General features: G+C 44.0%; 2 protein-coding genes across 4 annotated transcripts; one reads left to right on the top strand and one right to left on the bottom strand.

Moving 5' to 3' along the window:
- The first annotated feature begins 60,482 nt into the window (after window positions 1-60,482).
- FAM20A (FAM20A golgi associated secretory pathway pseudokinase) lies at window positions 60,483-109,420 on the top strand. Of its 2 annotated transcripts, XM_055333445.1 has the most exons (12): window positions 60,483-61,368; window positions 61,711-61,803; window positions 98,051-98,235; window positions 98,931-98,981; window positions 100,799-100,877; window positions 103,293-103,385; window positions 104,347-104,462; window positions 104,970-105,150; window positions 106,206-106,315; window positions 106,724-106,805; window positions 107,304-107,363; window positions 108,786-109,420. In XM_055333445.1, the coding sequence occupies exons 1-12, from the start codon at window positions 60,965-60,967 to the stop codon at window positions 109,048-109,050; spliced, it is 1,719 nt and encodes a 572-aa protein (XP_055189420.1). In that variant the 5' UTR covers window positions 60,483-60,964; the 3' UTR covers window positions 109,051-109,420. The 2 variants fall into 2 exon arrangements, with proteins under 2 accessions (XP_055189420.1, XP_055189426.1); XM_055333451.1 differs by lacking the exon at window positions 61,711-61,803 and having other exon boundaries at window positions 60,484-61,368.
- Window positions 109,421-115,931: 6,511 nt separating this feature from the next.
- Window positions 115,932-135,642, bottom strand: PRKAR1A (protein kinase cAMP-dependent type I regulatory subunit alpha). 2 transcript variants are annotated; one of them, XM_055324847.1, is made up of 11 exons: window positions 135,497-135,642; window positions 131,943-132,125; window positions 126,585-126,755; window positions 125,707-125,798; window positions 125,452-125,513; window positions 121,356-121,402; window positions 120,277-120,435; window positions 118,952-119,012; window positions 117,725-117,846; window positions 116,702-116,783; window positions 115,932-116,331 (listed from the first exon to the last, which is right to left on the bottom strand). In XM_055324847.1, exons 2-11 carry the CDS (start codon window positions 132,117-132,119, stop codon window positions 116,159-116,161), a joined length of 1,146 nt encoding a protein of 381 aa, XP_055180822.1. In that variant the 5' UTR covers window positions 132,120-132,125; window positions 135,497-135,642; the 3' UTR covers window positions 115,932-116,158. The 2 variants fall into 2 exon arrangements, with proteins under 2 accessions (XP_055180822.1, XP_055180817.1); XM_055324842.1 differs by lacking the exon at window positions 135,497-135,642 and adding an exon at window positions 135,078-135,293.
- Window positions 135,643-144,179: the final 8,537 nt, after the last annotated feature.

Below are 144,179 nucleotides of genomic sequence, written 5' to 3'. Positions count from 1 at the left end.
GCCACAATGGCTACCCACCAGTTTGCAGGTCAGACCAGTAGAGTGAGAAATTCCTATTCGCGCTGGATAAAATCTATATTCTTACACTTTTTAAGCATCCATCCCGAGGTCGCTTCTTAGCCTCCTCCACCTTGCCATTATTGATAATGGCGGGATGCCTTTGGGCCTAGATCTCTCTCTCTTGTTTCGGCTGGGTTGTCATTTGCCATTGTTGCCTGACACCTCTTGACCGGCCACCCGGTCCACTTCCAGGTCCCTCCCCATGTTGCCATGGTTACCGAAGCCATGGCGTCTGTTTCATTATAGTGCTGTCCCCAGGAAGGTGCTCTATCCTCTCCTTGCTTCCATCTTTTGAAAATACTAAACAACCCCCCCCCAAAACAGAAACAAAACTTATTCTTTGTTTTAAAAAAAATCATTAACATTTTTCACAAATTCATGGAGGGCTTTATCTTTTTGTTAATACCATCATTTTGCTATAGACCTTCATATATTTCTGAACTGTATGCTACGCAGAAGACACTACAGTTCCACCTCTTTGGGGTTGGTGTCCTCTTTCTTTTATCCTTGTTTTTTTTTTTTTCCTTAGAGTTTCTTTTTCAAGTTAATTTAATTTTAAATTCTAGGATAGTTAACATATAGTGTTATATTAGTTTTGGGTGTACAACAGAGTGATTCAACACTTGCATTCAACACCTGGTGCTCATAACGGTGCACGCCTTCATCCCCATCACCTGTTTTACCCAGGTGCCCCCCCCCCCCCGTACTGCACTCCCCTCTGGTAACCAACAGTTTGTTCTCTATACTTGAGTCTGTTTCTCGGGATGCCTGGGTGGCTCAGCAGCTGAGCATCTGCCTTCAGCTCAGGGTGTGATCCTTGAGTCCCGGGATCAAGTCCTGCAGGGAGCCTGATTCTCCCTCTGCTTGTACCTCTCATGCATAAGTAAATTTTTAAAAAATAGAGTCTGTTTCTCTGTTTGTCTCCCCTCGACTTTCCGCAACTGTACCATGAATGAACTCTGTGTGGTTTCCTCTACCTTCTTGGAGATGAAATTCCCTGCAAAGGAAGTCAAGAACTCATCCAGTTCCTTTTCTAGAAGGATCTCTGGTAGAGCACCATCTAATACTGTCCCAACACTGCTCTACCTGCCTGCAGGCTAACTGACCATCTGTGTTAAGAATCCATCCTGAGTATCTTGTGCATAACCTGGCAGTTTGTGTTTAAGCTTCTTTCTTCCCTTTTTCTTTTCTTTTCTTTTCTTTTTTTTTTTTTTTCTGCGAGCCACTCCTTCCCACCTGCTGCTTCTTTCAGGGCGAGGATTCCACACCAAAGGCCAAGCTCTGTATGGGTGCCAGCAAGAGCTTAACATCCATGCTACCCAACCTGGGCGTGTTTTCTTTTAAACAAGGCGTAGCCTTCCGCCCAGACCCAAGCAGAGAAAAAGCTCTGCACAATCACGATGGAAGCCAATAAAAGCATGAGACCAAAAAAATAAAAAAATAAAAATAAATAAATTAATAATAAATAAATAATAAAAAAATAAAAGCATGAGACCCACAGAGATCTCCGACACTTAGACCCCGGGCTCTGGCAGTAAAAGAAGAACGATTAATTTAATTCACACCTGGCAATAAATCTGATTTATCTACAGCTTTGCAGGAACCCATTAATACGCAAAGCGAGATCTACATAGACAAAGCTTTCTTCCACTACGGCTTTGAGCAGGGCAAGATTCATAGGTGAGAAGTAATAATGATTACATCAGCCAGCATATCCTGAGTAATCACCTTGTTCCAGGCACCGTGTGTTAAAAGCTTTTTGTGGAGTTACCTCATTTAATCCACACTATTGTTCCAGTATAATAATCCACTGTTATTAAGTTTCAGGAAATCCTAACAGGCCATCACATCTCTGCCTCCTCTCTCATGTGGGCATTTGATGAGCTCTCTCTAACGGCCTGGACATGCCCTCCCCAGCTCGCCCTTTGCCCAGCAGCCCCAAACGAGCCGTAATTTATATTCCACACTTGCTCAGAACCAGCACACGCAGCCTTACCCCATTCTCACGCCCTGCAGTTTATTTGCTCTTTGCTCTTCCCTATCTTGATAGGGACCCCGCGCCTCTGCGACAAATGCCGGGGGATTCATCTGCCACGGTGTGTAGCTAACGTCTTTGCATTTTAGCTACTGCCCTCCGGGGCTCAGATGTAAGGTGAGGGCACCAAGCTGGGGGCAGCCGAGCGGGGCAGGTGCATGAGAACCCCGCAGGGACACTCCGGGGCTTGGGCGCCGTGCAGCTCCCTATGTGGGGACCTTAGGAGGGGCGCAGGGGAACAGACAGATGGCTCCCGATTCCGCTAGAAGCTTGAGGTCGGTTTGAGGACGAGCTCTGCTGCTCACACCTGTGGCCTTGGGCAAGACCGCATGGCTCCGGGTTAGGAACCCATGTGTGACCTTTCCGGGCCCGACCGCAGACAGGGAGTGGCAGCCAGAGTCGGGGCCCTGGGCCTCATGCTGTTCTCACGTTTGGGCACCTTCATTTCTGGGTCTGTTACCCGAGGGCTTGGGTAGACCGGGTTCTTCATCCTCAGAGCCTCTGTTGGGCAGAGGGAGGGGGGAAATCATGACTTTCCCCATCCCCAGGACTCGGTCCCCAAGACTTCTCCACCCCCAGCCTTCCTCCCCCTCCCCCCTGGCCTTAGGGTCCCTAAAACCGTGGGACCTTCTGTTGGGGCTCCCTCAGTGCCGAGACCACCTGCCCCTCGCAAAACGTGCCATCAGCCTCTCTCAGGTGAGGAGGGGAGACCAGGGCCAGCCTCTCACCAAGGTGATGTGTAGGAAGGACCAAGGAGATGTCTGGCACCTCACGAGGACGTAGTGGTAGCCGTCTATTTTTTCCTTATCTTCTCCAAGGCTTGATTCTAAGTCTCAAATCCAGGCTCATGTGCATACGTGTGCATGAGTGTGTGCATGTGTACACGTGTGTGTGTGTGTAGGTAGCCATACCTGCTTGTGGGTGGGTGGGTGCGGTGTGTATGCAGGTGCATGTGTATGCACGTGGAATGCACGTGTGCATGTGCAGGCATGTGTGCCTGTGTGCATGTGTGGTGAATTCGAGAGTGTGGGGGGGGTGAGGGCTAGGACTGGGGCTGCAAAATCCAACACAGCAGACCCTTAGCCTACAATCGCTCCCTCACACCAACCTGGGAACTCTTCTCCCTGAAAGTGAAGAAGTGCTCCCGCTGTGAGGAGCAGAGCCCCCAGCCCTCCCCACCGCCCCAGCAGGTGCCCAGAGCCTGGACTGGGAGACACTGGGATGGACAGAGGTTGGCACCACTGCCAGGTAGAGGGAAGCTGCTGCATTTAGCTATTTACAAGGAGGAAGCAAGCCTGGAAATCCCAAAGAAATGCGATTGGCTCCATTTTTAAGTTTCAGAAGCGCCTTTCATTTGAGACTCTAGAAATTATAGTTTTTATTGTCTGTGAATTAAACTTTCTCCATCTGCTTTGTCATTGTGACCTCCAAGGTGTCACTGGATAGAATAAGGATGGGGTGCCTTCAGAAACCCTCCCAGGTGCTTCAGCGTGGCAGGAAGGAGAGGAAATCTGCGAGGCTGGTTGGACTGGGCCTGCCTGGGCTGGGGAGGGCGTGTGGCCACAGCTGGTAATCCGGAGAGAGGCCCTTTCCTGTCCCTTGGGGTTTGCATATGCACTGATTCTGGGCCCTGAGGGTGACAGGGAGGGGAGGGAGGCAGCAGGATCAAGGAGTGAGGAAGAACTAGGACAGAGCACTCTGAGCTCAGACCCCGCACCCATCTCCTGAGTGTCTCCCACAGGCCGGGCCTGCAGCAGGCCCTGGGCACTGACAGTGAGCATGACAACATCCCTATGCACACAGAGTCCTTGGTCTACCTCCCCATTGCCCCTATGCAGCTCATTGCCTGCATCCCCCTCACTGTGCTCTGAGGTCCAGAACGTGGCAGTCACAGTGTGGGGTATGGAGCTCTGAGTGCCTCTTCCACAGGGATGATGTCACATCGGCTGACAAGTATCTATACCTCCAGCACATTCATTCTTTTAACAAATGTTGGGGTGGGGAGTCTCTCCAGTACGCCAGGTGCTGTACAGGTATTAGGAGTACCCAATGGAACAAGATAGATGTGGTCTCTACTCCCCACCCAGAGGGGCCTGAAGGTTAGTGGGAAGGACAGACCAGCAAGGAGTTGCAACAAAGGGTGGTACATGACTGATCTCCACCAGGAAACACGGGATCCTATGCGGCATACTGGGGCGGGGGAGGGGCTAGACTTTACCTAGAAAACCAGGGAATTTTTCTTTGAAGAAGTGACATTTAAACTGAGACAAAGAGGAGTCAACCATAGCGGAGGCATCTTCCTGGCATGGGAACTGTTCGTATGAAGTCCTGATGGTGAGTGAGCACCATGCGTTCAAGAAACGGAAGGGGGGACCCATGTGGCTGGAGTGGAGACAGAGAAGGGGGAAGCGTGGTGTCAGGTGAAGGGGAAGAAGCATCAGGTGCTGGGAGGGGTCTCAGAAGCACAGCAAAGCCTCAACCACACCTCAAGGGCACTGGGGAATCCATAGAAGGGTTTCAACCACAAGAGCGCCATGCTATTTTGCCCATTAAAAGGTTGATGCTGGTTACCATACGGGGGGAACCAGAAAATCAGAGACAAGAGACTCTAGTTAGGGGATCAAGGCCATGGTCCAGGCTAGGGACATGATACGATGGCCTGGCCCAAGGTAGAGGCAAAAGAGATAGAGAGAGTCATAGGTCAGAGGCCTGGGTTGGGGTACACTGACAATACTTGATGTTTGAGTAGATGTCACAGGTGAAAGGAGCAAAAGGTTTCCAGAATAGCTTCTAGGTATCTGGCTTCAGCAACTGGATGGTTGGTGGTGCTGTTTGCTGGAATAGGTTTATTTGCTCAGGCTGGTCTCGAGACCTATAGACCACCACCTCCACGCAAATTCCAAAACACAGCTCTAACAACAGCCACCAAAACAAGGCCCACATAAAAATTGCAAATATCCTGCACTTTTATCCTTTTTATTAATACCAGATATTTTCAAACAAGGCTGTTCCTTATAAGCACTCCTGGGTCCCAGATAATCCACATCCTTGAGAAGCAAAACAAAACAGGAAAACAAAACAAAAGCCTCACGGTTTTTGTTTTGTTTTGTTCCTATTTCTTGCTGACTAGAAGTAACTGCTGCCATATGCTCAGAAAATGTCCAACGTTTGCATGTTTCTTTTTTATTTAGTTTTATCTGGTTGAGCCACAGAGCCTTTAACTAAGTAACCCTATAATCTGCATGTCGTGAATAGCCACATAACCGAGCAATTGCAGGAATCTCTGAGGATTGCTGTGTGGACAGTAGGCTTTGGGGTTTTTTCCAACATTTGTTTTTCTGGAATGCCAGGAAAGGGAACATGTGAGCTGAATCTTAGGGCCCAGTGTCCTTCAGAATCTGCAGCCTTCCTCAAGGAATAATTAAGGTGAGGAATTAAGGTGAGGAAATAGGGTTTTGGTAAGCATAATGAAACGCAACACCTAGCTCAGGAGCCAGAAGGATCTTCTGGATTTTTTTTTTTTTTTGAGAATTTTGGAAATAACTAAATTTGCACAGAGCCCACTTGAGTGCTCAGCAGGGTCTTTTTAGAACTCTGCACCATGCTGATTACGGTGTTTGCAGAGGGTCTCCCGTGTCTCGGCACATCACCACGGCCCTGTAGACCCATATATCAACACTACGGGTAGATGTTAGCATCCTCCACCTTTCAGATGTGTGAGCAGGCTGGGAGCCGTGGGTGAGCTTGCATAAGGTCGGGCTGTGAGTAAATTACAGTGACAGACTCCAACCCAAGCCGATCCGATGCTCAAGAAGATAAAGCTTCCCAATTATGACCTTAAAGTGGTCATCTGTGAGTCAAATGCAGAGCTCTACAGCCCTGAAACAACACCCTTTGTAGCCTTATCCCTCCTCCTATGAATTCCAGCCTTGCCTGGGTGTGTCCGGTTCTGCATGTCTCAGCCCAAAACATCACATTCCCTCCAACTTCTTTATTCCCTCCCAATTCCCCACCTCATTTAATAAAGTGGCCGAGCTGTTGGAATTGGAAATCTTGGAGTCGAGCTTAACATCTGTGCGTGTGTGTGTGTGTGTGTGTGTGTGGCCCACCTATGGTTCCAACCATCTAAGCATCTTTCAAACTAATTATGTCCTTCATCTCCAGCTTCCTTCTACTGTCTTAGCTTTTCGCTCATCATCCCTTCTCTTCACGTACAATAGCCCGATAGCCATTCTCTCATCAGAAAGATTTTTCTGAGACACGAATATGATTCTGTCTCCCCAGTCTGTAAACGGCTCCCTGTTGTCCATATACAAGAGCCCAGATACTCAGCATGCCCCCCACCCACACCCTTCTGCACCTGTTCCAGCCTCACCTCCCATTTTCTCCCCCACCTCCTTTGAGTTCCATGCTCCTCCCCTCACACCAAGCTGCACCTCACCGCTGGATATTCTGGACTCTTCCACTCCTCGGCACCTGTGCACACAGATTCCCTCTGCCACCACTGTCCAGCCTCTCCTCTTCTCTTGGGTGACTCCCGCTTATCCTTAGGACTCACCTGGAAAATCACCTTCTCGGTGAAGCTGCCCTCCTCACTTATGGGTGGAATTAGTTCCTCTCTATTTTGCTCCACTGTTGTGGTATTTATCACAGTGAATTGTGGTTGTCTGTTGTTGTCTGTCTTGAGGGCTCTGCTTTGCTAAAGAGTGGTGATTGCATGTTATGCACCACCGTATTCCCCCATGCCCGGTCCAATGCCTGGTATACTCAAAGGCTACTCATTAAATGTCCAGCGAAGAAGTGGAGGAATGAAAATAAAACATGGCGCCCAAGCTTTAAACACCAAGTGTGGTTTTCCACTGATGCAACAGCTGTTGCCAAGGACTACTGATGATGCTAGTGAGCACACAAGGTGACTCTGAGGTGAACATGCCTGTGACAGAGGGCAGACAGGAGATTTGAAAGCTCCAGGAACAAAAAGTAGATGTCAGCAGACTCTCCTGCAATTGGCAGGCATTTCCCTTAGGTCACACTGTGTGTTTTGAGTAATTGAGGCACTTCCGCCCATCTTGTAAATCAGTCTGAAAACAGCCACGTTGCAGCAGTCCTGCAGGGAAATGGGAGGAGGGCTTGGTTTGTAGGTCCTCCTCTGACAGGGTGGGAAGACCAGCTCCCAGGTCTCGTTCAATTTTAACACGAGTATATTGTACACCTATTGGGTACCTAGACTTTGGCTCTACAATCTGATGAAAAAAATTTTCAAGATGGTCTCCTTTCATTCAGGAGCTTGCAGTCTCCCTGGAAAAGCTAATATGTACACCTGGCATTATTAAAAAGTCACAAGACTGTGTAAGATCAATTTTAGATTGTGTAAAATTAGTTGCAAGAAGAGGCAACTAAAGATGGATAAATGGATGGATGGATGGATGGATGGAAGGATGGATGGACATGGCTGGATGGACAGCTGAATATTCTCTGGACTTGGAATTGCTTCAAGCTAATTAGATGCATGAGATAATTATAATGCTTCAAGGTGCCAATCTTTCAACCCTCCCAGTAACACAATGATTTAGCCCAATTTAAGATACTCAGTATTACTTTAAGCAATGATACTGGTGAGATAGAGGTGAAGATTTTTGCAAGGTTACAGATATGGATTTTTTTTTTTTTTTTTGGTCTGCAAATGACACCTCCTTTGCCTGCATAAAATACTAGTCCTGGCTGGAAGTACCAGCAACTCCTCACCACTTAGGAATGAAAATAAGAGGCAAACAGGAAACCATGTTTATTTTTTACCACAAGTCGGCCAAACTCCCACACCTATGCTGTGTGTTTCCTCTGTTGGGTGTCATAAAGTGCAGTAAAAAAATGACCCCTCCCTTTCTCCCAAGAAGCTTACCATTACCCTGATGGATACAGAGTGTGTGCAAGACAGCAGTGAAGCACAGCTAGGGAAAGGTGTCGGGAAAAAATGCCACATTCTCCATGGGGGACTCCCCAAGAGAGTGGTTCTGAAGCTCCCCACATGGGGGACGATGTAGCATTTAGCTATGCTAGCAGAGACAAGGTAGCATTTGATACAAAGCTCTAACAGAACGTGACTGAGTCACAGGGTAGACCAAGCTGCTGCTGAAAATTGCTCTGCACTGAAATGACTTGAAAGAAAACAATAAAGCCCTTGAATCCCTGGGATGAGCTACCTGTTTCTAAACCTTACTCACCACAGCTGGTCAAGTTCACCTTCCAAAGATTATTTTCCTCATTATTCCTTCAGTGAATTTTCTTCACCCCGTGGAGACTCTTCTTGAGAGGAGTTGAAATATGAGTACCTGTTCTAATTTAGACTGCTCTTTTAACTTTATTTAAATTACTGTTATCATGCCCTGTCTTCATAATGATGTGCCTTGGTCAGCCAAAATGTCTCTGAGGTGCAGGTCTTTAATGAGGATCTGAGTCCAAGGGATATAATTTGACCAGTCTACCATGAAGCATTCACCAGCTCAGCTGTGCCTTGTCTACACTTGCACTGAACTTCTCTTGCCCCCTTCGAATGTGCCCTGCTTGGTTCTTTCCCGTTTTCTCATGCCACAGGCACCTGATAGTGTCTTTCTGCTTGGATCTGTCTATTCTTCATGTAACAATAGCACCATTGGAGAGGTATCCTGATTCATACTCACATGGGTAAAATATATCATCATAAAGTTGTCCAGTGGAGAACAAAGCTAGTTTAAAATGAAGTTGTTCTCTGCCTCACACCCATTAGTTTAGCTACTATTAGGAAACAAAACAAAACCAGAAGATAGCAAGAGCTGATAAGGATGTAAAGACACTGGAACCTTCGTGCATTTCTGGAAGGAATGTAAAATGATACAACCATTGTGGAAACAGTAGGGTAGTTCTTCAAAAAAATTAAAAATAGAACTAAAATTGAGTGAAATAGATAAAGGGGATTAAGAGTATACTATCATGGTGAGCACTGAGTAATGTCAGAAATACTGAATCATTATATTGTGCACCTGAAACTGATATAACACTGTGTTAATTATACTATTATAAAAAAAATTAGAACTCCCAGGTAAGTCACCAGTTTTACTTCTGAATAGTTAAGAAAATGAAAACACTAATTCAAAAATATATATACACCTCCTTGCTCATTACAGCATTATTTACAATAACCAAGCTATGGAAACAACCTAAGTGTCCATCGACGGACAAATGAATAAATATGCAACAAATGAATAAATATGCAGTATATATTATATATATGTATATATATATAATGGATAATATATATAATGGAATACTATTCATCCATAAAAAAGAATGAACTCTTGGGGTTCCTAGGTGGCTCAGTGGGTTAAGCATCCAAATCTTGATTTCAGCTCAGGTCATGATCTCAAGGTTGTGAGATCAAGCCCTGTGTTGGGCTGAGCATGGAGATTCTCTTTCTCCCTCTCCCTCTGCTCCTACTCCCCCACTGCTTGTGCTCTGTTTCTTTAGAAAAGAATGAAATCTTGCTATTTGCAACAACATGAATGAACCTTGAGGGCATTATGCTAAGAGAAATGTCCCATAGAGAAAAACAAATACCATATGATCTCACTTACATGTGGAATTTTTGAAAAACCAACAAAAACCCCCAAGCTCGTAGGTACAGAAAACAGATTGGTGGTTGCCAGAGGCAAGGGATGAGAGATGGAAGAAATAGATGAAGGAAGTAAAAAGACACAAACTTCCAGTTATAAAATAATTAAGTCATGGGGATCTCATGTACAGCATAATGACTATAGTTAATAATAATGTATTGCAGATTTTAAAGTTGCTAAGAGAGTAGGTCTCAACACTCATCATCACAAGAAAATAATTGTAACTATATGTGGTGACAGATGTTAACTAGACTTATTGTAGTGATCTCTTTACAATATATACAAATTCCGAACATACGTTGCACACTTGAAACTCATGTTATATGTCAATTATACCTCAATAAAATAAACAAGGAAATAAAGAATTAATTAATCTTAAAAAGGTAGTCTGGGACCTCCAAACTCTGGAAATTTCACGGCCTGGGAGCACTGCACAGAAAGGTGTTCTAGATTCCCATAGCCATCGTGCCATGTATAAAGATGTCAAGCCCTGCCGCAGAAGCTGGAATGGAGAAGTGCCAACAAGTGCATCATTGTTATTCCCTCACCCAGCTGGTTTGCTTCCAACTGGGATGATTCTCTCTGGGCTCTTTTTAAGGTAGAGAAGTTAGCATCTGGAAAATGAAGAATCACAGCCTGCAGGAAGGTTTGCCAGCTGTTCTTTTTCAGTTTATCAAAATCATATTGCCCCTAGCCCTTTTCTTTCTGGACTAGCCCATCTTTCTTTCTTTCTTCGTGCCCACTGAGGTTGCAAACACCATCTTTCCAGAAGCCAAGTAACAGACCAGCAGGCTGTGATGACTGAATAAGAAATAAAGCAGTTTACTTGAGAGTGAAGGGAAGTCAATGTGGGATGAGTTTGGCAACATTTAAAAATGAAAGTAGGCAAAGAGGGGTGGAGGGCATAACCTTTCTCTCATTGGTCCACTTTTCATTCTTACACTGTCCTGTCCAGAGATTAAATACACAGTTAATTGAGACGATGTTCACCCCAGAATAAAATCTCTTGGGAGTTGTTTGCTGTTTGTCTTTTGATCTCCAAAATGCCAATCTTGTGTCTCAATCCAGAAGACAATGACAAGGCAGGGCTTGAACTGTAACTGCTGTTTGCTCAGGCTGGATGGCTCTGTCCTTAACCCCACTGCCCTACCATTTGGTAGGTCACTGCTGTCATGGCCTTGCTGGCATCCACCCCTTGTCTGGTCTTGATTTAAGGGAAGCAAATATGGTGTGTGTGTGTGTGTGTGTGTGTGTGTGTGTGTGTGTATTCCATATACATATAATGGAATATTAGCCATTAAAAAGAATGAAATCTTGCCATTTGTAATGACGTGGATGGAACTAGAGGGTATTATGTTAAGTGAAATAAGTCAATCAGAGAAAGACAAATATCATATGACTTCACTCACATGTGGAATTTAAGAAACAAAACAGATAAATTTGGGGAAAGGGAAAGAAAAATAAAATAAGATAAAAACACAGAGAGAGGTAAATTATAAGAGATTCTTAATCATAGGAAACAAACTGAGGGTTCCTGGAGGGGAAGTCGGTGGGGGATGGGGTAACTGGATGATGAACATTAAGGAGGGGACGTGATATAATGAGTACTGGGTGTTATATGTAACTGATGAATCACTGAACTCTACCCTGAACCTAGTAATACACTATATGTTAACTAACTGAATTTAAATTTAAAACATTTTTAAAAAGAAAAATAAGTCCTAAATCCTTATAGGCAAAGATAACTGCAATGGACATATTTTTCCTAACCAGTCTTTTCCTCATTACTCTTGGATTTAAGAGGACTCCACCTCCCAAGTCTCAGCCACAGCTGTCTCCCCAGAGTGGGCGTCTGTGTCCTTGCCCTCTTGGCTTTTAATGTGGCCATTAGCTAATCTTTGAATTCCTCTTCTTCCACCTCCCAGTAGATATTTCCTGGGGCTTAAAAGACATTTTCCTTTCGAGCAACAACTCTAAATTGTCCAATGAAGAATTGTATACTTGCCTGTTTGAAGTCTGTTCCAATTCGTAAGTTGATGACTAAAATGGTCTATTATTTTTACATATACTTATGCTGTGAGCTGGCCTAAGGGTCTTGCATGACTTCTAAGTTCCTTTTGTAGGTGATGATAGCTGCTAAATTTTAGAGTGGGGAAGGTTTAGCTGTTCTCTTACAACCTTCCTGCTAGGTCATAGGGAAAGAAAATGTGAAACCAAATTCTTCCTACTGCATGGACATTTATTCAACACTTATTGGCAAGCAGACACAAAACAGTTCATGCAATCTGTTCTGTGGACTCAGATGAAGTCCCAGTTCTCTGTCTTTTGGGAGCTATGAACACCACCTTAATTAGAAAAGATTTGGCCAAGACCATCACCATAAGCATTCCAGAAACACTACTCAGCTACTCTCAGTTGGATTCAGGCACCCAGAAAAGTTCAAGAGTCAGAAGCTCAACACAGGATTATTCAAGGACCCAGCCTCAGATGCTCACTCTAAGAGAATGGGCTGCCACCTTGTAAGCTTTTCATACCCCACTCATGGTAAGAGGTGCCTCCAAAACATGTTAGCCAATACAAGAAAACCCAAAGACTTTCCTTTCTCCAGTGAGAGCTCGTTTGCAACAGTTGACAAGCTATTATTTTTACCAATAAAAGTAGTTCTAACATCACTATGTTATCTAGCAATTTCTATTGTTTTCAGCCATCCAGCTTGTAGGAACTTGGTATAGAAGCCCTAGGAATGAAAGCATCAAAGGGGAGCAACTCAGTTGGTTGGCTAGGATCTGGAGCTCAGAAGACGAATATATGCACTACAAATTCACAAAAATAGAAGTAATGGAAGGAAAAAGGATAAGGTCCCCTGGGAAGGAATATGTAGTGAGTCAGAGGGTTGGAACTGCCAGCAAGACCAGCACTTCTGATCTGGGGAAGAGTGGCCTGCGAATAACAAAGCATTTGGAAGAGTTGGAAGAGCAAAAAGAGGAAGGAATATCCTTAAACTTGTTACACTAGCTCCAAGAGGGAATCTGCTTTTGGAAGCTTGCAAAACGGAAGTGAAAAAATCTGAATTTGGGAGACTAGGGATGAATTTAGGAAATTAGGGAGAGCAGAGTAGGGTTGAGACTCGGAAGTTTGCAAGGCTGTATGGAAAGAGTCAGATCAGGGCCTGGGTATGATGTAGGGAGAACCGTAGAAAGAACGGAGAGTTCAGGATGCTGAGATGTGCGGTGTATGGTGGAAGTGACATATGGAGAAGGAGAGAGAGAGAGAGAGAGAGAGAGAGAGCTGATAATCAAACATGACAGCAGCACTCTGTTAGGGGGATGGAATCTTAGCCAGCCTGCATCCACAGGACGTGGACCCCAAAGCAAATCAGAGCAAGCCTGAGGCATCCAAAATGTCATACTTTGCCAAAGCCAATCTTAAGGGGGTGAAGGATGCCCTAAAATTACAGCTGTTTATGGACTTGGCAGGAAGAGGCCCCACTTCTGATAGGCCCTCACTTCCTTTCAAAATGAAATTGTTTTGAATGGACCGAATTTAATTCACTGGGGTCAGCATCAACTGTATTAATAAGCCCATAGCAATCTGGGAGTTTCACCTTATTTGATTACAGCCTACAAAACACTAATAAACCCAGATCTTCCTACAATCCCCTCACTACTCCAGGGGGGAAAAAAACGAAAAAGAAAAATCCCCCTGCAAACAATCCTCTTTGCATTTTGATGATGATCCCAAAACTTTCCCTCCGGTAGCAAAAAGTAATTACACTCAGTCGGGGCAAAGAAATCTTTGTTTTTCGATTATGGAGCAGATGTTTTACAGAAGCAATTACCCCGATGCCACCAGTAAAAACTAATCTCACAAGTTGATCTTTGATTCAGGAAACAGCTGTGTCATTCTGCCAGCAACGTACCCTACAAAAAAAAAAAGAAAAAAGAAAAAAAAAGAGTTGCCATTTTATATGGGCGAAATACATTTCAGAGCCACTTTCCCCTATTTCCTAGAATCCTGAGACTCCAGGAATCGGGAGCAAGTGCCTGTCACTGCTCCTTTTGCCAAAGGCAGGGATGGGGGGAAATGCCATACTGTATCTTGGCAGGAGAGGAATGTGATGAGCTTACTTGTGTTGGATCTCAGGATGTGGGTACAACTCAAGCGATGTCTACCCTGTGTAGGTACTGATAACGTCCTACACGGTGGCTCTGATGAGTCGAACGCTTATTGTGGGCAAGCACCCACCTTCTCAGACACAGTACAACACCCTGCTCAAAACCTTCAGTGGATGCCCTACTGCTGACTTCCCCTGGGAGATGGAGACAGTCGGTGGGTGCCCCTGAGACCCTCTCCAGACCAGTTCCTGCTCCTCTAAGCTCCCACCAGGCTAGACCACTCACTTTTTCTCTAGCTCATTCAGCTTTCCTGCCTTTACTGCCTCCCAACCCCTGGTGGACCTTCTCAGCCAGAGGCAGTCCCATTCCGCACAAGGAAGGTGTTTCTTCGATTCATCTATCTTAGGAGCAATTATCCTGCAGGAACATCTACAGAGTTTGGAGTCTATGTTCTCTGAACACATAGAGCTACAAGCAAAATTGTTCTTTCAGATGGGTAGCTGTTTTTCCATGTTCCCTCATTATTTTGTCCAATTACAGAGTTTTTGTGAGCCTAAGGTGCACCCACTTGTTTTGTTTATTCTCAACATTAGCTCTAATGTCTTGCAGAAAGAATTCTTCTAAATTACCCTTATTGTGCATGATAACCACTGCGCTGTCACCTTCGGAGCATTTTACCACATCTAATATTGCGTTTTGTTTTTTGTTTTTTTTTTTAAGGCACATTTTTTGGTATTGGGCTTAGCACAAGCACATAATAAAAGTTTAGAGAATAGTTACATAACACGGAAAGATTTTAAATTATTAATAATGGTAAATGTTAAAATAATAGCATCGTAATTGCCACAATCATTCATAGAATTTCCCAATCATACCAGCAACAGATTGGTTTTTGGAATAATTACAGTAATGATACAGAAGAGTGAGTAATTGGTTTTACCCGTAAAAGAGGCATCGACATTTAGTAATAATTTGAACACAATTTACCATCCATTCAGCCCTACTCATTTAGAAATTATACAACAAGCTGCGTTTGTAATTTGGGTAATAAGAATAATTCCAAATTTTGTACCATAAATTGGACTTTACTAACATCATATTTTCAAATCCCTATAATTCAAGTTCACACAAAATAAAATAACTTTGAAATTTTCTCCCACTACATTCTCCCCTTCTTCTCCCAACAATTTCTACCTGTTAGAATATTACCAATGTTTAAGGACTAGATCAAATAATACCTCTTCTAAAAAATAAAACAAATTTTTCTTGATCTTCCCAACATAATTTGGTCTACTTTTTACTTAAATCCAGTAGCATTTGAACCGTTATTACAGGGCTGTTTTGTGTAGCTACGTCTGCTCTTCTTATGTTTTCCTATCCTGTCTTAGATTGTTCCTGAGGGAAGTGAACTGTGTCTTACCTTTACAGCCCCTTTGAGCATACAATCCAGCACTTGATAGAGCAAGTGTCAAATAAAAGTTTGTTTTTAATTAAATCAAATTGTAAATCAGCCTTTATCACTTGTCTCCAATGACCTGCCCTCAAAGCTGATTCCTCTGGTTCAACCACCCATGACTAAAAAATCAACAACTTTCCAAGAAAGTAAATTTAGCCCTGTATTTTTTTTCCTGGGGTTGCTGTACCAAAGCACTGGGTAGCTTGGAATAACAGAAATGTATTCTTTCACAGTTCTGGAAGCCAGGAGACTAAGATCAAGGTTGTCAGGGTTGGCTCCTTCTGAGGGCTTGGAGAGACAATGCATTTCATACTTCTCTATTAGCTTCTGGTGGTCTGCTGGCAATTTTTGCCAATTCTTTGCTTCCGTGCATCACTCTGATCTCTGCCTTCATCTTCACATGGCCTTCTCCCTATATGTGGGTTCCACTCCAGTGTGACCTCAGCCTAAGTAACTATATTTGCAATGACCCTATTTCTAAATAAGGTCACATTCTGAGATTCTGGAGGTTGAGACTTTAACCTTTGAATTTTGTGAATGGGTAGGATACCATTCAACTCATAATAGGCACCTCTCTATAAAAGAGCCAAAGGGAAAAACCTGAGATCACTTTTTTTTTTTTCTGAGATCACTTTTGTACCACTTATCACTAGCCTGGGAAAAGATAAAAATTCAAAGTTTGGAGTATAGTCTCTACTGAATGTGTATTGCTTCTACGCCATTGTAAAGTCAAAAAATCATTAAGTCGAACCATCGTAAATAGGGGGCTGTCTATACATTGGCATTGAGAAATAGAATCCTTTATAAATGAACTAATTTGTTGAGCCTGGACTGAATTATCAGAAGTAAAAGATCTAGAAGTCTCCTCTCCTCTTGACAAACAGAGCACCCATTTGTCTTTTTTTTTTTTAAACCAAGGCCCAATTAAGCCTTGATGTAGAGATGACAGGATAAAATATTATGATTCCATCCATCGTGCGCATAATTCCTTTCACACATTTGCATCTCTAAAGAACCAGATCAAACAAACTCCTGGCATTTTCTCAAATTCTGCTCTCTCTGGCATCTATCTCTTAATAATTCCCAGAGGACATGATAGTGAAAAAGGAAGCAGTGGTTCATTCTGGGTCGGCTTCCACGGCAACTGACTCATGTTAGCATTGGAATCTTTCTTCTGATGGTGCCTTCAGAGAAAAGAGACTTGTAGGCGTGTTATGCATAATCCCCATTTATTCTGAAAGGATACAAGACACTCAACAGTGAAATTTCAAAATCTAGTGCTTTTGGGTTTTCTTTTCTTTCTTTTCTTGGTTTTGCTGGTTCTGTTTTATTAGAATGTCTCTGGCTTGTTTCATTGAAGTAAACGTCCAATAATAGGACCCAAGAGTTTATTTGTAGCACCTCTTGTTATAAAACTAGAAATAGTGGCACTAGAGAATCATTTGCCACACCAGAGGTTTTGTTCTCACAGCTCTGGTTGTCCAGTTGTCACCTTATTTACAAATGAGGGACTAGCCTACAGGAAGAGCAAAGGCCTGGTTTTTAAAAAGTGCAGATTCTAGGGCTAATCCTCAAACCAAAAAATGAAATTTTAGACATGGGACCTAGGAACCTGCATGTGGCCTCTGACAATTGATGGTTCCCAGTTTTAAGAATCCAGGCTATTGTGATTTCTCCTGGAAGCAAACAAAAACAAGGCCTAAAGAATAATCCAAAGGCAAAGTCTGTTGAAATTGGCTAGGTTTAGGGCTCCATATAAAACCTAATAGTCTTCTTGGGGAATATGCAAGAGAAAAAGCTACCACACTTGCCACCATTTATTGAGGAAATCAGGCCTGTTCACACGGTAAGATGTTTCAGGAGACAGAACAATGGAAGAAAGAAAATCAGCCATAATGCTGAAGATTTGAGTGGTAAAAGAATTATCAGAGTTGAAACGGGACTGTTCCTTGCAAGAAAAGTAGCTTGGCTTTGATACTAGGAAACTGCACATCTGCTTACATAATACTGATTGGGTGACAGTTATATATGAGAATCAATTTTTTCAGCCCAGAAACAGAAGTATGAATATGTGAGCATATTGTATATGATGTACCATTTTTTAAAGTGGAGGGAAAAAGAAACAATATTTAATAATTGTGTTGAGACTTTCTGTTTTGAAAAAATGAGTTAGATCCCTCCCTCATGCCATACACAAAAACAAATTCCAGATGGACTAAATACCTAAAGATAAACCACAAAACTACAAAAGCATTAGAAAAAAACAAAGATATTTTTATTCATTTAAGGTTAAGAAAGCCTGCCTAAGCAAGATACAAAACCGAGAAGGTATAATAGAACAGATCTGACAGATTTGACAACACAAAAATAGAAAATCCACATTACAACCGGCACCAAAAACAAGGTTAAAAAAAAAAAAAAACCAGCAACAGCCTGAAGAAAATATTTTCAGCAAATATAGTGGATGAAGAAATAATACCCAAAATACAGAGTTGCTACAAATCAGTAAGAAATGGGCAAAGATCTCAACAGAAAACAAAACTAAGGTGAAGGGTAAGAACAGACTATAGGAAAAGAAATACAAACAGGAAACAGGATGAGCAAACTGGAAAACAGTAAATGCTACACCTCATTTAAACTGTAAAGAGATAAAAATTATTATAGCAAACGTTTAACAAATGTTGATAACACCCAATGTGAGCAAGAAAGCAAGACCAAACACACTCATATACTGCTGCTATAATTATAAACCCATAAATATTAGTTAATTAGCTGATTAATTAATGCCCATATACCTGGAATCAGAAATTCCATTTCTAAGAATCTAGCGTCAGAAAATACCAGAAATAGTACTACAAAGACATGGGCAGGAAGAAGAAGAAGAAGAGGAAGAAGAAGAAGGAGGAGGAGGAGGAGGAGGAGGAGGAGGAGGAGGAGGAAAAGAAGGAGAAGAACAAGAACAAGACCAAGACCAAGACCAAGAAGTGGTGTACTGCAGAGTTGTTTGTAATGGTGAAAAAATTAGAAACATCTTAAAGTTGAATTCTTGGTCAAACGGTAGAAAATTTTCAAGTTTCCTTTCTCTCTGATCTATTTCAAAATACTCTATATTTTCTAAGTAGGATTTAGGATAAAATTAATTAAACTGCCCCACAACTATTTGCTCAACAATATTCTAGGTCTGCTGCTGCTGTTCTATAAACTACCCGAGAGCAGGGCCCATATGCCTAGCCTGCACCAAACAGTCATTATCGACTGAATATCGATTGAATGAAACTCCCCAAGCCTCAATCAGACACCAGCAATTAATCTGCTGAAACAAATGCCTAGAGCTATTGATGAGTATGAAACTCCTAAAAGGACCCGGCTCTGCCTGGCGAACATGACATCAGGCTAGGAATGAGAGGACCTGAGGGAAACTGCACCCCTAACTCGCATCGCCTTGGTCTCCAAGGTGACTCCCCCCACACCCCCCTGCCCTGAGCTCCAGTGAACATGTTTGCAGAAAAGATAATGATGCCTGCCCTTCTACCGTGAAGATTATGGAAATAACCTGGGAATTCGAGCTTTAGCTCCATGTAGACCTGGAGTATTATCAAGAGTGAATATTTCGTGAATAAAATGAAAATTGAAAGATATCCCTGACAGCTAATTGCTTACTTCAGCAACCAGTTTCTTCGGGTTCTTAGAAACACGTACCATTTTACCCTGGCACAGACACTTCAGCAGGGTCAAGGGTAACCAGCCGGGGTAACTCATTCTGAGCTTTCAGGAAACAGGGTTATGATGCTTCAGGCAAGGAAACAAATGCCCATTTTGTTTCATCTCAAACATGGTGCTGGGGTTTTAACATAAATCAAATCTTCACCTCCTGAGGATATGTGGTGGACACTTCACAGAGTGTAGGTTCCAGTATTTCATGATCCTGTATCTGTGGGCCTTATGCAGAGCTGGGAACCCTTGGGAGCCATTTTGCATGAGGTGACCTCCCTCCCTGGCCCCAGATGATCAGTCTAGAAAGGGGCAGCTTGCCCAAGCTGGTCCAATCAGAGTGTGATTTCTTTTATTTTTTTTTTGTTTTTTTTATGGTGAAAAAATTTATATTTAGATTTATAGCCAGCTGGACTCAGTTTAGATGATCCCAGTCTGACCAAGGCGTTGACCTTGGCCACATCAATATCACAGAGCTTCTTCACAGCCTGTTTGATCTGGTGCTTATTGGCCTTGACATCCACAATGAACACAAGTGTGTTGTTGTCTTCTATTTTCTTCATGGCTGACTCAGTAGTCAGGGGAACTTGATGATGGCATAGTGATCAAGCTTGTTTCTCCTGGGGGCGCTCTTTCGAGGACATTTGGGCTGCCTTCGGAGACGCAGGGTCTTGAGTCGTCAGAATGTAGGTGACGTACGGATCTTCTTTTTATTATTATTATTTCTTTTTTATTTTATTTATTTTATTTTTATTATTTTTTAAAAATATTTTTTATTGGAGTTCAATTTGCCAGCATATAGCATAACACCCAGTGCTCATCCCACCAAGTGCCCCCCTCAGTGCCCATCACCCAGTCACCCCAACCCCCTGCCCACCTCCCTTTCTACTACCCCTTGTTCATTTCCCAGAGTTAGGTGTCTCTCATGTTTTGTCACCCTCACTGATATTTTCACTCATTTTCTCTCCTCTCCCTTTTATTCCCTTTCACTATTTTTTATATTCCCCAAATGAATGAGACCATATAATGTTTGTCCTTCTCTGATTGACTTATTTCACTCAGCATAATACCCTCCAGTTCCATCCACATCGAAGCAAATGGTGGGTATTTGTCATTTCTAATGGCTGAGGAATATTCCATTGTATACATAGACCATATCTTCTTTATCCATTCATCTTTCGATGGACACCAAGGGATCTTCTTTTTTTTTGTGACTGTGCAACGCCTTTCAGCACCGCTTTCTTAGCTTTCAAAGCTTTGGCTTTGGCTTTGGGAGGGGCAGGGGCTTCCTTCTTCACCTTCAGCACCATCTTCGTGAAAGGCCAGAATGTGTCTTCTTGCAACTTGGAGAGGGCCAGCCTCTCTGTGGATTGAAGCTGTCAATTTTAACCGTGAAATGGTATGACAATCTTCTTTATTGATATTAAAAGTGGGAATTTTGCATTTCATGGACTCCTGTCCTGACTCACAGGATAGAATTTGTCAGTACAGGTACGATGAAAATCAAGACCTGTTAGTATTTCTGTCTGGCTTTAGTTCTCTCTCCCTCCCCCGTCCCCTCTGGTCAATCTCTTTGTAGTCACGCACATAAACAACGTTTATGAATGTTGTTTATAAACATGAATTCACAAATCGCTGGTCCTCGTCATGAACAATCTCCCCCCACTGTTGTGCAAGTTTAAAAAAAAAATAATAATGTGGGCTTTCTCATCCACTCCCCACCCCCACTCTTCACCAGCTGTTGAAATTTTACAAGCCAACAAAGCAAGCTTGTGGCCGGACAAAACAGCGTGCAGAAGACAGGGACAAATCACATCCTAGGCCAGCAGCTCCCTTGGTTGCGATGGAAAACACAGTGCGGCTTTTTCTGTGCACTTGGGGCAGGCTTTCGCAGCAGCCAAGACAAGAAGCATTCACTGTGGGATGTGTGGCACTTCAGTCAATACAAGAAACAATTCTAAAGACCTCTGTCACCAGTATGGAAAGTCCCCAAACAAGTATTTTAAAATAATGACTTTCACAGCCAAGTTCATACAGATATCCTTCTACCCCACCCCCTCTCCCATGAGTAGCTCAGAAGCCAGCCTGGAGGGTGGGATGGAAGAATGAAGACACGAGCAAGAGAAAAGTAAGAAAAGAAAGGAAAATCATTGTCTCTGGTTTTCTAAGGGCTTTCTGCTCCTCCTTCCTTTTCTTCTTAAGTTATCGGACACTCTGGCAACCTTCAAATAAATTCTCCGGGGTTGTGCTCAAGTTGGCTTGAGTGAGGTTCTGATGTTTCTAACAAAAGAAGCCTGGATAGTATTGATAGTTGCTACTACCCACCTTTTTTCAAAGAGGACATTGAGGGTCAGCGAAGGTAAAGTAACTTGTCCAAGGTCAAATGGTTCTCTTCCCACGTTTATCTAACTCTGAAGCCCATGTTCCTTCCGTTGGGCTGTTGAGGACAGGATGTGTCTGAGCCCAGGACAGCCCGAATTAGCAGGGTGGACGGTCTTGCAGATCCCCTTCTTGGCTCTGGGGAAGAAGTTATCTAATGAGACAATCCCGATCATTGCCTGCTCCTATGCTCCCTTATGATTCATTTGCCTTCCCATTTTTCTGCTCAGGACCAGAACCCCGTTCCCAGCCACAGCCCTGAAATCTCTAGGTCATGGCAGGTCAAGTGAGAGAGGAAATTTGGGAATGAGAACCTTTGTTAAGTCTCTTCTTAGACTTAAGGCTGAAAAGGGTGCCTGCTGTTTACTTTTGTATTATTTGATTATGTACTTAAAGATTGAAACACAAGTGGTGAATTTCAGCTCTTCCTGTCCGCCAAAAGTCAACACACTCAATCTTCCCTCCTTGCCTCACCAACAGACATTTCTGAAATGCAGGAAGTGGGCCCTGCCTTTGAGCACAATCGATGCATCTGAATTTCCTTTGTTTTGGTTAAAAAAAAAAAAGGAGAATGAAAGTATCTTTCACCCCAAATCCTACCATTCTAGCACTACTAGTGTTAAGAATTTGCTACCTTTTGGGACACCTGGGTGGCTCAGCGGTTGAGTGTCTGCCTTCGGCTCAGGGCGTGATCCCAGAGTCCCTCTCCCTGTGTCTCTCACTAATAAATAAATAAAATAAATCTTTAAAAAAAAAAACGAATTTGCTACATTTTCCCCATCTTTTCTCTTATTCACCTGTTTCATATACAGTGGTTATGAAGATGTCTATCTAATTTTGTAATATGCTTCTTTTTTTTACTTAACATTGTATCACTAGTGTTTTCCCTGTTGTTGCATGTTTTTTATAATCATAAATTTAAGGAGAGGCAGATTTTACAGATGTAGCATGATTATGGCAAACATTTGCAGGGGGTTCTTTGATATCCTGCCGGTAGCTTTCTTCTCTCTGAAGGTTAATATGTTCATTATTAGGAACTGAGTCAAATATTCCCTCTCCCTACTTCCTGGAAGCCAATGTGCGGGAACAGCTATAGATAGGCTCAGCCATACAACGCTGTACGCCTTGTGAGCAAAATGCAAAGAACTAATGAGGACCTATAATGTGTCTGTTTTGACAGAGCTGTATTTTCAGTGAGATGTGTAGGTAGCTCATAACAAGCAGAGGTAATACAGGCTCTCCATCCTGGACTAGGATTTTTATGTGGTTCAACCATTTAGAACTCTGTAAGCACCTCTCTTCAATGATTTACATCACCAAATTTGGTCCAACATTAACTATAACAGTGATGATTTGGAAACAACCTTATTTCTCATTAAATTTATGCTAGAATTCCACTAAAAAGTTAAGCTCCAGTGATTTAACAAAAACAGTGATTTAAAAAGAAATGATTCTTACTACTATATTTCTATAACCTCATTCTCCCATGGTTTATTTAGAAGTGTACTTCTTAATATTTTTGTTATTGATTTTTTTCTTTTTAAATTAATTTCATTGAGGTATAATTACATACAATAAAACAGACACATTTTAATATACAGTTTAGTGAGTTTTGAAAAATAGAAACACATTACCACCACCACAATAAGGTATAGAATATTCTCTTCACTCCAAAATGTTCTCCATCTCTACCCTCTGCCCTAGACAACCACTAAACTGTTTTGTCACTACCGACTGGTTTTGTCCGCCAAAGAATTTCACATCGATAAAAATCATATACTATTGACCTTCTGTCATGCTACCATAATGTTTTCCAGACCCAGTTGTGTTGTTACATGTATCAGTAGCTTGTTTCTTTTTATTGCCGAAGGAGTAGTTTATTGAATGGGTATGTCACAATTTGCCCATTCACTGATGAACAACTGGGTTGCTTCCAGTTTTTCACTCTTATAAATATAATTACAATAAACATTTCTGTGTGCAGAAGGTCCCAGACTTAATGATGGTTCAACTTACAGCTTTTAGACTTTACCGTGGTGCAAAAGTGGTACGTATTCAGTAGAAACTCTACTTTGAATTTTGAATTTGGATCTTTTCCCATGTTAGCAATATGTGATATGATCCTCTCTCATGATGCTGAACACTGGCAGTAAGCTGCAGCTCTTCTTACCCAGCAATCAGGAGGGTAAACAACTGATTTATGGACAACCATTCTACACCCATAGGATCATTCTGTTTTTCATTTCCGGTACAGTATTCACTAAGTGACATGAGAGAAGGTAGGCTTTGTGTTAGATGATTTTGCCCAACTGTAGGCTAATGGAAGTGTTCTGAGCACATTTAGGGCAGGCTAGGCTAAGCTATGATATTCAGTAGGTTAGCTGTATTAAATGCTTTTTTGACTTAATGACATTTTCAACTTACAATGACTTTATGGGGATACAACTCCATCATAAGTCAAGGAAGAGCTACAATTCTTTCTGTAGATGTATGTTTTCATTTCTTTTACGTACATACCTAAGAATGAAACTTCTGAGTCATATGATAAATGTACAAGCATTATAAGAAACAGTATCCAAAATATGTAAAGAACTTCTACAACTCAGCACACATACAAAAACCTGATTAAAAAATAGGCAGAGGATCTAAATAGACATTTTTCCAAAGCAGACTTAGAGATGGCCAACAGATACATGAAAAGATATTCAACATCACTAATCATCGGGGAAATGCAAATGAAAGCCACAATGAGATGTCACTTTATATGTCAGAATGACTAAAATGAAAAACACAAGAAATAAGTGCTGTCAAGGACACGGAGGAAAAAAGAATCCTTGTGCACTGTTGATGGGGATGCAAATTGGTGTAGCCACTATGGAAAACAGTCTGGAGGTTCCTCAAAAAATTAAAAGTAGAATTACCAAATGATCCAGTAATTCTACTACTGGGTATTTACACTCAAAAAACAAAACCATGAGGGGGACCTGGGTGCCTCAGTGGTTAAGCATCTGCCTTCGACTCAGGGTGTAATCCTGGGTCTGGGGATTGAGTCCCACATCGGGCTCCCTGTGAGGAGTCTGCTTCTCCTTCTGTCTCTGTCTCTGCCTCTCTCTCTGTGTGTCTCATGAATAAATAAAAATAAAATCTTAAAAAAGACATGAATTCAGAAATACATTTGCACCCCTATGTTTGTTGTAACATTATTTATAATAGCCAAGATATGGAAGCAAACCAAGTGTCCACCATAGAAGAATGAATCCCGAAGATGTGGGATATATATACAATGGATTATTACTCAGCCATAAAAAAAGAATGAGATCTTGCCATTTGTGACAACATGGGTGGATCTAGAGGGTATAATACTACATAAAATAAGTCAGCCAGAGAAAGACAAAGACCACATGATTTCACTCATATGTGGAATTTAAGAAACAAAACAAATGGACAAATTTAAAAGAAACTATCAAAAAACAGAGTTTTAAATACAGAGAACAAATTGGTCGTTGCCAGAAGGGTGGTGGGTGGGAGGGAGGGGTGAAAAGACAAAGGGAAAACTTTCAATTATAAAAAGAACAAAAAAGAAAAGAAACTGCCCAACTTCTTTCTAAAGAGTTTCTACATTTTTACATTCCCAGCAGTAATACATTAAATTCTAATTTTTCCACACCCCACCAGCATTTGCTATTGTCAGCCATTTTAATTTTAGCAATCTTAGTGGTTTTAATTTGCATTTATCTTATGACTGATGATGTTCAACATCACTTCATTGCTTTTTAATTTTTTTACCATTAAACTACCTTCTTTTATAAAGTATCCATTCAAGTCTTCTGCCTATTTTTATTGGGTTATTGCCCCTTTACCTATAAGCTATAAAAAATCCTTTATTCTCAACACAAATCATTTGTCATATATATATATATATATATATATATATATATATATATATGTATTGCAAATATTTTCTCTGAGTCTATGGTCTGGCTCTCCATTTTCTTAACATTGTCTTTTGAAGTAAAAGTTTTAAATTTTGATGAAGTCCAATATATTAACTTATTTTATGATCAGTGCCTGTTTTTATCCTAAGAAACCTTTGCTTACCTTAAGGCCATGAGGATTTTCTCCGATGGAATCTTCTAGAATTTCATAGTTTTAGTTTTTACCTTTAGGTCTAAGATCTACTTTGAGTTAATTTTTATGTTTGAGGTGATGTACAGGGTGGGGCTCACTTTTTTATATGCATGTCTAGTTATTCTGGCATCATTTGTTGTTGATTTTCAACTTTATTGAATTTTGTTTAGAAGTCTAACGTTGATTTGTACTCTTGAATTTGATGAGACTTCCTTTATGTTTCCACATACAATTTTTATTGTGTGCTTGGAACAAATGTGTGTTCTTTAGTTGCCTACACGTTCCCTACATGTCCTTCGACCAAATTTATTGATTGTGTTACTCAAACTTTGTAGATTTTTTTTTATATAAATTAATTTTTATTGGTGTTCAATTTACCAACATACAGAATAACACCCAGTGCTCATCCTGTCAAGTGTCCCCCTCCGTGCCCGTCACCCATTCACCCCCACCCCCCGCCCTCCTCCCCTTCCACCACCCCTAGTTCATTTCCCAGAGTTAGAAGTCTTTAAGTAGATTTTAACTGGTTTTCTTTATTCACTTATTTTATCAGCCACTAAGACAGATGTGCTAAAATCTTCCCATACTATTGTGGTTCTGTCCATATTTGCCTTATAGATTTTTTTCAACTGCATTATCTTTTATTTTTTATCATGAAAATTGTACTGCTTTATGTATTTTGATGACATATTATTGAATACATACTTAGAATTCTTATATTGTCTTGGTGAATTGAACTTTCTTTATTATGAAATGTTCTCTATTTCAATTAATATTTTTGCCATAAAATCAATATCTTTTAATCTTTTCATAATTTTCTTTTGGCTAAAGTTTGCTTGGTATATGTTTTTTTCACACTTTAATCTCTCCATATTTTTTTTAAGAGAGAGAGAGAGAGAGAGAGAGCAAGGGGGGGCGGGGTAGAGGGATAGAGAAAATTTCAAGCAGGCTCCATGCCCAGTGCAGAGCCCAACATGGACTCCATCTCCTGACCCTGAAATCAAGAATCGGATATTTAACCAACTGAGCCACCCAGGTGCCCTACATTCTTTTATTGTTGATACAGAAAGGTAATTAAGGTTAAACAAGGTCATGTGTCTCTTGTAACCAGTGTATAGATGGGTCTTCTTTAACTCTAACTTAACAGTCTACATCTTTTCATTGGAGCATATACTTCATTTATATTTAATGTAAAAAATGATATATCTAGATAGTTGTATTGGTTTACCAGGGCTGTCAAAACAAAGTACCACAGATTGGATTGTTTAAAGAACAGAAATGTATTTTCTCACAGTTCTGGAAGCTAGAAGTCCAAGATCAAAGTGTTAGAAGACTCTATTTCTTCTGAGAACTCCCGTTCCTTGGCTTATGGATAGATATCTTCTCCTTCTGTCTCTGTGTATGTCTGAATCCTAATCTCCTCTTCTTTCAGTAGACCAATCATATTGGATTAGAGCCCACTTTGACCTTAATTACCTCTTTAAGACCCTATCTCCAAATACAGTCACATTCTTAGATATTGGGGGTAGAACTTCAACATATAAATTTTACAGAGAAAGAATTCAGCCCATAACAATAGCAAGTATACTGTCATCCAGATAAAACTACCAGCATTTACCACCATATGCTTTCTATTTGTCCTAGCTGGTCCTTGTTCTTTTTTTTTTTTTTTATTCTTTTTTCTAATTAACATGTTAACATGGATGCTGTACACAAATTAGCCATTCTTTTAGTATATCCTAGAAATTATAATATGCATCCTTGACTTATCAAAGAATAATGTTAATTGATGCCCTTACCCTCTTTCTGGATAATACAAAAAACTTGGAAACTGGAACTCCATTTATCTCATTCCTACTTATATTGTTATTGTTCTTTATTTTAATTCTAAATGTATTTTAAACCCCCCAATGTAGTAATAGTAGTAGTAGTGGTGGTGGTATTTATACAATCAATATGAATTAAAATTTATTCACACATTTGCTGAGAAACAAAATTCCCTGCATCATTCTTCCCCCATGCGTCCTTTACAACATACAGAGACAGATACGTTTGTCTTCTAGTTAGATCAGTGGAAGCAGGACAAGAAATCTAAATTCTTTCTAGAGTCCTCAGAGAGGAAACAACAGAAGTCAGAGGAAACCTTAAATCAAGAAGTAATTTTGGAAAGAGGTAAATTTTATTATACTACTACACAAAGATATGACTTTTGTCATACCAGATGATATTGGTCAATTTCTATGATGTTTATTTTGTTTTGTCAAAGAACAGGCTAGAAAGAAAAAAACAAAGGTGGAAGAAAGGATGAGAGGAACATATAAATGGTGGAGGAGGGTCTATACAGGGGAAGAGCAGCTGCATGGAGACATCCCAAGAGATCAGCGGGATGACATAATAGCAACCAATCTCTGTTGGAGCTCAGAGGTTGATAAATGTTTGTCATTTCCAAGCTTAGGCTCCTGGATAAAAGGAGTCCACAAATTTGGAGTAGAGGCCCAGAAACCATGCTAGTGACAACCGACCAAGATTTATCCATATTTATGAACCATGTAATGATAAGACTCAGGTTAGAGCACTAGAAATTTTACCGGTCCCTGCACATGAGCTTTCAGAAACCTGCCTAGAACGTTGCAGTTTGTAAATATTCAGCCTCAATTAATGTAAATGGGCTGCGTGTTTTGGGTGAAAATATCTTTTCCTTTGCCAACTACAACCCATATGTCTTACTTTTTGGATATGATTCCAGCTGTGATTCCACAAGTATGACCTAACCCAGTCTTCCCACAAGCATTTGGGAATACTTCACAAGTTGCGTCAGTCAAGTCTTGTATATTGAAACCAGGGCCATAGGCTTTCTATCAACATGCTCAAAATGAAGTGTGTTAGCACCATAATTTCTATGGCAGGACGAATGATGGTAAATCTACATCAGTGACTATGCCTACTTACAGGCCTTTAGCATAGTTAAATAGAGATCTTTGTCCCTCTTAGGTTTTTTTTCATCTTCATAAATAAGAACCAAACAAAGGACCTTCTGGAAGATAACTAAAAGGAGGAAATTTTCAAAAAACCAACCCTATTTGTATGATTATATGTTGTTACCATTTATTCCGTGCTTGCAAAAGGCCAGGCATTCATTACAAGCTCCTAGCATGCATTACAGAACCTCATTCAAACAGTCCTACCATATTCTCCTATTATCCCCATTTGAAAAAATTGGCAAGGTTTGGAGAAGTTTGCCCAAAGTCAAAGATATAGGAAGTGCCAGAGCCAGAAGGCAAATGTAGGTTTTTTCACTCCAAGGCCAATATCCTTAACCACCATCCTATAATACACAGTAAAGCAAACTTGCTGCTAGTATTATCTCAATCACTGATTAATTACCATTAGTTTATCTCCTCTCACTACAAACTCACATAGGATAGGCCAATCTGTATAAGCCACATTTTCCAAGTTATGACCCAGCAAAATTCTCAGGTGTGCTCTATTATCCTCCTTCCTTCTCCAACTCTTGGATCCCCCTCCAAGTGGGACTCCATACCTCTTCATCAGACAATGGGTGAAGGTGAAAAGAGAGAGACAAATATGAGGACTAGCTTTTAGAGGAATGATGGTATCATTAAAACACATACAGGGTGGGGAAAAAGTAAAAAAAAAAAAAAAACCACACACACACACACCTAGATCTATACAAATTGCATGACATTCAGCTAGGGCATTACATTTTGTAGTAAGGTCATCTATTTCAAATATTAACCTCTGCTTTCTCTTTTTTGGCCCTTCTTCCATTTTTTTTTCACAGCAAAATTACTTTATGCTTATTGGCTCAGAGGATGATGTAAACAAAGAGAAGTTGAGGGGGGAAAAAATCATCTTTTCCTGGCTCCAATGTTTTAAAAGCTTAGGCCTAGAAAGGACTCTCAGCTTAGATAAAATATTTGTTGGAAATCTTGAATACAAGTAAAGCCATGGAAGAGACATACAGATGGAAACAAGGAAGTCTCTATGGTGACATGCTCAGGCCAATGAGGGAGGACCAGAATGGGTGGCAGATGTCTCATCCAACACTCTTATAAAAAGAGTACATTAAAGAGTAGCTAAGATCATCAGTCATCTAGTTCCCCAAATTTATTTTTTAAGGTTTTATTTATTTATTCATGAAAGACACAGAAAGAGAGAGAGAGAGAGAGAGAGAGAGAGAGAGAGAGGTACAGACACAGGCAGAGGGAGAAGCAGGCTCCGTGCAGGGAGCCCGTAGTGTGACTCCATCCCCGGTCTCCAGGATCACGCCCTGGGCTGAAGGCAGTGCTAAACGACTGAGCCACCGGGGCTGCCCAAGTTCCCCCAAATTTAAATACAATCCTAGAGTGGGAAGAAATCCCAAGTTACCTGCAATCAAATGTCTCCCATCCTGGTGAAATGGGAGCTTGAAATGGAAATTAGACTGAATTTCAAAAATATAAGTTGTTTTTCTCATACACTGAGGCTTCTGGGCTGAGAGTTACACCTAGAACAATTTCTACAATTGATTGCAAACCAGGAGAGCGTTACTGGCAGACTCCAGTCTCAAAGCAAACCTTGGGAAAAAAAATCAAAAGGAAGAGGTCACAGGCCACAAGTTTAGGAGATTTCTGGACAGCAAGAGAGACAGGCCATGCTTTCCTGCCAAGTCAGCTCATATGAAAGGACAATTTGTCTCTTTATAGACATCCCAGAGCAGGGACGTCAAACAATTTCGAAACACTTCTACTTAGGAAAAGGGCCAAAATGTTACATAAAGTTAAAAACCAGTTTGCAGCCCAAGACCAAGGCTGAACCCTCTCCAAATGTATTAGGAACCTTCTTTCCCTAAAAAGAGGACCATGCCTTTGTGCCCTATGGATCTGAGGCCATTGTTTGGTTTCTCTTGGGAGACTCTAAATATGTTTCCTTTTTAGCCAACAAATGAAGGAATGGAGAATCCATAGACACATATGTGCTGAATCTGGATCCCCTCCTATTGCCAAATATCCTGTTTCACTGCCATGAATTTGTATCCAACTTCATGCACATGCTGACCTCAGCTGATGCCATGGAGACAGTGGAAGAAAGGATAAGAATCATGCCTCCTGCAAAAACAAAAGATTCTTTCTATTCGAAGTATGGTCTAAGAACCTGCAGGAACAAGATCGCCTGGGAGCTTGTCAGAAATGCTGGATCTTGGGCCCCACCTCAAGGCAGAACAAAGATCTCCCGAGACGATTTTGAAGACAGTGAAAATAGCCTGGATAGTATTATAATGAGGGGTACGCATCATTACACATTTGTCCAAACCCATAAGCACACAACACCAACAGTGAACCCAAAGGTAAATTGTGCATTCTGGGTGATGATGATGTGTCTGTGTGGGTTCATCAGGTGTAACACACATACCTCTCGAGGGAGTGATGTGGAGAGGCCATGCATTGGGGGAGCGGCAGGGGATATATACGAAATCTCTATGCCTTCCTCTCTGCTTGCTTTAAATCTAAAACTTCTCTAAAATGTATAAAGTCTTTAAAAAAAGAAACTGAGGCCCCCAACTGCTCCAGCAGGAGGGATTTCTCATGGTGGGAGTTGTGTGGAATCATATAATGAGTGTGGAGAACAGGGCAGGCTCTAGAGTTCGTGTGCCTGGGTTCAAATCCTGCCCTCTTTACTTATTAGCTCCAGACCCTTAAGCAACGTGCTCTCTGGGCCTCAATTTCCTCATCTGTAAAATGGGGACAATGGTAATAATAATGGAATTTACTTCGTAGGGTTGTTAATAAGGATTCAATGAAACCGCATACATAAAACATTTAGAATAGCGCTCGGAAGAGTGGGTCCCCAATAGATGGCAGCTTTTACTATTTTTAAGAAGTTTTGCATTTGGGATCCCTAACAAGGGTGCTGACATTATCTTGGAAATTCCTTCCATGTTCTTCCTTCTCAGCGACAGAAGACACAGTGAATGATTTTAACCACTTCTGACAGGTGCACGCTAAATGGTGGGTAGTGTAGCCAGTTCCAACTAAGAAAGGCATAAATCACTGCTCCCAAACTTTATTCATTCCAGAAACCTCTTCGCTCCTTTTTTTTTTTTAACAAAAAAGATCATTTCCATATACAACCCTTACATATTATTTTTCCTTAAATCAATTTACAACGAATTCGTCTTTTAAAAGCTACATCCTAAGCAAAACTACTGTCTATGAAATCCGTGGTTTGATGTGCTTGCATTTTTTTTCCTATCCACATTAAAGTGAAACCATAACTATGGAAAATAAAAACATTCACACACGCATAAAAAAACTTTCCTTACAACTCCAGGAAGCCTCCTTGTTCCGACATTAGCATTTTATTAGCTCTCAGCTGCAGTTCTAAATGTTTTGACATTAAATCTCTCCACCCAAGTGATTTGAGCAAAACCTTTTGGCTTTTGGCTCCTCCAGCTCAGCTGGGGACCAGAGTCGCCAAGGGCTTTGCCCAAGATAACACAGCCAGTGCAGGGCAGAAAGATTAGAACACAGCTTTTCCGAAGTACAGAGGCACAAGTCTCCTTAGCCCACCTCCTGCCAGCACCACACACACACACACACACACACACACACACACAGCACGGGGATCACAGCTGTGTCTGCGTCCCCATTTCCAGCCTCCCTGCTAATGACTTCTGTCTTGTTCCTGTGACTGTTTAGAGCACCCCCCTCCTTTCACATCAGTATGATTGTTAGGTTCCTACTACAGAGCTAGAAGTAATTATTTCTAAATGTCATGGCTTTCATTTTGCAGTCTTCCAATGCTGAAGGCCCCAATTTCTTTCAAAGCCGTCAAGGTTTTTCTCACATAACCAAAGCAACTGGCTTGGTTTTCCTGCCATCCTACTTGTCACAAAGCACATTTCAAAGAACGAGCCTCCTGAGCCAGATTCCATTCTCCTTAAACAGGCAAAGCTACTACAAAAGGAATATGTGAGCAAGCTCTCCGGAGTGACAGCCTCTAGCTCAATTATTTCTTGTTTTTCCTCTGTGAATTATCTAGTGATAGTCTAGAGAAACTTGACAATATCAATTAATGGCTGAAGAATGAGGACAATGTCGCAGCGTGTCTCTGCTCTGCTTCAGGGCACACGTGATAACCTTCTCGAACGTTGTGCTGTCAACGTTTGGTGCAATTTAGCAAATATTTTTTGAGGGTTCTGGCCAGCCACAAGTGCTAACTGCCACAAGAGTTCAAGACTTAAATGGGGCGTCATAGCCCTCCCAAAAAAAGAGATGTCTTTTCGACAGGTTCAGCCAACAAAAAACTTTTTAGCTTGTGTTTATCCAAATCGTGCATTCTCGGTGGTGGCAATATTGCCATCAAAGGGGCAAAAAATTATTCCTGGAGGCAAGAAATATCTTAGATACTACAATGTTCAACTGTACCCCCACAAAATTTTATTGTTTAGTGCTTGATTTTTCTCATCAGGGAGAAATTTATTTTGACCTTAATTAATTAATTTACTAATTTTGTCTAACTTAATTTTCTCTTCGAAGGGGGTGATAATGAAAAAAGTGGTGGAGAAACACTGATCTAAATCAAACTATATTTCACATATGCTTCTCCTTTAACAGAATAATTCCACTTCTATTATCTCTCCTAGAGAAAGAGTCCCCAAAAGAGACATGTATACAAAGTTGCTGACTGCATCGTCTTTTTAAAGAGCAGAACATCCTAAATGTCCATCAACTGGAAATGGTTAAATAAACGATGGTACATCCGTGTTATGAGATACTCCATATCAGTTAAGGGGCATCATTAAAGTCAAACAAAGCCTAGATAAGAAGAAAGAAATTGACATAGAGAGGCCACCATGTCATAGTATTGGGTGGAAAAAGCAATCTGTAGAATATATATAATGATCACATTTAGTTTAAAGCCAACACACAACAAATCTACGTGTTTTATACACACCTGTTATATAAGTGAATACAAAAGCAAACGAATGGAAGAGTACAAACTAAAGTCATAAGACAAGTTAACCCCGGGGTAGATTGGATGATGGTTAAAGAACATGAGTTTTTATTTATCTCTTTCTGTGTGTTTGCTTTTGCATTAATCCCAAGAATGAATCATGAATCACTTGTGGAAATAAGAATAGTAAATATAGATTTATCCAAAACAAACCCTTCCTCAACCACCTGACCCTAGAAGAAAAGATGTCACTTTATTTCTAATAAAGCAAGGAATCAAAAGTCTGTATGTTCCAGTTAAAGTTTTATCTTTTTAGGAGAATTATAGAAAAATGACACAAAGGTATGCCACGTCTTTGAAACAAATACTCTACTGAGTTTTGAAGTAACAGAACTCAAAACACAAACAGATCAATTTTATTACATAAAAATAAAACAGTGGTGGGCCAGACTTCTGGAGGGTGGCTTGCCGACACGCATCAGAATGTAGATGAGCACACTCAAGACCAGCAGTCTTGAGTCTAGCAATTAGATAAGAATATTTATGGCTGCATACTTTGCAGTAGAGAAAAATTAGAAGTCACTTAAAAGTCCATTAGTACAGGATTAGATAAGCAAAATATGGCAGATACATACATAAGAGTACTTTGCATTCATCCCCGATGATGGTGTCTATGTATTAACATGGAAAGAGATTCTCAAGATTGTTATATTAAAAAGTAGGTTATAGAAACACAAAGAGAATGATACCAATTACATAAATATTTATAACCACTGTGCCTGTTGGCAAAAGGGCTCGTTTCCTCATCGTTATACCTCCTGCTTAGGACTGTCTAATGACACAGCGGCTGGTTTCCCCCAGAATGAGTGATCTAGGACAGTAAGACAGACTCAGCAATGTTTGAATGACCTCTCCTATGAAGCCATGCTCTATCTTTTCTGAGATGTCCTATTAGCCACACAAGCAAGCCCTATTCAGTGTGGAAGAGGATCACTTAAGGGCAGGAAAGCCAGGAGGCAGGAATCACTGGGGAGCCTCTTGAAGACTAGCTATCACAGGAATATATTTTTTTTCTAAGTTTTGGTAAATTTTACTAAGGAAAAATGGGACAAAAATAAATAAAGTAACTATGGCACAGTGCAGAGAATTCTGTACTACTATTTTTTGTCAAATCTAAAATGCCATCAAGCAAAGGACATACCATTATTTTCTATACCTGTTAAAAGTAAATAAGACATTGGCAATAAAATTATGAGATGAATTTTCACTGTCTACCTACTGAAAGAGCTGCTTTAGACTTACAATTTAGTGATTGTTTACTCTAGATCACGGTGTGTCATGAGAAAAAAAATATAAGACAAATCAAACATTCAAAGTCTGAATGTTCTACATTGGTTTTCAAATCGGAGTCATCAATAACCACATCTTTCCACACAAAATCACCCTTCATGCTAGCAGTGATTCTCCTCTGGGCTATTCTTTTAACACTGGCACCCGTTCTGCAAGTTTTGATGTTGATGCTGTCTTGATCTTGTCACAATCAATCACAACAGCTTCTCTTTGCTTTGAAATGTCTTTCATCTGGGTCTGTGGAATTTCACAATTTCTCCTGCTTTCAATTGCATTACTTGGCATGGGATAAGAAGCCTCCTGCACACAATTCAGGAGAAATAAATAAATAATGGGGCTTTATCTACTCATGAATATCTTCCTTAGATCTAGTGAACCACTCGTTTCTCAAGAAAAAAATAGAGCATTGTGGTCATTTCCTCAATGATGAATACTTGCTCCATAAATATCAAACTTATACTCACTTATCTGGCAGGAATTGCAAGATGCATCCCTGGTTGCAGAGATGTTAAGCTATGAACAATAAGCATCCTGGAATTAACGATTATAGTGTCCCATTCGAACTTCCCAATGGCCCCATGGAATAGTTGCTGTTTTTATGGACGAGGATGCTGAAATTTAAGGACAGAAGGTAGCTTTTCCAAGGTCACACAATCAGGAAGACAGATGGATATGCAACCCCTCTACTCTCTAGCACTGCTCAAGATGGGATAGGCATCCTTGTCACTGGCATCATGATCAACATCGCCATTGACATCATTGTTGTCACTACCATCATTCTTGTCATCCTCATAATTATTGGAGTCATCTTCCTCACCATCATCACTGTCACCGGCATCACCAACATAGCTAGCATTTACTGAGCATGCACTATGTGGTAAGAGCTTATTATGTGCTGAGGGCTTTAGGCGGTTCACTCTTGACTACCCTCATTCTCCAAACATTGATAGTGAGGCTTAAATAACTCACTCAAAATTATCCACCTGAGGCCTGAATTCAAACCCAGGCCATAGGACTCTAGAAACCACACTCTTAACTACTAGGTACTCTGGTACTATGGTACAGGAAATAACAAACTGTAGGCACTCAATAAATGATGCATCTAACATGTGCCTAGCCCTGTGACTGGCATGTAGAAAACAAACAATTAGAATAACAACAATAATAGCAGTTCATATTTATCGAACGATGACCATGTGCCAGGCATTATGCTAAGTGCTTTACACAATTGATTTTTTTTTTTTAGTCCTCATATTAGCCCTGAGACAGGCACTATTTTTATCCTCATTTTACAGGTGGAGAGATCGAGAATTGGACAAATTAAGAACATGTCCAAGATTATATAACCAGTGAATGACTCAGCAATAATTAAAACTCAACAACGGTGATTCAAAATCCCCTATTCTCATGTCCTGCACAGTATTGCCTCCTACAAGGAGAATTACGAATGTGTTTTTAGTAATCCGCCCACAACTATTGCCTGAACACGTGCTATATACTATGTGGCATGCCAAGTGCAATTTCTCTTAAAGGGTAAGAGAAACATGGACCCTGCCTTCATGGAAATGACAATCTGAATGAAATACCAGTGAAAGTGAAAACTATGAAGTTCACCTACAAAGATGGTGATAAAACACTCACATTTGTATCCTACCCTTCCCAAAACCCTATGAAGAAGACAATGAGGTTATGATGATGATAACTAATATTTATCACTGTGTAGATTATGGATCGGAGTATTTTACATGTATTATAAGATTTAAACCTTATAACAAGTGTCCAGAGTCATAGAGTTAATTTGTGGCAAAGTGAGTGTAAGAATCCAGAGCTTTTGCTTTTGTGTACCTCTTTACACAGAAAAGGAATAAAAATATAAATTCTCCAGGACAGAGACTCTAGGAGAAGGAATATCCATGAGGGAGATAAAACAAAGTTGTGCAGAATGGAAAGCAGGCAGGAGGGCTAACTTATTTAACAGGGCACAAGGCCATGAACAAGGTTGGAGAGAGGACCTCAGAAAGACTCAGAAACTGGGGACACCTGATATCACAGAATGTGGGAGGGGACACGAGGAGTAATTCGGAGTATAAGATGGAAGTCAATATTCATAACAGTCAACACCTTCACCTGCTCCACCTGCTCCTAGGTACAGAACACCAGAAGCCAGGCAATGATCCTCTGCTCCAAGGAGACGTTAGTTTCAAGGAGGTATTAGCAGGGAAAGTTACCAAGCTCTGGTGTCTTCTTCCCTTTGGAAGGGACACACTCTTGACCTCTTCCAATCTCTCACTTGCTCCTCCTACAGAGCAGGAATGGTAATCAAGGGAAAAATATTGGCCAGCCTTTATTCAACTCCATTCTTTCTTTTTGGAGGGGAGTCTGTCCAACAGAGAGAATGTTGTCTCCTGCTCTTCCCCGATGGATGTCTTACCATGAGACGAGGCCTGACTTGATCCACCATTGCCTATGACTGTGTACAGAAGTCTACAATTCTGAGGTTCAATCAAGCCCACTTGGCTCTCGATCAAAGCCACATTCCTTTCTGAGCTTTTGAGAGTTTAATAATTCGTTTGATCTCACATTTACCTTACTTTTTGGCCTTACTTCTCAATATGCCCAGAACTTGGGTAATTAAGAAAACAAGGAGAGGGAGGAGGATAGAGACAGAGACCAAGAGACAGAGACAGAGGGAATGAAGAGAAGATGGGGAAAGGAGGGCGGGAGGGAAGGAAGGAAGTTATAGAGAATGGAAGAGAGAGAGAGAAAGAAAGGAAGAAAAACAGTGTGCAGGATTTTTTAGATGCTAAATAACATCCTTGGAGAGATATGAGAAGGTAATGTACCCATAAAACACGAATTTATTTATTAGGGAGCAAAGAAGTAAATACAGAATATCCCAAACAAAAATTTCCATGGATGAACTTGAAGATAAAGTTCATCCTCATGTCTTTCCCAGAAAGAAAACAAAAACAAGGAGTCAAAAAATATTAGGTGGAGAGGGAAGAGACATGAAAGAAAAGATCAGTCCAGAAGGTCTAACAGACAAATAATAGGAACATGAGTCCTAGTTCCAGACAGAAAACAGCAAGTATAAAAATACAACCTCTCACGTGAAAGACCATACTAGTGGCCCAGCATCAGAAGCGAAGAGATCTATATCCAGGCACGTCATCACAGGATTTGCAAACCAGGAATAAAGAGCCACGAAGGGCCTCCCTGCCAACAATATCTCCCCCAAAGTATTGTGTAAATCAGGTTTTGAGGTTGAGACAGTCAGTGAACTTTCTAAATCTTCACATCCTCAGACCCCTTGACTTTCTGCTACATCTATTTTGCCAATTCCTCACGCTGAATAAAGCCAACCATCTATTTTCTCCATTCCTGTTCCCAGACTGCCAAATATGACTGGAGGAAATTCTAAAACCATGCCAATTGGTTCTGCTACAAATGCAAGATTTCCAGCCTCAGCTGAACACCCTCTATGGCTCATGCCCAGTGAGCAGTCTTATTCATCCCCCACGGCAGTGAGAAAAAAATTGGATATGAGTATATATTCATATGTATACTATATATACACACACATATATATGTACTAATACTTTATATAACATAAAACATATATAATGTATATATTATAATATATAATTATACTATAATTACCAAGGATATATATATTTATATATAAAATCAAATAGGATAAGTAGCCTAAAATGCAGATAAGGTGCTCAAACTCACCACATTCCTTCATGAACAAGACTTTCTCACAAAACATTGCCCTCTTTGCAAGGTTGCAACAAGCACGCCTTTGCCTGGACTATTCCTTCTCATTATTAGTGTCTTGGTTCACTTTTGTTCCTTGATCCCCCTGCACTAATGGATCAAGGTGCCCCAGGGCACTGTGATGAACTTACAGGAAGAACTTCAAATTTCAAGGGAAATCCAATGATGGTTGATGTCTGTTGGACAGAGAATTTCCAGTTCAAGGTATTTTGCAGTTTCCACATTAGATCCTTTCAGTGACATCAAATTTGAAGAAGTTAGATTTGGGGCCGTTGATAAGATTTACAAAGGGAAACCACCACATGGAAATCAATGTGGAAAAGGTTCATGAGGGTGACTGTGTCCAATCTAATTCCAAGATTCGAAAGACTGTGCAGCTCAACAGGCATACACATGTCTTTAGCGAAGACAAGTGACTCTTGAACAACATGGGGTGAGGGGCACCTACCCCCTGTGCAGTCAAAAGTCTGCATACGACTTCTGATTCTCCAAAAACTTAACCACCAACGACCTACTGTTGACCAGAAGCTTTCCCAATAACATAAACAGTTAGCACATATTTTATATGTTATACGTATTATATAATGTATTATTACAATAAAGTAAGTTAGGTAAAAAATTTAAGAAAATCATAAGAAAGAAAAAAATACATTTACAGTATTGTACTTATTGAAAAAAAAACTGTGTATAAATGGACCCCTGCAGCTCAAACCCATATTGCTCAAGGGTTGATTATAATAGTTTTTAAGAATAAAATAAAATGTTTTCTATTTATGTGTATTAAAAAAAAAACAGGCACCAAATCATTAGAACCTGAATACTTAGTGTTTTGGATCTGACCATTAAATAACAGAACTCCTAGGTATTTCTTTGGGCCTACGGTGGTAGGAAAGAGTTACTAAGACACTAAGAACTTTAGGACCCCAAATTTAAAACTATTTTAAAGAGGACCTCTTTAAAACTATTTTATAATAGATTTTAAGAATAAAATAAAATGTTTTCTATTTATGTGTATTAAAAAAGAAAACAGCTACCAAATCATTAGGACCAGAATACTTAGTGTTTTGGATCTGACCATTAAATAACAGAACTCCTAGGTATTTCTTTGGGCCTAGAGTTGTAGGAAAGAGTTACTAAGACACTAAGAACTTTAGGATTCCAAAGCTGGGAATCTCTGTCCAGGAGTCTTGTAGTGTCCCTCTGGTCAGCCTCCTCAGTTCCCCTACCTCCCTTCACACCTCAGTCATTAAACTTTTTGCAGTTACTTAAGTAGCAAAGTATTTTGATCTGCCTACTGCTAGGATAAAGAGGTATGCATACACACACACACACGCACACATACACACATGCACACATATATGCACATAATACAGATATCCACATACATACACACATACGCATACATATTTACACATACACAGACATGCACATACATATATGCATATGTGTGTATATACATGTGCACACACGTATGCATGCACACACATATGTGTGTGCGTGTATGTTCATATGCATATGAACGTGTGTACACGTGTATGTACGTGTATACATGCATTTACACACATACAGGTATCCACATGCGTACACATGCACACACGCACATATGCACGTACACACATGCACATGTACACATACCTGCACGTGCAATACAAACACATACACATATCCTCGTGTGCACACACATATTCATATGCACATACATATGTACACATGCACATGCATGTGCACATACACAAAAGCACATGCATGCACATACCGCATGTATGCATGCATACATACACACATGCACATATATACACATGTACACACATACACAAATGCACACATATACACACATACATACTCTGTTGTCTCCTTTCATATGCGTGGGAGCTTCCTCTATTTGTAGCAGGCATTTGAAAGAGGAAATTTGGGAAATGAACCAAAGGAGTGCTAAAGGAAGCATGAAGGAGAATGGAACAATGTCTGTGTACTGCCCACCCCCCTGCACTGGGTCCCTTGGAACTCCATCAAGAGAGAAAACCATGAGTTGTGAGAGTCCAGACAGAAAACGTGAAACTTGGCCAGCACAGGAGACACACAGCATACAGACAAAGCCCTGTCCAGAGTCGCACCTTGCCTGTGACACTGATCCCTTATGAGCACAGGGTTTTCGGACCATGGGAATAGCATGAGCAAGTGAGCTAGAGCAGAGGATTGTGGGCAGGACAGGGCAATGTGGCAACTGCAGGGCATACACTGGTTTCTGGGCCCATCTGCTTGGAGATTCCCCTAAATGCCTGGCAAACAGTTTGAAGGAGGGTCAAGGGGCCACCACTCACAGACGGGAATGGCGTGGATCAACCATAAGCTATGTGAGGACAAGGACAAGATCTGACATCTTTACTGCTCCAGTAGTGTCTCCAGTAACTAGGACAGGGCTCGCCATATGGTAAATGCTTATTTATTTATTGTTGTCCACGTGTGTTTCTTTGTTTATTTCTAACTCCCTTCTGGAAAAGTGCAGATCTTTCCAACCTATCCAACTCAATTATACAAAAGCAAACTCATCATTGTCTTCTCCTCATTTCCCTGCTTTGCCTTGAAAGATACTTTACCTGCCCCATGTTTGTTGATACCCCACACCCAGCCTTCCACTGTAGTTTCTATCTCCAATGTTTCTCTTGATTCGCACCTTGTTCGAGTTCTCATTGCCTCTCACCCTGAGCCTGTCCTCCATTCTTGCCCATCATACACTCTCCAACCTGCGTATTCACTCCTCTGCTCAGAAGCTTCCCATGCTTTATGTCCTCTCTCATAAAGAGAAAACTCAATACAGCTTGTGAGGGAGGGCCTCTACCTTCTGGGTCCTCTCAACTTCCATCTTCCCCTTTTCTTTCCCCGTACACTGAATACCATCTGCCCTACGCTATTGAGTCTCTGTGTTTTCTGTCCATCCATTGGGCTATTTCATCTCTCTCGGGCTACATTGTAAGTTCTTAAATCCTGGGAATATGTCTTATTTATCTTTATAGCCGCCTTGGACTTCTGGGCCTGACACAGTGCCTTGTTTCAGGAGGGATACTTAAAATGCATTCCGTGGAAAGGACATTAATAAATCTCAGGACTCTCTCTTTCCCCCCTCCAAGACTCCCCCTCCAGGGAAGGAGAAGATGACTTCCTGGATTCATGAATTTGGCAAAAGCATTTGTGCTGGCTCGTTCTCAGTTTGAGGGAACACCCACCTATTGTTTACCTGTATTTTCACTGAATTTTCATGTCTTCTTGACCATCCAGAAAGTTTATTGCGGCAGGACTATTCCAGCAAAGAAGGCCTCCAGTTTGGGGGAGAGATGCAAGTTTGACCCAGGGGAGTGTAAACAAGCCTACCAGCCAGATTAACCCATGCCCTCCAATACAGTGGTTTATGTGTAAGGTGATATTTTCATCTCCATCTGTCTGATTCTTGTGTTTATTTTTTAACTCTTTCCAATTAAGGCAGGTTAAAGGATATTATATTTTAGGTCATCTCAAAGCCTCATGTCTGGTACAGACGATGTGTACCTTATATGTGTCCTTGATTTAACTGACTTGAATTCTGTCCCAGAGACTTATTTTCAGCTTTGTCATCCTGAGTAAGATTGAACAAACAAAGCCTCACTTTATAAATAGTATCACGGTAACATGGCATCTTTCAACTGAGGAAATTGAAACATTTGGGGTTTGAGAAACATTATTTGCTATTTCACAAACAGCAGGAGGCTGGGAAAAGCCAAAAATGGATTTTCCACATCAAATTTTTCTTCATCTATAAATCCTTCCCTTCGCAGGGAAATTTATAGGTTTCTGGCTTCCTTTTCCCTTCGGTCATCAAATTTAATTTCCCAGGAGTTTTTTTTTTTTCTTCTTATTTTAGTTTCTGTTCTAGAACTGTAAAATGTTCCCAGCTCTTCATGTTCCAGATCTCCTCTCTCCTCAATCCATCACTTCTAACCCATTTCTTCCTTCTATCTACTCTCCACTTTTATTCCTCCGTAAGTTCCAAAGATGACCAAATCTCCTGCTTCTCTAAGATCCATTTTAAGCTTTTGCATTTCTTTTGTCATCATCTTAAAATATCCACCAGCTTTTGTCATCCTTCCCTCCAGCCTCTGATTATGTGCTCCTCTTCTTCTAAAAAGTGAGCTTTTACTCCTACCCTCCGTAGCATCCGGGACACCACTTTTTCTTCATTTCTTACTTGTTTTGTGTTTCCTTTTTGTCAGTAACTCTTTCTCACCCACCTATCCGCAAACCCAGATCTCCCTGTTGTGAAAAACCTCTCACCTTTCACTGTATTTGATGCCCACCTCTACCTGCTTTCCCCTCTCACCTGCCTTCCATTCTCCATAAAAATTCTGACATCATTGTATGCTTTCTACCTGTATGTCCATGTCATTGGATTGCTCAATTAACTCCATGACTTTCTGCTTCCAACCTAAGCATTCAATGGAAGACACTGCTCTTAAAGTTCACCAAAAATTTCTGCATGTCTCTTTCTTCAATCATTTTTCTGTCCTTCTTCTTGACTTCTCACTGCATTTGACACTGTTGACCATTTCCTGACTCCCTTTTTCATGTTAAGAGTGACCAACACCATCAGCCTATTTCCCTATCTTTTTCTCGTCTAGTTTCATGTTCATTCTCTCAAAACTATGATCCAGTCCTGGGTCTTGGTAGACTCTGGCAAAGACTTATGGTTGCTGTTCTCACTTGCTGTCTCACTAACAGAACAGGGTGTTCAACCCAACCATGGCAAACTATTCCCATTTAACAGTGATTGGTGGAGGGACAGGTATGTGGCCCATTTCTGATTAATGATGAGGGGAAGTCCTCTGAGGTGTTCTGGGAAATCTTTTATTTCCTATAAAAGAGATACATAAGGAGAAAACCATTTCTTCCTGCTCATCCCTTCTTTCTTGGGATATTGTCATATGAGAACATTAACCATTGAGCAATGTCATCCTGCCACCATGATGGAAGGGCAAGAGAAGAGGACAGAAGTCAAGACCATCCCTCGACATCAAAGAACTGCCAAGACAAGGCAGAAACTACCCACATGCCTGAATAATAACAGATCTAGATGTAAGCAAACAGCTATTATCTTTATTTGTGTTATTTGCAGCCAAATACACTAAAGCATTCCTTCAGAACTCTCTACCTCATCCATACTCACAGAATATATTGTGAAGTCTATGCTGACCTCATCAGAATCCTTATCTCCAAATGTGTCTCCCACCTCCAGGATCTCCTAACTCTAGATGTTTCCATTTGGATTTCAGATCACCAGCTTACTGCAACATGTTGAAATACAAACTCCTCATCTTTCCCTAAAATCAGCCAGCCTTTTTTAATCTTCATAAAGATTAAGAACCCCTTTGAGCTTCATTAGAAGAACATGAGTTTTAACCTTGAGCTCCCAGGGCGGGTGGGGGGGTGTACTGTGATGACAGGAAAGACAGAGCTTAAGACTTATGTCTCTAGGGGGTTTATCTCTTAGCTATGCTAGGTATTTCACAATGGCATATAGGCATAAAACAACATGGATGAGACACAGGATGTACAACAGGAAGTGGCCAGAGATAAAGCCAAAGTGAAAGTAGTCATCAGACCATGAGACATGCCTTTCTAAAGCATTTAGCCTTTATTGTGTAGACAATGTAAGATTTTAAGCTGTGGAGCGATATGATCAGATTACATTTTGCAAAAACAGCTGCAACAGCATGAAGAATGGATCAGAAGGTTCAAAACTGAGATGAATAAAGCAGTGTAAAAATCCTCTAGCCAAAAAAATAATGAGGTCCTAAACCAAGATCCTGGCAGTGGTAATGGGAGAAAAGATATATTTAAAAAATAATTAGAAAAGCATTCACAAGACTGTGAGACAGGTTGAATGTGGAAAGAAAGGAGAAAAGAAGAGTATGAAATGAGAGATTTTGGATGACCAAGTAGTCAGTGGCATAGTTATATAGGAAAAAAACATAATCATTATTGTGGGTCAATAGAATGGAGTTCAGTCTAGCACGTATTCAAAATTAAGTTACCTTTGGGACATCTAGGTGGGAATGTCTAGGAAACAGAATAATATATGTTTTTAACTCAGAAGAAACATATGATCAGGAAACACTTATTTGGGGACACCTGGGTGGCTCAGCGGTTGAGCATCTGCCTTCAGCTCAGGGCGTGATCTCCGGACTGGCAACGGGGGATCAAGTCGTGCATCTGGCTCCCTGCAGGGAGCCTGCTTCTCCCTCTGCCTGTGTCTCTGCCTCTCTCTCTCTGTCTCTCATGAATAAATAAATAAAATCTTTAAAAAAAGAAGAAGAAGAAGAAGAAGAAACACCTATTTGGGAGTGTGAAAGATACTGTGGATATAGATCCTCAAAATCCATTTTCAATCCTCTTCTCTCTTGCAGAGGCTAGAATTAAAAACAAAAAATCCACTACATTTCTAGCTTTCCGGGTAGCTAGATGCAGCCATGTGACAATGGTGTAACCCAAGATGTAAATAGGAATGTTGTAAGGGGCTTCCAGGAAAACCACTTAAATTTGGATGACTCAGATGGGAGGTAGGCTCTCTCTGCTCTTCCACTCTCCCATTTTCCTTCTGCTAAAATCAAGGATATGGTAGCTGGAGCTCGCTCCACTAGCCAATTTGACCATGATGTGATCTTGAATATGGAAGCCATACATTAGGATTTCAGGGTAGAAAAATAGAAGGATTCTGGCTTTCTGGTCAGGGAGCCACGATTCCACCTCTGGACTGAGAATATCCAAATTCATTTCAGTTAAACCATTGTTATTTGGGTTTTGTGTTTTATGCTCCCAACTGTGATTCTATTGTTACACCAAATTATTACAAATGTATAGGTAATCCCTGGCATGGGTGATAATAACAAGCCATATTAGAGTATGTGGAAGAAATCTTCCAGAAACAGTCTATAGCATAAAGAGAGAAATGAGCAGAGATTTCTGGGAACCTCATTGCGAAGGGCAGAGAAAGACAAGTCAGCTAATGAGACCTGAGAGTCAGAAAATTAGAAGAATGTGTCAAAATTGGAAGACCCTCCTTTAAGAAAGGACTCACTGCCTAGCTGCAAGGAGTATGGCTGGTTGACAGCCTCCAGCTGTTGGCTCTATCTCAGCTTCTAAGGCCATTAACCGAGCAAGGCAGAGGTAGCCAAGACCATTTCTTAGGGCAGTCCTGCCAACGACTGAGCAATACATTGCACAAAATTCCCACCAACACAGAATGCCCTTAACAGGCAGTCTGCTACAGAGCTCTTCACCAGAGCAGAGAACAGAGCAGAAACCATTGGATCTGCATCACAGTCGATGGCTCCCTCTGGGCAGTAAATCTTTTGCATTCCTACCTCTGCATTTCAGCATCCCAGAGAATCCAACTGGTGCAAAAGATATTAAAAGGCTACATGAGTTAACATGGATTATTTGATTTGGGTGAATGAACATTAAATCATCCAATTTCAAAGTGAAGACGCAGGAAGTTAGGGATTTCCTCAACTAACTAAAGCTACCAACTACAACTATTCTTACTCAAAGGGATTCACTTTCTAATGAATGTGCTCAGTCCTCCTGGGTTTTATTTTGTTATGTTTTGTTTCTTTTTTTTTTAATCACTTTTCACCCAGAATATAACCATATTCCATCAACAATCCCTCCAAAATATCACCCGTTTCTATTATCTTACTTTCCTCTTCAATTTTATCTTGCAATCAAAATATTATGTAGGAAAAAGTGAATAAGGATAAATAAGGTAATTCATGTAAATCCCCTGTGTTTGTCATTACTTATTATTTTCCCAATTCAGCTATATTATGGCATAAACCACAATCATTCAATACATAACTCAGTATGGCAAAAGCTTTATATAATAAGGTGAACTTATAGGGAACCTGGATGGCTCAGTCAGTTGAGCATCTGACTCATGATCTTGGCTCAGGTCTTGAACTCAGGGTTGTGAGTTCAATTTTTAAAAAAAATTTTAATAACAATAAGATGAATTCATAAGACAAGTGTTAAGCCTGCTCCCAGATTATAATGGCCAAAAGTATTGCCAATAGAATTAACTGAAAAGATTTATTTATTTACAGAAATACGAGGCTCATTTTCTCATTCTGCCTTTTGTGTCAATCGTCATTTAACCCAAATTTATCTTCCAAAAAAAAAGCACATGGATCTGCCAATATGTTGGCATTTCCTTCTTACAAGGAAACATCAGAGCAGATAAAAATCTGCTAACTCCGATTCTGGAGAGCCACTAATATCAATATTAGAGACCTCTGGTAGCTACAATATTAGAACTCTGAGGTTCTCTTTCAGGGGTCAACAAACTACTACCCATGGAGTAAATCTGGCCCACCACCTGGTTTTGTAAATAAAGTTTTATTGGAGTGTTCCAATAAATGCTCCATGTTCCTTAGTTTATGTATCATCGGTGGCTGCTTTCCTACAGTGGCAGAGTTAAACCATAGCTTCAGAAACTACCTCGCCTACAAATCCTAAAATATTTACTATCTGGCCCTTAACAGAAAAACTGTCCTAGTTTTTCTTAGTGTCTAGTATCCTAGGATCTTTTTGCCTCATTACTTCTGAGAAAGCAAGATGGGTTACCAGCAGCTCTACTGGAGCAGAGAAAATTCAGCTAGGGTCCTCATTTTTGTCACATCTGCTCAAACCAGCACAGTCTGATCTAGAAATATGGTCTCAATATGAGCCACCAGTATTTGCACTGGTAGGAGAAGGATACGGTTTCATTAAGTTGGATTAGGGGAATTTCCTTGAATGGATCATCCAAGATATATACTTACTACCAATATCGAAAATACCTACTTTAATGCTAACTCTTTGCACATAAAATAAAAATATTTTGATTTTGAGAAAAAAGCATGATCTGTTCTTACATTTTGAGTATTCATTCATTATTATTCATTCATGTGAACTGACATCTCAGCATGTTAATGTCACTACTAAGTGTCAGTCTGAACTCAGATGATGACTCTTAAAGGTCAATAAAAAATGCTCTCCTTTTCTTTACATTAATAGGTGAGTATTATTTTTAATTAATCTGGTTTTTAAAAAGTAATCTCATACTCGGAAGACACTTAGAATCTTGAGTTCAGTATTTGATAACCATGTTTTAGGCTAGCTTTAAACTTTAAGCTTACGAACAAAAAAAAAAAAGAAGAAGAAAAAGAAAAAGATTAGTTTTCAAAAGAGGCTAGAAATAAAACATCCACAGCTTTAAAAGAAATAAAAAGGTAATTATGCCCAAACTCACTTGTTTTCCTTTCTTTCTTTTTGGAAAGATTGTCTCTCTCAGTAAAAGATGAAAGCTTTTTAAAATGCCTTTCAACATCACAGACCTTCCTATTTTAATGGAGCAACATCTTCCTAGGAATTCATCAATGAATCAGAGCATGAGAACAAGGAGAAAAAGAGGAGAGGAAGCCTGCCCTAAAATAGAACAATGCAGGGAAACTCCAGACTTGGTCTGTGGCTCTAGATGGTGAGTGTTGCACAGACCACAAGTTTGTTCAACTCAGATGCCCAGGAAGCTAGATGTGGATTTCAGCAGGGAGCTCTTTAGGTTTGCCCTGGAGCATAAATGAACCCAACTCTCCTGTGATGAATTTGCCCTCCTCCTGAGCTTCTTTATTTGCTCCTGCTGCTTCCTTCTCTATGTGGGTACAGCTGTTTGGGATTTTGTGGACCATGGGTCCAGCCATATCTTGAAAATGATGAAATCAGGATTTCTCAAAGTAGTTCCTCATTTGTCATATGCTAATTATTTTTCACTTTCCTTTTATTTTAAAAGTAATATAAAGATGTTTGCATAAAAGTCATAAAATACTGGTAAGGGAAGAAAGAAGAGGAAGAAGAAGAAAGAGAAGAAGAAGAAGAAGAAGAAGAAGAAGAAGAAGAAGAAGAAGAAGAAGAAGAAGAAGAAGAAGAAGAAGGAAGAGGAGGAGGAGGAGGAGGAGAAATTCAAAGTATTCATAAAGCCTACCACCCAAGGAAACCACTGTAAAATGTTATTATATATTCATTCTTATATCTAGTAGGCTGAATGGTGCTCACCACTCCTCCAAAACATAAATCTGCCCAGAGCCTGTGAATGGGACCTTACATGAAAAAGGGTTCTTTGCCAATGTAATTACATTAAGGGTCTCAAAATGAAATCATCCTGGATTATCTGGCAGGCTCTAACTCCAAAGATGATTGTTCCTATAAGAGAGGAAAACCGTAGACAGAGGAGCAGGCCATGTGAAAACAGAGGCAGAGAGTGGAGAGATACCACCCAGGCCTTGGAATTTGGGAGCATTTAGAAGCTGGAAAAGACAAGGAACCTCTAGAACCTCAGAGGGAGTATAGCCCTTGATTTCAGATATCTGGTGTCCAGAATTGTGGGAATAAATTTCCAATATTTTAAGCTGCCAAGCATGCGGCAATTTGTTATAGCAGCGCCAGGACACAAAAATATATCAGTTCAGTAAATATTTAGTAAACAACAGTTATGAGCCAGATATTGTACCAAAGAGTTGATGAATAAGATACCAAACCTTTCAAAGATTTCTTATAAATACATGGAAATATATGTATAAATATTTTAATGGGTCACAATATAAAAGTTGTTATTAAAATACTTTTTAACCTAATAATATAAACATCTTTCAGGATTATAAATGAATATGTCTTTATCTTATAGATGATAAGTTCAATGTTTGAACATTGAGCTTGTTTCCCTTTTTTTCTTATACTCCAATGATCATTCTTTTGCTAAATACTTATGTATACTTTTAATTGTCCATTTACATTTTAAAAAACAGAATTCAGAGGTCAGAATCTGTGCCAGTCAATTTCTTGTCTCTCAGTTCCAAACTGAACCTTCTTTCCCCTGCTTTGTGACACTGGAGCTGGATGGATTCTGCAAACCTTTCTCTGCTACAGGTTAGCACATAATAGGCTTTGTCGATGGAGGGCACTGGACAAAGCAGTAGTGGCAGGAAGACACTTCCTTTCTGGGTCCCAGTCCTCAATTTTCTAATGCAACATGAGAGCCCCACAGTCTTCAGACCGGCTCCAACTACACACTCCCCCACCACCAGTCATTGTTTCTAAGCAGCTCTGGCCATGGCCTCAGGCACTTTCTCGCCATCCCATGGACATGTCTGCATATGAATATGGCCTAATATATTATTTCTTTGCCACCAATGGCAAGGTTTTCCAATGTTAGACACCTGATCTCCAAAGAGATTTAAATCTCAGCCTTGAGTTGGGGATGGGGCAACCTCCTAGATGTAGTGGTTTCTGCACATGCTACTTCTGGATCCTTTTGGGATATTTCACCACTTTTGCTAGTTAACACTTCTTTTGATTAAATCTCTCTGTTCAAATAACCTGTGCACTTTTTTTTTACGATTTTATTTACTTATTTGAGGGAGAGAGAGAGCATGCGAGCGTGCATGCATATGAGTGCACATGAGTGGGGAGGGCAAAGAGAGAGAGAGAGAGAGAAGTAGACCCCTGCTAAGCAGGCAGCCCGGTATGGGGCTCAATCCCAGAGGCTGAGATAATTATCTGAGCCAAAAGCAGCCACTTAATCAAATAAGCTACCCAGGTGCCCCTAACCTGTGAACTCTCAATCTTCTAACTGACTCTGACCCTAACTGATAAAAAGTCTAAATTCATTTACATCACCACATTAACTTCCAGAACAATTGCTCCAATTTACAATCCTTTCCCCAAGTCCTAACCAACTCTAGATGTTTCCATTCATTTCCAGCAAAGAAAATATGAGAAGAAACAAGGTAGCCCTTGTCAATCATTTTCATCTGTGTTTCTTTGATTACTAGTAAGGTAGAGAAGAAACTATTTGAGTATATGTTGTGTTGGTAGGAGTCATATCAGAGCAGCACATTGGTTACCTCCAGGGAAGGGAATACGATGAGAAGAGGAAGAAAGAAAGAGAACTTTCACTTATGTCTCTACAATCTTGCATACTGTCCAAATATTTTACAAAGGAAAAGCATCCATGTATTATTTATGTAATTAAAATATATATATATATATATATATATATATATATATATATATATATATATGAAACTAAGGTGCCATTGAACCCTCTCTCTGACTACACATGACTGCTGCTAGTCAGAGTTGCTTTCGTTAGCAGACCTGAGCAATCAACTTTGGAGAGAGCTTATCTATCTGCAAACACAGGCCCAGGCCTGACCACAGACTCATCTCACTCAGGTTGCACCTAGAACACCAAAAGGAAATGAATGCTCCCCACATGTGCCTGGTCATGGCTGCTATAGTTCCCGTATCTTCAAGGATAGGAGAATCATGACTTTTTATACCTTTTCTCATTATAAGAGCATGTATAAAACCATGACCGGACCCTCAGTTCAAATTTTTAGTTCATAAAGGTTGGGAAAAACAGAGGGAGACTGTAGAGACCATAGGGTCCATTTGCCTTTTCTTTACCATCAGGTGAACGTGATGGAAATTCATAACATGTGAGATTTTGACCCAGAGAGAAGACTGTATGACCAGTTCAGCAAAGAGATCTATCTGCTTCCAAAATGATTAATCATCTTTTCTACCTTTCATCTTTGCTTCTACATTAAAAAAAAAAAGCACCAAGAGAGTTAAGATAACTCAATTGTACTTATCATAATTGAAAATGTTATCATTCTTGTCTGATAGGGCTAAAATATTATTGTATAACAAATACTTGAGGGGTGCCTCAGTTGATGAAGCGTCTGCCTTCAGCTCAGGTCATGATCCCAGGGTCTTGGGATTGAGCCCCACACTGGGCTCCCTGCTCCTTTGAGGAAGGGAAGATTCTTTAATGACCCAGTCAGCTAACAGACCTCTGTTGGGCTGAACTGTGTAGGAAGTGTCTAAGAGAATGGCAGCCAGCAGGAGCAGAGAGCATTGCTCTACAGATGAAAAGACCAGGGTGGGTGGAAAAAAGGGCATGGTGGACTTGTGTTTGAAGGGGTGTGAGATGGAGGGGAAGAAAGAAAGAAAGCAAGACCATAAAGCATGGACTTGGTGAAGAGAGATACATGCATTTGGGATGTTTAGAAAGATATGCTAATCATCCTGGAGCTCAGTAATCCGATTCTCACTCTTCCACTCCCTCGAAAGTTACTGAGTTAAGACCAATGTTAATTTTCAAAGTGTTCTGGAGTCATTTCTATTTATTTTAGCTCTGTTGATGGCCCGAGACTGAACTTTGAGCCTGAACAAGATATTTATTTGTGTTTCATTTCTTTCATGTTTGTCTCACCCACTGGCTGCAAATTCATGCAGTGGATTAGGAGTGGTCAGATGAAATTAAAATACTTGAAGATATGACTGTCCAAAGGCCCCCCAAGTCCCCACTTCCTGCCTTCTGAAAATAGATGTGCTGTAAAAATTGAAACAGAGAAAACACATCTGTTGTTATTCAGTCTGGTATATGAAGCTCACATAACAGGCACAAGGGTGCTGCCTAGAAGAACGACATCATCCAAAAGCAGCTACCCACATAAGGGTATAGATTTCTTCCAATTCAAAATATATACACAGCCAATTTAAGTCAAGATTGTTCTTCCACATATTCTTTGCCCTCTATCATGTGACTCCTTTAAAAAAGAAAATAGTGCAAATTTCTTGACTGCTGACCTTTATTAACCTGCTTAGCCTCAATATCAAAGCCCAACACTTTAGTTCAAGAAGATAGAATAAACCAGGATATGAGGCCACAAGGCAAATCATGTCTTTAATGAAATATTCTTAGTCTTATTCTATACAGAAAAGTATAAAGGACAATGGACTAGCATCCACGAACTCACCACCCAATTTCATCAAATTTTAACATTTTGTAATATATATCCTTCAGCCCTTTTTTCTGAGAAATAAATCATTGAAATGCTACCAAAACCCTATGTACAATCTGCAACAACCTCCCCTGACTTTGATCCCGTACATAACCAGTAACCAAGGCATCCACCCCTGCCTGGCTCCTCACTGTCCAAGATAGGATCCTGGATTTTGCGTTCATCATTCTCATGCAAGTTTTTATCATTTTATATATATATATATATATATATATATATATATATATATATATAAATATATATATTTATGGATGAATTTATAAATATATAAAATATATAAATATATTATATATAATATATTATATATATAAATATACATATTTATCCATAAATAATATCAAGAATTACTCCACCAGTTTCAAAGCTTAACTAAATGGTGTCATACTACTATACACACACATATGCACACACACATATACATATATGAGTATTCTTACCATTTCACAACTTTAAGGTATACCCATGCTGAGAAAATATGGTTGTAGCTCCTTCATGTTAACTTCTGTTTCCCACTGTCTAACCATACCACAACTTACCTACTATTCCAATGGATAGACAATTAGACATTTTGCCATTCTTCGTTATTACAAGTCAGACTGCAGGGAAAATTCTTTAGGATAAATGCACACATCCTTTGTTTATTTTATTGTATTTTGTTCTTTTTTTTTGTATTTTGTTCTTAATCTAGAGTTAGAAGAATAATACAACCAATAAGGTTGACCTTTTTATGATGTATAGCTCTGTAAATTTTAGCACATGTATAGATTGATGTGACCACCATCACAATAAGGACACAGAACCATCCCATCACTGAAAATGACACCCTCAAATTGCTCCTTTGTAGTTACAACTTGGTCACTGTCACTGTCAACCTGCCAACCAATAGCCTATTCTCTGTTGCCATAATTTCCTATTTCCGGGATGTCATAGATGTAATCATACAACATGTTGCCTTTGAGACTGGTTTCTTTCATTCAGCATAAGACCTTGAAATGCATCCCTGATGTTGGGCATATCCATACTTTGTTCCTCGCTATTGCTAAGTAGCATTCCATTGCATGGGTGTACAACACTTTATCTATTTTGCCCATGGAAGGACATTTGTGTTATTTCTGATTTGGGGCAATTATTAATAAAGACATTATTTTAATAATGGACCTCTTTAATAAACAGGTCCTTATACACATATAAGTTTTCAGTTAATTTGGATAAATTAGTTGTGGGATTACTGGGTCAGATGGTTAAGTATATGCTTCTCTTTCCAAATTCTTGGGGATTTACCAGTTATCTTTCTGTAATTGATTTCTAGTCTAATTCTATTATGATATAATTGTTGGCTTTGTCCATTTCTTCTTTCAAGCCTATTAGTTTTGCTTCATATACTTTGAAGCTCTGTTGTTAGAGACATAGACATTTGGGATTATTGCTACTAGTGGATTGACCCTTTTATTGCTACATGATGTTTCTTTCCATCCCCAATATCTTTCTTGCTCTACAGTCTACTCTGTCTGATAGTAATATAGTCAGTCACTCCAGATTTCATTTGATGAGTGTTTGCCTGATGTATCATTTTCTATCCTTTTCTTTTTAACTTTCCTGTGTCATTATATTTATATCAGGCTTCTTATAGTCAGCTTATCATTGGTCTGGGTTTTCTTTAATATTTATTGGTATTTAATATTTATTGGGCCTTGTTTGTTTGTGTTTGTTTTATTTAACCCACTCTGATGATCTCAGTATTTTATTTTATGTATTTAGACCACTTATATTTAATGTTATTATTGATTTGTTTGCATTTAAGTCTACCATTTTATAATTTGTTTTCTGTTTGTTCCCTCTGTTTTTTGTCCCATCTTTCCCCCTTTCCTGCTTTCTTATGTATGATTTGAATATTTTCAATGTTCCATTTTAACCTATCTATTGAGTTTTGATTACATTGTAGTGTGGTATTTTTTTCGGTGGTCATGCTAGGGACTAAAAATACAAACCTAACCTTTCTCAGTTTACTCAGAGTTAATATTTTACCACTTCAGGTGGAATATAGAACCTTACCAATATATAGGTCTCTTTACCCTCCTCCCCTTACGTTGTGATTATTGTGTCTATATGTATTAAAACTCCATAACTATAGTTTTTGCTTTAAACTATCATACATATTTTAAAGAACTTAGGAGGAGAAAAATAATCTATTAGGTTCACCCAGATTTTTACCATTTCTGTTGCTCTTTCTTCACTCTTGATGTTCTAAGTTTCCCTCTGGTAGTATTTGCCATCCATATGAAAAAGTTCCCTTCATATTTCTGTTGGAGCAGGTCTGCTGGCAATGGATTTTCTCAGTTTTCATTGACATTTCATCATCATTCCTGGAAGAGTTTAATTCTGGAAAGGCGTATCAAAATTGTCTAACTTAAAATAGTCCTCGCACATGTGAGGAAAATGAAGCCCAGAGACAGTAAATTATTTGCCCCATGTTACTGAGCCAGGACCAAAATCAAAGCTTGATTGTGAGGTCACTGATCTTACTCTTCCTACACAGGGTGCTGGTTTGCTATCTCAATTGTTTGGTATATAGTGAGAATAGGTTGTGCAAAACAAACCAAAATAAACCTTGATTAGTGGTAAAACCATCATTTTTTATAACTGAATGGGGCCCCAGAGATCATTCATTTCTGTGTTACATGTTTCAGATGAGAAAACCAGGCCAAAGGAGGTCTTTCAGTTTTCCAAAGGCAATTTACTAAAAAGCAAAGACATGATGTTTTATAGCAAGATCACACTACATATCCATCATCTGGCACAGGGGTTGTTTGTTTGTTTTCTCCAGCAGCAGTAGCTGAGATAGATCATGTTGAGCCAAACAAACTCTCTCTAGAGCTCCCTCATGACCTTATGACACAAATTGGATGGCCAACACTGCACAGTGGACCCTAGCTGGGGCATTTGGAATCAAATCTATGACTGTTATCATTAGCACTATCCTCTCAACCAATGATTTCCCAACTTCAGTGCGTATCAGAATTGGACCACAGGGTACACAGAATCTTATAAGCTGGTAAGAATCCGTTTACTGAAATTGCACATTCCTGGGCCCACTTCCAAAGATTCTGATTCACTGGATCTAGTGTGTGACCCTAGAGTTTGCATTTCTGTAAATGCCCCCAGGTAATTTTGATGCATAGACTATGCTTGGAGAAATGTCTGGCTGGCCTAGATTAAAGCATTATGTCTTGGTCATGAAAAGAAAGGTCTGTTCTTTCTAGCCCAGAATAAAAGGAGAGACTGGGTATGACACCAAATCAATCCTTAATCTCGCTGCATTCGGGATCTATCGTTCACAGTACTCTGACGGCCTTCTTCCTCTCTCAGGGATAGTTGAGACAGCTAGAAATTAACAGCAACAGGGCCCATACACATCTGTATGGTAACAACAACTCTTAGAGACACAGATAAGTACGTTTAGCACAGAGTTCATTATATATCTCTTACCTCTCACCCTGTCAATAGGTCCATTAAGATTCCTAAAGTTTAGATATTCCAGTTAAATATAATAGCTAACATTTATCTAGGGCCAGATTTTGTAAGTCCAGATTTTTACTTTAAATACACTTCTTAACCATCCCTCCACCCCATGCATGAACACACCTAGACGCACGTACACTGACAGCATTTATTCCATAGGAATGTGTTCATTCTCAGCTCCACCTTGCTATGTACGATATTCTGTAAAAAGCAGGAAAAAGAAGAAATCTTTCTGGCCCTGTACTCAGAGTTACAATCTAGCATAGAAAACCAATCATACAAACAAGAAACAGCTAGTTTTGTTTTAAGCAACACGTAGACATGTGCAAGATAAAAATGGAGTATAACCTTTGTAGATTGAGGAACCCTTGTGTTTAAATATTGACTCATTGTTCTTATGATTTAATTCCTGGAAGTAAAGAGTGATATTTAGCGAGACTGAAAGGAAACACAAGTGCCCTTTGCATTTGTTCCCCTAATGCACGCAGAGGCACGGATTCCCTAATCTGGCCGGCATATCACCCCAGACTTTTCCTCAACTGTCTCGTAGGCACAGACAGATCCCTTTTCTCCAATAATCATAAAAGATGCTTGAAGGCAGGAACCACGTCTGATACTTCTGTGTCTCCTCCAGGGCCTGAAACTATGTCATTTTATTGTAACTCATGGTTAAGCCCCTCCCATGTGCCAGGCCCAATGTGACACCCTACAGTTGCAGAGACAGCCTGAGATCCCTGCCCTCAAAGATTGCCCTTCCTTCACTGAGTGCCAACTGCTCCTGCAAGTGATAGGCCCTATTCTGAGAGCTTTGGGCCCTGAGATAAGTAACACTCGGCCTCTGCACTGGAGTGAGGAAGCCAGGCCTGGGGACTGTGTTGGTGTCTAGGGCTGTGGTCACAAAGGACCAGAAACTGGGGGTTCAAACAACAGAAGTGTGTTATTTCGTGGTTCTGGAAGCCAGAAGTCTGAGATCAAGGTGTTGACAGGGATAGTGTCCACCGAGGACTATGAAGGAGAATCAGCTGCTTCCTCTTACCTAGTTTCTGGGGGCTTGCTGGCCATCACTGCGAGCTTTGGCTAGTAGAAGCATGATCCTGATCTCTGCCCACATCTTCATGTGGAGATTCCCCAGTGTACACGGCTCAGCATCTAAATTTCCCTTCTTTATGGAGTCATCAGTTATATTGGATTAAGGCCTCCCTCTGTTCCAAGAAGACCTCATTTTAACTAAATGACATCTGCAATGACTCTATTTTTACATAAGATCACATTTGGAGAGATGGGTGGTTCAGTGGTTGAGTGTCTGCCTTTGGCTCAGGGCATGATCCCGGGGTCCTGGGATGGAGTCCCACATGGGTTCCCTATGGGGAACCTGCTTTTCCCTCTGCCTGTGTCTCTGCCTCTCTCTCTCTCTCTCTCTCTCTCTCTCTCTGTGTGTGTGTGTGTGTGTGTCTCATGAATAAATAATCTTTAAAAAAATCACATTCAGAGGTATTATGGGTTACAATTTCAACATATAAATTGGCAGGAGTGGGGGGTATAATTCAACCTCTAACATACAAACAGCTAAACACAGCCTGGTTAATGCCCTAATAAGAGTGTATGCAAAGACTTATGGGGGTACATGAAAGCACATTGTACTGCGTTTCACAGGCATGAGGAAAAGCATCAGAGAAAGTCAGACAAGTGGCCAAGGCTTGGGCAGACAATAGACATTCTCCAGGTGGGGACATGCAAAAGAGCTTTTGAATAAAAGTATGTCTACGAGAGCATGAAACACTTGGGGAACTGCAGAAAGTATTGTGGGGTGAAATCTGGGTGGCATACAAAGGAGAAGTGGGAGATGACACAGGAAGGGGAGACAGAAGCCAAACCACGAAAGGCCACATCCCAGTGAGGTGCCTAACCCAGACACAATGAGAAACCATGGAGGCTTTTCAACAGGAGGATATCGTGGTTGTTTCTACATGCTAGAAAGTTCACTCTGGCAAAAGTTTTGATTCTGTCATAACACAGGTGGGCACCAAAATGGGGCTATATTGGAAGCCAAGAGGTCAGTTAGGAGACTATTTGCAAGAGTCTAAACAAGAAATGATGAGACCCTGGCTGCATCCAAGACCAATGGGAACGGAAAGGTGGGGGCTGGATTCACAATGGGAGGCTTGACACAGAAGTTCGGGCTCTGGTCAACAGTGGTTGGGGATAACTTGGATGTGGATTGAAGTTAAGTAGAGGATGAAGCCAGGGCCAACATGTGGAGAGACAGAGCAGGAGCAGAAGGGCAGGGCCCCTTTGTGAGAGGGGGGAAGAAGACATTGATGAGCCCTGCATCTGACCGGCCAATCCTGCCCCTAGGATTTCCTGTCTCCACCTCAACCTCATTCACTTAACATGTGACTTCCACAAGCAGTTTTACCCTTGACCTTAATAGGGCAGGAGAAATGTGCTTAGATAATCTCTGATCAAGTTAGAAATATTGTTCCCTGAACTGAGCCCATACAACAGAGTCTACTAAGGGAGCGTGACCCCATGAGCAGGGGAGAACTGAGTCATGATATAGTGATAGCTCCACGTCCATGTCCTTTGCCAGCCCAGAAAAATGCACACCAGTTTGCCACAGAGCTAGTGCAGATCCTGCACCCTGGTCAGTGCCTGACTTCTTCACCCCGTGGCCATGATGCCCAATCTAATACATCAGAAGTTACAATGTTTCTCAGAAATTGGAGATCAGGGGTGTCTGAGGGTCTCAGTCAGTTGAGCAATCAACTCTTGATTTTGGCTCAGGTCATGAACTCAGGGTCGTGAGATCGAGCCCCATGTTGGGCTCTGCAAGGAGTCTGCTTATTCCTCTCCCTCTGCTCTTCCTCTCCTCTCTGCCCCATCCCCCACCGCTGCTTCTCTCAAATAAATAAATAAATAAATAAATAAATAAATAAATAAATAAAATCTTAAAAAAAAAAAACTGAGGACCAGTTAAAATTTGATTCCAGATAAAAAGAAGGAGCCCATCCAACAAGCCCACCACCAGACCCAGCAGAGTGAAGTGGATGGCAAGAGTATTATCTTGGGGTCTCTCTCTTGGACTGGACTTTTAGGCCACGATGTGCTCTGGAAAGCGGTCCCTGTCTGATTTTATCACTTTTGTCCTGCTCATAAATAGTATCTAACTTAACCCAGTGGGCTACAGAAACCAAGAAGCTGTGATATATCTAGGAAATGCATATTTCACAATTATTTACCACGTCCTGGGGTCTGTTCCAGGCACCGGATAACCCTAAGGGGTAGGTCCTATTATTATCTTCAGTAACAGATGAGTGGATGGCAAAGACCACAAGAATCTCCCACCCCAACCACAGGGGAGAGACCTCTGATCTGAACCCAGAAGCCAAAGTGTGTCTGAGGATTCCTGACTCCAGCAAGGAAAGTGGGCGGTTAAAGAGCACAATTAACATACATGGGCAGCTTCACTGTCTGGGCAGGCAGCTCATGGCAAAGACGCAGTGGTCTGAACCCTCAGCAGGGCAGAGCGGCCTCCCTCCCCAGACCTGCGCTTCCCTCCCCCGCCGTCCCCCCTTAGGTAGAGGAGCCAGGTGTTGAGGCCTGGCCTGCCTCTTCCCCCAAAGGGAAATAAGGTGGGGGAGTATAAGCGACTTCACAAGCTACCCGGAGAAAGTCTAGCATGTGTCCTCCCGTGATTCATTTGGGTGGACTACTTTCCCACCAAACTAAATGCAAAAGTTCAGAGTCGGGTGATTGGGAGGCCCCTCCCTCCTCGAGTGCGGGAGAAATTTCCTCTTTGTAAAAGGGCAAGCACAGTTGGAACCAAACTCCATCCAAACAGGAAATCACCAACATTCTAGGTAAAGTCGGGGCCTTCCTTTTAAAGGACAAACTTTTTTATTCCTTAAGCGGGTGTTTCCTCGGCGCCCACTGGGTGCCAGGCGCGCGGGGCAGGTAGTGGCTGTGGACCTGGTGTGTGCCCCGGGGGGCAAGGGAGGAGGACGGGAAAGACAACACACACACACACACACACACACATCTGGCAAATCTTACAAAAGAAAGACTTTCGGGGGAACTGTCTTTTTTCTAAAAAAGAGGAGAATGAGAATAAGAGGTGGCACATACACAGGCGCACACACGCGCACGGGCACGCACACGCCCTGAGTCCCCCCGCCCGCGCCCACCCCCCCCCACCCCCCAGTGCTGGGACTGAGCCCCGCGAGCGGGAGGCCTGGGGCGAGGGGGATGGGCGCGCCGAGCGGCCCGGGTGACAAGGTGCAGGGGCAGAGCCCGCAGCGGCCCCGGGAGTTGGCTGGCGAGCTTGCGCCAGAGGCAGGTGCCAGCTGCGAGTGGGCGGAGGGGCGGGCGCGGGGCCAGGCGGGGGAGGCCCGGCGTCACCTCTGCCTCCAGGAGTCGGGCGCGCAGAAGAGCTCGCCCCGAGCAGCCGGGGGGCCCGGGCGTCCCCGCCACCCGCAGGAGGAGCCGCGGCCGCGGTCGCCGCCGCCGCCCAGCGACAGCATCCTCTGGACAGACGCCCCAGGCTCCGCGGCCGCCTTCCCCCGCCCGCTCCCCGCGCGCCCGCCCCCGCCGCCCCAGCGCCCGCGGGGGGGGCAGCAGGCACCCGCGCCCCCGGCCCTTCCCTGCGGCGGGCTCCTGGCGGGCGGCGCGGGGGCACCAGGTGCGGGAGGCAGGGCCCGGGAGGCACCGGCCGGGGGTCTCCCCTCCGCGCGGAGAAGGGACGCCCGCCACCGCCGCGAGCACCCCCCAGCCCTGCGCCGCGGGTCCCCGGGTTCAGGGGCGACACCCCTCAAGGGGGGGGGACGGCGCGCCCCCGGCCGGCCCTCTGCGCCCGGCGCCCTCCCGGGTCCTCGGAGACGCGCGCGCGCCCCGGCGGGGCCATGCCCGGGCTGCGCCGGGACCGCCTGCTGACCCTGCTGCTGCTGGGCGCGCTGCTGACCGCCGACCTCTACTTCCACCTCTGGCCCCAGGTGCGGCGCCAGCTGCGGCCCCGGGAGCACCCGCCCGGCTGCCCGTGCGCCCGCCGCGCCGCGACCCCGGCCCCGGCCCCGGCCCCGGCCCCGGCGCCCGCCTCCCCGGCCCCCCGCGCGGCCGCGCGCAACTTTTCCCGAGCGGGGCCCGGGACCGAGCGGCGGGGCGGCGGCGGCTCCAAGCTGCAGGCCCTCTTCGCCCACCCGCTGTACCGCGACCCGGAGGAGCCGCCGCTCCCCGGGCCGGAGGACCCGCTCCTGGCCAGCCAGGAGGCGCTGCGGTACTACCGGAGGAAGGTGGCGCGCTGGAACAGGTGAGCACCCCGCCGCGCCCGGTCCCCACCCCGGCCCCGGCCCGGCCCCGGCCCCCACCAGCGGCCGCGCACCGCAGCGTTCGGCCCCGAGCGCATCTCAGCGGGAGAAAAAGTTTCTGTGCGGGTAGCACCGCCAAGAACTTCCCCGGCCAACCCCCCCCCCACCCCCCGGAGCCCCCAGTCCGCTCCTTAGCCCCACTTCTGTTCCCGGCGCCGCTGCCCCCTCCCCTTTCTCCTCGTCCCCACGTGGGACCTGGGTGGTTGCGGAGCGCGTTCCCAAACAGCCCAGCTCCAGAGCCGGTTTCAGTTCCGCACTTAGCTTGGGACCTGGGTGCCTTCCAGAAAGCAATGCTGCTCCCCTGGAAACCCAGCTCATTCTCCTGACTTACTCCTCTGCCCAGGTCAGAGATCACAGGAGGTCAGCTGGGGCAGAGGGTAAGTCGTTCCTCTCCCCACCCCCACCCCTACCCCCACCCCCACCCCGTTCTATTTAAACCGTGGCTGTCCCCCTGGCCGATGCTCTAACTTTGAAGGTGGTTTTAGTTAGTGTTGTGGTAATTGGGGCTGATTTGGAGCTGACGATTGATGCTTTCACAGAGGAGATAAAAATCCACCTGGGAATTTTTAAGATCCAAAGCAAAATGTAGAGGGGGGGAGGCGAGTGGGGGGGGGAGCAGAAAAAGACCCAACCTATTTAGGATTCAATGAAGAAGGTATCTTGGAAAAAGGGTGGGAAGGGGGGTGGTTTGGAGACCAGGGAATAGTCAATACTGATATTCCCCAGCGAATGACAGAGACCTTCACATGAGCTAGAATTCTGTTTTGAAGTACAGACTTGTCTAAATATCACTCACATCCAGAGTTCATTTTTGCACCACACCCATCACTTTTCTTAATAATACAAGAGATTTCAAAATGAGATGTCATCGGATGGTTTTAGAGTCCCTGCGGAGGATGGGTAGACCATAAATCTCGGTGGAGACTCAGTGCTAGCCCAATTTAACTGTTTGCTCATTATTCTGCAGTGCTGAGACCGGCTGTGGCTTGAGAGGGGGAGGACTTTGGGGGGGCGGGGAAGGGTCCAAATGGGGAGCTATTGGCTGAAACCCACTGTGGTGGATTTCGATTGCAGCTCGGTGGCCGATGGCTTTAAGTTAGAAAGGAGGTGGCTCTCCAGTGCATTGCTAATTGCGTGGCATAACAAAGCAGTTTGAGACGGCTTCTCAGACGCTGTCATTTTTCAGCATTACCTTGATTTCACCAATAACGCGGGCGTCGGGATCAATGGACTAGGAAGTTTTGCCCTTAGAAAATTGTCTGCGCCTCTGTTGAAGGTTCGAGAATGAGGGGACTGTGGAGCAAAGTCACTTGCTTTTGTAAATGTAGATCAGCATTCACGCATTCACATTTGTGCGGCCTTCAACTTCTTAAGGTCAACCTTGGTCCTGAAGGAAAGTCCGGGGGGGGGGGGGGATGTTTTGGCAGAAAAGCAAAAATCTTTCTCACCAGCGTGTCCTACAGTCGATCTTGAGCTTGATTTCTGCACCATTCTGTGTCACAAAAACCCATGTCACTGCCCAGAAATGATTTTGGTCATTTCACAGAGGGCCAGTGGGGGCTGCTCACGTTGCTGTGTTCAGAGGCGACAGCGTAGTTTGGCGCGGTTGGTTGACTGTGACATTTGTGATATTGTATTTTCCTCTCCCTTTGGATACTTGAGGTCCCGAGTGGGGTTTGGGGGCTGTAACAGGCGAGTAAGCTGCACTCTCGGGTGTTGAAACTTGACCTCGGACGCAGAGAACACCTACCCCCACCCCACCTGTATGGTGAACGTCAGCAGGATGATGCTACCTAGTGTAGGTGTTGTTACCTATGTCAGGGTTAAAGACGGAACATGGAAGGCTCATTAGCCAGTGTGAATGTGAATCACGCCCAGAGTTCTATGGTCACAGGTAAGTCACTCGTTACCTGAAGCGAGGTGGTGCCCTGGTGAATATTCAGCGCAGGGAGGCATCGATGAAGCCCACACATCTGCCACTATGTGCTACTGCGGCTACTCTGGGCCAGGGAAGCCTCCAGAGTTCTGTGCAGACAAATAATTAGAACCGACAGCGAAGGAAGAAATAGGGAATGACCTTACTAATTGTGTATCTCTTGCACGGACGAGCCCTCCTTGTTTGCAGCCGCAACCCAGCCAATGTTGAAAAACTAGACATTTATACACCTATACGGTTGCCATCATGCCAATAATTACCTAACGTTAAGTGTTATCGAAAATAATCGTAGCGGCAAGCCATCGGCCCCACCAGGGGAGTTTCAGGGAGTGAGCTAAGCCAAATCAGCATTCTTCACCACTCGCCCAGAAGAGACCATCAATTTGAGTAAATTTTTTTTTTAACCACCACACTAATAAGTAATGGTTTGAAGTTGGAAGGTAGCTTTCTACCACGTGAGCTCGTGACCAATAAAAGGTAGGTAATGACCTAGTTTCTCCCCCCAACCCCCACCCCAGCACATTCCTTTCTGATTTCAGTGGAAGATGGAGCTTGGACATTGATTTGGGACATTTCTGGTTTGGGATCAATATTTGCTCATTGTAGGTCAATGTTGGGCGAAGTTGAAATGCGAAAGATGCATCATGTGTCGTGTGGACTGTCTAGTGCTCTCTGACACTCGGCCACGTCTGCGTACTTCCTCAACCCACTGTTTTTCCCTCGCGTCCTCTTCCTTCCTCCCTCAAGACGTAACCAAGTGTGGCACCGTCCGAGTTAAAAATGCAATCAGGGAAGTGTTTCTGTCAGGTTGTTGGTCGCTGATCGCAGCGAGCGAGACAATGCCAGGCTCCATCAGGCGTGATGACATGTTTGGCACCTGTCTTGAATAGTGAAAAGGAGACAGCAGAAGGAGCGAGGGGAGGGTGTAGACTGCAGGACTTCAGGCCATAAACCAACCAGCCAGATGAGGCCTTTTCCTTTCAAAGTAATAATGGGAAGCAGGGGCTTACCTGGAGCACAGGTAGCTGCTCACCTTGTTGCTATTCTCTACCTCCTAGAAACCTCCCCTGGGTTTGTGGGCTGGGTTTCTTCTCTGCCCACAGGCCGCCCAACATCTGTCCTTTGACATGTCAGAAGTGGTCCAGCTTGGCCTGGCCCTTTGCCCTCTTATCTTTCGTTGGCTCCTCTGTAACCCTCTGGTCTTGATAGGCAAGGTCAAACAGGGTCATCCCCCCCTGGTGTCGAAACTCCAGCAGCTAGCACACACACTCTCTGCTTTTCTTCCTTGACATTTCCTCGGGTATCAGGAAGGTTGTATTTTCCTACAATTATAGCTTCAACATTTCTCAGGAGCATGTATGTGTGTGTATCTGTGTTTTTCCCACCAGCCCAGAGACAGGAAGCACCTGTCTTTCCCTCTCCTCCTACCTCCTTGCTGTCACCGAAAGCAAGCCGAGCCCTGAGTTGCTCTTTGAAAATCACAGCAAAGAGACTGGGCAGCTTTTCAAAAGTGACAGTTGTTTAAGGGGAGTAAATTGGCTCAAGTTTTTTCCGGGGAAGCTTTGAGAAGATCCAGCAGCAGAGGCAGGGACAGGAGGGGTGGGGGGCAGTGGAGAAGTTGCGGGAGAGATGAAAAGAAGTCAGCTGGAAACGAGAACTGTCTGGTCTGGGAGGTTCTGAAGGCAAAGCTTCTTCCCACCATGGCATCTATGGAATGAACAATACAATCTCTTTCTTCTCACCCCCTCCGTCTCCCTGCACCTGTACCTCTTTGCCTCTTTCCTGTTGGTCCCATGCTGGTCCCAGACCATGTGGAGCATAGACTGGGAGCAAGCAGTTCAGCTCGCAAGGCAGATCAGCGTCCAGGTTCTCCCTCCTGGATGGAGGCCACTTGCCTTTCTCCCAGAGTCACCAGGGCCTTGGCCCCTTGTCGGATTCTTTGGCCCGGGATGCTAGGCTAAGAAAGGAAATGGCCTCCTTCAATCTGCAGATGGACCTTGACCAGACCCATGTGTGCTTAGCAGAGGGAGTGGGAATCCTAACTCCCATTTTTCTCTTCCAATTAGAGCTTTGCTTGGCTGATCTGGGAACAGCTATTATTTTAGCGGTTTCTGCATCCCTGGACTTGTAGCTGGAAGAAACCTCTGCACTCTTCTCTGAGCCACAACTCCAAACAGATGGTTTCTGAGAGGGTTGATCCAGAGGCCTTTGGGGGGGCCCTTCTTCTCTGTCATTCCAGAACCCAGTCTTTACCACCATTATTGCAGCAAAGACTTACATCAGGGAGGGTAGTAGTGATGTCCATCCAAGGAAGACAGGCACTTCCTGTGTCCAGTGATATCAGAATGAAGTCCCACGGCCAAGCACTGGAGGCATGTTTGTCAGTGGTTCCCTTAGTCCCAACCCCAAACACCTCCTTTCATCGTCCAAAGTTCTCAACAGTCCTGGGAACTCAACCGGCTAATTATTTGCATGCAAATCCCCCTACCAGAAACATGCTTGACCTGGTCCAGTTACCTCCCATACATTTGCTAACTTGGGCTTTATAGTTTCCTTAGAAGTAGGGGCATGTGGTAGACAAAATTCCAAGATGGCCCCATTAGATTCCCAGCCCTGTGTACACACACTTTCTCCTCATTATTCAACCAAATTCTAACCTAGGTACTGCTATAAAGGGATCTTACAGATGTCATTAAACTCCCAGATGAGTTGACCTTGAGATAGAGACATTATCCAGGTATGTCTGACCTAATCACAGGGGCTTTTAATTTTATTTTTTATTTTTTTAAGATTTTATTGATTTATTCATGAGAGACACAGAGAGAGAGGCAGAGACATAGGCAGAGGGAGAAGCAGGCTCCCCATGAGGAGTGTGATGTGGGACTCAATCCCAGAACCCCAGGATGGTGCCCTGAGCTGAGGCAGATGCTCAACCACTGAGCCACCCAGATGCCCCTCACAGGAGCCCTTTAAAAGGGGGGGATGTTTTGGGGTGCCTGGGTGGCTCAGTCGGTTGAGTGTTCAACTCAGTTCATGATCTTAGGGTCCTAAGATTGAGCTCCATGCTCAGCAGGGAATCCGCTTGAGGATTCTCTCTCTCTCCCTCTCCCTCCACCATTCCTTTTGCTGGGGCACACACTCTCTCTCTCTAAAATAAATAAATAAATATTTAAAAAAGAAAAAAGCAAGGAGTTTTCTCCAGCTGATGGAAGAAAAGGAATTCATAGATTCAAAGAATGATAAAGATCTGATGGACCATTGCTGACTGGAAGATGGGGAGGGCCAAGTGGCAAAGGACACTCAGGAGTTAAGACTGTCCCTCAGGCGACGCCAGCAGGGAAACAGGAACATCAGTCCCACAACCACAAGGATATGATTCTGCCAACAGCAAGAATGAGCTCGGAAGCAGATTTTTCCCCCACGTCTCTGGACAAGAACTCAACCTGGTCAACAGCTGGACATCACCCTTGCAAAGCTGGTGTGGAGAGCACAGCTGTGCTGCACTGGGCTTCTGGCCTCTAAACTCTGTGAGCTAACAGATGGGTGTGACTTTACGCCACTAGGTTTGTAGTAGTCTGTTACACAGCAATAGCAAACAAATACAGCGCTTCTGTTTATTTCATTTCACAGAGGATACTGGGGACAAGAAGGTTGCATAACTTGCCTTCCGAGGTCAGGCAACTAGCAAACCGCAGGCAGGCTTTGAACCCAGAGGGTCTGGCTCCAGAATGCATGCCCTAACCATCAGCTCCACCACTGTGCATCCTTTGAGGTCCACTGGCCCTCTTTCCCTCTTCTGGAAAGGCTTTCCTAACTACCTCCACCCACTCTGGTCCCTCCCTGACTGTATGCATCCTCTCCATATAATACCATATTATTTTTTATGACTGGACACCATCTAGCTTCATGGTGGCTATGTGAAGCTCCCTGTGAGAATGACTGGCCACTTGCTCCTGGCATGAAAAGCCCCCAGCTTGCCCATGGTCACATTAATATATCTGCTTCATGGTTTCCCATGGGGTGGGGGTGGGGGGAGCCAGAGTAAATATCCATGAAACAAATAATTGGGAACAGACAACATCAGGATTTGGGGGCTGTTAGTAAATGGCTTGTTATCTCCTATGAAAAAAAAAGCCTCAAACTAAAACAATCCCAACTGTAAAATCACCCCAGCTATAACTTTCTACTCCTCCCTCTGAAAGTCTAAGACAAAAACCACCCTACTTAGACATTCTGAAATCTGAATCTGGGGTGGGTGTTCTCTTTATTGCAATAGCTTAAATAAAATCAATTTGGAAAAAAAAAAAAAAGCCCTGAAGGAAAGTTGAGAAGGTGTCAAGTGCCAGGAAGAGGGAATTTCCTTAGCTTCCTGCACTTTCTGAGGAAGAGCTGCCAAGAAGTGTTGCATGAAAGCAAGTGGGAAGCACAGAGATCCTGACTTCGCCAGAGCAATCCCTGTGCTGCCCCCTTGGCAGATGCTGACCTGTGTTTTTCTTGTGATTATTCATTAAGCGGGAGGCTGACAAGAGCCTGTGGGTTCTGCTGAAGTAGGCTTGCATGTGGCCGAAAGCCCAGTGGGGATACCATTCTCAACAGCTGCCACTTGAGTGGAACAGAAGTTACCAGGCAGAGGAGCATCTGTGAACCTGTTGTTACAGGCAGGCACACACATCTATGCCTGATGAAAACCACAGCGAGGAGAAAACAAAAAAAAGGGGGTGGGGGGGTGGCTTAGCTCTGTCACTTGGCAGCGTGTCCTATGGTTGAAATGTGAAATCAGGACAGACGGGAGTTTGAGTGCCGTGGCGATGCTGGCATCCAGGACTTCCAAGGCCAGGCACCGGGGGCGGCCAGTGGAATCTGGCTTGGGCAACAGACCACGCTAAGAATCAGAAAAAGGTCTAATTTATTGGATCCCCTAATAACAGACCAGTTCCATTTGGGAAGCCGCAGGGAAGCAGAGAATGGTGGAAGAGAAGCCAAGGACCTGTAATAAAATTCAGCAAACTATGGAGAGTAAAAGAGAAACTTGAGAAGCGTTGGCAGCGGGGACCCAGGGACTGAGAAGCTGGCCCGGGAAGAGGTGGAATTTTAGAAAACTTGGAAGACTTGGGCGGGTTAGAAAAGATCTCGGCTGGCAGAAGGAAACCAGGGCTGTCTGGCCCTGGGAAGCCAAGCACCGCGCTCAGCTAGCAAACCTGCCGTCAGAGCCTGGGCAAGCTTGGTGGGTCCCAGGGAAATCTGTCCGATGATGCTGACCCAAATGGAATCTGCATGCTGGGACAAAGGGTCTCTCCTGGCCCGCTCCAGTGACCCGCAGGGCCTCCGTCTCATCAGTCCAAATGGGAGTTTGCTATCTCTGACTCCTTTTCTTCCCTGGCTGAATAGTTGCAAATCCTGTAGGAACCGTGCATTTATCTGCACTTCACAGCTCAGCTCGTGTTTTTCAGCTCTGATGCAAGAATGATGCTCAACCAGGAGCGGCTTTTTGTGCAGTCAGAGGCGCAAGGCAGAGACCAACCACAGCTTCACAATCAGATCAAGCCCCTTATCAACCACGGGTCCGTCGCGGGGCATCTTTCACAGGCTCATTGGACCCCACTGAGTTCAAGTGATGAGGTCTGTATTTAAATGTGATGCCCTCCCCAAAAAAAAATGTGATGCCAAATTTGCATCCTGAGATGTGCTTATTTCCCCCAAGAAATAGTTTATTAGTTCCAAAAAGTATACTTTGGTTTCAAGTGACAGAAACCCAGCTCAGAGTCACGTGGGCCAGAGGAGGACATGCAGGGACTCCAGGAACCAAAACTCAGTAAAGGGCAGCTGTCCTTTCTGTCTTCCTAGTTTCAGTCCCCCGCCTGCAGAGTCAAGTCCCAGCAGCCCTAGGGCCAGAGGGACAAACGGGTTTCTCCCAAGTTCAAAAAGAAAGATTCTGAGCCGAGATGCTGATTGACCCGGTCTGAGAAAACAGGGGGGCCATACAGGGCTCTGATGGGTTCACCCTTGAAGGGACGGCCCACCCTTCAACCAATCACAGATGCCAGGGGGCGGAGCCATTGGAGGCTCTTCTTTCTGGACAGGTGGCTCAGGATGGGGAAGAGCAGTCCTGGAAGTGGGGGGGTTGGTGGACGGACAGCCTGCGGGGATCCTGGAGGAACTGCCCTGACTAGTGATGCTGGAACATTTCTCAGCTTAAGCTTAGGGCACTTTCTGACTCCTGGTTCTGGAGTTTTAAGACTTTTATTTTTTAATTGGCATTTTTTTTTATTGGAGTTCAATTTGCCAACATATAGCATAACACCCAGTGCTTATCCCATCAAGTGTAATTAAGACTTTTTAAAACGAAATTCAAGGGTGCCTGGGTGGCTCAGGTAGTTGAATGTCTACCTTTGGCTCAGGTCATGATTCCAGGGTCCCGGGATGGATCCCCACATCAGGCTCCGCACTCAGTGGGAAGTCTGCATCTCCCTCTCCCTCTCCCTCTGCTCCTCACCCCCACTTGGTCCTCTCTCTCTCTGTCAAACAAATAAAGTCTTTAAAAAAATAAAAATAAAAAATAATAGCAAATTCATTCATAACACATTCCTAGCATGTGCACACTTTTTACACCAACCACTAAAATCCTCCCAAGAAGACAGGCATCTTTATGTATTGGGACTTACATCAACTTTACTCCCTTCCCGGGAGAGTCCAAAGAAGAAACTGATGTGGACACAGCTCATTCACAGGCTCATTCATGTCTCTGTCTCCTGAGAAGAAATTCCACTTGGAGCCAAGGTGCCTGTGAAGAAATCACTTACCTTCCTCAGGCCTACATTCCTTAGGATATAAAGAGGAGAGTTTGTGGTCCCCTCAAGGCTCCCTGCCACCCTGTTTTGCAAGCATGGCACATCTTTGACCAACGTTTCTGCTTCAAAGTCTACCAGAGCGAAAATATGGGATAGTCATTTTCCAAGTGCGCCCCATGAACTTCCAGGGTGTTGGGAGGCACTTCTCAGGTCCTGCAAAATGATTAATTTTCACCTTGAAAGGTGTACTTTAAGATGATTTTGACACAATATGGGAAAGCTCACACCCGATTGTGTTATGCACATGGCAGCACACTGAGCCTCTAGCAGGTAATTTATGCGGACAGATGGCTTCTCCTCTCTCTGTTTAACTGAGAAGTATCCTGAGATTGCAAGGTGAGCTGTTAAAAACTCTCTCCTGTCCCAACTACTTATGTGTGTTTATCAGAATTTTTTGTACTCTACTACCAAAACAATGTATGGAAATTAATCAGGTACTGAAATTAGACTGTCTTCCATTACTCCCAATTTTGGATGCTTGAGTTCATAATCCTGTTATCCCTCTCATTCTTACTGATTAGCTTTTAAAAATAAGTTTACATATTTTACCCCATAAATTAGGTTCATAATGACAAATTATAAATTTTGTTTATTTAATACATTGGAGGTTCTGTGTAAGATTTCTTCTGTAAGGGAGGTTCCACTTCTAGAAAATTTTTGAAAACCACTGATTTGGAATTTGTGGAAATAGAATAAACATATTTTCTTCTTTTCTCTAAAATCAATGTGCCTAGAACCCAAATCCTGTGCCCCTCCCCCAGCTGTTCGCAGTAAGGAGAGCAGAGCAGTTGCTGTCTAAATGACCACGCCCTCCATCATGGCTTTGCCAATGCTTCTGGCTACTTGAGCATGAGAGAACATCTTTTAGAGCTTGTATACTGTTTGCTTTTGCTGCACAATGAATCATTCCAAAATATAGTGACTTAAAACAAGAACCATTAAAAAAAAGAAAAGGAAAAGAAAAAGAACCATTTATTAGCTCATGATTCTGCAAGTCAGTAATCTGGGCTGGGCTCAGCTGAGTGTTCTTCTGGGCTCTGCTGGGATCACTGAGACATCTGTGCTTCACTGCTACATAAGCTCTGCTGATCTTGGATGTGCCTTCTCCCATGAGGTCCCGTGTCTGGGATCCTGGCTGAGATGATGATCGTGGCTCTCCATGCCCTGGTATCCCCTAGTCAGCTAATCCAGGCTTCATCACATGGTGGTAGCAGTTTACCAAGAGAGAATAGTCCCTTAGGTCCTGGCCAGAACCTGCTAAATGTAACTTCTGCTACATTTTATTGGCCAAGATAGATCAAAGGCCATGTGGGTGGGATGCCGGGGTGGCCTAGTGCTTGAGCGCCTGCCTCTGGCTCAGGGCATGATCCCAGAGTCCTGAGATCAAGTCCTGCATCAGGGTCCCCGTGAGGAGTCTGCTTCTCCCTCTGCCTATGTCTCTGCCTCTCTGTGTGTGTCTCTCACGAATAAATAAATAAAAATCTTAAAAAAAAAAAAAGCCATGTGGGGAGATTCAGTCTCCTGGCCATCAAAGAGGAGGAGGTCTAGTAACTTAGTACTGTTCCACTGCGTAAAGGCTCAGAGGAAGTCCCCATCACTTAGCTGTGGCAAGAGCCTGCCCCATAGGTCAGTGACAAAGAAATCTAACATAACCCTTCAAAAATTGAAAGAAGTTGTTATGGACTGAGTTGTGTTCCCACAAACTTCATTTGTGCAAGTTCTAACCTGAAGTACAACCTCAAAATGTGACTGTAGTTGAAGACTAAATAATTACCATTAAGGTGAAATGAGGTCACAAGGGTGGGGCCTTAATCCGCTATGACTGGTGCCCTTGAAAGAAGAGGGAGAGACACCAGGGATACCTCTGCACGGAGGGAAGTCCAGATGAGGACACAGGGAGAAGACAGCCACCCTCTAGCCCTAGAGACAGGCCTTAGGAGAAACCAAGTCTGTTGACACCTTGATCTTTGACTTCTAGCCTCCGGAACCATGAGAAATAGACTTCTATTGCTTAAGCCACACCAGTATGTGGTATGTTGTTACAGCAGCCTGAGCAGACTAATCTAGAAGCTAAGTGATGGGGAATGGTTATGACTAATCTGCTGGTTTAGGCCTGGCTCCCCTTCAGCTCCTGGGGCACAGGCAAAGTCATCTCTGAAATGGTCCCCTTCTCTTGGTACAGTTCTTCCAGCTTCATGAGGCCTCTGGGTCTCCCTTCTCAACCCCCTGAGAACTCCCTCACACCCAGACAAGACAGCCTCAATCCCTTCCTTTGGGCCAAGTGTTTGTTTAGCTCTTCATTCAATCTCTCTTTAATCTACCTGTTTATGGATAGACTTGAAGTTCCTCCTTCCCTTGGAGACCATTTCTGAGGTCCGAGGCTGATTCTTGGCTGTGTCCCTGCATCTGTCCCACAATGGTCCTAGCCTTCCCCAAGGCCACAGATGCTCTGATCCAATGGGTCCAGGACACAGCAGCTCACAAAGTGTTTAAAACTTGTTTTGTACATTTGTATTTATTTATTTTAAAAATAGTTTATTTATTTATTCATGAGAGAGGCAGAGAGAAAGGTAGAGACAAAGGCAGAGGGAGAAGCAGGATCCCCGCAGGGAGCCCAATGCAGGATTCAGTCCCAGGACCCGGGGATCCAGAACTGACCCGAAGGCAGATGCTCAACCACTGAGCCACCCGGGTGCCCCTGTTTTGTAAATTTTTAAGCACTTCCTTTCATATGAACCAACATAATAATTAGAACAATGATGAAGATTGGTTTTCATTTATCAGGTGTATTAAGAGCCTGTATGTTATAAGCAAATTTCAAAAGACCATTACCCGTTCACTTATCTGTAAGGCATTTATGATGATAATTGTTAATATTATTAAGGGCATGAATATGTAGAGTTCTTTCTACTTCCTGAAGCTCTTTTGAACAGTCTGTAATTAGTTCACCATAGACAAGGATGAGTCTTCAGAGCCAGTAAGAGGTTGCCCTGAGTATCCTCATGGAAAGACATGCAGTCGATCTGTGTTTTGATATAAAGCAGCGTCCTTGGCCTCAGCCTGGGCTGGCCCGGCCTCAGTTGTCGACAGTGGACTCTATGTAGGGCCCCTGGGCAGCAAAGTGCTATCTTTGCAGAGACCTTTGGAAGCCACCCCTCTCAGAGAACTTTCTGTTGAAACGAGCAAAAACCCCTTCAGTGAAACTTGATGGCATCAAAGCAACACAGGGAAAAATCTGTGTGCCGTGTTTCTTATAATCACAATCATCGCATTATGATAATATCATAGTGAGAAACGGAGGTCTTCTAGTATAATTTGCTATCAGAAAATTAAATATACCATCAAGGATGGATTTTAATGCCATACACTGTTTTGCTCAGTGGCCTGGACCTCTGGGCAGAGAACACTTGACGAGACGTAGGGCGATGGCTATGTGCCCGAGATGTCTGTCCCACTTCTCGGAAGCCAGAAGTCATGTCCCTAAGCCACTGGATGTTAGCATTTCCTGAGCAAGTTCTGAGAAGGGAATTTAGTCACTGGCATTTGTTTCCTAGGGACACTGTAATTTAAATTTATTCTTTCGCAATTCTGGAGGCTGAAGCTGAAACCCAGGTGTCAACTTGGCAGAGGACAGCCTTCTGTCCAGAGGCCCTGGGGGAGAACCAGTTCTTTGCCTCTTACAACAGTTAGTGGCTGCCAGCATTCTTTGACTTGTGGCTGCATCACTCCCAACTACTCTGCCTCCATGGTCTTATCACCTCCTCTTCTGTCTCTATGAGTCTGTGTCTTCTCCGCGTCTGCCTGTGTCGCTCTCCTATAAGGACATGTGTCATTGGATCTGGGGCACATGTGGATAATCCAAGACCATCTCATCTCAAAATCCTTAACTTTGTTACATAGGCACAGACTCTGTTTCCAAATAAGGTCACATTGACAGGTTCCAGGGTTTAGGTCATGGACATTAGGTCTTTGGGGAGACCACTCTATAGCCCACTGCAGTCATGTTCCATTATGAATACAAAGGCCGTCAGTTAGCATTGTTTTGTTTAAAAAAAAAAAAAACAACTTTAGGGCCACCTAGGTGGTCCGTCGGTTAAGCATCTGACTTTGGCTCAGGTTATGATCCCAGGAACCTGGGATTGAGCCCTGCCTCAGGCTCCCTGCTCTGCAGGAAGTCTGCTTCTTCCTCCCCAAGCTCTTGCACTCTCTCACTCGCTCTCTTACTCTCTGTCTCTCTCTCAATAAATAGACTCTTTAAACAAACATACATTTTTTTAAATGTTTACATAAAAGGGGATCCCTGAGAGTCTCAGCGGTTTGGTGCCTGCCTTCGGTCCAGGGCGTGATCCTGGAGGCCCCGGGATCGAGTCCCGCATCGGGCTCCCGGCGTGGGGCCTGCTTCTCCCTCTGCCTGTGTCTCTGCTTCTCTCTCTCTCTCTGTCTCTCATGAATAAATAAATAAATAAATCTTTTTAAAAAATGTTTACATAAAAGATAAAAGATTGTCTGATAGGTAATTACCATAAAGATAATTATGACATATCTCATTACAAGATAAATGTAAAATAGTTGAGAAAAACAAGTCAAAGGGAAAATAAGACCAGTGGAGCCTAGAGTGAAGAACTTCTCAGAACACTTCTATGAAAACCTGCCCACCCCAGAGTTAGCTGTGCTCGGGAGAACAACCACCAGTCATGTCTACAGGGTGAAAGCTGGCCAGTGGCCCAGGGACAGCACAGGGATTCCTGGAAATTCCCTGCTCTCCACCTCCCTCACATCCTACACCGCAGAGGACACTATGTGGCATAAGGACCAGGGTCCTCCAGTTGGGAAGACTTTCCCACTGGCAGCTCAGCGCATTGCCCAGCGTAAGTGGCACTGTGTCCCAGAGCAAGTCCATACAATCACGTCCCCAAGGGCCCTGCACGGCCCAGTCCCGGCACTCAGGCCAGCTGGCTTGTCATATCTAAGGAGAGAATTGGCAGCATTGAGGTTCCAGAAGAATGAATCGCAGGCACATCCTTTGGGCAGACCTCTACCAATCCTGCTTTTTTAGCAGAGCTTCTGATCAACACTGAGTGGCAGTGTATTTAGAATAAAATGTCTGGAATCACCTGGAGCGCAGCTTCTCAGAGTTGTCATTCAGCGCAGAGAAGGAGACCTGGCAATCGGCTAAACTTGGAAGTAGGAACAGAAGGTTCTATATGAAGGTTGTGGCCAAACAGGATGGGTGAGTGAATGCAAAGCCACTGACCTCCGTCCAGCGAGGAGCCAAAGGTCCAAGGGCAGGCTGGATCCTCTTTACACAATACTCTGGGATCTGCTCTGACAGACGGGCCAAAGGCTAATCAATACTGCAAAGCCATATGCCACGGCATGTGACTGCAAAATTTGGGGCTGGAAAAACATTAGAAGAGATTATAACCGAATGCCCACCTTCAATATTAAAAAACCATCAACAAAGCAACCAGTGAATGCCTAATTTGAGCAGCAGAATTTAGTTGTGGCCCCTGCGGGTTAAACTCATTGCAAAATGTAACTGAATGAGGTGGCTTCCTGTTCTGTTATGAGCTGTAAATCCATTAAAAGGTCCGGAGAGGTCAGCCAGAAATGATGAGCTTGGATTTATGGCGGTCGTTCCGCAGCCCTTCTTTCTGGCAATAACAGAGCTAGTGACCTGTTAAGGTTGCTTATAATCTGTGATATGAAAACTATTTTATCTGCATATATGAAAATGCTTCTTCCTGATTTTTCTGGCAGAGGATTCTGTGTCCAACTCATCCCAAAATTCAGTTACTCATTAAGTGTAAAAGGCAAGCAGATGGACCAGAATGATTGCACCCCAAATAAGCAGCCAGCTCCTTCTTTCCCTTTGGGTCTCCTTTCAGAATGGCCCCCTCACAGGGGTCTTTCTGGTCCCACCGACCTAAAGGGGTCCCAGGGCCTCATTTACCTTATTTTCATCAGGACTCTTAACAGGACTTAACACCTTCTTGTTTATTGATATGCTTAGCATATAATCTCACTAGATCAGAAGATTTTTAAGAATTGTGTTGAATTGAACGGCTATATCCCTTTCCTAACCCCCAACATCTATCACCGGTATCTTATTTGGAAAAAAGAAAAAGTCTTCGTAAATGTAACTAAGAATCTTGAGGAGATCGTCCTGGGTAATCTGGGTGGGTCCTAAATCTTAAAACAAGTGTCCTTATAAGGAAAAACAGAGGAAGACTAGACACAGAAGAGGGGGAGACAGTGTGTCCAAGAAAGCACAGAGCAGAGTGATGTGGCCACCGGGCAGGGAATGCCAACAGCCACCAGAAGCTAGAAAAAGCAAAGAATGGAATCTCCCCCCGGGGCGCCCAGAAGGAGCACAGCCTTCGGACACCTCGATGTCAAACTCTTGAACTGCAGAACTGAGAGAGTTCTGGAGTTTCTGGAAAACCACCAACTTTGTGACCATTTGTTACCGCAGCCCTGAAGAGCCTAACAGAAGGACAGAGGCTTGCTTGCCTCTTTGGCAACATAACCCGGTCTCTAAAAGGCTGGCTTGTACATAGTAGGTGCTTAATAAATGTTTGGTAAATGAGTGAGAAAAAGAGTACTTATGAGGCTTTGTAGTTAGGGCAGTTCTGGGTTTAAATCCTGGCGCTGCTGCTAGCTGCTGAAAGGCCTGAGGCTCCTCTTCTGGAGACCCAGGGTCCTGGGCAGCAGTGTGGGCTGTAATACCCACCCCGAGGGGTATCAGGGGGGCCGAGTGAGGTCAGGTATGTAACACACTGAGCAAGGGGCCCGGTTCCCATGGCACTGAGTTGCCAACAACAAATTCCACCCAATGGTCCTTTATTCCTTTGTGTTCCATTTGGGTTACTTGCTACCTTCTGGATCCAGCCTTATGCATTTACATGTGATACTTGGGTTGATGATGAAGCAGCAGCAGCAGCCTTGCTCAGCTCCCAGTGCCAGGGAAGGGCACCAGTGCTTCCAGCCCAGCCAGCGCCCTGGCTCGCCTTGGCCACATCTGGTGCTTCCAGAGAGAGAAAATACAGTATTGATCTCTCCACAGTCCCCTGGGTGTCAGACACCCCGTGCTGGCCAATGGATAAAACACAGAACTGGGTCAATGTGCAATTAGCCCACCTCTTTCAGAAATCACATTGCTCTCCACCCCACACGCACGCTTCTGAGTAAAAACCGGTCAGCTAATGTTTGCTCGATGACATGACTTGAAATGACAGGAATCATACAGATTCCAGGAATGACAGATTTTTTCTTTTCTTTTCTTTTTTCTTTTCTTTTCTTTTCTTTTTCTCTTTTTCTCTTTTCTTTTCACAAAGCAATTTCTTCAGCCAGTTGAACAGGCTGCTCTCTGCTCATTGCAGACCTTCCCCTTGCAACCGAGCCTCCAGTGAACCAGTGACACTGGCAGTAGCTGAAACCTGAGGGGCATTTACTCCAGGGGGGGGGGGAAGGGGGTGCATTGCTTCCTTCATCAACTATCTTAGTCAAGGGAAGCCTCAGTGGCTCAGTGGTTGAGCATCTGCCTTTGGCTCAGGTCGTGATCCTGGGGTCCTGGGATCAAGTTCCACATCGGGCTCCCCGGAGGGAATCTGTTTGTCCCTCTGCCTGTGTCTCTGCCCCTCTCTATGTGTCTCTCATGAATAAATAAATAAAATCTTTAAAAAACCTATCTCAGTTAATCATCACAACAACCCCGTAAGAGAGGTACTATTATTGCACCCATCTTCAGTTGAGCAGAAGGGCTCAGGCAGGCTAGGTTACACAAGAAACTGCACTTCAAAGGCAGAAATTCAACATTGACTTAGATTGGGTCCTGGCTGCATCTCTGAAATGAGATTCAAGTGCAGGAGGCCCGAGGGTGGGGGGCTGTGCTCTCAGAGTGCACCCTTGCATTGGGACCCAGAGGTGGGCGAGCCAGAAATGCTCCCAGCCCTCTGCTATGGACACGCCAATCGCTGCGGTCTTCCCGGAGGGCAGATTGGCAATAAGCACCCAAGGCCTTTGTAAAAACAGCTCAACTCATCAATCATTTTGCACCATTGGCCCGTTTTATTTATTTTTAAATTTTTTATTTATTTTTTATTTTATGTATTTATTTTTTTAAAGATTTTTCATGAGAGACACAGAGAGAGAGAGGCAGAGACGCAGGCAGAGGGAGAAGCAGGCTCCATCCAGGGAGCCCGACGTGGGACTCGATCCCAGGTCTCCAGCATCAGGCTTGGGCTGAAGGTGGCGCTAAACCGCTGAGCCACCCGGGCTGCCCTATTTTTATTTTTATTTAAAACTTTGCTTTTGGAATCAGGGGGGGAAATCAGAAAATCAGTTATGGTACAATGTCTCACCCATATTCTGATTCCAGGCTTGGGTTTAATCGTGACCTTGGACGAGAGTCACCTGTCCTGCCTGAGACTGGTCCCCGTGTCTTTAGGGAAGTACTGCTAATAGTACTGACTTGATAGGGAATTTCTGTGAGGATTCCAGAGGTTAAAATTGCAAAGTGCTTCAAACAGTGCCTGGCACAGGGTAGGTGCCTTATTATTATTCAGACCTATGGACCCGTTTGGGGGGTCACTTGGTTCCTCTTAGGTCTGAATTTTGCTCGTGAGAACAGAGGTGCACGTGGTCCCCACTATACCCTGTCTGATTCATGCCTGCTGCCCTTTGGGTCCCCTCCAACTCAGAAGCCCCTGTCACATTAGTTAGGGCTTACTCAGTCGCTGAGCCAGAGCGGTGACCGCATGAGGTTAGGATGGGGTTGGGGACCCAGGCAGAGTGAAAACAAGTGGTCCGTTGCAGGATAGCATGGAACCAGCTCGGGGAGGAGGAAGTGATCGCGTTTCAACCAGACAGAAATAAGCTTGTGTTGAGAAATCAGGCCACTGGGCAAAATCTCACTAAATCCTGGATGATCGTTGTTTTCCCAACAGCGAACAGATAAGCACGGTTGGCGCGTTCTCACCCCCCACGCCCCACCAATAATTTAAATAAATCACTTTCTCTGCCGCCTCCGTGAAGAGCAGAAAAGGCTCGGGTCGGACCCCCTGGCTGCTCATTCCTCCTTTCCATTTACCACTTTGTCACTACACCTTTGTGGACCTTAAATCTCCTCCTCCCTCTGGAGCTTGGAGGAATGCTCCCTTCACAGGGCTTGAGGGAACGAGAATAAGATATTACATGCACAGAACCCCCCAAAATACTTTTGTAATAAGCTCTACACAAATGCAAGTTAGTAACGTCAAATCAAAAGATGCATCCTGCGTTAAATAACTACCACGAGGCCGGGGCAGAGGCACCTGCAGCCCGGGGTGGGAGAGTGGAGAGGACCTGCATGGCTTCCTGGCCAAAGCACTTAAGAGGCAGCAGTTAACCCTCCAGTGAGTCTCTTTCCTGACCTTGATTGACCTTGGAAGGCCTCACACTGGGACCTTGATTGACCTTGGAAGGCCTCACGCTGGGACCTCTGTGTGTCCCTAATGCCAAGTCCCTGAATAGTGCCCCGACCTTCATTCAGCAAGTAGCAGGAGTGCGAAAGAGGTCTTTGTTGTGTGAAGCCACTGAGATTTCAGAATTGTTACTCTTGCAGAACCTGATTTTACTTCACAAACCCATGTGGGAAAGAAATTTCTTTTTCTGAAACATCCAATCAAATGAAACCCTGAGCCCCCTTTCCTGTTAGGATAGAAGTTGAATCCAAGTCATGATGGGATCCCTCTTCCCCAAACCCTCTCAGTGTCGGGCTGGGGGGGTGGGGGCACTGTGGCCTCCATGCTGAGCTCAAGCACAAGCGTAGGATTATTTGCTGAGGTGGGATTCTGGTACCTGAAATGCACCTTCCTAGGCACTCCACACACTTTGCACCACCCTGGGCCACCCTAACCCAGGAAACAGACCGGACACATGAGCCCTAGCCAGCTCTCCTTTCCTAAACTCGCAGAATTTGCATACTTTCATCAGTAGTTTGTGCTTCGGTGGGCACATCCTACTGTCAGAACTCCCTGTCTAGCACAGCCCTTCACTGAGGTTAGGATTTCCAAAAATCAAAAAAGCCAGAGAAGGAGTGGGGGAGCCTATCTAAATGCCTGCTTGATCCTCCACCGTAAAGACCTCCCGAGACCAGGAAACTCAAAAGCCTGGCTACCTTCTCGGAACAAGGGGTGGGAAAAATTTCACAAGAAAAAAAAAACCCACACGTTAATATCTCAATAAATTATCCTACCACATGGGCCATTGCTCATGCCAAGGAGGAAGACAGGCCAAGATCTGCAATCACTCTCTCGCTTTGTAAATCAGATGGAGAAAAGAATGCCATGCAAATTAGCCCCAGCTCACAGGCCAGGGACTTGAAAGAATTTCATCTGTGGCTGAGCCACAAGGAAACTGGCCTACAAACCATGAAAATATGTGCCCCCTTCCTAACCCCTGATTGGAACCACCCGAAATGAGATGTCACCTCATTTAGACCTTTCTGTCCTTTAAATGCCCGGGGCCTGTGTGATAGGCAGTAAGGCCAAGCTCAAACGTTTTTGAAAATAAGTACATTTTGATCAATCTTTGATTATCAGAAGATCCCAGGTGTGGATCTTCAAGGTCTCTCCTTATTTGTGGTCCACTTTAAGTGCCTTTAGACCACATTTCTGTCTTCTTCACTCAGGAAAAATGGTACAGGAGAGAGAAGACCCACGCCCACCCAACACCAATATCATTCGCTAACAGTGTTGTGTGTGTGTAACGCGTATTCATGTGTAGCATGTGTGTATACATGAGGCTTCTCTACCCGTTTATTTGGGGATTGCACAACTGGAGGATGAAAAGAACCAAAATTATGATATTTCATTAGATCCATACTGCATCTCTTGCAGGTAACAGGTGTGTTAGCATTTTAGCAATATGCTTGTTAGGTTGGGATTAAGTCTGACAGCTCAGTAAATGACTGCTGACTCAGATTTGGGATTTTTTTTTTTAATTAAGTAATAGTTAAAATTTTTGCCTTGCAAAAGATAAAGGAGGAGTGTGCGAGTCCCGGAGGAGGGCCATTATGTTGTCTATGGAAAATATTAAATTGCACAGAGTCCAGAACCCATCGTAGCGATTTTCAGGTCATCATCAGAGGATTAAGTGCTTTATTTGCTCATGATTCTGTGACTCCAGCCCAGGGTTGCTCCACTTCAGCACTACTGATGTTTTGGGCCAATTTTCTGTTGTGCTCGGATCTCCTACGTATTGTAGAGAGTCTTAGCAGCATCCCTTAGCACGCACGTCACCAACTCTGTTGCAAAAATGTCTCTAAGTATCTCCACCCCTGATGGCTGAAAATTGCCTCTCGTTGAGAAGCTCTGGTCTTCGCCAGAAGGCAGCAGTCCTATGGAAAAAATGGGTGACAGCTGTGGGGCCCCTGCTCTATGAATCATCACATCGTGGTTAGGCTGAAGGGTTCCTTGGTCAAGTATTAATCTTTAAGGTTTCCCAAATTTGTGGTGTGTGCCAGAGTCCAGTGGGTGCCAACATGGGCTGTGCAAAGGAAGGGCCCTTGGGACAGGAGGGCTGGCTACAGGTCTTCCCAGAGCCTTTACTCTCTGCCCACAACTGTGACGTGCCCGGAGAGGTTACAGTGTGCAGCTCTTTCCAAATTTATTTGTGTGCAGCCAGTGATGTTTGTGAGTCATGCTGGTGCTTAGCTCTACACCCAGGACTAGAATCTGGGTAACATAGCCCAGCTGGAAGGGATCTGCTGGTTCTGTGACTTGAGTCTGGGGATCCCTGAGACCAAGGATTGCCCTTGCCTTCCTCTCCAGGGTGTCCAATCTATTCCCATCTTCAGCAATTGGTCTTCACCTTGTTGTGAAGATAGAGAAGCAGGTCACTGTCTCAGCCCCTGGAATGTGCCTCCTAGTTGCCATGAGCATCTAGCCCCATTCTCTTAAGCCATCCAAAATCAACAAGGTCTGAGCAAAATGGATAAGTCTAGACACTTTGATGAGATCTTTATTTTTTTTCATACTTTGGGTCATGAGGACCGAGGGTTTCTTCTTTTATTTCAGATTTCCATGTCAGTTAAGCAAGTCATTTCATGCCTAAGTTCCCAAGTACATGTAGCTAACGTCTTCCGTCGTACCCACTCCTGAGTGTGAAGGATGTGTACAGTGATGCCTTCCCTATCTGGTTGGACCTCCTGGTTGCATCCATGGGCCTACAGATCCCTCTTCCTGGGGAGGTGCCTGGGGAGTCATCAAGGAGCCTAGCTCAGAGCCCCAGTACCGGGAGCCAGTGGGTGGTAAAGGGCCTGGGTTGACACCGACATCCAGAGTGGTGATGAAAAGACACCCTCTGAAGGCAATAGGTGAGATTTGCATCCCTGCTCTGAAGATGTCACCCACCAGCCCGGTGACCCTGAGGCAGCTCCACACAGGTCCCTAACTCAGGTCAGGCTCCTCACCTGTAAAATGGGGCTGACAGTGGACCTGCCTCATTGGAGAGCTGTGACAAGTAATGAGCCAGTGCTTGTGAAGTGCCTTACACAGAGCAAGAGCTCCATCGTGTTGACCTTTGACCACCATACTCGAGAGCACAGGGGAAGTGAAGGGCGCTGGCGACAGGTGTGAGGGGCTGGGTCTCGGCAGCCACAGGGCAAGGGCACAGCAACCTGGATCTGGATCTGTCTGAGCACCCCCTTGTTGCCTGTCACTGGGCTCTCGCGTCTTTATGGAAGCTTGTTTCATTGTCCAGCCAGATCTGTTTAAAGAGCTTAGTACGCAGCCGGGGTTCAGAATTTGGGATGGAATGGAGAAGCAGTGACTTCTCTCCAACCTATTAGCAGCCACCTGCCCCAGTGCCAGCTCCTGGGCATGGGAAAGGTGCTTTCTAGGGGACGCCCTGTGGACTGGTCCTCAGGAACTGCAGTGCCAAGAACCTACTCCGTTGGCTGTCCCTGCCCATGGCTGCTTGCATTAGTGCTGCCAAAACAAATTACCACAAACTGGGTGGCTTAAGACATAGAAATTTATTTTCTTACTTTTCTGGAGGCCAGAAGTCCAAAGTTAAGGTGTAGGAGAGGCCGTGTACTTTCCTAAGGCTCTAGGGGAGAACTCATTGCTTGTCACTTCCAGCTCTGGTGGCTTCAGGCCCCTTCACTCTGATCTCTGTCCCTGTGGCCACATTGCTTCCTCTCTGCAAGTCCCTTTGGTCATACAGGGAAATGTTCATGGGCTCCAGAATCAGGATATGGGTATCTCGGGGGGAGCCGTTCCTCGGCCTACCGCAGGAGCCATCCCAGGGAATGTAGAATAGAGCTCTTGCTCTGACCCTCATGAGAAGAACTCAGGTAACTGGGAAATTAAGCAGCTGTTGTGAAAAATTCCTCATGGCCCTCCTTCCCACCGACTGAGTCATACAGAGCCCTATGATAATGGAGTCCTAGAAATCACAGTAATAATAACTCACATAAATAAAATGAATGTATTTGATCTTTACTAAAATCACATAATATGAGTACAATTACTGTCCCTACTTTTCAGATGGTGTGAGGTACAGAGAGGTCAGGTTAGTTGCCATTGGTCACACAGCTGCGAGTGGCAGAGCCAGGACTCAAGACTCAGCACCTGCCTCTCCCACCCTCCCCTCTCTGGATTTGCAAGCTCATCATTCATTTACAGACACGGCAGCATCACCACCTGTCACCTACCCCTAAAATCAAGCTTGATCCATGAACTAACTGAAGCAGATATTCCTTCAGAGCTGAAGGACAGACTCTGGGGCGGGGGTGGGCGGGGGTGAGTACATTTCTATCTTGGGAAGTGAAACAAGGAAACGAGGAGCAGTCAGGGAAGTCACTTTGAGGTCTGCTGCTCCAGGTCACTACTATTGCATCACAGCTTCTGTGGGCTTCTCTTGGCCTCGAGGGTACAGAGATGAATGGATGAGGAAGCAGATGAGTAGAAAGGGAAGAAATGGGGAATATGCCCTTTGAACCCGTGGAACAGAGCAGCAGGGAGACATCAGTCAGCAGCCCGTGACCTGCATATGATGAGCCATAGGCTTTTGATGGTGAGTCAAGCAGTCTGCTGAAAGCTGGTCATTCTACGTAATTCTATAGTGAGCACATGCCACCAGCAGGAGCTCAATGCTTGGGTCTCAGAAATAAATTCCATCCGAATGGCGAACAGAAGAGCTATTTCCAGAGGCGCCTGAGTGGCTCAGTTGGTTAAGCAGCTGCCTTGGGCTCAGGTCATGATCCCGGAGTCCTGGAGTCAAGCCTTGCATCAGGCTTCCTGCTCAATGGGGAGTCTGCTTCTCCCTCTCCCTCTGCCCCTCCCCTCTACTTGTGCTCTCTCTCATTCTCTCTCTCAAATAAAAAAAATAAAATCCTTAAAAAAGAAAAGCTATTTCCAAAAGCTCCTGTCCTTCTTGGCCTCAATCACTTCTGCTTGATGCTATTGTTCTGACCTTCTCATACTCAGCTACTGGTTGAGAGAATCTAGAAGGTCCAGTAGTGCTTGAAAGTGACATGCTAGGTGCTACGTAAATATTCCTGGGTTATGAATTGCGTACTTGCCAGTCCAAGGCAGATTTGCCATGATGCTGATAAAGCATCAGCCCAGGCTCCCCGACTTCCCCTGGGGGTGCTGGGAGCCATGGGGTGGGGAGAAAAGCTAGCTAGAGATGGAGCCAAGTTGCAGGCAAGACCTATTTCTAGATAAATATGGAATCTCAGAAGAAAGGGATCTAAATCTTCAAGGCACTCTTAATTTGTTGATATCTCTTCTCATTCTAAATAGCCACTCTAGTGCCTAATTTTGTACTCATAATTTTGCACTCTTTTGCTTACAAATGGTCCTCCAAATGTGTGTCAGGCCCCAGTAAACCTGGATCCTTCTCGGTCACAGGAGATATAGAACGATCGAAAGGAGCATTTTTCCAAACTCATTACCACCACAATAAACAATTCTGAATAAATGTTCTTTCTAAGACCAATGTCAAGGATAAGAATACTGAAAGAGACATATGGATCAAGCAGGTGCACAGATTTAAATGGAAAGCCAAGTCCCACAGAGACTCACTGTAATGCTTTTTAAATTTTCTTCCTAGCAGAGTGCTTTTGGAAATTCATAAAATGAAGAAAACCAATCCCCTAAGTTCCATCCTAACAGAGATCAAAATCTAGTGCAATTCCCGGGTTCAAGAGATCCCCTTACCAAGTCTTGATACTAGTGTTTTGGAACCCGATGGCATCTTTGCAGCAGGAAACTTGTTCAGACATCTTGGAATCATTATTTATAGAGCACTTGCTGTGTGCGCAGCACTTTGCCAAATAGTGAGGCGGAAGCAAAAGAAATCCAAGGCGGATCCTTCCCCTTGAGAAACGCAGAGCTTAGTTGGGAAAACACTTGACTCTGAAATATCTCACTCTTGCTCTGTCTCCCTTCGGATGCTGTGGCATAATGACCCCATACTGAGTTTCCAACAGAAAGAATTTTGCCTGAGCGCCTGATAGCCCCATTTCCCACCTCCTCCCTCTGTTCAGGATCCTGGGTGCAGATGGCCAGTGCTCCACAAACTGCCAAAAATCATCCATCCTAGCCTAGGCGATGGAGCGGGGGAAGCCCGTGAGACCTCTGCACCTGGCACAGCACCTTCTAGAATTTCTCAGGAATGAACAGCTCCAGGAAATGAACAGGGATTCAAGTAGTTAGAAAATAATTAATGGATTATCACCAAATTCCTCTGCAGGGGACTTCAGTGTGAGCTTTCAAAGGAGAAGGAGTGTCATTTCTCATAAGAGCCTCATAACCACCGAATTTAGCAAAATATAAATTCTGTGGTGCACAATTGAAATAGCTATGCTGAAGAGGGCTTGGCATCGTTGCATTGCTTTTGGAAGGGAATTCTAGTTCGGATGCCAAAGGGAGACTTATTATTTCAGCAGAAAGGACAAAGGTTATTTCCCAAGATCAGCTCATTCTGTCCTGACGCTGGAGAACCAGGGAATTTGAAAGATGACACAATTATTAAGAAGAAAGGATGGCAGGTAGGATGTCTGGAGATTTTAATATTATAGCAAACATATGATATCTAAAAAAGCATGCAAATCAGCTTCTCTTGAGTAAGTTTGTGATTTCTATTAACTGTCTTTCCAGAAAAATACAGTAGGTAGTTCTTTCAGAGCTGTGCATCTGCTGTGAGTGAGCTAAAGAGCACTTTCACTCACTCCACACATATTTCTTAAGCACCTCTTACGTGCCAAAGGCTAAGGATCCAGTGTCAAGAAGAAAACAAAAGAAGACTCTACCTTTGCAGCGCATGGGTTGATAAACACAAGCACGCGTGCGATTTTAAGAGTAGCTTGAGCGAAGGAGAAGACGTAACAGTGCAATGGAACACAAAGGTGGGGACGTAGGACTCATCTAGAGTCAATGCAGACTTTCAAGGAAGTAAGGCTTGAGCTGGAGGCCAGATGAGAAGGATTTAGGCAAAGAGGGAATGAACGAGCGCCCCGGACAGAGGAAATAGTATGTTCCAAGTCCCTGCGGTGGGACGGATCAGTAACTTCGTGGCTGGAGTAGAGAAGCATGGCCTGAGACCAATGTCATCCCATAAAACTCTCCATAATAATGAAAACATTCTATGATCCACGCCGTCCAAAAGAGTAGCCACTAGTTACATGTGGCTACTGGGCAGTTGAAATGCGACCAAGGAACCAAATGTTTGATTTTACTTAATTTTAGTTTAAATTTAAATAGCCACGTGTGGCTCGTAGCTATCACACTGACCAAACACAGGCCTTGAGCAATGATAAAAAGAGGCTCACTGAACCCCAATAGGGAGATGCAGAATGCTCCTGGGCAGGAGGCTGGCAGGATGAGCTTTGCGTTTTGAAAAACAATCATTTTGATTTCAGGAGCTCTTTACCTTTTTCTTTCTAATTATAAAGATTTCGAGATTCTTTAGTAAGCCCAACAATGAAAAAGTAAGCCATGGTCCTCATGAACAACAGAAATTCCCCGTTCTAGGTCATGGGTTTTATGAGCCTATTATTTATTGTAGTGGAAACCAGAGGAAATGCCTACCTGCCACATCTAAAAAACACGTATCAGCATTTTGGACATTGTGGGGAAGGAGAGGGAAGTTTCTAGAATGACTCCTAGAATTCTGGCTTAGCCAGAAGGACAGCTGTGTAATCCACACGGCTGGTTCCCTGCCAGCTTTACACCCATCCTCCAGCTCTGTACGCTTTGCTACCGGCCTCACCCTTAGAAGGGGCCAGAAGTCCCTGGGAGTTTTACTCTTTGCATTAGGTTACAAGCAAATAGCTCCCCAAAGATGTCCACACCAAATCCCTGGAATCTTTGTTTGCTTCCTTATTCAGAAAAAAAAAGGTCTTTGCAAAGATATGAGTAAGTTAAGGATCCTGAGATGAGGAGATAATCCTGGATTATCTGGATGAGCCCAACATGCTGTCACAAGTGTCCTTGAAGAGAGAAGAGGAGGAGACCACGTGACCACAGAGATTAGAGTGATGTAGCCACAGGCCAAGGAATGCCTGGAGCCACTACCAGCTGGAAGAAACAGGAAGCCTTCATCCCTTGAGCCTTCAGAGGCTGCAATCCTGCCAATATTTTTTTTTAATATTTATTTATTTTAAAGAGAAAGAGAGAGAGCAGAGGGATGGGCAGAGGGAGAGAGAGAACCTCAAGCAGACTCCCCGTGGAGGACAAACTTCTAGATGTAACAAGTTGCAGAGCCCACCTCATCCCCCAAGGATCAGACTGATTGAGAGGACCTCACCTAAAATTGCACCTTTGTCTGGCTTCTTCCTTCCCCATCTTGCTTCCCACGCACCTTCTCTGGCTTCTCTTAGCGTAGTTTGCTTCTTAACCCAAAGCCCAGGGTCAGCTTCAGGGAGAAGCTGACCTAAGACAGGTGACCTTCAGTGGCCAGAAACCACAGTTGAGTCCCCCAGATTGGAGGCAAGAGCATGAGTTTGGTTTGAACTCCTTGACTGCAGATGCATTTTTTTTTTTAAGATTTTATTTATTTATTCATGAGAGACCCAGAGAGAGAGGCAGAGACATAGGCAGAGGGAGAAGCAGACTCCCTACGGAGACCCTGATGCAGGATTTGATCCCAGGACCCTGGAATCACCACCTGAGCCAAAGGCAGACACTCAACCACTGACTGTGCCACCCAGGTGCCCCTGACTGCAGATGCTTTTAAAACAAAGCTTGGCAACTACACCCTGCAGACCTGATCTGGCCCACGATACCTGTTTTTGTAAGTAGAGCAAGTATTAGAAGGCAGCTTTACCCATTCATTTGTTTTGTCCAAGGTTCCTTTCATACCACAGTGGGAGAACTGTGCAGTTGAGACAGAGACGATCTTGGCCTGCAAAGGCTAAAATATTTGCTGTCTGGTCCTTTATAGAAGCAAGCAGCTACAGCTTATATGGGTCTCCAGCTCAAAGGGCTGGAGGTTTGAATTCACTTGAAGTGGCAAATGAAGCTATGGGTATGGATGCAATCATATCAAAGGTGGGGCTAGAGGGAGAGAGAGCCAGAACAGAGCCTTCAGGAATTCTACCATTTCATGGTGGATCAAGGAAGGCTGAACGGGAAACAGATCAAGAGACCAGAAAGGTCGGAGCACAACCTAGCAAGCTCCCTAAAATTCCAAAGACCAGAAAAACATTATTTATGCTGCCCATTCATGTTTATGTCTTGGGACCTTGAATTTTTTAAAAAATATTCTTCTGGACAATCAGCATTTTAAAACCACCCATCAAAAGAAATGTGCTTTCTCCAGGACTTTCAAAATGATTTTGCATTAAATTATTTGGAAGGGGCCGCCTGAGTGGCTCAGTCGGTTAAGCGTCTAACTCTTGATTTTGGCTCAGGTCATGATCTTGGGGTCCTGGGATCGAGCCCCACATTGGGCTTCATGCTCAGTGTGGAGTCTGCTTGAGACTCATTCTCTCTCTCTCTCTCTCTCTCCCCCCCCCCCCGCTTCTGATAAATAAATAAAATCTTTTAAAAAATTATTTGGAAGTTCGTTTGGCCCAGTGCAACTAAAAACTATGAGATATCTATAAGAGATATCCCTTATACCTATGGTAGGTCTTGGGTATAAATGATGCTGGGATGTTTAAACTCAGAGAAAGAGGGCCCATCCTCATGAATCTTTCTGCTAGTTACCCTCTCCGACTCTTGCATGTCATTCCCTCACTCCTGGGGAGTTCTTTACTTAGAAAGTTTTCTTTGGGGACAATTGAGGCAAAATAACCTGGGAAAGACCAGATTCATTTTGAATTATAGACCGTCAAATCCCTGAAATATTTTGCAGCACATTAATACCAAAAATATACTTGAGCCATAGCATGTATTGGTGCTAGTTGAGAGCTTCCGACTTCTTTCAAGAATAAATGTTGAGTGCCTTCCATGTGCAAGGGGCTGTGTCGGGTTTTGGAAGGGGAACGAAGATGAACAAGACATTGTCCCTGACCTCGATGTGCTAGAAAAGAATGAGAAATGTGTCTAAATCACTATTAGCTCAGAAGATGGCTAGAGCGACAGAAGAAATGGGAGCTGTATGGAGATGTGTGGGTATGAGGAAGAAAGAGCATATCCGGTGGTTGGACTGGAAAAGCTTCAAAGAGGAAGCTCCATGGAGTTTGGCCTGCAAGCTGGAGAGGCCACATTGAGGAATGCTAGAGCGAGGGTTTGGGACTGGATTTTGTGGGCAGTGAGGACCTAGTGAGGATTTTGTAGGGAGACACACACTTGAGGCTCTGCTTGAGAGTCCCTCTGGCTGTGAGGGAGGCCGGGAGGGCAGAGGGGGGAGACCGAGTTATGAGTACCAGGGAAGAGGATATCCCAGGGTCCAGGTCAGAGGTGAGGGTCCAGCTGGCGAGGCAGCAGGAAGAAGAGGGAAATTTTAGGGGTCATAGAGGCAATACTACTGGTTTTAGAAATAAACTGGAGGGGAAAGGAGTCAGATGTCTGAGTTTAAGCCACTGGTAACTTTGGGACACGGAGCTTGCTGCTTGGTGTTGGAGAACAGACCGTGGCCCCACCTTCCCCTTCCGATGCTGCCCTGGCCTCTCCACTTGAGTAGCCAGCAGAGGAGAGCACTGCTGTGTGCATATTTGCATGGCCCCGTGCCAACATTATTCCAAAAGGGCCTGACCCCCACCCACAGGGACTCTCTGAATATAATAGAAGCATCTAGGCCTTGTTTGGGGGCAGAGGTGGTGAATTCTGGTTTTTCTATTTCCCCCAGACAAGGAAATTTATGCACCAGGGAGGAATTTTTTTTCAGACCTGAAGCCATGAGATCAGTGATAGGGAGTGTGGGGAGTTCACCCAAGCTGCTGAGAACCTTCCAGATCTTCCCTGAGCCCTCTGAGTCACAGCTGTCTCCCCTCCTTGCCTGACGTGCTCACAGCACCTGGCTTATTAATACCGCACCCCAGTGGCTGTGCCCTCAGGATCTCAGGAGGAACAGGGGAGGTTGTGCACCTCTCCATCTGCCAGGAAGCAAAGGAGGACCCAGGCTCCCACCTAGCCAGACCTGCCTGAACACTCAAAAGATGGAACATGGCATCCCTCCCCAGTGCCTCGAAGGCACCTTGGCTAGTGCTTAGTATGCACATCAAGAGTCAAGTCACAGAGGAATTCTGAGGTCCCGGGGAAGATCCCTGACCTTGAAGATGAGCCAAAGCATGCGCATGGCGGTGTCTAATGCAACAGATGACCTAGATGTCATTTCCTTGCTCGTGGCATGTTCCAAGGACTCCGCTCCAGCTTGCAAAGCCGGTTGTTTCTACTTACCCACTACAACCCTCTTTCTGAAAACGTTCTCCAGTTTTCGGATCTCCAGTCGTTATGAACAGTAATAATAATAATTAAAAGCAGCAGCCATTCTTGGATGCCTTCTCTGTGGCTGGATATTACTACACCTAATTCTTTTTTTTTTTTTTTTTTTTTTTACTACACTTAATTCTTAGGACACAGTGAGGTAGATGGGCAGTATGCCCATTTTCCACAACAGTAAACTGAGGCTCAGAGGGCTTAATCTACTTATTTTTAAGGCCATGCCCTGTTCCCGGTCTTCTCATTTGCGAGTTGGGCATGAGACTATGTATCCCATGTAGGCTCACAGAGGGTACTGCGTGCACGGCAATGGCACCTAGCCCAGTCCTCAAGGTCACTCCCTCTGCGGGTAAGAAGCAGAACCAGGTCTTTGTGACACAAACTCTGTGTCCTTTTTCTGTGATTGCACTGGTGATTAGCTCTTGGTCTACTTCACTGTGCCAATTAATTATTAACGCACTGTGCCTCCTGTGACACACTCACCTCATTCCAGCCAGAGGAGACCTTCGCCATTGTCGGTATTGTCACCCCAAACAGGCCTCCTCTTTTGCTTTTGTGTTTCTTCTTTACTTGGGAACATCAAGGAAATGTTCAGGCTGGAGATGGGGGGCATTGAAGATGGTGCTTGGAGGAGTTCTGTAGCTGAAGATTTCCGTCACGGTGGACCGTACGTCTTGGAAGCCTCATAAGGAAGAGATTTAAGGTTATCTCGAAAATAACCAACTAAGCAAACCAATAACTCTAACTGAGTCTGGAGGTGAAGCAAGGGTTTAATTAGGCATTGAGTAATAAAGATTATTGAGAAAGGCACTTACTACATTGTCCACGTGTAAGATAGGATTAGGGAAGTGGTTTTGTTTACAGTAAAAAAAAAAAAGTATTAGTACAGTAAAAAAAAAATCCCTAATAATTGTGGGCATGAGGAATGAATTTGAGAGTCCTTATTGGAACCTGAGGGTTAGATGGCCAGGCCCTGTCCCTCCAGAGTGTGTCTGTGCAGCATAAGGGGGGGACCTGACCCCATCTCCCAAAGCCAGAGCAAGCATGCAACACTAGGACCAGGAACTATAGCTTTCAAAGGGCAAGTGGTGGAAATTCAACCCAAACCAGCTAGAGGAAGAGGACTTGTTCCATTCAGATGACCGTGAAACCCATGCATGGCAGCTTGCATCCAGGTCCTCAAACAAGATATATATATGTACAACACACACACACACACACACACACACACACACATCTTTGTAACCACACAGTAGTACATATGGTTGACATACTGAGCTGCTCTTTTAGAAAACTCTTTTTGTCTTTCAGGAAAGAAAGCAGGTAAATTCTCTCTGTGTTCACCACTTTATACTTGCACACACACAATTATACTTGTGCACACACAATTACACTTGCACACACACAATTATACTTGCGCACACACAGCCATAATCAGAGCACAGGCCAGCGGTGTGCTACAAAACCAGCTCTCCTTTTGGGAGGAAAAAAAGAAAACCCTGATTTGTAACATCTGCCAATTGCCATGGTGTCCAATCTCCCATCACGGCCAGTTCCAAGCTCCCCGTCCAAGCCAGCTCTAGCACACCCTGCTGGTTGTCCCCAAGGGCACCCAAGCAAAGTTTCTGACAAGAAATGAATTATGCAGTAGGAAAGATACCTAATGCCTTTTCTTTCCCTGTCCCCACCCTCTGTCCCCAAGGTAGAAACGCTGGCAGGCTCCCACAAGGGCAGAACAGCAAGCCAGAGAGCCATGTGTCCCCACCTAGAGGCAAATGAGAATGCCTTAAAGAGCCATTTGTCCCTGTCCAGAAGTTACACTCAATTCACCACATGTGGGGTTTTTTTTTGTTTTGTTTTTTGTTTTTTTTCCTTTGGATGCTGCTGGAACTCATTAGCTCAGAGAGCCACTTAGGAGAACCCCACCCTCACCCCTCCCCCTGCTGCCCAAACCCAGCTCGCCAGAATGTCTCTTTTTCCTCCTAACTTGCTTTGGGCGCTGCTCTAGTTCAGGGTGACTGGCTTAGCTCGGGACTGGGCAATCTTTCCATCAGACTCCCAGGAGAGGTTAGCAGTCACTTAGCTTTAGGCCTCAAAAAGTAGGCTGGGGAAGGAGAGCCTGGCCCGACTAGTTGTTAACATAAAAATAAATGTTAATAACATAAGGAAAAGTTGGCAGGAGGCCTCGGACCTGGTCAACAATTTGTCCTTTCGCCTGATTTTCATAAAAGCAGTTTAACACCAATGGCCCCAATCTTAAAGAATGACACCAGTGGCTCCAATCTCCCCCCTCCCCCCAGGCTGGACAGCCGCCACGGGCTCGCTGACTTGGGAGAGAGGTCTCAGCCGTCTTTCCCTCTTCTGCTCTTGGAGACCAAAGTCTTAGAATAACAGAGTTCCCTTGTCTTGCCTTGTCTCCTCTGCACATGGACTTCCCCAGAGCTACGTGTGTCTTAAAATTACCCTGCATTGACTCAGATCGAATCCTCATCTGCTTTAACAGCACAGGGCCCTGAACACGAACGGGTTGCTATTTTGTTGTGGTTGTCACTGTTGATCTAGCTTTATTGGGGTACAATTGACAAAAGCTGTAGGTCTGTAAGGTGTACAACTTAATATTTCGATATACCTAGTATTTTCATACATCGTGAAATAATTCACCACTATTACACTAATTAACGTATCCATCCCCTTACATAGTTACCGTGTGTGTGTGTGTGTAGAGAGAACACTAAAAATCTATTTTCTTAGCATATTTCAAGCATACAATACGGTATTGTTAACTCTATAGTTAAATACACTCCTGTAGGGACACCTGGGTGGCTCAGTGGTTGAGCGTCTTCCTTCAGCCCAGGGTGTGATCCTGGAGACCCGGGATCGAGGTCCCCATCAGGCTCCCTGCATGGAGCCTACTTCTCCCTCTGCCTATGTCTCTGCCTCTCTGTGTCTCTCATGAATAAATAAATAAAATCTTTTTAAAAAATAAACCACTGTATATTAGATCTCCAGAATATATTCATCCTGCGTAACTGAAACTTGGTACCCTTTGGCCAACAGCTGCCCATTTCCCCTTCTTCTCAGCCCCTGGCAACCACCATTCTACTCTCTGGTGCTTTGAGCTGGACTATTTTAGATTCCATGGGTGAGTGAGATCATACAGTATCTGCCTTTCTGTGTGTGTCTGGCTTATTTCACATAGCACAATGTCCTCCAGGTTCATTCACGATGTTGCGAATGGCAGGATTGTCTTCTTTGTTAAGGCTGAATAATATTCCACTGCGTATCTGTACCACATTTTCTTTATCCATTCATCCATTGGCAGACATGTAGGTCCCTTCCATGTCTGTTGTGAATAGGACCGTAATGAACATGGGGGTGCAGGTTTCTCTTCAAGGTACTGGTTTCATTTCCTTTGTATGTATACCCAGTAAGTCAGTGTGTTTAAAAAGGAGATTCTGGGGGCTCCCTGGTGGCTCAGATGGTCAGCGTCTGCCTTCGGTTCAGGTCATGATCTTGGGGTCCTGGGAGCTAGTGCTACGTTGTGTTCCCTTCTTGCTTCTCTTTCTCCCTCTGCCTCTCCCCCCTCGCTCCTGTGCTCTCTCTCTCTCTCTCTCTCTCTCTCAAATGACTGAATAAGATCTTTTAAAAATCCTAAAAAAATTAAATCTTTAAAAAAAAATAAAGGAGGTTCTACACTCTGGTCAAAATCTAGATTTCTAACTTCTCTTCAAAACCCAGAATAAATGATTTCCTGGGAAATGTAAGTTTCATGACAACATAGACTTTGTTTTGTACACATCCCTAGCTCCAGGATGTAGATCAGTGTCTAGCAGTCAACAAATATTTGATGAATGAATAAATGAATGAGCAATGACAAGGCATGACTACTGTTAACTGAAACTTAATAGCAGCTGTCCCCTTTAGATGGGGAGTGTGCTCTCCCTTGCATGTTAAGTAAGTGTTTTCTCTCCAGATGAGTTCAGGGTGGAAAAATAGGCTCATATTTTTATGGACTGAATATTTATGAGGCTCCCTTCCCCCCCCACCACCACCAAATCCATATGTCAAAAGCCCTAACTTCCAATGTGATGGTATTTGGAGGTGAGGGGGTATCTTTGGAAAATAAATAGGTTTAGATGAGGTCATGTAGGTAGGGATCCACGATGGGATGACTGTCCTTGTAAGAGAAGGAAGAGAGAGCTTCCTCTCTCTCTATGTGAGGTCCTAGTGAGAAGGTGGCCATCCACAGGCCCAGAAATAAACCCTCATCAGTAACTGAATCTGCCTACACCTTGATCTTGGGTCTCCCAGCCTGCAGAACTACAAGAAATCATGCCTATTGTTTGAGCCCCCCTGGCCTGTAGTGTTTTGTTATGGCAACTAGAGCAGACTAATATACATATGCTGCTGCCCAGTACTTCCCATAGCCCCCAGAAGAAGCTGACTAGAGAAAAAAATGGGATTATGTAGCCCTGGCTGACAGCAATGAGTCTGATCAAATCCCGCAGATGGGTGGAAGTGTGTTTAGGTGGGAAGTCCCAGCGCTGTACAGTTGCCTTGCCATCCCACCCCCCTCCTCCCTCCTGACCCCCTGGACTGCGTTGAGGAAAGTCTTCTGAAGTGGACCTTCTTGGTGATGAGAGCAAAGCTTGTGGGGGAGCTCTGGACTGATTTTTGTCCCCCCAAGAGTCCTATATAGAGTGGGTCCTAACTCAATAGGACGGGCATCCTTATATTTTTTAAAATATTTTATTTATTTATTCATGAGGGACACAGAGAGAGAGAGAGAGAGAGAGAGAGAGAGAGAGAGAGAAGCAGGCTCCCTACTGGGAGCCCAATATGGGACTCAATCCCAGGACCCCAGGATCATGACCTGAGTCAAAGGCAGACACTCAACAACTGAGCCACCCAGGTGTCCCAGACGGGTGTCCTTATAGGAAGAGGAAGAGACACCAGAGAAAAGACCACATGAGGAGGCAAGAATGAAGACAGCCTTCTGCAAGCCCTAGAGGGAGGCCACAGGAGAGACCAAATCTGGCCACACTTTGATCTCGGACTGCAGGCCCTCAGAAGTGTGAGAGGATAAATGGCTACTGTGGAAGCTGCCTGGCCAGTGGTGTTTGGTGTGGGCAGCCTGGACTAAGCCAGTAGGTCATAGTTCTTTATCCGTTAGCAATGTGGACGCCGTGCCTAAAAGACACAAAAGACACAAACGCTTTTCAAGTGCTCCAAGACCCGAACAAAGAAAATGTATTGGCTCGAAAATGAAGACTCCCAAATCAAAATGAATTCATATATAATTAAATGTTTACAAAACAATGAGTCAGTGTTGACTCAGTTGTATTACTACTTTTATTCTTTTTTTTATTATTTATGATAGTCACAGAGAGGGAGAGAGAGAGAGGCAGAGACACAGGCAGAGGAAGAAGCAGGCTCCATGCACCGGGAGCCCGACGTGGGATTCGATCCCGGGTCTCCAGGATCGCGCCCTGGGCCAAAGGCAGGCGCCAAACCGCTGCGCCACCCAGGGATCCCGATACTTTTATTCTTAACAGAATTCAAAGTGATGGATTCAGAATTCAAAAATTTCAGCCAAAAAAAAACCCACCCCCACCCCCACCCCATCACAGACCTCAGAGGTATGGTACCAGTTTGAGAAATATGTAGGAACACCCATTCCCTGCCCCCATAATCCCACCTGCCTCCACGGCCAGCTTTTACCTCACCAGATGACATCGTGCTCACTTCCTCTACCTTCTAACTGGAGGCCTCCATCTCTTCACTTAACCACCTGCTTACTCAACCTGCCCCTCTGATCCTCAGATACAACTGTCCCCTGCCAGCCTCTCCTACCACTCATATTATCCCTAACCCAGGAGCACCCGTGTAATACGCCATTCAATCCGAACACCATCCATTCTCTCAGATCCTGCTGAGGCCCACCTTCCTCCACAGTGGTCTCCATCTGACCACTTTGTCATGTAAGCATCTTTCCCTTCTCCAAAATATTGGGGTGTTTTAGTCTGAACCACCTATCTAGCAGTCAATTTACAACTGCTTTGTATTTTGCTCTGATGATTTCATAGACATACAACTTGTCTCCTAAACTAGACTCTTAGGCCCTATCTGGCATTGGCGTTGTTTTATTACTTTCTTCCTTGACCCTGGCAGAAAAGGCTCTTGAGCGGAACAAACAGTAAGTGGCTAATGGATTCTTCTTTTCCTATATGACTTATTGCTTCATCTACTTAGATTCCAGCCCTGCTGAAGAGATCCTCACTCTCTATTCATTTCCTCCTCACCAGGGACCTTCTTTCTGTCCCCCATCTGCTTACTTCTGTAGGTCAGAAAATAGTGGGGAATATCACATATAGACTTTTTCATTGAGAAGTGCACAAAGAGACCCAGGACATCTTCCTAAGATCCCAGATTATATGAGGTCCCTAATTTTACTCTTAATCATCTGCCGTATTTGTTATGGTTTGTAGTTAGGTATTTGTGTATTTGTGTGTGGCATTGTGTAACCAGGGTGCCTGTTGCACTCACTGGATTATAAACCCTCTGAGGGCCAGGAAGGCATGTGCCTTTTTGCCCCCCGCCATGGTATCCTAAGCTCAGCATAAAGCCACATACAAAGGAGGTGCTTGCCTACTGTTGCTGAATGAATGGAAGAATGAGTAGAGTCCAGACAACGCACTTTGACAAGTCTTTGCATTTCTTTTTTTTTTTTAAGATTTTATTTATTCATGAGAGACACACAGAGAGAGGCAGAGGCTTAGGCAGAGGGAGAAGCAGGCTCCCTGCAGGGAGCCTGATACAGGACTCGAACCCAGGACCCCGGAATCACAGCCTGAGCTGAAGGCAGATGCTCAACCACTGAGCCACCCAGGCACCCCATGTCTTTGCACTTCTTATAGCCCTGACTGAAACAAAACAAAGCAAACTTTCCCTGCTCTTGCAGACGACACAAGATGTACAAAGAGCAGCTCAACCTCACCTCCCTGGACGCTCCCCTGCAGCTCCGACAGGAGGCCAGCTGGGTCCAGTTCCACCTGGGGATCAGCCGCCGTGGGCTGTACTCCCGGTCCAGTCCTGTCGTCAGCCAACTCCTCCACGACATGAGGCGCTTTCCCACCATCAGTGCTGGTGAGATGCACAGGCTCAGGCGGGATGCACTGACTTTCTCCCGGGAAGGCTGCATAAACCAACTCAGACTGGGCTGTAGCGTAAAATGTTAAAGGGTTGGCTCTGACACTTGATAGGATAAGAAAAAGAAAAACATAGACATTGATCTTTTCCCCTTTGCATGAGATCTTACCATTTTAATCTCATCACGACCCCATCAGAGAGCTATAAGAAAAAGTGTTTCTGAACACTTAAAGAATGGGGGTTGCTACCATTGACTGAGCGCTTCTTTGGAACCTGACAACCCTCTTTCATACAGCAACGAGACAATGTGGACATTATCATGGCCATGTTACAGGTGGGGAAACTGAGACTCAGAGAGGTGAAACAACTTGGCCAAAGACACAGCGGTGGTGCTGGGATTCAAACATAGTCCCCCTGCCCCGGGTCTGTGCTCTCAAGTGCTCTAACAATCTAGTCCCTAACAGGGACCAATCTAGCATCAGTCACTCACTGCTACAGGGGCGTCCACTGAAGGGCCAGAGGATGTAGGGCCTGGGATGGAGCAGGATGGAGGCCACAGGCAGTTGGGGCCCTGAGCCATCCCCCGTTGAATGGGCAAGGGCCCCCGGCTGCCTCACCGCCTCCCACTCTGTGGTCTAAAGGCTCCCAGGAGCAAGGCTGGGCGTTCTCACGGCCCTTCTCTTCCTTTCCAGATTACAGTCAGGACGAGAAGGCTTTGCTCGGGGCATGTGACTGCACCCAGAGTAAGTGGCCCAGCCCTGCGTCTGTCCTATCCCCTCATCGCCACCACCCGGGGAACCTCAGGGCCTGGCAGCAACGGGAGGGGCCCACCGTCCATCCCGTGGGGGTCCTGGCTGGAAGCTGAAGGAGCGAGACTCTCTCTGCCTTATCTCTGAGACCTCAACATGCTCTCCACCCACCCACACCAAAGAAAAAGCGCTCAGGAGGAGCTGTAACTAGGGCCCCGCTGGAGAGTGCATGGTCCTGTGTGGTCGTCTGCATCATTAACATCATCGGAGGGCTTATTAGGAATGCAAAATCTCAGTCCCCACCCTGGTTTTCTGAACCAGAATCTGGATTTTAACCAAATCCTCAAGGGGTTAGAGTACATTCATCGGTTTAAGAAGCAGTTGTCCTGGACAGTGGTTTTTTTATTTTATTTTATTTTATTTTATTTTATTTTATTTTATTTATTTTTTATTTATTCATGAGACACACAGGGAGAGAGGCACAGACATAGGCAGAGGGAGAAACAGCTCCCTGCGGGGAGCCCGATGCGGGACTCGATCCCAGGATCCCGGGATCATGACCTGAACCGAAGGCAGACGCCCCTGGACAGTAGTTCTTAAGCTGGCCACACACTAGAGTTCGCTGGAAAGCTCTAAAAAGTACTGAGGACTGCCCTTTACCTCAGAGGGTCTCGGTTCAGTGGCACAAGGTGAGGTCCAGGCATCAGAACTGCAAAACCCTCCAGGTGATTCTAATGGAGCCAAAGTTGAGACCCACCAGGGCAAGTGATGAACAGACTCAAAAAGACAGACCTGAGATATAGTAGCTCCCAGGGGCTATGAATTGGATGTGGTGGTGCCTGGACACCAAGCTCCCTGGCCCGGTAGTGAGTAACCTCATCTCTTTGCTTCAATATACTGAACACATAGAAATTCTCATCTGTGTCATTACATGTTAAAGGTTCAAAGGAAAGTTTTTAGGGCCCCCGGGCTTCCCTTTGCTTTAGTTCAGTACCTGCCTGCTAGTTGCCATCATACAGAACACGAAGGTGAGTTAGACGTTGTCCCAACACTTTGCCCGGTCCTAGCAAGGCCAGGACAGGGGAAAGCGGGTGAAGTACCCAGAACACAACATATCAGAAGACAGTACTGACCGCAGGGGGAGGTAGGTGCGCCCAGGTGTCTTATCCATCAAAACCCTGTCCCGGCCCAGGTATACAGTCCTAAATAGAAAGACGTTGAGGGGCACCTGGGTGGCTCAGTAGTTGAGCATCCGCCTTCGGCTCAGGGCATGATCCCAGGGTCCTGGTTCGAGCCCCACACCGGGCTCCCTGCCCAGCAGGAGGCTCCTTCTCCCTCTGCCTCTGACCTTGCTCATGCTCTCTCTCTCTCTTTCTCAAATAAATAAATAAAATATAAAAGAGAGAGGGATGGAGATAAATTAGTCCAACGGGATGTAACAGGTGGCATAATCAGAACCCATCGGGGTGCCACAGAAGCACACAGGGAAGACTCCAGTTCTTCTTAGGAAAACATTCTGCGGGGTTTTCAGTGAGTGTCTATCTCGGGGAAACTGCATCACTTTCCCCTTTCCCAGGAGAACAGACAAAGCATTGTTTTGAGCCCCCCAGACACACTCTCCAAGGCCTGACTGACATGCTAGAACTTACCCTGGAGACTTCAAAAGCAAATGCTGGTCTCCGGGGTCTTATTACATAAGAGCAGAAAGAAGAAATCTAGTGGGTTTTTTTTTTTTTTGAGTGAACACAGGTTACAAGCCCTGAGGTCATAGGCCCAGAAACAGCGTTAACTCTCCCTTCTCCCCCTCACAGTCGTGAAACCCAGTGGGGTCCACCTCAAGCTGGTTCTGAGGTTCTCAGACTTCGGGAAGGCCATGTTCAAACCCATGAGGTAAGTGACCGTCTTCCTCACCTCCACGTCCAGCTGTGGCAGCCGTAAGGGAGTTTTGACCGAAAATTAGTAAATGTGGACAGTTTGGGGAGGGGATCTCATCTGATATTGAGGCATATAAAATCCTGGGGAGAAAAAGTTGTGTTCCTTTTAAAAGGGAGTGATCGCGGGATGCCCGGGTGGCTCAGTGGTTGAGCATCTGCCTCTGGCTCAGGTCGTGATCCCCGGGCTCCTGGGATCCAGTCCCTGCATGGAGCCTGCTTCTCCCTCTGCCTGTGTCTCTGCTTCTCTCTCTGTGTCTCTCAGGAATAAATAAAATCTTTTTTAAAAAAAATAAAAGGGAGCGATCGCAGTGAGCACGCGTGGCTGGTTTAGCCAAGGCTCGAGAAGCAGGCAGGTGGTTCTTTGGTGCACCTGTCAGCTGAACACAGAGCCACCACGTTTGGGGCATTACAGGGTTTTTAGGGATTGTTATGGTTAGTCATGGGGGTTAGCGTAGACTCCTAAGTGAGCCTGGTTAAAGAGAGGAGGCAAAGGGAACATGATGTAGAAACAGGAGACATCAAAGGGAAGCATAAAAACAATGATAAATCTGCAAATCCACCACCCAGCATCAGATCCGCGAGTTGCATTCTCTGAGAATTCTTATCTGGCACATTAGGATGGCTGTGATTTCTCTAAAACTTTAAGCTCATTATACAGCAGGAGAGCCTTGCTTTCCCTTTCCGTACGTGGGGAGGAAAACCACGCACACTGGCCACGTTTTATATGCAGGAAAGCACAGGAAGTACCAGCCTACAGCCTCTCCTCTCCCCCCATCACTTACAAACTACAGGCAAAGACTGTTCAAATGAACCAGCTTTCCTCCTGAATAGAATGCAAACTCTCCAACATTGGGTCATAAAAGCCATTTTGTCTATTCTTATGCCATAACGTAAACTGTAATCCGCATTTGTATACAATTTAGTCCAAAGCCAAACAGCATCATTTTAAGACGTATTTCTCGGAAAGGCATGCATTTTTTTCGATAGGTAATTGAAAGCAAAAAAAAAAAAAATTGTCCCATGTTAAAAAGGGAAAGTAGAAATTTATCTTTGGATAATATAAATATGACCATAATTAAAGATTGCATTTTTCGTGTAATGTATATATAATCCAGGCACCGAGGAATACATCGACGCTTGCCAAAGCCTGAGAGGCACTGATGTAAAAATGGTTTTCAAATTTAAAATCACATCCAGACTTGCCATCCAGAAACAGAGAAATGATGTTTTAGAAAATTCGAAAAGGTGTCGGGGAGACTGCGTATTCTTATGGAGGGAATTCAGGAATTAATATTTGGAGAGGGGGACCCCTGGCCGCTCCCTGCTGCCTAGACATCCAGCGGCGCCGCTAGTGAGAAGGTGGGGGGCATGCCTCAGCCCAGGGACCTGTCCTTGAAATGAGGATGCACCCTATAAAACAGAACACCTGCTTGTAGCAGCCCTTCACCGTGGTCTCCAGGACTTGTGTTTTTTGGCCAAGTGCACATCACTATGTCTTTTGATCGCTGGAGCTGTGTATTTACAGCTTTCTGCAAAATTATGTGTATTTACATTTGAATTGCTTCTGCAGCCCTCATGCAGTCCCACGCAGCGGATTATAAAATTCATCACAGATCATCACTCTTCCGTGTGTATTAGCAGCAAGGCAAAGTCAACCTCGGGGCCAGAGGCCACGCTGCCCGGAATGATCGGGAGGCAGCTCTCTGTACATACGTACCCGGCTGGCCCATCACACTCGGGCGGGCCTGCTGCTTTTCAGGAATCCATTAGAGATTTTAAAATGTATAAAATCAGTCTCCTCTACACCAGCCTCCCTCAAGCCTCTGGCTGGGCTCCCTCTCAGGATTCCGCTGAGGTTTCTCTGAGGGGACAAGCTCATTTATTACCCTGTCACCCTAAGACCTGGACCTTTTCTGGTCTTCAAATGTCAGTTGCATTAAACCACATCCCAAGGACACTCTTCCTTTTAGAAGAGCCCAGCCTCCTACCCCACCTCTAACTCTTGACATCTGGGTCTGTGCTACCTCTGGCTGGCTGGCCAGTCCCTCTCTTCTGCTTATACCTGCCGAAGAATGTCTATATTTCTTCCCAATTCAACTAATTTTAAAGGATCAGCTGCTGGCACCAAAGTGGCTCAGGCAGGAGACTTGGTACGGGGCGTGCCTGCAGGACAAGGTCCTGCAAGAAGCCCGTGAGTCTTCTCCCAGCCAAGGGGGCCGGGGGCTGTCCCTGGCATGTCTTTCCATCATGCACGTGTACATTAAGAGCGCGAAAGCCTGCTTTCTCTTCCCTCCGGTCATGCTTCTCAGCTCTCTCCTCAGGCTCCTCATGAAGTCTGAGTCCAGGGCGTTGATTCCTCCCTTCCTTCCAGACAGCAGCGAGATGAAGAGACCCCCGAGGACTTCTTCTACTTCATTGACTTTCAGAGACACAACGCCGAGATCGCAGCTTTCCACCTGGACAGGTAGGGTTGCGCCCCCGCAAGGACGGACCACCACAGGGCCGCTGGGCAGACCTCAGGTGGGGCCTTCCTGGCACTTCTTCCTTCTGGCACCGGTCTTCCTCGTGAACCTCAGTGGCGCCTTTGAACTCAACACATTTCCCATTTAACCCCACGTCTGAACAACACGAGGCCTCTAAGATGATGAAATGAATGACCTAGAAAGAGAACCAACCCTGCCAGGCTGCTCAGGCTGCCGCCTTGGACCTGACCTTGCTCTTTGCTCTAGTCTTCTGATTGGAAATGGGAAGAATGCATCCACTCCCATGTATCCCAGGAGTCTTAAGGTTATGATATGAAAAGGTTGAGGGCAGCACGGGTGGCTCAGCGGTTTAGGGCCCCCTTCAGCCCAGGGTGTGATCCTGGAGACCCAGGATCAAGTCCCTCATGGGGCTCCCTGCATGGAGCCTGCTTCTCCCTCTGCCTGTGTCTCTGCCTCTCTCTCTGTGTCTCTCATGAATAAATAAATAAAACCTATAAAAAAAGAAAGAAAAGGTTGAAAGCACACTCATGAACTTCCTCCCCTCCCATGTGCCTGTCGTGGCTCCTCTAGGTGTGTTTTATTGGGCTGGCAGTCGGGGCATCACCCTGGGAGCTTTTCAGAAATCCAGGATCTCGGGCTCCCCCTGGACCCGCTGAATCTGAGCCTGCGTGTGAGCGAGATCCCAGGTCACACATATGCTCAACTGAAGTATGGAAAGCTCTGACCTAGAACACAGGTGGTGGGAAGGCTGGCCCAGGAGGCTTGCTAGAATAAGGATTCCTTCTCCACCCCTCCTCCAGCCCCTTTAGATACAGGTTGGCCCCGGGCGCGGTCGGCTCAGTACTGGCCAGGCTGGGTACGGTCAGGAATGCCATTTCCAATGGGCCACCCTCCGGCCCCCTGACTAGTCCTCAGACATGAACAGGGCTTTCTCTCCTGCAGGATTCTGGACTTCCGCCGGGTGCCACCCACAGTGGGGAGGCTAGTCAATGTCACCAAGGAAATCCTGGAAGTCACCAAGAATGAAATCCTGCAGAGCGTTTTCTTCGTCTCTCCAGGTAGAGAACTGGCCAGAACAACGTGCTGGGGTGAAGAGCACGGCCTGAGCTCCCGCCCTCATTCGGATGGCTATAGGCTGCCCTCAGGCCCTCCCACCCCGGCCCACCTGAGCATCACCCCAGGCGAACTGGGGATGGGAAAGGTAGTCTGTGAGATGCCAAGTAGCCTGTGTGCGCGGGAACTGCCCTGCCAGCCTCCTGGAACCAGATGTCACCTGTTCAAGCAAAGAGCATTCTAGTCACCTGAATGGGATGCAGTGGGGCTGGGTCCCGCACTTTCTCCGCCCTGAGACATCTGAAAAATTGGTACCCAGGATGCTCGGTTTACGAGCGCTCACAAGCCCCGACGCCGGGGAAAGCAATAGTTTCTTCTTTGGCCTCTTCCCTGGCTGAGCGTTGAGGCTTTCCCCTCCCTCCTGGAGGATTCGGGGGGCGGGGGTGGGAGCAGGAACATGGCATTGCCTCCTTCTCTTAGGCCTCCTCTCTCTCTCCTCCTGCACCCTCCAGCCAGCAACGTGTGCTTCTTTGCCAAGTGCCCGTATATGTGCAAGACTGAATATGCCGTCTGTGGCAACCCGCACCTGCTGGAGGGCTCCCTGTCCGCCTTCCTGCCGTCCCTCAACCTGGCCCCCAGGCTGTCTGTGCCCAACCCCTGGATCCGCTCCTACTCGCTGGCAGGAAAAGAAGAGTGAGTGGGCCCCCTGGCCGTGGTGCCGTCCCTTGCGTGGGGCTGCAGTCCCTGCACCGAGGCCTTGCAGCCAGCCTGGCTCTCGGATCCCCAAACCCCAGTCATTTCCTGATCTCGTCCCGATCCTGGGGCCAGCTGTGCCTGTTCTCCCCCCTTTAGTTCGGGTACTCAGTCACAAAGAGCCTCCTATGTGCAAGGGGGTATGGAACTGAGAGACACGGGCTCTCCTCTCCAGAAGCTCCCAGCCCTGGGGAGTGGGGGGGCGTCAGACCAGTAGCCAGATTATGAAAACACAGTGGCACCCTTGCTGTAATCTGGAGAAGCACATGCAGAGCCGGAAGGAGCAACACCTGCTCCACCTGCTCCACCTGCTCCACCTGAGTAAGCCCTGGAAAGCCAAGCCCCAGAGTTGTTCCCCCCACTCCAGGCCCCCCGGGACCAAGCGCACCCCCTGGCACATAGTAGTACTTGGTTTCTATCAGCTGAATGAATGAATAGTCCCAGTGGGAAGAGAAGTGAACAGGGAAGGGTCCCTGGAGGACACGACAGATCCTAGAGGACCCACGAAGGCTGAGCCGGAGCGAGCCCAGCAGATGGAGGGACGGGGGGGCATCCTAGCAGCCAGAGCTTGGGAGAGAGAATAAGGGCCTTGAAGGGAACGGGGGCTCCGAATGGTCCAGGAGAACTAGGGGGCCAGGTCCAGGGGGCTCAGTGACAGGAGCTGCAGAGAAGCAGGTGAGGGACAGGTGGCCTCCTGCCCCACCGCCTCCCCTCCGGCCCACGGTAACCCAGCCATCAGTGTAGCGCCCAGCAGAATGGATGCTCAAGACCCAGAACCTTCTTCTCCCCCACGTGGGAGTCTGCAGCCTGCCACGTGTCTTTGCCCCGGGGCCCCCCATGTACCCAGCTACCTACAGCCTGCAGGCCAGGAGCTGCCGGCAGCCCGGGCTGGGATGAGGGAGCCGGGACTTGGGGGGCGAGGGCAGGTGTGAGGAGGGCCCCCAACACCTCGCCATCTTGGCTCTTCCAGCCCCAGGACTTCTTCTCCCCCTCAGGTGGGAGGTCAATCCGCTTTACTGCGACACCGTCAAACAGATCTACCCGTACAACAGCAGCAACCGCCTCCTCAACATCATTGACATGGCCATCTTCGACTTCCTGATAGGTAGGTCCCCGCGCTGGGGCACTTGGTGGCCCTGGCCCTGGCCCCGGCTGTTGGGCTGGGATTCGCCGTGACCTTGGGCAACGAGGCAGAGCCTGGACTCTGAGGCCCGAGGAACCTCGCACGGCCCACAGCCTCCAAGTGCCAGAGGCCCCAGAGGACAGAGGTGAACGTGCTCCCCTTGTCAGAGGGGACCTCACTCAAGGCTGGCCCCCAGGACCCAGGTTTTCACCAGGTGAAAACCATCCACACGAGGGTCTGTTTGTTCCATTGGCTTCCTTCTCCCTCTGCACCATCGCCGATAACCGTGGGAAGCGTGGGGCCCTGGGCTCAGATTCCTGACTCAACTGCGAACAGGCCTCCGTGCCCGGGGAGGACGCAGACGTCCGAAGCATCCGCCCTCCTTTACAGGAAATATGGACCGGCACCATTATGAGATGTTCACCAAATTCGGGGATGATGGGTTCCTCATCCACCTTGACAACGCCAGAGGGTAAGCGTCCCAACACGGCTGTCCCGGCCGTAGCTGCTCAGGACAACCCCAAGGCCCCCCGAGAATGAGGCCCTTCCATGGTCACCGTCCCTGTGTCCTGGCCCGACTTGTTCCAGTTCCTCTTTCTCCTGATCTTTGCTAAGTAACGCTGGATTCTCCTCCAACCCGAGAGCATCCTGGTGAGACAGACTGATGTTTCCCACATTTCTTTACTCAATGCTTCAGTCTGGGAGGCAGAGCGCATGGCCCATCCTCAGTGTCTGGCCCCCTGTAGTTAGGGAATGAATGAATGAGTGAATGAAGGAAGGAAGAAGGAATGATGCCGGCACAGAGGCTCTTGGGAGCTGATGGACAAGGAGGGGGCTGCAGAGGCAGCTTCCATGGCCCCTGGCACTTTACCCCACGCTGTGAGTCCAAACAAGGCTGAGGGAGAGGAGACTGGAAACCATTAGGAGGGAAGTGCTGCGGGCCACCCTGAACGCCCATGTCCCCTTCCAGGTTTGGACGACACTCCCAGGACGAACTCTCCATCCTGTCCCCGCTGTCCCAGTGCTGCAGGTGAGCCTCCAGCTCCAGGGCAGGTGGCAAGGTGACTCTCCATGCCCCCACAGCCGAGCTCAGAAGGTCTCAGTGTTCACTGGGCTAGGACCCCGGTGGGTAGGGGAGCAGGAATGACCTCATTTCTTGTCCACTGACAGAATTTTCCCCGGCAACCCCCATCTCTCCCATCTGTCAGCAGAGGATGAATGAGGACCTCATCTTTTAAACCCTTCAGTTGCCAACTTTAATCTCGAACCCACTCAGAGAAGAGCTCACCCTTGCAGAGCCTGATAGTCTTTGACACGACTAATCAGATTCCCTGCTTCGCTCAGCACTTAACATAAGCTCGTAAATATTACTACTTGCTCACCATCTAAGTAAAATCCTGATTAAAGCCCCATAAACTGGGGACGCCTGGCTGGCTCAGTCGATAGAGCATAAGACTCTTGATCTCAGCGTCGTGGATTCAAGCTTCACATTGAGTATAGAGATTACTTAAGAATAAAATATTTAGGGCCACCTGGGTGACTCAGTCAGTTGAGCATCCAGCTCTTGGTTTTGGCTCAGGTCCTAGTCTCGGGGTCATGGGATCAAGTCCCAGGTCTGGCTCTGCACTCAGCACAGAGTCTGCTTAAGACTCTTCCTCTCTCTGCCCCTCTCCCCTCAAAAGAAACAAAACTAATCTTAAAAAAAAAAAATTTAAATGAAAAAAAAATCTTTAAAAAGTCCCACAAATTCGTGTCAGATTGAAAGGAAGTCCTTTGACCTTTGGCCACCATTCGCTAGAGAATGTCTAACCCACTTCCATACCTCTCTGGTGTCGAAGTCAGGCTTGTGAAATGGCCCGCCTGCTTGGAGCTAACTAGAAATACGTGCTGCGTGCCTAGCAAAACCACCTCATTTATTTCTAGCTGGAAAACTCTGAGCAAAGCAGGTTCTTTATCCACTTTTCGGCTCATTTAAACGTGCCTCCCTCCAACCCTCCCTCTCCTGAGTGGACAGGCAGTGGTTGTTGATGACAAGTCAGACAATTAAGCGGCTTACACATCTGAGTGCAAGTCAAGATTCTCACATAAAATGAAATCAAAATCCTCAAGTCGAGATTGGTTCCACCCCATTTCCGTCTAATAGTCTGATACAGAGAAATAAAGTTGGCAAGAAAACAGCTTAGAGGTGGAGGGTATCTATGGCTTTTGAGATGGCAAATATCTTCATCATTTCACCTACCAGAAACTTCTCTCAGTGGCTTTAAATCTCCTTGAGATGTTGTGAACAGGTCACTTATTTCCTTTTCCCCAGTTTTCATTCACATGTGCTTGAGGAAACACTGGGGGAGAGAAGGCTCCCAGAACAGCTACGACAGCTGTTTGTGGGGAAAGTTGAGGCAAGCCTTTTCTCTTCACATTTACTTACTTGCCTCCTCTGACTCTGTCCTTCCAGGATAAAGAAGAAAACGCTTTTGCACCTGCAGCTGCTGGCCCAGGCCGACTACAGACTCAGTGACGTGATGCGGGAGTCTTTGCTAGAAGACCAGCTCAGCCCAGTCCTCACAGAGCCCCACCTCCTGGCCCTGGACCGGAGACTCCAAATCATCCTACAGACAGTGGAGGGGTGTGTGGAGGTCCACGGAGAACAGAGTGTCATAGCCCTTGACTCAGCAGAACAGTCAGCCCCGGACTCTAGCCAGGCTAACTTGACAAGCTAAGGGCTGGATGAAGCCAGATTTCGGGAACTGTATGTGGAGCCAGCAGTGGACTCTTGGGGGTGGACCACTGCTTCCTTGCGTCCCCGTCCATGCTGGCGGTGCTGGGTCATGAGCTCTGGAAGAGGCAGGGCACTGGGATGATTCCACAAGAAAAAAAGAAGAGGGACCCACTCAACTTTCTTCCTTGGTGCGTGGCTTCTCTAGTGGAACTCCCTCTTTCCCAAAAAGCACTGCTTCATCAAAGCCACAGACCATCCATCTCCTGAGCCCACCGGGCAATCTGGATAGGAGTTGGGCTTGGAAGGATTGGAAGCCTTGTCCCAGAAAAAGAGTAGAACAAATAAAATTAAAGGACACCAATGGACACCTAGCTGACCTCCAGATCCTTATTATATCTACAAGGATCATTTCTGATCCAGATAAAACATCTGGCATCTCACGAGGAGACAAAAAAAAATATCTAAAAATGGTTAGCTCTCAAGCTGGTTCAAAGTAGACTTCACACTTTCTATGTATGTCCCAGTCACCGTGGCCCAAACTGAATATAGTAATCCCTTACTGAACAGTCCCAAAGCAAGCTCTCAAAAATGTTATTATGAGGGATAAAAAATAACATAGGGATTTGCTCAGAATATCTCAAAGGGGATGTTTTCAATCTGAAGAGTATTTAAGTATCAACCAAAATAACATCAAGTATGTCAAATTTAGCCTCCAGCAACAATAGAAGGAATTGTAATGAAGGGAAAACCAGGGTAGTCTGGTTGTACAAGTAGAAGATGGAAGAGCATAGGAAGGAGCCTAGCAGGTGCATGAGCCTGGACTCAGGCAGGAGAGAAGCCAAGACCTACCAGAGCCCACCCACCACAATCCTCTTTTCCACAAGGTCCCAGAACAGTAGTCACCCACCAGCCCCCAAGAGAAGCAGGAGGCTCTGAGGTCTGACACCCTAGATGCCCCACCCTTGAGCTGCATTATCAAAAAACGACTAAATCAAGTTGACTTTTTACGATTTTATTTATTTGATTGAGAGTGAACAAGCACGAGCAGCGGCAGAGGGAGAGGGAGCAGACTCCCCACCGAGCAGGGAGGCCAACGTGGGGCTTGATCCCAGGACCCCGAGATCATGATCTGAGCTGAAAGCAGACGCTTCACTGACTGAGCCCCCCCCCCACCAGATACCCCTCAAGTTTCGAAGCCTCTCTTAAAAATGGCTGGGTTTGGGATCCCTGGGTGGCGCAGCGGTTTAGCGCCTGCCTTTGGCCCAGGGCGCGATCCTGGAGACCCGGGATCGAATCCCACGTCGGGCTCCCGGTGCATGGAGCCTGCTTCTCCCTCTGCCTGTGTCTCTGCCTCTCTCTCTCTCATTCTATGTGACTATCATAAAAAAAAAAAAAAAAAAAAAAAAAAAAGGCTGGGTTTGGGATCCCATCCCCTCAGCCTCCTCCCTACTGACTTGCCAACATCTGAGACACCTTTCATAGGAGGCTTGGTTTCTTATTTTGTAATTCATGTCTGAAAACCCAAATGATAGGAATGTATTCACACTATAGAGCAATTAGTCAACAAGTAAAAATGGCTGATATCAGCACATCCATTTCTCTGAGAAAGGCCAGAGGCTCAACTCTACAAGTGTGTGTGTGTGTGTGTGTGTGTGTGTGTAGGGGGGATGTTGAGCAAAGCTGTCGGTGGGTACCAGGTCAGGCACCATAGAGGTCGTCCAAGCCCTGACAGGACAAGTTAACATGGGTGTTTCTGACCCACCGGGTACCCCACATCATTGCTGCATTACCTTGGACCCTGTGTCTCCATGACAACAACATCAGAGCCACTCACTGAGCTCTTCCCACACAGAGAATCCCTTACCTCCAAGGTACACAGAAAAAAAAAAAAAACTGTCTCACAAAATCATAAAACATAATGATTTAAACCTACTCCCAAGTGTTCTTTCCACCATAATACAAAAACCTGAGAGTACTTCAATGTGTGGTTATGTTTATGTAAAAAAAAAAAAAAAAATCAACCCTTTAGTAGGACCTCCACCCTAGAGGCTTCCATCACTTGTGGGCTCTACTGCTGCTCAGGGCTTCCCACTTCACAAACTGTCTCCTACTTTGGGTGGAGGGACCAGATAATTGCACACAGAGGAATGGCAGAAAAATATTTAGGCAAAGACACTCAAAGAACAGCACTTGAATGGTCTGGCATATCAAACTGCAGAGCCTAAGGAAGGTAAGCCACAGCTCCATCCCAAACCCAGCCACTTCTAGGACAGTGCGCTAGTTTTCAAATGGCCTACAATAAAAATTGTGGTGTATTTTAAAAGGGTAATAGCATGGAGTTCGATCACAGTATGTAAAGTACCAAGTTACCTAATTTATTACTTCAACACCCCATTATTTTTCACTAATGCAAAGATTAAGACTCTATCATTTGTTTAAAAAAATACCAGAAAACAAAAGACTCCTTTCTTAGAATGGTCAGCTTCTCCCAACATGACTCCTTTTTCATTGACTTACCATAACACAAAAACTCTCCTGTCACTCTAACAACCGTTCACTTTACTACTGACAATGTAGTAGTAACAATGAAAAGTGTACAGTACGTAAATTGGTAGGGAGAAGGGTTTGAAGGAATTCGTCTTTGCCTACCCAAAAGCCAGGACAATCTGAGTTGAAGACTGTTAAATGTAGTTGGTCCTCTTATTTGGGGTAATTTTATGGTCTATGAAGTCACCACGGACACCAAATTAGTGGAGACTGCACCATTTGCTCCTAGAGGAAATAAAGGGTTTAGATTCCCATGAGGCTCTAGTTACAATTCTGTAAACAAATCAATACACAATCCTGTCTTACGTGTTAAGGTGTGTTAAAGACACCATATTACGTATCATTGTTTTACCGCAAGTTCAGGGCGGCCCAGCACATAACCCAGGCCTTAAAGAAGCTAGTTAAAACACCTGTTTGCTCTATAAGACACACGATCACAGCCTCCTTGGCCTTAGGAACACTACCCAGCACTTTATCCCTACACTTGGGGGCCATATTAAATACCAACATCACCAGCAGAAAGCACAAAAAAATGCCAGAGCAGCACTAGAGAGACCGTGAGCCGGGCATCTGATGGCAGCGGGAGAGCCAGAACCACAAAGCAGAGCACCGCTCTGTTCAAAGTCAGCTAGGCACACATGCTTTGGGAGAATCAAAAGTCTCTGCCACTCCACTCATGTCCGAGAATGCTCTGAGTACTGACTTGGGGGTTACTAATACCTTTAAGCAGGTAGGCAAATCCACAGAATTCGCAAATAAAACCAGGACTAAGCCGAACTCCTTGGACATGAACTGAGATGATAAAACCAGTGCTCTCCATCTAGTGGTGACTTTGAGAATCACAAAGCTACGTAAGCTAAATTGGCAGAACGTGTACAAAATGAAAAAACTACACTCATTAGTGGTTTGAGTTTTAGGTGGACTCAGGATGAAGCCACAGCTCTGAACTTAATGTTAACAAATTTCACCAATAAATGTACACAGGAATACTGATTTCTATGCGAAAGCTCCACAGAGTAAGAAGGGAGAGATTCAAGACTCCTTTAGAATCTCCTATCTATGGCCTTTACTGATAGTGGTATGATAGCTACTTTGGGGGACATATTAAAGGTGAGCTGGCCACTGCCTCTCAATGTTGTTCCAGCTCATCTAGCAATATATGGCCAGGACTGAACAAAAATACAAAAAGATTCAGTTATTAATTTGTGATTGTGGAGATAAAGCAGTATTAAGAAAACAAACATCATGCCACTCAATTTTAAAATGTCAACATTGGGACGCCTGAGTGGCTCAGCGGTTGAGCTCCTGCCTTCAGCCCAGGGCATGATCCTGGAGTCCCGGGATTGAGTCCCACATCAGGCTCCCTGCATGGGCCTGCTTTTCTCTCTGCCTGTGTCTCTGCCTGTCTCTCATGAATAAATAAATAAAATCTTATAAATAAATAAATAGTCAATATTGAAGTCATTAAAAAACAAAAAAAACAATTTCACATGAGCCAGTGTTCTAGAAGGAGAATGAAACTAGAACCAGTCTAGTCAATCCAAAGAAGTTTTCTTCGGTTCTAATATATGGTGATGCTAAATGTTCCCTGTCCAGTGGGCTGAGGGGAAGGGCCTACTGAATCCTGATAAAGTGCACCTGTTACAAAGGAGCACAAATTCAAGAATGTTCTAGAACAGGAACATCTCCAACCTCACTGGATGTGAAGGATTTAGTACCAATAAACTAATGAGTATAACTTAATCATCTCAGAAATCTGAAGAATATCAGAACTAAGACTTTATGAATGTAAAGTATACCCAAGTAAGCACGCCCAAATACCCAAAGGCATGTATTAAATTTAAACCAGAGTACGCTGATCCAGAAATGACTTTTCCCAGAAGTCTGGGAAAGTTCCAAGACCAGAGAACCAGTCTGCCTCTAATAAAAAGGAAACTTTTTTGGCTTTTGATTTCATCCTCTCCTTCTATTATATTATACACTAAAGAGATCTGCTTCAATTCAATCATGCTTTAAGTAAGGATCTGAGATTCACTCTTTGGAATGGGTTGGAAAACACAAAACAAACATTATTCTTTCAAATACTAATCCTGTAATTGCCTCTTGATTTTCATTCTTGCCCACCAGATTACAAATCTCTGGGGGAAAGGGGGAAGAAGACAAGAAGGAAAGGAGAAAGGGAAGAAAAACTGATCCATTTTAGAATTTAAATTATTTAATCTTTTTTATTATACTTGACCTACTGTTAAGACAATCTATAACAAAAAGAATAGAGTATATTAGCACACACAGTATAATCAGACTAGTAACCAGGAAACGATACAAAATGGTCCTTTGGCCATCTATACTTTCTAGAGCAGTAGATCACTTAAATTCACTTACCATGCCCAGAAATGCCTTCTAAAGCCCTGAATATCAACTAAGACAAATTATGCCAATTGTGATTTCTCACATATACTCAGATTGCACAAGAGAAAGCTTTAAATGTGATAATTTTTAAATTTAGACTTAAAATTCCTTAGATTAAAAACTACAAAAGGGAGTAAACAGCAAGCCAAATGATTTAAGAGCAAAACTCATTTAGAAAGCATTATATGTATCTAAATGTACATGAACATGATTATATACATATATGAAAACTGTGCAAATTTATGGCATTCTAAATAATTCATTTAAGTACAGTTTTGGCATTTAAACAGATCAAATCAAGCTTTCAGCTAATAAGAACATAACTTTTATTTTTAATTTTTTAAATAGAAAAAGGTAGCTAAACACAAAGTACAGATCAGAAAACCCTCATTTAATACAGATTTTGAAAAAATAAAAAAATTTGTAATAGGTGGCTTTCTATTTCACACTAAAATGTAAAATAATACCTCTTTCCCAGATCTATACTCCAAACTTAGTTAACAACCTAAAGACTGTTTAAATCTATGAAACAATCTACCATGACCAATTTAAATTACCCAGGAAAGGGTAGGAGAGGGGATTAATAATCAGGGCCAGTTGCACACAGATGGAAAAATGCTTGCAGTCACTCCCAAATAGAATCCTACATTACATATAAATCACAATGAAAATAAAAGTGCCTAACGTTATAGAACTGGGAGATTTTGTTTAAAAAAAAATCAATAATAATAAAAATAAACCGCTGGGTATCATTGGTGCACATGGAATAACATAACACATAAGGATGATAAGGCTGGAAAATACGGAAAAACAGTTAAGACTCAAAATACAAGTTTACTTTTAAAAAACCAAAAAAGTTTGCCAGAGAAATAAATGCTCAATAGAAAAGCAGAACTTTCAGCAGGATGGCCTTTTAGACCAATCTGAAACAACACGGACACACCCTACCCCACCCCCAACCTATCACAAATTCTAGGTGATGTAAAAAGAAGGGAAAAAGGTAAAATCAAAGTAAAACACTTCTTCCCAAATCTCATGTCCCAGTGAATTTAGTGGGACAGAGTCCCCAACACTGAACTTTGTCCCCCTGGCATTTCTCCTTTACCAACATCACCTCCGTTCTTCTGTTAGGACGTCTGTTCCATCTATCCTGTCTACTCCCAGGAAACCCAATCTCCTGGAGCCAGCATTTAATGAACATAGGAGAGAATCCTGGAGTCAAATGAAGGATATACATCTCGCCAAAAGCTCTAAGTTAACAACCAAGAATGTAGACCTCAAATTCTTATTCTCAATTCAGCATCTGGTGATCAATATTTGGCACTCGCTGGAAAAATAAAGGTCTAATCAGAATTTCGGAGCTGAGGCAGATGTGGTTAAATCATAACTCGGTTATCTGCAGTCTATGATTTGGTTTCAAGCTCCAAAGGCAGGCACAGGTAGCCACACCCACACGCTTCAGAATTGGAGGAAACACTAGTAACGAGATACAAAAAAACCAGGCGGATGAGCTTGACAAAAATTCTGGTTAAGAGGAAAAAAAAAGAAGAAGAAAACAACTCGACAAATTATATCCATCCAATAATTAGCAAAAATGGGCATTTTTCCACCCTTAACTAGTTTAAATACAGGCAGATGTCTTTCTACTCTACTAAGATTTTTCTAGATCTGTTTCTCCTCATCCTCAGAGCTTAATGAGAAATCATTTATTCTATAAAGAAACACAGCATATATGGCCACAGTCTAAAATATACTTATGATAACCGGAAAATTAGGTCACTTAAAAAAAAAAAAATCTTGCACTGTTACACCATTACTCTACGGTAATTCACGTGGTGCAGGGATGCGCCCTCACCAGGAAGCAGGGCCCGCGCTGCCTAGGTTGAACACTAACACTGCACACAGAGAAGCAGTAACAGCAAAGTCTCCACAGAACTCTTTCTATTTATTTAACTGTGTAGGAGCATTCAGTCAATGCTCCAAATTAAAAACGGTGCAATAAAAGCAACTTTTAATATAAACAGACGAGAAGCTGCGGTACCAGCGGCCACATGGCGCTGTGAAGAGGAAGAGAAAGCAGTCTGCAGCAGGGAGGCCTGGACTTGGGGGTGGGGGGTGGGGTGGGGTGGGAAGGGAGGCACAGGAGGCCCATCTCAGACAGACAGCGACACAAAACTGTTGTACTGCTGGATGTTTCGTTTGAGGATATCTGAGCACGGGCCAAGAACGCGTTCGAATCTGGGTCGGTCCAGCTTCACACACTTCAAGGGGCCACGAGCCACCACCGTGGCAGCACGAGGACGATTCATCAGGAGCGCAATCTCACCTGGTGAGGTGAGAAGACAAGAGGAAGGGCTGGTGAGCATCAGGTGTGTGTGGGGGGGAACGCTCACATAGGGGTGCACTTCTGACAGAATTAAAGACAATTACTTATTTGTCCTATTTGTCCTAATAATTCAATAACTTAGGACAGGCCACATGACATCTGCACTTTAAAAAAACAACCAACCAATTGATAGATAGGAGACAGTCATTTGATTATTAACAGGGTCAAGGTCAAAATCTCATAGGCTCTCTGAGAGCCAGGAAGGAAAACAATTAAAATATAAACTTTGGAAGAAAGACAAAACTAAGTCTATGCTATCTCACTGAGAGGAGACTTAGGCTACGTATTTATTTCAAGGAAATGCACATACCAAAATAATCAGAAGGCCCCAATCTTCCCACTTCAACAAACTCTTCATTTTCTGACCGACGCTGTAGCACAGCAGCTGAACCCTATAATAAAATCACCAAAACAGCAAAACAAATACTTTCAAAACCAGGGTGACATTTTAAATATCCTATGCAATTTTGACTACTTTGTTAAAAAAAAGAAGGAAAAAAAAAAGGACTCAGCAGGCATTTCAATCCTCCTGCCCACGTGAAAGATAACCAAGTCCCGTCAGGAGCTTTAAGCCCATCTACCCAGCAGCTGCTGCTGGGAGGTTCTCCTCATCACGCTAAGGACCCTAACAGGTTAGCAAACTGCAGCCAGAGAGCCAGACCCAAGATCACTACGTATTTTTATAAATAAAATGTTATAGGAACAATACACCAATTCATGTACACACTATCTATGGCTACTTTTGTACTATGATGAAGAGCTGAGTCTTTGCAACAGAAACCCTATGGCTCACAAAAACCTCAATGACTTACCAACTAGCCCTTCACAGAGTCCCTCGACTCCTGCCTTAACCAATTAGCATCCACTGAGCCACATTCAAAGAAAATCTGCTCTTTCGCTCTGCTGGCAGGCAAGAACATCTATCTGCTATACGTTTCCATGAATTGTGAAGATATAAAACACAGTAACTGTCAGAATTTAAATACTTGCCTTCAATCCTTGTTTGCCAAATAGTCCAGATATATGATTTTAACAAGGATGGTAAAGAACTGTACTGGTCATGCTAAACGGTTGAGTTTACTTTGGCTTGTGTGATAAGTAGAGTAGGCTATGACTTCGTGAAAGCCCTTCTGACTCAAACCTACTTAAAGTGTGGTGGCCGGGCAGAAAACCAAACAGCACCACTTCAATTTTTTAATAAAATCATCAGGTATTCTTAAAAAAAAAAATGAAGCTATAAACCAGAATTAGCTCCTTTATTCTCTCTTATGCTATACACAAGCTTTTTTTTTTTTTTTTTTTTTTTTTAAGGATCCAGCGCAAACGCCTTTACCTCTAAAATAATGAAGAACTCATCCCCTGGTTCTCCCTGTACCACAATCTTCTGCCCGTCTTCAAACTGAACGGGTTCCAATGCATCAGCTACCGTGAGACGTTCCCACTTGTCCAGAGATTCTGAAATGCAAGAATCAAAAAGAATTTCTCTACATTAGTTGTCACTGCTAAAAATGCCAAAACAAAACTACAAAGAGAATCAGACAGCTGTGCCCATCCAATAGTCCAGTAGTGTTAAGGGTCAAACATGGCACCTCTCCTCAATTACCTCAAGTCTCAGCAAGATCCTATTACTTACAGGTAACCCTTAGATCCTTACTTCAGGAGTCCAGTGGCCAGGTTAATTTATATCAACAGCACTCAATGGTAAAGGAATAAAAAAATGTAATCATTAAGTCTTCCTAAATGCAAATCAAACCTACAAGATATACAAGACCCAAAGGTCATAGTGTCACCAACCGTACCATTCCAAAGGTTCGCAGCAACTTCTATTTAAATCCTAAGTTGAATGTATTTATGAAACCAACGAGGAGGACTAGACAATAATTTCAGTTCCCAAAGGCCAAACTAAAACTCAAGTCACTAAGTAAATGTAACCCTTTCAGAAAAAGGGAAAAGGTGCAATGGGTTGAACAAAACAATAGCAGCAGATGATTACCTAAGAATCACCACCCCCCAGGAAAGAACAGGTTGCAACAGCATTCTAAGGCCACGAAACCAAATTCAACTATCTCCTATTAATCTGCTTTAGTCTAAACTTCACCAAATTTCTAGCACTTTTTCAGAGAAAGCCAGAAAATGACACCTAATCTTTCTATCAGAGAAAAGGCATTCTCAGCAATAATCGCTTTCCTGAACCAATAAACTCATCGACGGACAAGAGATACAGATATCATAGGAGGAATGACTACCAATGTTTGTCATCAAAGGAGGACACTTTTAGCCTTCCTGTCTCTCCCAGAGGGATGATTAAGTAGCATGTAATTCCAGAAAGCTTTTCCCAGGTCCACCATTTCCAGTTTTAATAGGTATGTCACATACTAGCAAGTTAAAATACACTGTAAAACTACTTCTAACTTCAACTTTGTATCCTATACATTTTGCATTACTATTAATTAATTGGGAAAAAGTGAGTTGATAACCGGAGTTCTTATGTAATACAACAGGTTCTCCTTAACTGTTACCAACACTTCAATGATTCTCCATGCAATCTTCCAAAACTCACCTAAAATAGATACTTTACTAAGAAACTCCTCATACATCTTCCGCTTTCTCAGAGTGCTTCCCTATAAATGAAAAAAAAAAAATAACAAGTCACCTCAAAAATGTGTAATTATCACATAATGCTATGGAACAATAAACATTAAGTGTTAAGTAAACAAAAAACGTCAAAGCTTGTTGCCACTTCCTGATACAGGATTTTTTTCCTTCAGGTTGGTAATAGTAAATCCTCTGTTGAACTCAATAAAAACCTTAGTAACTTGCTCTTAAAGGTAACACCAGGCTGGGGGCACCCAGGTGGCTCAGTTGGTTAAGAGTCTGACTTGATTTTGGTTCAGGTCATGGTCTCAGGGTTGTGAGATTGAGCCCCAGGTTGGGCTCCATGTGCTGGGCATGAAGCCTGCTTGGGATTCTCTCTCTGCCTCTCCCTTCTCCTTCCCTCCCCACTTAAAAGAAAGAAAAAAGAGTAACACCAAACATACGGCCAAGGAAGGTGACTAATACCACCCGTTAGTGAAATACCAAATAATCAGTTCTCAAAAAAAACAACCAACATAAATGTGTGACTATAGCTGAATATATTTCCAGCCCAGGGTTCTTCCCCACAACCCCAATCCTTCACAGAGGGAAATAAAATTGCTACCACTTATATACCTCCCACCAAAAAACCGTGCCATAGCCCCAAACCTAACCAAACTGTCTTATCTGTAATGTTTGTTAAATATATCTGGGAGAAGGAGAAGGGTAAACATAGTCCTCTGTAATATCTTTACATGCACATACATTACTTATCTATACATACACATCCCAATACAGAGTATATTCGAAGTACGTCCAACCGCATTGTCAAATAGACTGATTGATAGGCATTGTATAAATTTACAGAAATCATTCAGGATGACTAATGCCATTAGCTGGCACTTAGACATCTAAAGCTACCTTATAAATCTGTCACAAAGTTCTCAAAAAGTCTGACTATTACCAGCAGATTGTTCCGATGGGTTTTATTACTGTTTACTCATTCAGCGAGAGGGGACAATTGCACTACTGATAACCCACTTGCAGCTGAGGGAAGCCGATTACTTCTGAATGGCTTTAAGTCACTTTATTCACTTGGAAGTAGCACCTGTCACGCTATCTCAAGAGCAAAGATAAAGTGAAGATGGGCAAAGGGACAGACTTCCAAAGAGCTGACCATTACACATGTCACAATGTTTCCCATGCTTTTTTTGGCCAGACGTTTGTTCTACAAGATCTGGTGATATTACTCAAACATTAGGTACACGGAGTGGAATTCTAAATCACACTCTAAAAACCTCGCCGTCTCACCATGAGGATTCTTCTATAGCTGTCTCGGTCGATACCCCACAATTTCACATTTGTCTTTGCTTTGACTGTGGCTGCTCTAGGTGTTCCGTAGATCAAAGCAAGTTCCCCAAAGCTCCCTCCTTCCCCAACACTGGTTGCCCATTCGTTGTTGACATAGACCTAAAATACAAATGACAATCAGTTTTTTATACATATGCAAACTCAGAAGTATTAAAAACCTGTAAAAAAAAAAAAACCTGTAAAACTATTTCTAAGGGGTCAGAATCCTGAATTTTGTTCAAAATACAGAATATATTATGTTTTTATACAGCAGAGCAAAACAGTTAATGTCTAACAGTGAGTTAAATAAACCCAGTGTCTCTGATTTCCCTGGTTTAACTACCTAATAAGAAAAAGTTCCCATAGAGATGATCAGGGCAAAAAGGTAAACTAAGCATTACCAACCACATATATTTACGGAGTGACTATGTTAAGCATCTCACCTGCAGAAGGCATTGAACTAACAATCCTCTAACAGCAATGCTGTTATTATCTGCATTTCACTTGTAAACAAGACTTCCAGAATCAAGAGAGCTGTACCAAGTCTCAGTGCTAATGACCAGGTAGGACGAAGCCCCTACCTTACATCTGTCTTACCACATAGCACACACACACATATGCTTCAACCGTGACTCCAGCAAACATTTAAACCAAGGAGCAACTGGGTGGCTGTTAGTTATATGTCCGTCTCTTGATTTAGGCTCAGGTCATGATCTCAGGGTTGTGAGACAGAGCCCTGCATCAGACTCCACACGGGCATAGAGGCTGCTTAAGATTATCCCTCTCCCTCTGGTCCTCCTTCCCCCACTCTCATGGATATGCAATGTTTTCTCTCAAAAAAAAAAATTATTAAACTGAATATCTAGCTAAAGAAATTATCTTCAGTATAAGTTTCTGTCATTAAAATATTTAGCAAAAGACGTTGATGGAATTTGACATGCAAGGGTTATAACAGCCCTTCAGAAATTCTTAATAGTAATAAATATCAATATATTAACTTCTAAGATTATCAATCTATTTTTGCTATTATTAAATCTTACATCCATCTCTCCTTGATCAATCACATAGAAGTTATCTCCCTCATCACCTAAAAGAGAATAATAGAGTTAGATTGGCAACATAAAAAAAACACACACATCAGAAGTACCAAATTAATGTAAAATAATACATTTATTTTATAGAGGTGCTGAGAGAAAAGTGTATTAGAAATTAACACAATCTTTCAAGGAAAAAAAAAATCCAGCAATATATTTTTAAAGTCATAAGACTGACCAATTTTTTTAGTCATCTCATAGTGAACAGCTCTGAAAAATAACTTAAAAAAAAAAGCTACATGTGTATAAAGATTTTAAGTCCTACATCATCTGTAACAACCACAAAATAAGAAACAATTCAAAGAGCAAGTAACGAAATATTAGACTGTCACTAAGCTGGAAAATACATGGATTATGGAAACCTACGAAAATATCAAGAATTTTACAAAGTGGGGGAATACCCATAAGGTTAGATCCGTGTCAGTGTACAGGGCAAAAAGGTAAGAAATAGTAGAATGTGGGTGCCTGGGTGGCTCAGTGGTTAAGCATCTGCCTTTGGCTCAGATTATGATCCCCTGGTCCTGGGATGGAGAACCACATCAGGGTCCCTGCAGGGAGCCTGCTTCTCCCTCTACCCATGTCTCTGCCTCTCTCGTGAATAAATAAATAAAATCTTAAAAAAAGAAAGAAGAAACATAGAAGACACGAACCCTTATAAATACATGGGCTGTATGATTAAAAATGCAAGTGCTTTGCTACTTCCTACTTTATAAGTGATTAATAATCAACATAAAAGATACAGGAAGTATATATGGTTCTGAACTCCCACACAACATTCAAAATTAAAATGTAAGAATATCCTTTAAAAGTTACTATAAACAAAACTGTATCAGATACTAGAGAAATAGTAGCCCTTTAGGAAAAGTGTGCCTTTTAGCTCAAGGATTTTAACTTAAATAGGGTCAATTAAGATGATCATGATTATTATCTTTTTTTTTAAGAATTTATTTATTCATGAGACACAGAGACGAGAGAGAGAGAGAGAGAGAGAGAGAGGAGAGAGAAGGGCAGAGACACAGGCAGAGGGAGAAGCAGTCTCCATGCAGGGAGCCCGACGTGGGATTCAATCCCGGGACTCCAGGATCATGCCCTGGGCCAAAGGCAGGCACTAAACTGCTGAGCCACCCAGGGATCCCTGTCCTTCGTTTTGTTGATGTGGTGTATGGTGTTGATTTGTGAGTACTGGACCATCCCTGCATCCCCAAAATAAAGCCTGATTGTGGTGAATGATCTTTTTAATGTACTGCTGAATGCTAATATTTTGTTGAGTATTTCTGGATCTATGTTCTCAGTGATAATGGCCTGCAGTTCTTTTTTTATGGTGTCTTTGTCTTTTGATATAAGGGTAATGCTGGCCTTATAGCATGAATTTAGAAGCTTTTCTTCATCTTCTATTTTTTGGAACAGTTTGAGGAGAATAGGTATTAATTTTACAGGGAACATACCTCAATATAATAAAGGCCACATATGAAAACCCACACCTAACATCATACCCAATGGTGAAAACCTGAGAGCTTTCCCTCTAAAGTGAGGAACAAGACAAGGATGTCCACTCTCCCGCCATTTTTATTTAACACAGTACCAGAAGTCCTCCGCCAAAGCAATCAGATAAGAAAAAGAAATGAGGCATCCATATTGGTAAAGAGGTTTAAACTGTCATTATTTGCAAATGACATAATATTACACCTAAAAAGTCCTAAAGACTCCAACAATAAACTACTAGAAGTAACAAATGAATTCACTACAGTGGCAGGATACAAACTTAATAGCCAGAAGTCTATAGTATTTCTATACACTAATAACAAAGTAGCAGGAAGAGAAATCTAAAAAAACAACACCATTTACAACTGCACCAAAAAAGAACAAAATACGAAGGAATAAACCAAGGAGGTGAAAAATCTGTACTCCAAAAACTATAAAACACTAACGAAAGAAATTAAAGAGGACAAAAACAACTGGAAAGATATTTCATGTTCATAGACCAAAAGAGTTAATGTTAAAATGTCCATACTACTCAAAGCAATCTACAGCCTCAATACAATGCCTGTCAAAATACAAACAGCATTTTTCACAAAACTAGAACAAATAATACTAAAATTTGTATGGAACCACAGAGGATCCCAAATAACCAAAGCAATTCTGACAAAGAACAACAAAGCTGGAGGTATCACAATACCAAATAGATTTCAAGATATACTACAAAACTGTAGTAATCCAAACAGATTGGTACAGACACAAAAGGGATACATCTATCTATGAAACAAAACAGAGAGACCAGAAATAAACCCACAAGTATATGGTCAATCTATGACAAAGGACAGATGAATATATACTGGGGAAAAGATAGGTTCTTCAACAAATGATGCTGGGAAACCTGGACAGCCACATGAAAGAGAATGAAAATGGACCACTTTCTTACACTATACACAGAAATAAACACAAAATGGATTGAAGAGGTCAATGTGAGACCTGAAACAATAAAAATCCTGTAAGAGAAGATAGTACAGGCAATAATTTCTCTGACATTGGCCATAGCAACATTTTTCTAGATATGTCTCCTAAAGCAAAGGACCACATCAAAATAAAAAGCTTTGGCACAGCAAAGGAAGCCATCAACAAAACAAAACAAAAAAACAAACTACTGAATAGGAGAAGATGTGTGCAAATTATATATCCAATAAGGGGTATCTAAAATATATTAAGAACTTATACAACACCAAAAAACACAATCTGATTAAAAAATGGGGCATGGGGGATCCCTGGGTGGCGCAGCGGTTTGGCACCTGCCTTTGGCCCAGGGCGCGATCCTGGAGACCCGGGATCGAATCCCGCGTCGGGCTCCCTGCATGGAGCCTGCTTCTCCCTCTGCCTGTGTCTCTGCCTCTCTCTTTCTCTCTCTCTCTGTGACTATCATAAATAAATAAAAAATTAAAAAAAAAATGGGGCATGGGATCTCAATAGACATTTTTCCAAAGACATACATGACCAACAGGCACATGAAAAGATGTTCAAAATCATTAATTATCAGGGAAATGCAAATCAAATCCACAATGATTTATCACCTAACACAAATTATAATAGCTAAAATCAAAATGACACAAAATAAGTGCTGGGGAGGACACAGAGAGAAAGGAACCCTTGTGCACTGTTGATGGGAATATAAATTGGTATAGTCACTGTTTGGAAAGTAGTATGGAAGTTCCTCAAAAAATTAAAAATAGAAATATTTATATGATCCAATAATTCCACTAGTGGGTATTAAACAGAAAAAAAAAAATGAAAACACTAATTTGAAAAGATATATGCACCCGTATGTCTGTTGTAGTATTGTTTACAATAGCCAAGATATGCAAGTAACCAAAATGCCCATCAACAGATGAATGGACGAGGAAAACTTGGTGTATATACACAATAGTAGAATATTACACGGCCATAAAAAAGGATAAAATGGCGCCATGTGAAATAACATGGACAGCCTCAAAGGGTATTATGCTAAGTGAAATAAGTCAGACTGAGAAAGATAAATACCATATGATTCTTCTCATAAGTGGAATCTAAAAAAAAGAAAAGCAAACACACACACACACACAAATGAATAAACAACTGAAAAGCACAATCAGGCCTATAAATACTGAGAAAAAACTGACGGTTGCCAGAAGAGAAGAGTGGGAAATTGGGCAAAATGGGTGAAGGGGAGTGGGAGGTACAGGCTTCCAGTTATGGAATGAATAAAGAAATAAAAGGCTCAGTATAAGGGAAACAATCAACAATATTGTAATAGCAATAAAGGGAAAGATGGTACTACAACTGTGGTGAATACAGCATAATGTATAAACTTGTCAAACTACCAAGTTGAACACCTGAAAACTAATTTAACTTTGTGTGTCAACTGTACTCAAAAAAAGAAAGACGAGAAAAGAGGAAAATCCAATAGTATTATAATAGAAAATAGTGGACTGAAAGAGGAAAATAAACGTTAATTTAAAAAAAAAAAAATCCTAAGTCCCACAGTACCACAGGACACAGAAGCAGCAGTCCTTACCTTGCTGAATAACCGTCTCTCCAGCAATAAAGGAAACTGGAAACATGGCATCAAAAATATCACTGCAAGAGACGGAAGGCCTCAAGTTACATCTAACCTGCATCTTCTATGGAATTCAAACATTAACCTTAGACAGATTTTCAGCCCAGACTGTTCTCAGGTGAACAATTATTAGTCTTAAAACTTACAATGATAAGACTGGTCTGAGATCACAATTGTACTGAAATAACAGTATAACAAAGAAATTGTACCTACCTTCTCTCATTATCGTCAAGATGTGAAAAGAGCACATTCTTTTCAATGGCTTTAGCCAAAGCAGCCATCGTCTTATAATCCTTTGGTATAACCTAGAAAAGAAGGTCCAATAACAATCCCATAAATGAAAAACAGATCATGTTTCAACATGCATTTCAATTAAATGTCAAGACACATTACAGGATTTAAACTAGACTGCTTTGCCTTAAGTATTTAACACAACATATTTATAATATCTTTGATCTACAAAGTACTCAATAAATATTGACTAATTAATCCCCTTGCCTAAAACCAAGCCTGTATTTAAATGCTGATATCTGGTTTCTAGTCAACAACTGAAGAACTAAACCATTAACACCTTGACCAAGGTCATTATTCTGAGGCAAAAGTAAGCATTTTATGACATTTAGTCATTTTTTTTAAATTGTGATCATGTACTATTAAATTCATAAGCCTCTTGCCAGGATAATTCTCTTCCCTGTTCAGGCTAAAAGTTTAACTCAAAATGGCAGGGAGGTTCTTAGGAAGTCAAAAGGATGAATGAAGTTTATAGGACCAGAGGTTAAAAGTCACAACACGAATTATAGGATATCAAAAAACCAACCATGATTCAAAGAAAAAAAAGAGTACTCATGCCTCTTCTACTGCAAAACAACATGGAAAAGAAGTCCCCCCAAATACAATTATTCACTGTTATTTCCTCTGATGGCACGTTATTACAGAAACCAGTTCCCCAACCCCCAAGAACTATACAGGATGAAGTACAGTCCGTCCTATCTGTGTTTTACTCAAACAGTGCATGCGTTCATCAATGGAGGCTAGCTGAGCACCACGTGGGTCCTGAAAACATCTCCGCAGCGCGCAGGTAGCAAGATTACCTTTCTAACATATGATGCAGCATCCTCCTCCGTGTAGACTTCGGCACTGATAGCACCTCGTCGCCTCCGGCCCTTAACCACTGGGTTGGGTGGAGGAGGAGAGATTTCATCCTCCCTCGAATCTGCACGGGAGCTTGCTTTCTGCAGATTCTGAATCTGTTTTGCCTCCTCCTGAAAAAAATTACCAGTATATATAAAAATGAGATCCTTCAGAGGTAGATTTGGTATTCTCCTATCCCAGTGAGAACCAATCTCCACTTCAAATCTCTTCCTCTATTACCAATGTGAAGGGGGGAAAGGCCGATTCCAAATGCAAAAAAGTAGAGTTAAGTTTGAAAAGAAATACTCTGAAAGCACTCTACTGTTTCCTCAACTGATTATAGATACTATACTTAGTAATAAACAAAAGCCATTAATACAAAGAGACATTCGATGCAGATAAAAAATTACTCATTACCGTAATATATTGACAACAATGCTTTGTAATGCACACAACTAATAAAACTGCAAAACAAAATCCTGGAGAATTAGAGTTTTTGTATACTGCTACAGATAGCATGAAGCATGAAGACCCCCTCCAACACACACAGGTACACACATCAAAAGAATGTTACCTAGAAATAACCACTCAGGCACAGCAAAGTGATACAAGAATGGTATCTGGTCACTGATTTAATTAATTAAGTGTTCTCTCTAGATCTGCCATGTCAAGTTCATGCCAGGAAAACACAGTATCAAAACCAATAGGAGTGTCCTAAGCCTGTGGAATTCATATTCTAGAGCTGGAGACTCAGATAGAAACAAATAACAAAAAATGATGTGATGGTAACCAAGAATTTAAATAAAATCAGATCTAACAATACTTTTACCAACAGAGCTAGAAGCCTTCTTTATTATCAGGGTTTACACCAAGATTAAAACCAAGAACGTCTACCAGTTTTTAAAAACTCATTAAACCAATTCATATAAAAATGGAGACAAACTCTTTAACATTCTTATTTTTCAGATCCAGGGCTTAAGAAGAATTAGCTCTGCAGTAAAGAATGAGTTACTATGCCTGATATAAAATAAGAATGTGTTCTCTACTATGTTCTCATTCATCTGACTCATTTCCAGTATTTTTCTAAACCGTCTTTCAAATTCTAAATGAACTTATTAGCATTTACTGATAATTTCGGAAAAATTTTTGATAAACAAGAAATTTTTAGTTTCTTTTAAATTAAAAGAAAGGTGCCTGGGTGCTCAGTTAAGTGTCAGACTCCTGGTTTTGGCTCAGGTCATGATCTCAAGGTTGTGAGGTTGAGTCCCACATCTGAGCCCCCTGCTCAGCAAGGAGTTTGCTTCCCTCTCCCTCTCCCTCTCCCTCCCTCTCCCTCTCCCTCTGCCTCTGCCTCTGCCCCTCCCCAGGCTCTCTGGCACTGTCATGCGTGCATGCACACGTGCTCTCTCTTTCTCAAATAGATAATCTTAACAAAAAATTAAATACTAAAAGAAATTAAGGAGATACCTGCTTTTTCTACTGCCTCGTATTTAGCCCTGCTTTTGGCATCAAGACAAATAAAAGAAGTTATATATGCAGCAACGAAGTCTAGGATGATAACCATCAGCATTCATTTCTATTAGTAGAATCATGCCTGATAGCCTTTTCCGGAGGGAAAGTTTGGCTTTATTTTTCTCATTTCTCTGGACTGTCTAATTTTCAAGTAAGAAAAACATATAACAAAAACAATTTTAATATATTTGTCTACTGAATTACAAATGGATTTACTTCTTAACCAAATAATCCAATAATCCTACTTCAGGGAATCTATTCTAAGATACGCATATATGGGATAGAACATACAAAATTTTGTAATATATACAAAATTATTGTTTAGAACAGTAATCAAACCGTGGAAATAAAATGGCCCTTGACGGAATGATTAAACTATAGTCTAGCCATACAATAGAATATCATGCACCTGTTGGAAAATAAGAAGCTCTTTTATAAATGAATTTGTAGGTAAATACCTATATCTTATCTGTGGAAAAATCACTGCATTCAAGGAAGACAACAGAGTGGGAAGGAGATTTTTTAAAATATCTTTATATACTATTATCATACATTCTTACATATATAAAATATATTTTATATATTATATGCTATATTGCCCCCATGTTTGTATAAAATGTACCGTATTTCATTGTATTTTATTATGTCACACCCTTTTGTGCTTGTAAAATTTTGAAACATATGCAAATATGCAACCAATTTTTAAAAAATATATTTTCCAGAAAACTCACTTCATTTTCATTCTGGTAATTCCAATGACCAGTAAGCTTTTCCCATTTCATACTAATACAGAACTGTAAAACTCAAGTTTCCCCAAATTTAGTTTAAGACCATAAATAAAAACATTCTACCCCCAAAAATCTGTCATTGACCTTTCATAAAAATTTCATGAAAAATTACACAAATAACATCTCACTTGAAACTGTATCTAAATGAATTTTTAAGATAATTTTTAAGTACCGAAAGCATTTTGATTTTTAACTTCGTTTCATGGATTCTCTTTAAACAGCAATCACACATAACCTACTCTTGACAACTCAGAGCCACTGAGATCACATAGAGTACAGATTAGGATTCATTTTCATGTCCCTTTTCTTGCTGTTGTCATTCTGCCATCAGCCTCTTCCCTCAAGTTGTCCCACTTATTAAAAGCCAAAAAAACACACACAAAAAAAACCAAAAAACTCCTCCTGCCACTGGCTACTGGCACTCTTTACGTTCTGGAGTTCTAAGCTGCCCCAGCCACTGACTTAACCCGTTCTCAACAATTACTTTGTTCCCTTCCTGTCCTAGCCATTCATTCCACTCTTCCCTGGAGGTGAAATAAACTTCCAACCAAATGAACTTGGGAGTTTGGCCACAACTTGCCTTGGCCATGGAATATAAGTGGACCTGCCATCCTGTGTCCACTTTTATGGTCTGCCCCCCTTGAGCTGCTGGTTCTTCTCTGCCTCGAGAACAGCACATTCTATATAGTGGCGGCTCCTTCCACTCAGCCCCAGAACAAGACCTGTGGAGTCACGAAGGCAAGAAGGGCTGAGCCCAGAAGAGCTGTACATGATAAAGAAATAAGGCTTTTGTAGTAAGCCACTAAAATTGGGGGATTGTATATATAGAGTAAATCACTGAAATTGGGGGGGTTGTATGCTGCCACAACAAAATCTAGCTATGACACTGCATGACCACAGCCACGTAACTCCATTTCTTAGTTTTACCTGCTACCTCTTAAATCGGTGATAATCACCTACCTGACATATTTGAAATAATGAGAACGTATTTATGCAAAGTGCTTCATACAGTATCTGGCACACTGGAGACACCCAATGGACACAGCTATTAAAATTCCTCTGATCTATCAGACACACAAGGGTCTAATAAATATATGCATAAATGAGGACTTAAATTCCAGGAGACAGTCCTAAATAAAATGCAGAAGCTTTCAATGGACCAACTGTGAGTTTTTTGGTACATTTCTTACTGAGTAGCTGAGGGTACCAGAAACATGACCCCTGGTTAACATAGGAAAGGAGGTGACAAAAATGTGACTGTACATTTTCAGACACACAAACCTAACACCTCTAATGTACAGAACAGTGATCTGTTGAATATCTAGTTGCTTCAAAGCCCAGATGCCTACATTCAATGCTGGCTACAGGAAAGTGTCCAAGTGAATCAAGAACCTTGATATATAGTAAAGACTGGGTTAGGCTACAACTTCTTTTAAGAGGTAAAGAAGCCAAAAGAAACACATAAAATCTAAAAATCCCATCTGCAAAAAAAAAAAAAAAAAAAAAAAACACACGTTAATAACGATTTCTTGCTTTCCCTGTTGTTTAGTGCTTTAACAGTGCTACGGTAAGCCCAGGCTTTGAAACTAGCACCACACATTCAACACTCCCTATAAAAAGACACTCACTTAATGTCTCACCAACTTCATTCCCTCACTTGATGGGTTTCTATTGATGTCCGAAGTGACGAGGGATCAACTTACAGTGACCCATTTCAGAACCAGATCTCCAGGAACGCACTTTATTTCCAAAACAGGGAACGCCCATGGCAGCCTGGCTCTACAGTATTTCATAAACTTATTTGTAAATAGCTTAAAAAGGAGAAAACCAGACTTTCTAACACAATTCTAAGACAGCAAGGCTACATCCATGGGGACTGTTTTTTGTTGTTGCTAATTATTTTAATTGTGGCAGTAAACACCAATTGTAATAAACATCTTTTCAACAAAACAGTAGGAACTGTCTGATTACTGAGCTACCTAAGTATTTTTTAAATCCTAGTATAAACAAATTCTTGTACTGATAAAGTATGCTACCTAAAAGATTTTCCAAACAAATGAGATGTATCACAAATACTTCTATTACACAATTAGATAATTAATGATCATATCCCAAAGAAATGCCTCCCAATTGGTTCATAATCACTAAGAACATCAAAACTTCAATATGCATAAGAAAACCTGTAAACTCCTCACGCTGATTTACAGAAACAAATCAAACTACTCAAAACATTTAACCTTCCAGGTGTTCTCACTCATCATTTCTTGAGGGAAGTGAAATTAAAGCACTGCCCTTGATTACCATTTTGCTTAGAAGAGCATACACCATAGAGCATTCACTATGTGCTCAGGTCACAGTGACATACACACGAGGAAGACAAACAACAAAGAATAAAAACCTAATTTTTTTCAAGAGGAAACACGTCCTGAACAAAACCGTAAATAAAGTAAAATTCTGATAACCGCTGATCTTAATAGCTCTGCTTTATAGTCGAGTCATCTGAGCTATATTAGTATCTGCACTACTACAGACCTCTCTAATTCAGAACTTCTGGTATGTCAGTCAGAAGCTAAACTCAAATGCTTCATTACATTGGTTTTAAAAGGTGAGATAAGGTTTATTAAGTGCATTTGCTTGGTTGAAGACAAAAGCCATTAACTGCTTTCAAGTGCTGCAGAATTTCTCTTGTCATACAACTGCTACTTCTGATCTACTGGATCTAATTGTTTATTTTACCTGATCATTTTTACCGATTCAAACAGTTACAAAGAACTATGTGTAGAAGCCCTCTGTTACCCAACTAACCTTGGCATACAGGTTTGTTTTATGATCAATTCTACCAATCACAAAGTTAAAAATTACTACAAATGCCTTAACTGCATTTCTTTTTTGAAATTCTGTTTTAGATTTCTTATTCGGTCAGAAGTCCTTTTCTTCCAAATGGTACAAATTAGCGACATTCTACAGAGTTACATTTAACAACTGTCAGGGTCATCTTCTCCCCACACTTATTTTTACCTTCTCCAGCCTCTCAAAGTATTCCCTGAGGAATGCCATGGGTCTCTCAGGTCGAGCAGTGCACAACTGCACAATAGAATCCTTCAGCAGTGCCTGAATGTTGTGCTTCTGGACATAGAGCTCACATTCCCGGAGGCTGCGCTCCTCCTCACTGGTGGCAGTGCTGCCAGACGCCATGGTTCTCTACGAGGAAAAAAAAAACACACATATGCTTGTATAAACTATTTCTAAAGAGCAAATGCCAATTTGGCCTTTGGCTTCATAAATTCATCAGGCGACTGCTTCACAAGAACTTTTTTTTTTCCCCTAAGTAATTTTTTTTTTTTTTAATGGGGAGGTGGGAGCTCAGGAATAAAATATGTAGGAAAACAACATTCTCCCAAAGAAGTGTTTCATTTCGTTCCTGCTGCAGGATGTCATTCTGCAGGCAACAAAGGTAAAAGGCAAGAACCTGAGCTCCTGGGAGGAAGTATGAGCCACTATCCCCTGCAGAGGCGGGCTGCTGAGGAGTCAGGCCCCTCAGGGAATTTCATTCAGTTCTCCCCCCTGCAAAAGAACTCATGATGACGTGGGGAGTGTGTAAATGGTAAACAGGACAGAGAATTACGAGGGCACACAAGTCGGCTCTAAGTGAAAGCAAGTAAACGCAATGAAGAACATCTGACATTCCCCGTGCATAGAACTCCTACCCTAGGGGAGTGTCCTAATGTCACTAGCAAACCACCAGAGCAAAGTGTCTCATTAGCCAACTACCAGCATAATCCAAAATTCTAAAAACACAAAAGGAACCCCAGATGAGTTTTATAAGAAGCCTTTTATTCCAGACTCTTCTATAAAATTTCAGCCCTGAATAACAGCACACACTAACATAACACGCCAGTATGAGAAAAAAATTCTGCAGGGAAAAAAAACAAAAACAAAAAACAAAATCACCTTACCAAAAAAAATCAAAAAAGATTTGGACAAGTAAATGTCAAACATTCTCTTTGGCTGGACAGGAAAAAATGCTAGAACAGTTTAAATTTTAAACTTACATGAAGATTCAAGAGATAAACTGCATTAAATGAACTTGAGAGGATTCCAACTACCTTGATGTAAAGTAAAATAAGTAGAAATATTAGAGTGAGCAGCTGACTTTACCTAGGAATTAAAAGCTTAATAATTTAACAACACAGTCATAAATTATTTTCCTCCTGACTTCTAATTATTAAGCAATTAAGATAAGAAAATAAAAGTGAGGCCCTCTCTCTCCACCAACTGGATTCAATACAAATCAGTTTTTTTTTTTCCCCAAATAAAATGCACACAAAATCAGAGATGAAACTGTAAGTTTGGAAGAAAAAAGAAATACCAAAATCAAGAGCCAAATGCTACACTGTTAGTCATTTTGTTTTGACAACTTTCATGACAAAGGTCAACATCAAGCAGACTAACAGACCTTGAGAAAGTTTGTAGCTCCCTGACAAGCACATAAATTAAAAGCCACAGGAAAAAAAAAAAAAAAAAGAATCTTGCTACTGCTACTTCAGAAATATGCATTCAAAAAAATGGGGGGGAGGGGTAGTTTGCTTTGGATTTATACCAGGCACTCTGGCAGGTCAGACAATCCCATGAACTGATAATCCACTTCGGCAGAATTTTCTGCATGTAAAATAATACGAAAGGCCACCAAGAACAATGATAAAATCAGATCCTTTATGCTTCAAAATACTCGGTGATATTTCACGAATACCATCAATACATGTACTCCACTGGTCAAAGAAATCAAAGATCAGGTCTTTGGCTGGTAGAAATGAAAGAACCGGGTCTAAGGAGTGAAACGGGCTTTTCTGTCTCAAACACTGTATCAGAAAGCACACACCAGTGCTGTTAGAGCAGCACCCTAACAAGGACCCTCCAAGACTAACGTCACCACTGAACCCCCTCAGAGCCAAACCTAAGTCTTCATACCTTTAATGGGGTAGACCGAGGTTAACTCCCTACCTGTCCTTAAAACTAGAGAGCCCGACAGCTTGGCTTCTCCCTCCCCGTCCCCCCGCCCGCCCCCGCCCCCCAGCCCAAAAATGATTCACCTACTTTGAAACTTTTCACTGCACTCCTATCGACCCATCAGAAAACACTCAAGATTCTTTCTTTTTTGGAAACTCAACTGCGATAACGAAATTCCGTTTCGCGAGGCTTGCGCGCGGGGAGGTAACAGAACGCGCTGCTGCCGGGAAACGTGCTGATTCAGACCGCAGCCCCCGAGACCCGCGGGGGACACCCCCTCTGGGTCCTCTCCGCCGCGGAGTCGCCGGGCGTCACACCTGCGCTGCGCTGCGCTGCGCTGCGGGGGCTAATGGGGACCACGTACTCCCTTTTTGTCGAGAGGAAGGGCAGGAGCGTGCCCTTCACTTGGCTCGCGCCGCCGTGACGGCTACGAAATGAAGAAGGGAGGCCTGTCCTTCCTTCATCCTCCTCTGGTCGGGAGGCCACAAGGGTGGTGAATTGAATTGCAGGGGAACCCGGGAACCGGGGGGGGGGGGGGGGGGGAGGGGGGAGGGGGGAGGGGATCGGGAAAGGCTAGGTGAAAAGCGGGACAAAAAAGGAATTTAGAAGCCGGGCCAGAATCCCGCTGGGGGTGGGGGTGGGGGGGTGGGGGCGGGGGCGGGGTGGGCTCCCAGGGAGGAGAGGAAGGCCCCGCTGGAGATGACAAGGAGACACTAGAAAGGGGAAAACGCCGACTGCCGAGTCTCCAGATCAGCCCGAAACGCCGGGGCAAACGACTGGCGGATTCCAGTAAAATCGAGCCGCTGTCCTTCAGGAAACGGGGGAGGGCAAGCGAGGCGGCCGCGGCGCGCGGGTGCGGAGGCGGCGGCGGCGGAGGCGGCGGGGGCGCGACGGCCGCGGAGGGCGGGGGGCCGGGGGCCGCGGCGGCCGCTGAGCCCCGCGCCGGAGCAGCTCGGGGCCGGGGGCGCGGCTCGCGGCGCGAGGCCCGCGGGGAGGCGTCCGCCGAGGCCCGGGAGGGGCAGGGGGTGCGGCCGTCCCCCTGCAGGTCGCTCCCCGTGACGCCATCTTGGATCGGTCCAGCGCCCCCAAACGGGCGGCGGGGCGGCGAGGCGGGGCGCGCCGGGGCTCCCAGCCGACCCCACTCACCTGGGGACGGGCGGCGGCGGACGCGGGGCGGCGGGTGCGAGGCTGCGGCTAGCTGAGCTCTCCCGGCGCTCCCCTCCCGGCCCGGCTCTACTCCGCGATAGCGGCTCCGTGGCGGCTCCACCGGAAACGACCCGGCCGCGGCCAATCAGCGCGCGGCTGCTGACGTCAATGCGCCTCGCTCTGGCCAGAGCCGTCGCCTTGGCAACCTTAAAGGCGCTTCGGCCCGGCTTCCCCTCCCGCCTCTCCTAGAAGGACCCTCGCCCCTCCGCGCCCTAGAACCGTTCCCCTGCTCTCCTTTCCGCCTCACCTGGTCCCTCACCGGCAGCCCTGCCGTCTCGCCCGCCTCTCATCCTTTCCGCAGCTCTCCAGCCCGGCGCTCCCCTCCTTCCGTCCACCTGCACCCCCCGCCCGCCCCTTACCTGTCTGCTCTACCTGGAGGCCGCAGGTCCCCCTGCCTCCTCCTCCTGCTCTTTCCCCGGCTCTCGGCGCGGCTCTCGGGAGCTCCCCTCTCTCCTCGGCCCCTCGCCTCCTCTCCTCCCTCGCCGCCTCGGCCTTTTCTCCCTCCCTTTTCTACCCCACCCCCCCCCCCAGCCGGGCCGACCCACGTGGGGCGTCTCGGATGACAGGTGGGCGACTCCGCCCCGTGGCCCCCGCCGGGGGAGGCCGCGGGCCCGGGGCGGGGAGACTCCTGCGGCTTCCAGGCCCCGGAGGAGGCGGCGGCCGCGGCGGATCTGCGGCAGCTGTGCGGCGGCCGAGCGCGGGCGGGTGCCCAGGATGCGCACGCCCGACCGCGCATCCTGTGCCCCGCCGTCTCCGCGCGGGCCTCCGGGCTGGGCCCGCCATCCGGCGCAGGAAATCCGAGCCCTGCCAAGTGTCCCCCCCTCCGGGGGACCAGCCCCGCCGTCTCCCCGCGGGCCCGAGCCTCTGGGAGGGACTGGCCGGGGTGCTTCCAGAGCCTGCAGTGCCTGACAGGCACGGAACCCGCCCGCGCGGCAAATCTCAGCTGCCTGCAAAAAGCACTCGTCAAGGATGATTCGGATTCCAGGCGGGGAGAAAAGGAGGCTCCTTTACTGCTCCGGCCTTTTTTTTTTTTTTTTTTCCCGATCTGGGTATTTGTCCCTAGAGGAAGAAAGGGGGAGCAGGTGACCGGTTTAGCCTAGCCTATAAGGTCGCGAAATCAATGAAGTAGGCCCTCGGAGGACACGTATAGTCACGCGGTAGATGGCTCTAGGGCTGTATGTGCAAAATACAGTGGATTTAAATGATGATCTTTCGGTAATAGTAGGTTAAATATTATTAAAATTAATGTCATCTTTGCCTTTTTCTTTTTACTTAATTCTCCGTGCGTGTTTTTTTTTTTTGTTTGTTGGTTTGTTTGTTTTTGTTTTGTTTTACCTTTTAAATACAGGTATTAGAAAAATGTTCGTTTGGTATACAGCCTATGTTACATTTCTGTGGGACAGCACTGCCCTAAGCAGCCATCTGCTCCCCTAAATCCACCAGGCTGATAAGGGCCCTGCTCATCAGAATATTTCTTTTATTCAGTTATGGTTACTCCCGCTTTCAGAAAGTCAGAGGCAGCATAGGCACCATCAGGACAGGCGGATTAGGCCTACAGGAGGGAAATGTAGAAGGGAGTCTCCTCCTACCCCCTGCCCCCACTTGCTGACCACTGGCCTTTGGCCAGGATGGGTGGAATGGGGGATTAAACACAGAGCTTCAGTCATATAGGATTTCACCCCCGTGGGCACAAAGAAGGCCTAATAAACTGGACCCGAAGCTGGCAGACAGGAGAGGGAATTCGATAGCATTGAACAGGCCCAGTCATGTTACGAGAAGAAAACACTGCAGGCAGATAAATCTGAGTTTGGTTGCAGCCTCTCCCATCTCCAGCAATTGAATTAATCTCCATGAGCCTCGGTTTCCCCAATCATAAAAGGATATGAGCAGGGTTGTGTTAAAATTAACCAAGAAAGCTAATAATGGCACACATGTTCCTGGTACTTTCTAAGCACTTCACACATAATAATTAACTTACTCCTCCTAATAACCCTGTGGTATAGGTATTGCTGCTAGTGCTACAGAAGGAAAATGAGGCAGAAAGAAGTGCAGTGACATGACCAAGACCACGCGGCTAGTGCTCACACCCAGGCAGGGATCTTAACCACTCTCTCTCCTTTGCAGAACATATACAAAAAAAGCGCCCAGCACAGTGCGGGATATAATGAATAAGTGCAAGTGAACCTCCCACTTCCTTCTCTTCCTAAAGAAGCACCTAAACTACAAGGTTAAGACTGAGCTATCCTGGGGTGCCTGGGTGGCTCAGTTAGTTGAGCGCCTGCCTTCAGCTCTGGTCATGATCTCAGGGTCCTGGGATCGAGCGAGCCACCCGAGTTGGGCTCCCTGCTCAGCGGAGAGTCTGCTTCTCCCTTGACCCCTGCCCCCCCTGTTCATGTTCTCACTCTCCCTCTCTCTCAAAAAAATAAATAAAATCTTTAATAAAAAAAAGACTGAGCTATCCCGTCTCCCACCATTAGTGTTACCTTCCCAAGATAATCAAAACACTTCGAACAGGGAAACAAGCAAGCTGGTGACATTGAGCCGAGTGCTTTGAGTGACAGCTGCTTCCTTGCTAAGGCCTGGGTGTGTGTCCCCATTCAGCTGCATTCAGGCACCAGTCCAGCCATGGACCATTTCCTGTGTCAGTGGTGCTCAACCCTATGCTAGCTGCCAAATCCTCATATGCTGGGGCTTTAAAAGACAAAAAGGGAAACTGGGCAGTAGATAGCTGAGCCCGGGGAGAGGTCACGGAGACAGCTGTTCTCAAAAACCAAACAGCATCCGTGGTTTCCAAATGGTGCAAATGCTCTTTCAGTGCCGCCCTGCTGCTGGGAGACAAACTTGTAAATTACATTTCGGAAGTGACACTTGCTCCGCTGTAGTTTCCGTGTGGCTTTCCCTCCTCCAGAGGCCTTCTGCCCTTGATTCCAAGGTCTGGCAGCCTTTCCTTTAGCCTGTGACCCTGAAAAACTCAACAAAATCAGTTTCTAGGGCAGTTATATGTAAATTTTTCTCTTAAGAAAAGAATCCCTGGGGATCCCTGGGTGGCGCAGCGGTTTGGCGCCTGCCTTTGGCCCAGGGCGCGATCCTGGAGACCCGGGATCGAGTCCCACGTCGGGCTCCCGGTGCATGGAGCCTGCTTCTCCCTCTGCCTGTGTCTCTGCCTCTCTCTCTCTCTCTCTCTGTGACTATCATAAATAAATAAAAATTAAAAAAAAAGAAAAGAATCCCTTAATTGCCATTACAATGTTTGTGAAAAGACAGCAAACAATTTTAAAAGCAAAATAAATATCAGTGGTGCATTTAGTAAGCAGAAGTGGGACTAAGAAAGCCCATACGTAAAAGGAAGGAATATGTTGCTGACCCATTTCTTCCTGTTTCTTATGCTTACGGTTTCCATTGGCTAAGGACAGATCCATATAGTTCAGATTTCCAAGGAGGGGGATACCTGGGTGGCTCAGCGGTTGAGCATCTGCCTTTGGCTCAGGTTGTGATCCTGGGGTCCTGGGATCGAGTCCCACATCAGGCTCCTTGCAGAGAGCCTGCTTCTCCTCTGCCTATGTCTCTGCCTTCTCTGTGTGTGTCTCTAATAAATAAATAAACTCTTTAAAAAATATATTTCCAAGGAGAATTTTTCAGACTATGACCACCTATTTGTAGTACACAGGAGTGCTGAGCTTTGTGCTTCTGACAGAACCCAAGGTTGTGATTTCAAACGTAACTCAAATCCAGCAAGCATTCAGATGCCAAAGCTTTTCTCACTGGCAAATGGTTATTTAAACTGAGAAGGGGTGTTTATGTTGAGCATTAACTGAAAATATGAAACCACAAAACCAAAAGAGTGGCAATTCTGAGTCTAATTCAAGAGTTTTCCAAGTGAAAACATCTTCATCCAAAACACATCTTCCTCCAAAATAATGTATTTAAATCCATGATGTTCAATGAGAGAGACAGAGAGAGAGAGAGAGAGACAGAGAGCTGTATAAAGTGAGGTAGATAGATTTAAAGGAACTGTTTTGGGTGATTGTGGGGGGCTGGCAATTCCAATGTCCGCGGGGTATGCCAGCGGGAAACAAACCAAAGGAAAAGTTCGCCTTTCAGCCTTGAGTGTGAAGGCAGCCTGGAGACTGAACTCCCTCCTAAGCGAACCTCAATCTTTTCATTTAAGGCCTTCAACTGATTGGGTGAGGCCCACCCTTCCATTAAGGAACATAATCTGGTCTCCTCAAAGTCTGCTAATTTAAAGGTTAATCACATCTAAAAGACACCTTCCCAACAACATCCAAACTCATGTTCGACCAAAAACTAGGCACCACGGACTAGCCAAGTTGACATATAAAATTAATCATCTTAAGCATGAATCAAGTCAAGCTCAGATATCTGTATGAATCTCTTCTAAATATTCTTTCTCTGGACACCCATCTCCTATGCCTATGCTATTTTTAACTAATGCTAACTTTATATCAATTGGTCATGGATATGAGGCTTTAAAAAAATAATAGCAGTGGGGCTGCCACCCACAAAGACCTTTTGATTGTGTTGAGTAGGATCAGGAACTTTGATTCTGTCCAACTGACAAAGTCAACAAATCTTGTTAATGTATCCCTACTAGCATTTTACTGACCATGTATCTATACGTCTTCCAGGAAATCTTAATTTTTTTAATTAAAAAAAACTGTTTTGGGGTCATGGCCTCTTTTGAGAAACTCATAAAAACAATAGGCTTTCTGCCCAGAAAATATGCCTAAACAGACATGCATATGACATTTGCCATCTGATTTCACAGATTCTGAAGCCCATCCATGCATGGATGCCAGGTTCAGAGGCCTTTAAAAATGTCCCCCCAAAATCCTAGCAAGCAGGCACTAAGGCGTCAGGGATGCAGAGAACAATGAGCCATGGCCCCACCCTCAAAAGCTCACATCTCACAGAATCAGCGAGAACATAGTGTTTTCCAAAGGAATGGTGAATTGTGAGAAATAGAGTGTGAGGAGGACCAAAGGGGCACCTAACTCAGGCTCGGGAGGTCAAAGAAGGCTACCCCAAAGAGGTCCTGGGACACGTGGAATAGGGCCTGAATCCTGCCTCTTCTTTCCGGCAGAGGAAACCGATGGGCAAGAGAAAATGGGGGTTTTTAGAGAAAATGTTTTCCCAGGTTTTTGAAGGATGAGATGGGGGATGCCAGGGTGAGGATGGAGCTAGAAGAGTAAATGATAGCCTGATGCAGAAGGGCTTACACCAGGGGTCAACACATTCTTTCCTGGAAAAGGCGATGTAGTAACCGGTTTAGGCTTTTCCTGTCATCTGGTCACCATGGTAACTTTTCAACGTGGCCTTTGTAGCACAAAAACAGCCATGATAACATGTAAATGAATGACGTGCATGTGTTCCAAGAATACTTCAGGAACACTGAAGTTGATTTAATTTTTAAATCTGTAGTCTTGTGTGTGTGTGTGTGTGTGTGTGTGTGCAGTTTTAAGTCTACAAAAAATTGAGTGGAAAATCCAGGAAATTCCCAGATACCACCTCACCCCTACCCACTGTATCTTTTCCCCTATTAACATTTCGCATTAGTGTGGGTCATTTTGAGCCAATATTGATGCATTATTATCAACTGAAGTCCATCGTTCATATCAAGGTTCTTGCTCGGTGTTGTGCAATCTATGGGTTTTGACAAATGTATGATGACAGGTATCTGCTGTTATAGCACCTTATAAAATACTTTCATATGGAAAAGTTTCACTGCCCTAATTGTCCATCAGATTCTATTTATCTCTCCTTTCCTTCCCTGAACTGCTAGCAACCCCTGATCTTTTAACTGTCTCCAAAGCTTTGCCTTCTCTGCAGTGTCATACAGTTAAAAACCTACAGCATGTACCCTTTTCAGATGGGCTTCTTTCACTTGATATTATATGCATTCAAGGTTCTTCAATATCTTTTCATGACTTCATAGCTCATTTCTTCTTGGCACTGAACAATATCCCATTGTGTGGATAGACCACGGTTTATTTATCCATTCACTTACTGAGGGACATCTTGGTTGCTGCCAAGTTTTGGCATTTATGACTAAAGCTCCCATAAACATTCATGTATAAGGTTTTTTTAGGGGGTTGAGGGGGTACAGGGAGAGGGAGAGAGAGAATCCCAAGAAAGAATCCCAAGAGAATCCTTGCAGGGTGTGGAGCCGGATGCAGATCTCACAATCCTCAGATCATGACCTCAGCTGAAACCAAGAGTCAGACACTTAACCAGCTGAGCCACCCAGGTGCCCATCATGTGCAGGTTTTTATGTGTTTGTGTTTCAACTCTTGTGGGCAAATACCAAGGAGCACAATTGCTGAATCATATGGTAAGAGTACGTTTAGTTTTGTAAGAAACCACCAAACTGTCTTCCAAAGTGGCTGCACCATTTTGCATCCCCACCAGCATTGACTGACAGTTCCTGTTGCCCTAAATCCTCACTAGCATTTCACATTTTCAGTGTCTGGGGTGTTAGGTTTGCTATTAGATGTATAGTGGTGTCTCACTGCTGTTTTCATTTACAATCCCCTCACAGCATATGATGTTAAGCATCTTTTTATATGTTTATTTGCCATCTGTATATCTTTTTTGGTGAAGTGTGTCATCCTTTTGATTTTTTTCAACAATTTGAAAACATAAAAATTATTGTCAGCCTGTGAGCTGTGCAAACACACTTGGTGGGACAGATTCAACCCACAGGCCCGTCATGTGCCAACCTCTGCCATAAAAGTGGATTTTCTTCTTAGAGCCACTGGGAAGTCACTGACTGGTCACATGCAATAAAGAGAAGTGGCCAACTATCCTCTTTATCACTCTGCCTGTAATGAAGTAAGAACGGGAGTAGGAAGCATGAGGGGGGCCTAGAGCAAGGACACCTGGTAGGGGCCTTGTTGCAGTGATCCAGGTGAAGGATAGTGATGGTTTATGTTTAAAAAGTGTTGGGGCACCTGGGTGGCTCAGTGGTTGAGCATCTGCCTTCAGCTCAGGTCGTGATCCCAGGGTACTGGGATTGAGTCCCATATCAGGCTCCCTATAGGGAACCTGCTTCTCCCTCTGCCTATGTCTTTGCCTCTCTCTGTGTGTCTCTTATGAATAAATAAAGAAAATCTTTTAAAAAATAAATAAAAATAATAAATAAATACATTTAAAAAGTGTTGATGGGGCCCCTGGATGGGGCCCCGAATCTTGATCTCAGGGTTGGGAGTTCAGACCCCGCCTTGGGCTCCATGCTGGATGTGGAGCCTACTCTTAAAAAAAAAAAAAAAGTGTTGATACAGGTGAGCAGAGCTGAGCAGATTCCAGAGATATTAAGGCAATAAGAGGGACAGAATCCAAGGATTGATGTGAGGGGTACACAGGAGAGGGGATCCAAGGATGATGCCTGAATTTCTAACTCGGACAATGAATGAACAGTGTCGCCATTCATTGATGTAGGGAACACATGCAGAGCAGTGAGGGCGGGTGGAATACACTGAGTTTGAAGGGCCTTGGGACATCCTCGAGGGGCCATCCAGCTGCTGGTTGGAAGTCCAGGAGAGAGCTAAGGCCTTTCATATCACCAGCTTATCCTTTACCAAGCCAGGAGATGGGATGCATCCCTCCCGGTAGAGGATGTTAAGAGAAGAAAAGGGAAGTAGGAGGGTGGCATGAAGAGGACCACGAATGAAGCGATAAAGGGAAGAAGGGGATCGAGAAGGAACATTTAAAAAGCAGATAGCAGATCCCAGGAGAGAACGGGATCACAGAAGCCAAAGGAAGCAAGTGTTTCCAGAAGGAGACAGATGCTACAAAGGGATGGCATGAGAAATGAAGAGTCAGGGCAATTCACAGCACAGGTGGGACACCGGAAACCAAGATGCCACTTGTGATCTGCCATCAGCTCCGGGCTGTTTCTCCACATGACCTCATTTACATTGACCAGCCAGCAAGAGATTAGAGAATAAATAATCAGGAAGCTGTCGCTACTTTAATGTTCATCTGAAACTTGTATCAAAAGGCACAGGGAAGCTGCACAGAATGTCAAGACTGCACTGTTTTCATTAAGTGCTTTTCTAGGCACATCCCATAGAGTGAATCCTGAACCGTGTCCTCACCCAACCACTTCCGCAGTGTGATGTTGAGTGTTGCCCCGACTGGCACGTTCCCCAAGCCTGGTTGTCTGCCTTCCCAGAAGTTCTGTGAGTTACCCAATACCCTTTCAATAAATTCCTTTCCACTTAGGTCATCCATGGTTTGCTTCTTTGCTTACACGTAAGAACACTGACTGATATAAGTTTCTGGAAAATAACAGTATAAAAATCCCTAGACTTCTATTTGGATAATTATAAAGTGATCTGTTAGTTCATGTACAGTCTTTACGTCATCCAAGACCATGAGACAGTGACCAGTGAGTGGCTGGGTCAGTGAGTGAGATATTGACTCCAGAAGTTACAACTGTTTGGAGACCCCAGGCTGGCTAGCCACACTTTGGCCAACCCTGATCCAGCCATGCCTGAAGGTAGGAGCCCAGAGCAGGGAGCTCTGATCAGTGACTCTTGCTTACAACTCATCACTGTACAGTACAATGGCCATCTCGGCCATAAAGGACTAACACCGAGAATTTTCCTCTGTGAGCTGGAGAAAAGCATAGAAAATTTTCTACCACCTGCATTGAGAAAACCTATGTGCTTTTTCCACTTTGAAATAAACATCCTAAATGCACCAATCTTAATGATGGTTATTGGTGAGCCTTAATAAAGCAGCTCTTATGGCTGGTCCTTCTGGCCCGAATCTTGGCTTGCTGCCCCAGCCCTGCCTGCTTCTAGATTTGGATTCCAGGGTGGAATTCAGTGCTCCATTTTTCAATGTTTTCTCTTCAATTCTTGCCAAGTGGGTTTTACCTACTCATATCCCTCTCCTTTCCCTTTCTCTTGCCTCCATGACATCCCTGCCCTCTGAACTGAATCTGGCTTTCCAGATTTGCCCCTGACCTCCGGGTCATGACCCCAGGTTCTCAGAGACCCTTCTTATCTTCCCATCCCC

The sequence above is a fragment of the Nyctereutes procyonoides genome, unplaced genomic scaffold (assembly GCF_905146905.1).
Source record: "Nyctereutes procyonoides isolate TBG_1078 unplaced genomic scaffold, NYPRO_anot_genome, whole genome shotgun sequence".
Taxonomy (NCBI): domain Eukaryota; kingdom Metazoa; phylum Chordata; class Mammalia; order Carnivora; family Canidae; genus Nyctereutes; species Nyctereutes procyonoides.
Note: the sequence above shows the minus strand (reverse complement) of the source record. Positions and strands in the feature narration are given on the sequence as shown.

What these genes read in the sequence shown, in the direction of transcription:
- FAM20A (XM_055333445.1), top strand. Translation starts at nt 60,965, where the DNA reads ATGCCCGGGCTGCGCCGGGACCGCCTGCTGACCCTGCTGCTGCTGGGC. An exon ending in AAGGTGGCGCGCTGGAACAG is followed by an intron (nt 61,369 to 61,710) that starts GTGAGCACCCCG and finishes GGTGCCTTCCAG; the next exon opens with AAAGCAATGCTGCTCCCCTG. An exon ending in GCCATGTTCAAACCCATGAG is followed by an intron (nt 100,878 to 103,292) that starts GTAAGTGACCGT and finishes CCTTCCTTCCAG; the next exon opens with ACAGCAGCGAGATGAAGAGA.
- PRKAR1A (XM_055324847.1), bottom strand. Translation starts at nt 132,119, where the DNA reads ATGGCGTCTGGCAGCACTGCCACCAGTGAGGAGGAGCGCAGCCTCCGG. An exon ending in CTTGACGATAATGAGAGAAG is followed by an intron (nt 125,514 to 125,706) that starts GTAGGTACAATT and finishes CGTCTCTTGCAG; the next exon opens with TGATATTTTTGATGCCATGT. An exon ending in GCTATAGAAGAATCCTCATG is followed by an intron (nt 119,013 to 120,276) that starts GTGAGACGGCGA and finishes TTTCATTTATAG; the next exon opens with GGAAGCACTCTGAGAAAGCG.